The sequence below is a fragment of the Sinohyriopsis cumingii genome, chromosome 6, assembly GCF_028554795.1.
Source record: "Sinohyriopsis cumingii isolate HCF-2022 chromosome 6, ASM2855479v2, whole genome shotgun sequence".
In the NCBI taxonomy this organism is placed as follows: domain Eukaryota; kingdom Metazoa; phylum Mollusca; class Bivalvia; order Unionida; family Unionidae; genus Sinohyriopsis; species Sinohyriopsis cumingii.
The window spans coordinates 132,134,979-132,248,965 of record NC_142966.1 but is presented as its reverse complement, the minus strand read 5'-3'; the positions used below and the strand labels follow the sequence as shown (position 1 = coordinate 132,248,965).

The following is a 113,987-nucleotide window of genomic DNA, read 5'->3' as shown; positions in this document are numbered from 1 at the left end:
GGGCTTCATGATCCATTTGGATGGCCCGAGGTAATTTAGCCGTGAAACAGCACAAAGTATTGTGGAGAAACACATCCACGGAACTGTCACTGTTTAACATTAAGTAAAATTGATTGTTCATAATTCCACAGTTATATTCTCAGAGGGGTCGCTGCAGGTCAGAGCAGTGTCCAAAAGAAGAATGATGTTATTGTTCTTTGGGTGGTGACTGCTGGGAGAGTGACTGTCCATGGGCACAAGGTTCCCTTTGTGACCGTTAGAGGAATATTTCAGGGAAGGAAAGGGCAGAAAACAACCGATGCAGCTGCTCAGTAAATTGGTCCACAACTGTTTGTCTCCTGGCTGTAAACTCAAATTCGCAATGGAAGCGCCGATGACACAATACACCACAAAGACCTAACAGAAAATGAAGATTTGAACTTTAAGCACACGTTCTCCATACAATATCCGCAAGGTATGCTTTTGTAGATCTTGCAGAAAAGATCTGGGTGAATTAGAACGATTTCTATGTCGTGTTTTCGTCTTCATTTTTGGTCACATGTTGTAACTCGGGCAAGTAAAACGTTCTTTCTAACACTTATCCGTTCATGTCTTCCAATTTAGAGACGGCATAATGACGACCACGCACTCGTCCAGTGACACAAAGCAATTCGGTGGTCCAGTTGGCGAAGTAACCTTTGTTAAAAGTGCGTTTGGGATTGCAAATGCGCACCCAATATCACGTCGTCAACACTCCACCTTTCTTGGGTACAGCCACAGTCGGATACGTACCAAACAGACGCTCAAAGACGGACACTTCGTTGTCGGGAGTCACTTCTTGGGAGGGGGCACATCCGATGTCCCGATGATAAGATTGGTTGTACGCTTGGACAAGGCGCGGTAAGACGTCAATGTACTTGAGAATGTATTGATGTGTAAAATATTTCCACATGCGTCCTTTCAAGGTGCGTTGAAAACGTTCCACGATGCTGACTTTGTTCTCGGGATTGTCGGTGGTGAAAAAATGAATGTCTCGTTTTTTAATTCTTTTTCGAAAGCTTGGTTCAGCAATTCGACGCCTTTTTCGGTTTACCATCGAAGAGAGGGACGACCACTTCGTTTCAACACCAGTTTTAGAGCTCACCTTAACTCAGAGCTCGATTTGGAACTCAACAGCACGACTCAGACAAATTTGGAAAAGATGTCGATTACACAAAACAAATATTTGTAGCCATGATCATGGGTGGCCAAATGAGAGACATCGGCTAAATCGGCTTGCCATTGATGATCGATGCCCTCCATTCGGGTGCGACTTCTGGAATATTTTCGTCGAATGGGTTTGCGCAAGATGTGCGTGGCTTGTTCTTGTAACCATATGAGGTAAACGGACACTTTTCAGTCGGGTTTTGGCAGCACTCCGAACTCCTCCATAAGCTGCACGATGGGCTGGATCGTAGTAAATGCTGGCTAACACATTCTCCTTCAGGACCTTTTTTAATAAGTCACCCACTCTTCACTGATGCCTCTCTGGATGGGGTGAGGTGGTGGTTTGGAAACGGCTTTACGTGTCCGATGTGCCACGGGAGTAAAAGTCGAGGGCAGTGGTGTTGGTGGTGGTGGTAATCGGATGACTTTGGTCTTCATTTCTTTTTTCCCTTCTGGTTTTCCTTCTTTCCTTTTGACTTCTGCCAAAGGAGTAGTGGACATCATCTATTTAACCCAAGCTTTAAGGTATTCTCATTAGGGTGTGGGTGAAGGGGTGAACAAGGACGCTGACGCTGCAATCTTACTAGGGATGGGAGCTGCTGAAGGTGTTGAAAGACTTCTCGTGTCTCGTCTTCCTCACACAACCGTGGCGCTGCTTCTGCCTTGGCCACTGGAGGTGGTGGTGTTGGTGGTGATGGACTTTTCATCAGGGTCTTAAAATCTTTCAGAGTTGGGGATCTGTTTCGTCTAAACCTTTCTGGTGAAAGAGTTGCTGTCCTTGCGACACCTGACCGTACCGTTGCGATTTTTCCGTTTTTGACAAATCGCTACCATTCATTAACGATTGCGATTCTTGTTGTAACTGGGACATCTCTGTCAAATGAGGATTGGGTGGCAAATGCGGGGTCTGTTGTTCTTGTCAACGATGGAATTCCATCCATCGTTTGTAAGGCAGTAAAGCCAATTTTCGTCCTTCCATCAGTTTATAAAGGTCACCTCTGAGATCTTTTGATTCCAAAGACCTCCTTTTATAGTCTTGACCCTTTTTATCTTTGAACCATTAGTGAAGCAGAAGCTATCACGAGTCCTGTAATCAGGGGTGCCAATGTAGCTTTGAGTATGGGTGCTAACAACAGGTGCACAAATACTCCGCGTTGTACCAATATCGTTTTCTTTAGACGTATCAGTATTTTCTCTGAGAACATTAGGGGAAGAACGTGTCGATGCTTGGCTAGGCAATCTTTCTGATATGAAGACAAAGGTATCGTACCTATCAAGACATTCAGACAACATTCGCACACGGTATCGATGACGTCTTTGGATGCGGTTTGAATCATTTGTTTTCGTATGGGTGGAAGGGCTTTGGACAGGACAGACAACACGTCCCAATGTTTGACTAAACAAGGAGATTGTCCTTTCCTTTACTGTCATTTGGGATTAGAAGAGGGATAGTTTCTGGAGAGTGACATCTTTGTTTGTTTGTTCTGGGACACACAAAATATACACTGACGTCGAAGACTTGGCACATGTCCTTTTATCATATTTTTGGAGCAGGTCAAAGGGTATGTAACCAGCCCTTTTGACGAATTCTTTTGACTATCGCTTCGTCACAAATGTGACACCTTTTCTTCCTATATCGCCAAACAATCCTCCCCTTTTGTTGTTCCTCTTTAACTTTGGACGATGGAGTATTTTCTGGGGTAGACGTCGATGCATGGCTAAGCGTTTTGTCGGATAATGTGGCTGTCGTTTTCTTTTTCCTTTTCTATTCTGGACAGGAGAACGACGATTGTGATGTGCATGTCTTTTAGGGATATCTTTTGGCGTTCAGGAGCACTAAAACGCTGATATGCATTGTTTTCCCCAGGTCGTTTTCATAGTGGAATGCGTCGCCACTGATTGTCTTTACGTCGTATTAACATAATGGTAGGCATGACGCATCGTGGAGGGGTTCGCAACGGACTCACTCGGGAGAGTGGTTGCTTCGATAATTCCAATACACTCTGTAACATGCCCCATCTCTCTTGGACTTTGATTTTGGGGCAGGTACTTTGTGATCAGCTGTCGCAGCGGCTAAAGAGATGGACGGTGTCACCGCTGGAGGAGACGTTCTTGGAGTCACGGGTTTCCAATGTTTCATCACATTAGAAAGAACGGGTGTCAAATTGGGCTTGGAAGTGGAAGAACCTGAGGCTACTGGAGACGCGGTCACTGTCGCTGCATTTCGTTGTTTGGGGATGTAAGGTTGCACCCAAGCCGAAGTGACTCTCTTGCGAGATGAAGCTGTTATATGGGGTCTTTTCTGGAGGCTTTTTATTCTGAAACTGTGACTTGGTCTTGATACCACTGCAATTTTTCTTCTGGGTCCCTTTGGGTCGGGGAGTGGCTTTCGTCTTGGGGAGGACTTTGGGGTATTAGAATTCAACTTTAAGCAGGAGCGAACGATTACACATCCTAGAGAACCGCTACCTCCAGGTTTCAAAATGATTTTCTTTTTGGTTTGAGTGTCGACGCAAGGATCTGCCAGCTGCGTCAAAGTTACTTTATTTCTCTCAAACAAGCGTTTGTTTGATGTGGAATGTGAATGATGCCTTGCAGTAATTGACGTGCTGTCAGCGTAGACCATCGTAAGACTTCTTTGAGACTGGCTTCTAAGACACGATCACGTAGTTGTGGATTATTTCGCGACTGATGCCGTACAAGGCACGAATCAATTTGACGGGAAGATGAGACTGAAGGGATGTCAGACCAAAAGTGTCCAAGGTTTTTTAGATTTTGTAAGTCGACGGGACCTGTACACGACAGGGCCTCCGTCTTGGCACAAGTGGTGAAAAAAATGGGTACGAACTCGCAAATGATCGTGGAATGTGACTTTTAAATCCACGAGTAAATATGCGTGAGGGATTTGAGTGGCACCGTTGTACGCATGTGTCAGACAAGGTGTTTCTGTTTGGCCAACACTTGCACTTGCGATTGATATCTAGGACATTTAAACAAGATACGTAATGTGCAATGAGTCTGATGGTGCGATGGGCTTTAATTTGTTGAAACAAATTCTGGGTGATGTAAATGACAATGGCATTATGATGATGGCCTTTGCGCGTAAACCACAGTTTAATTTCCAATTCGTCTTCTCCTAACATATCGTCGAAGATGACCAGATGGGTTTATCTGGGGTCAGACACGATCCCGTCGCCTTCGCTAGGAATGCTTTCCATAAACACGATGCAATCGCCTCGACTTTCTCGCAAGAGGCTGTACGCCGACTGCCACTCTTTTTAACACCACACGATACTCTGAGGTGGACGGTCAATCAAATGATGTTTATGTTCGATCAAAAATTTGACAGATTCGGTTTTGACTGAACCACTAGGTCCAGCAATTAACATGTTAAAGGGATACCGAAGATACAAGACCTCCCAACTGCCTGGATCTAAATTGTCGTCGATGACATTGAAAGTGGAGGAAGAGGGAGCAGAGACAGCAGATGTAGCCATAGTGCAGGGAACGTCACTTTTGATACGAAGATGGACAAGATAAGAGTTTTTATGCTTTTTAGGATACGTTTATTGCAAGTTAAATGGACACCAAAGACAAAAATACATAAAAGCCGAAGGTTTAAGTACATCTATAAAATACACATCAAAATGAAATATAAACAAGTCACTGTAAAACATTTTTAGTATCCTATGGACAGTTTCTCATGTTCTTAGAGACTCTACACTTGGCACAATCACACTAGTGTCCTCCCGGAATGACTTTTCGGGGATGTCCATGTCAATGATGGTTTTCCTCGGTGTCGGGTTCTTCTGGTATTGTGACTAACACAGGTTTGAAGGTCATGTTTTTCGCTGAACGTTTGAATTTATGATCACAAATTTTGGGAATAGTTTGCTGCTTCTTTTGTCCAAGCCTCGAAATCTAAACCTTTCCAGTCACGTACATCTGGCCAGTGAGGGTGTACGTCACAAGCTACACACATATCATCGTAAACATATTCAGTGACTAAAACTTGACAAATCTTTTTTCCCGTAATGGTCGAGAAGTATTTCGAGATGAAAGCCCAAGGCTCTCGTAAACATTTAAAGGTACCACCACTCTCATGGTTTTGATGGTACCTCACAGTACATATCGTACAGGTCCTACAAGGAATCGACTGATAAACGAAATTTCAGAAGGGTAGTCACTAAGACACACACTACACGACGTCCCCAATTCCAAGGACACAGTTCTTGTAAAAGGTGTTGATAATCGTTCACAGTTTGAATAGTGTTACTGACTGCCTTCCATGGAATTTGTTGTATCACTACTGAAAAAGGCCGTGGCATGGTAACAAGTTTTTATCACCACGTTAGGCTACGTCTGAATGTCCTTAGTTTTACTGAGGTTTCCTCTTCCTTATTGGATAATGCATTTCACATTCAAAACGGTATAGTTTATTCTGACACACTTTCCGTTTATAGTACATCCGTACACAAACAGAATTATCTGATACATCTAAGATAGGGCTGCAAAGGACTTCTCGTAAAGGTGTGATCTCCTTTGGTTGTTTCCTCAACCACCATAGTAATTTTAAACAGTCTTTGTAATTCTGTTTCAGCTCTTTGCCGTCTAGAATTTCGCAATATATTTGATTAATGAAGTCAGAAGTTACATAGTCAAAGCAGTTTTGTCCTTTATATAGTTGCTGAAGGTCCGACAATTTGAGTACTTTCAGATGAATCAGGTCTCTTACAGCAGTCAGTTACCATGGGTAACTTAACGCTGATGATTGTTAGGATGCAATTGTTTCTGGCGTTGAACTTGTATTTTGAGAAACTCTCGGTAAATGCGTTCTTTCAACTGCACAGGCAAGCCACGAATGTTCTCTTGTAATGTGTCCATCCAGAGTTTACTAGGGTCCCACTAAAGGTAGTCAGTAACAGCGCAACGGCCATCGAGCATGTTCCAGGTAAGCGGAATATTTTTGTTTCCACTGGTGAAGTGACACACCGCAACTGTAGCACTTGATTTTAGCCCCTTCGCCCAAATAGAAAATATCTCGCTGTGGCTAATTCTTCGGGGGTTGGTCCTCCCAGATATTTAGACAACTTTCCTTGGAATGTTTGGAATCGACTTTCAAAATAGTAGTATGTAGACAAACGCACAGGGAACCAATATTCTTCTTTCACAGATTAATTTCGATGAGGTTATGGTGAAATCCGCAGTAGTTTGCTAAGGGTTGGCTGACATCCGTAAAGTGTTAGCCGCTTAGTTTCACGTGGAGGATGACATTGACCATGAAAACCAGTAAGGAGTCCACGATAACGAATGGCATCGTTTTTGCATCCGTCAGGTTTGACACGCCGAGCATCTCTTTCCATGGTAGATCTTGTAGTAGTAGTCATAGCATAGTTCCCAAGATGTGATACTGAATAGCTGAGGTCACAGCGTACGGCATACCTGCAATAGCAAGGCACAGCATCGCACTTCACTTGGGAATCACCGAACTTGAATGGTGTTGTCTGTTTGATATGATTCATCTTTCTCGCTTGGAACTGGTAGTTACAATAAACTATCGGTATTGGACGTTGACCCTTTTTATATGCTGACCAATAAAGATGTGGCCAAACGGTAAAGTGAAGCGATTGAGAATCCGCGGTCGCTTCTGGTACAAGATTTGATACAATTTCTCCAAAGGCCGACTAACGATTTGGTGTGTGGCTAAATGTACAATCATGTGAGGTTGGTAGATGGTCACTTTAAAATCTTGATTGTATCCAGATTGCAAGGCTTCCTTCAATTCCCCAAAGTTCACCACTTGGCTGGTGCGATAATTGATTCATTCCTTTCACTTTACACTCGGTGTGCACTTCTCTTGGGGGTCCCGATATTCGTAGCCGTAATGTTTGGGACAGCCACTGGCAAATCTTAGAATCTTGTCGTTGGGGTGCTCGTCCGTCCAGGCTCTAAACGGTCTCTTTCAATGACCGGGTGTCGGTGACCCAGGCTATCGATGTAGAAGCAACCATCCGTGTCAAAATACAGCACACGATCTCCAAATAGTTCGTACACTTTTAAGCGATGACATTTCCAAATACGTCGGCGTCAACAAAGTCCAGTTCTTCTTCGTAAATGACCAGGATGAAGTCCTCACGAAGAACGTACACGTGTTTCAAGGTTTTAGTTTTGTCGTGAATCATCTTGAAGTAGCGGGAAGGATCGAACAAATACTCCGTCTTGAGTAAACCCGGTCGTTGTGCCATTTTGCCCCACAAGCAATTTAACATCACTTAGGCACACGATCGCCTTCCTTCGTTTTTCTCCACGCGCTCTAAAGTGTTTCCTTCCTGCTCCAAGTACTTCTCTTTGAATTTATTTTGGTCTTTGGGAGTTTACACCAGGGTTCTTGTTTCAGTTTCAAAAACGCATCCACGTAGTCTGCGAAAATGCCTTTCTGAGTCTCGTCGTCCTTGTTTTGTCTTGGAAAAGTGGTAAATTGCGTACACATATAACAGTTGGTATCCCAGGTCCAGAGCTTTAAACATTTCCACGCTGACCCACGTTCCTGTCAAGGCTCGTTCTTCCTGGATGTGCTGTCAAAGTTGGTCTTGGTCTTGGTTGCACGTTTCGGCACAAGTACGGCACAAGAGAAACATCAGTTTTCCTTGTCAATGTCAATGGTAAGACGGTAAGAGATAAGACGGGATGGTAGAAGTCTGTGGGAGGAAAGACGTTTAGTTAATCAATGTTTCGTACTGTTGAATGTTGTCCAAGTCGATGTGTTCCGTCAGAAATTGCGGGTGCCCTCCAAAAAAGTGATGAAATTTGAACGCGTAAGGATACAGGGAACACACGTCCCATTATTTGATTTCTTCTCCTTCCTGTTCATCGGTGCAATACAACAAACAAGTGGAATTCGTCCGTCCTCCATATAAATTGTCCCGCGGTTTTAGAGGGTCCACCATCGTGTAACTTTCCACGATGCGTTTAAATTCGGGATCGGTTTTCAATCGGTGATCGTATTCGTGTTCCCACATATCCATCACTTGGTATCCTTGCTGTTCTAACTTCAAGCACCGCTTACAAGTGGCCTCGTACAAGTCTTCCATGGTACGTTGTAAAAACTGATTTTTAATGTCACGTTGAGGGTAGCAGATGGGATATCCGTGAAATAAGCAACCGTTGAACTCGTACACGATCTTGGGGTTTTCTAAATATCAGCCATACACCGAATACGTTCCGATGATCTTTTCGCCTCCTCCGTTTCGGGCGTGTTGGATACAACGTAGGGCCTAGACGGAGTATTGACGTTTGACAAAGTTCGTCGTTTGAGGGCAGATGACAACTAGGGTGTTTCTCGGGCATGAATCGTTGCGGTAGTTGAGGTACACTAATGAACATGCTTAGGCAAGGTGCAGGCTTCTTTGAAAGGATAGATCCCTACGTGCTCCATGAATAATTCTCCAACTTTTCCACAGCAACGTTGTAAAATGTCCATGTCGGATCGACAATACTTTAACATTTCTTCCTGAAAGTCGAAGGGGTCCGAGGCGTGAGTGTGGTACCAAGTGTAGAAAGCTTCTCGTTGTTCGGTGCGCATCTTGTCGGGGTCGTAGTAGTGAGCATCGGGCAAATGGGATAGAACGGGGTGTTGATTAGCTTCGGTATTGAAAAAGATCGGAAAATAAACTTTGGCCATTTCTGTCATTCCAAACGTTTAAGGCATTCGACTAAAAGGTATGGTCAAGTAACTTCTCGAATCTTTAAAAATTCGATGTCATCTTTGCCCCACGTCTCGTCGATTTGGTCGAAGATCCACTGTGCGAAATCGGGCAGCGTGTTCGGTACCTGAAAGATTTTTTCACGTCTTTCAGGAATATTGCTGCAGTGAGGGCAATGACTAAAGATCGGTTCTTGGATGCACTTCTCACATGCTCGATGAGCACCCAGAAATTAGGAATGTGAATGCCAGTTTCTTGCATGCATTCAAAATCAAAAAAGATTAAATTCCCTTTCTTGTGGTCATCTTCCTCTTCATGTTTGAAATGGTATTTCTGAATGTAGCATTCGTGTTCCAGGTTCACGATTTGGTGACAAATGTGACATCGTTTCTTTCCTCGACATGTACCATGACACTGTTTGTACATATACCTTGTCCACAAGTAGGGCACAATCTCAGGAGTTGACAAGCACTTTTCTGCTGTGAACATTGCGTCTTTATATGTTATTGGTAACAGGTAGGGCTGACAAAAGTGCGCTGACATGTTAGGCAATGCACTCGTTGTTGTCCATCGTCATGACAGGGTTTAGAGGCCAAACATCCCTCACGTTGCCATCCAAAATGATTGTGTTTTCCTCGATTATTAGAGCCATAATCACATTTCTCTCAGTAATAGCCGTATGCGAGGAATGCGGTGATACTAGTAATGCCATCAAAATGTTCATCGTGATGATAGACGTGAATGTATTTTCCGTTTTTGAAATTTGTGCCTCGAAACAACAGAGGTCCGCGCAGTTCTTGAGGGTGTATTTTCAAGGTATAGCATGGAGCCAAGACGTCCTGCAATTTTTGAATTTCAGTAATGCCACAGGATGTGTCTTTGGATAGGCCCGCTTGCTGAAACAGTAGTTCTGCTTTTCTTCGTTGTTTGGCACGGTTCGGTTTTTGAATAGTTTGCCAGGCTCATTTCCATTCTGCCGTGTCGTTCTTCTCGTCATACGTTCGTCCCACCACGATGACACTGGCTTAACACATCTTGTCTTGAGGGTTGTTAATTCGGACAAAGCTTGTTTTTTTGGTACTCCGAAGGTCGGCCAACAATAATACTTCTCTGCGTTTTCCGGTCCATTTGGGAAGAGAAACGTCAACCATGTACAGTGTGGCTTTTCCATCGGTGATGTGAAACCTTTTGTTGGACTTCTATACGTGTTGAATCTTGTCGATGAATTTGGAAGGTGTCAGTTCGGATGGCCTGCTAAACTCGATCAAAACAGGGGACTTGAAACTGTCGTGATAAATGGAAAGTGTCAAGCGATCGACTTCTTTGGCTTCACATTGTTGTTTTAGTGCGGTTAACAAATGATCCCACACATCCGGGATGAACTCTTCTGATTTCTCCAGCGGTATGTCGGACTTTAAATCTAGAGGAACATTTATCGGTCACTCGAATGTGGTAGTACTTTTCAGGCGTTATTGGTGGTGAACTTTTGTTTGCCGTAGACTCTTTGTGTCTGGAATCTGGCTCACTCATGTCCTCTTCAAAATCGCTGGCACGGATCTGAGCCAATACTTTAGCTATTGTGCGAGGCGATAGGTCACGTTTCTGCCTCTTACTTTCTTCTCCTTTCTTCACGAAACGATGCGATCGTTTCATCTGGATTGAAAACTTGCAAAAGACAAAAATTTTAGACGCAACGGAGTCCCTTTATATCAGGTTTGTGTCTTGAGGCTATAAATATACTTGGTATTTTCGGTGCTGTAAGATATAGTCTTGTTTTTGAGATTTTATCTAATTTTCTTACATTCTAAGCGATCACAAGGCGTTCGGAGTGTGTGTGTACGTTTGTGTGTATGTGTGTGTTTGTGTTTGTGTGAGCATGTACGTTTGTGTGTGTGAGTGTTTGTGTATTTGTGTGTTTGTGCAAACGTAAGTTTGTGTGTATGTGTGTGTTTTTCCCTTAACAAAGCCCGCTTCCCTGCACAAAATATTATTTTTTATGTGTGAAAGTAGTGTGACTATAAACAATGGCACTTTTACTGATGTGATGATATGTTTTGTAAATAATAAATTTCCTTCTCTAAAAAATGTTGATAGTAGATAATGTGATTGTATGTTGCTTTGAATAAAAATTTATTTTAGATTAGCACTCTTATCACTATGGATTGTTTGGCAAGTAATTCTATGTCTATATGTTATATGTCCCACCCAGCCATTCGATGATTTTGTATTTTGTATGAGCGGTACGGGTTCCCGCTCCGCCAGGCGATTTTTGTGTTTGTTCGTCAGTACAGTACGGAAGTTCGTTCCCGCCCCGCCAATTTATGTTCAACATTCCCTTGTCCGTATACAGTCCCAACCTTTTGTCCGTATAAATTTTGTTCATGAATCGTCACAGGGGTCTTGTAATGGTAATTCACACTGTCCGTGAATCGTCCCCATATACTACTCCCGTTATTCATAACACGGATCTTCATCATAGTGGATGATACAAGGACGGATAACACAGAAGTGGGGATTCTTTTTATGATCGAAATTACATTGCTAAACGTGCCATTTCTTACGATGTATGCATCAAATGCCCATCTCTTTTAATTAAATACATTGCAAACTCTAGAATTTCTACATTCTACATTTTAAAAAAATATTTATACCAATTATTTATTGATTGCATCTGAGTTTAACATACATGTGTTTTATATTGACTTTAGAGAGAGAGAGAGAGAGAGAGAGAGAGAGAGAGAGACTGGTGATCATGCATAAGTTTGATATGAAAACAAACATCAGTTAACTTAAATTGTAGTTCAAACATCTCCGAAATTAGCAATCTCAGACCAAAACACTGAACATACTAGTACACGTTAGGCTGCGCTTTCTCCTAAAGAAAGATGAAAAAGATTTCAAATTGTAAATGTTATTCAAATTAAATGTACAGTATTGACATAACCGTCTTCTGCAGATTTAAACCTTAATTTTACAGTCAACGATTTTCTTCAATGCATTCTATTCTTTGATTCTATCCAGTAATTAGAATGTATTTCCACCCTAGCTAGGACCTGTTTTCATTTCACAAAGCTGTATGTGTCATATATGCATAAAGTGTCAATAGTATGTACTCCATGGTCACACTCATAAGAATAGGCAAAACACCAGCAGATTAAAAAGGGTGTTTCTCTGAGTCAGAGAGAGAGAGAGAGAGAATTTTGGACTCGTGTTGTCAGCAATGATCACGGTGGACGACTAATTATAATTCTCTAGCGTGCTTCACATAAATATAGATGAAAAAGATTACGGATTGCAAACGCTTTTAATATATAATGTATTTAATAACCGTCATATACATATATGAGCTCAGTTTCATATTCAGCTATTTTCTTTAATGCATTTTCTTCTTTCATTCTATCATGGTTGAAAACTTACGTAACCATTGAATGCATATTTATGAGCTCATTTTCAGTCAGCGATATTCTTCAATGCCTTACCTACAGATAAAATGTCGATTAAAAGAAAATACAGGATTCTAAGGAAAACTAGATATTCTCTCAAAACCTTACCGTGATTGTTTCGCGTCTGATCAAGTGTGTATTTTTTTGCCTGTATATTGCTAATATTATGTACATGGAGAGTAAATATATAATAACAAAATTATTTTAAAAAAATAAAAATCAGCTATTAACATCGTGCCTAAAATTTAGAAACCCTGTCATTTTGGTAAATGGGTTGGATCCAAATTGTTTTATCTTAAAATGGTATGGAACCGAACGAGTCAAAACGATGCACAAACTACGCATTTCGCATGAATTGGTCATCAATTGATTTTGTACCACATCGACCCTTGTTACATAAGATAGCCCAAAACTGTTTTGAATATCTGCCCCCCCCCCCTCCACGTGAATGAAACGTTACCGCCTAAATAAAACAAAATTGACTAACCCGAGACCTTGTTACTTGCCTTGCTAGGTTCCAATATGGCGATTCCTGTGATATCCACATGCCTTGACTTAAAAGAAAAACCGTATAAATTTGCACAGTACATGTGTCGTGTATACTGAGGATGCTATAATTATTTCGAAATCTTTACTTCAGATGTGACTCTTAATCTGATTGGATCAGGGATGTTTTCGGTACTGCATCCAATCAGATAGCGGAGCAGCAGATATTGTTTTGGCAATCTGACTAAAATAAGATCTCCACTGTCCTACGTGAAGATCTGAAAGCGACCACTTAGGACTCGTGATCTGCTGACCGTCAAATTAACCAATGGAAATGCAGCTTTGATAAATTTTAAAGTGAATCAAATCGTGTGGCACACACTGATCCTCTTTATTCATACTGCTCAGTCTCCCCAACTCGAACGAATAAGACATATCTCAGTGGCTGATAAAATTAGCAATCATGGTAACAATATAGATCGCCAGAACATGACCTCTAAGTGGTCGATGACAGATCTTCTCGTAGGACAGTGGAGATCTAATTTTAATCAGATTGCTGTTTCGGCAGCTACCTATGCCCAGGGTCGATGTGGATGAACGACCCCTGGATAGCAATGATGGGCGGCCAGCTTTTGCAGTTGTGCCGTTAAATTTAGAGTGTCGGGTACAGTAGTCAGCATTTACGTCATAATGAGAGCGTACGAAATAACCTGATACAATCCAAACCCGAAACATCCCTTCGTAGTCGACATGTCCAATCAAGTGTGTGTGTGTGTGTGTGTGTGTGTGTGTGTGTGTGTGTGATTTGGATTTATTACTATCTTTTTTTTTTTAAATCATTCAAATCGCGACAAAAGTCTGCACTGTGTCAGTTTATAGTGATGTGTAGCACTGGGGCATCATGCTGCAGACATGTTGCATCTTGTCCCTTCCAGTCACATTATCCTGACGCTAGGCCTACAGTCCTCACCTTAACCTCTTAATGACGCTGTAACCACTTAGGACACAGGAGAGGTCTTGTCCAATCATAAATGCGCATAGAAATATTGATTCTTCCTATTAAGATTTTAAAATCGACAACTGAATATAAATGTAGGCACGCAGTGACCGATTACTATTCACGGTTAATTTTAAGACAACATTAATTCAAAATGTATTGTAACTGGTTCAATATGTCTTAAACACATGCAATTTTATCCACGGCAACCAGGGCACTCTATGACTATGGCTGATGTCTTTCAAATTAAACTTTGAGGTGAATAGGTAATGACTTATTTCTAGTTTCCTCTGACCCTTGTCACCCCATTTTTGATATTTGGACATTTATGTTGGGGTGCAGGGTCAGAGTCCATTCCCTATCGAAAAGTTGGAATTCGCCGACAGCATTTGGTGTCGGCATGGGGTAGCCGGCCCAGCAAACTTGAACGACCTTTCATCGAGATATACCTGATTAAAATCGATAGGAATGTGATTTATTTTCTCAAAAGTCATGACTATAGCATTCGTCATGACTTTAATCCGCTGACAGACGAGACGAAAGTACACCGTTGCTGAAATTTGTCCTGGATCTGGTCATTTGCATTTCGAGTCACATGACTATATAACGCTCGCAACCTACATGTCAATGACATCAGAGGTCATGTAGTAACGTGATATCGACAATAAACAAATTTCCAAAGTTGTTGTACATAGAATTTTGACATATTATATATGTCACTTAATGTTTGTAAATAAATATAACGCACACTTAATTCTCAACATATTTATTCTGAGAACAACGACAAGAAACCTGTCGGTATTGCAGCAGAGTGGAGAAAACCATTTTCAAGAAGTACCGAGCACGTGTCAGCGACGTTTTTCTTGTTGTGACGTGACTACAACATGTGCTCTCTGAGTGGTGAATCTGGTTTTCTTAAAATTGTTGAAACATTTACAGATTTTCAGTCGTTGTTTTCACAATAAAATATTTTGAGAAGTTTATTTGTTTTTCATTTATCTATAAAAATTTCGTGACTTTCATTTATATGTTCGATTTGTTTTCCTATAGCAATACTAGAAATGGTTTATTGTTGATATCACCTGATGGTATGACCTCTATGTCATTGACATGTAGGTTGCGAGAACCTTGTAGTCACGTAACTAAAAATGCAAATGGACAGATCCAGGTCAAATTTCAGCAACGATGTACTTTTGTCTTGTCTGTCAGCGGATTAATGGCATAACTAATGCTACGATCGCACTTTCTGAGAAAATAAATCCTATTCCTATCGATTTCATGCAGATATATATCGATGAAAGGTCGTTCGAGTTTGCCTGGCTGGCTGGTAAGCGGTTACCCCATGCCAAAAGGTGTCGGCGAATTCCAACTTTTCGATAAGGAATAAATTCTGACCCTACACCCCCAAAAATAAATGTCCAAATATCAAAAATGGGGTGGCAAGAGTCAGAGGAAACTCGGACTAGTAATGACAGTGTTTGTTACATTTATAATTTTTACCCATGTAACCAATGCATTTGACCGCTCCGGTGGCCTAGTGGTTAAAGCGTCCGACTCGGATGTGGGAGATCGTGGCTTCGATCCCCGGCCGAATCACATAAAAGATTTATAAAAATGGTACATACAGCTTCCTCGCTTGGCGCTCAGCATTAAGAGGTTAGTGTTAGGACTGGTCGGCTGCGTGTCAGGATAATGTGACTGGGTGGGACATCATGCTACATGTCCTCGGCATGATGCATGTCATGTATATTTAATTTAATTTATATTTGATTTAAAATAAATGTTTGCAAGTTTTAAAATCTTTTTAATTTTTTTTATTTCATTATATGTCAAAATAATGAAATTTTGTTTACTAGGAATTTGATATTTCCCAGTAATAAGTTTGACCTAACTGTTAATCGTAAACAACGAACTTCGTTGCTTATGCTGACCTAGTTCCCGACCATAATTCAGAAATCACTGAGACAAGTAAACAACTTTTTATTTTTGTCTTATTCTTAGAGTAAAATGATTGGTTTTGTCACGGTCATACTGGGACTACGTGCTTTTAGACGTAAATACTTCTCGAAAATTCTGGAGAGCTGACCCTCATCCGGGAATCTGTTTTGCGTTTCAAGTTACTGTATAACTTTTGTTTATAGAGAAATTCGGCAGACGGGGCTTTTTATTTACACTGGAAAGCGTACGTTGTGACAATTTGAGTTATATTTTAATATTCATTCAAATTATTTGGATTCTAAAAGATTAATTCTTTTTCCTGGATATATTTGAGTGCTCATACAGAATTCTTAGATAAATACATTTATTTAAATTTTATTCGGAAATTCAAACACTGGAAATGTTATTGGCTATTGAATAATAAAGGACTGTTAATATCAACTCTACACTGACTAAATTATACGTCATCGCCTTCCATTTTGGATTTTTCGTCGGGGCTCGAACTTGAATTCATTAGAACATTTCATCATTAGGATTTCTAAAACTTTGTTCGTGGATTATTCTGAGATTATTTTTGGATTTGATTCTTAAAACCGTAAATTCTTAAATTTTCAATTTTATAGTTTTTCCAGGGAAATAAATTATTTTGTTACATTTTTCAAAGCTAGTTGTTTTCACTCTTTCTTTTATTACTGTTTATTCGATCCTAGACAAGTAACATAAGACTTGGGTTGCTAGTCCTCGATTTTTGAATTCTGGCTAAAATATTTCAGAAAACTTTGTTTTTTGAAATTTGAATTCCCCTAGTTTTTTTAAAATCTTTAGTGACATCGGCAAGCTTTTACTAAAATGTCATCAAAAGTGGAAACCTTTCTTTCAAGTCCTACCCAGGACCAATTAGACCTTTTCAGAAACAATTAATTCAACTTGCCAGAAAATATCATCTTTCTGAGGTAAAGGCTTCCTTAACAAAGCAAGAAATAAAAAATATTTTGGTCCAGAACTTGGTAGAAAAGAATGTTTTGGATGGAAGCGCTTTGGTTTCGATCAGTAAGTCTGTATCAGAAGTAAAGGAATTAGAACTAAAATACAAGATGGAGTGGGAGTTAAGGAAGCTAGAACTTCAGAAAGAAGAAAGAGATTGAAAGACAAATGCAGTTACAATATGAGAAAGAGGAGAGAGAGAGAGAGGGGAAAAAGAGAAAGAAAAACAATTGCAAATGAAATTAAATAAGGAAGGAAGAGAGAAAAAGAGAGATGCAAATGCAACTGCAAAGGGAGAAGGAAGAGAGAATATCAAATTAGAATAAATGAAATGGAGCTGGCAAGTGAAAAGCATATTCCAACTTCAAATACAAATTTAAGTTTCGATGTTGCAAAGAATATTAGTTTAGTGTCCCCTTTCAGAGAAAAAGATGTTGACAAATATTTTCCTTATTTTGGAAAAGGTGCTGAAAATTTGAAATGACAAGGGAGCATTGGACTCAGTTATTACAATGTGTACGTATTGGTAAAGCTAGTGATATTTACCGTTCGCTGTCAGTTCATCAAAGTGGTAACTATGATTAGGTTAAGGAATACATCCTAAGAGGTTATGAGTTAGTTCCTGAAACTTTTCGGCAAAAACTCAGAAACTATAGAAAAGAATCTGGACAAACTCATGTCGAATTTACTAGTGAAAAGGAGCAGTTATTTGATAGATGGTGCTTAGCCAAGAAAGCTGAACGAGATTATGAAAGACTCAAACAATTTGTATAACTTGTATCAGAATCAAAACAGACCTATTCCAAATGCTCTTATTTCTAAGAGGTCGTGGTCACAGTCATGTATTGAAAGCAATACATTTGCTGTGACCTGATTTTATTATGGAGAATTATGAACCATTCATATCGAAGGGTTATATGTCACTCATGGGTGATTCGACCGATCATATTCATATTAAAATGTTAAGGGACAAAGGAGCTTCTCAGAGCCTTTTATTGTCAGGTACTTTGTCTTTTTCTGAGAAGTCTTCTTATAATGAGAGCGTTCTTATTCAGGGAGTAGAGTGCGGCTTTGTTAATGTTCCTCTCCATTGTGTAAATTTGTCATCAGACTTAGTCTCAGAACCCGCGACAGTCCGTAAAATGTCTGTTTTACCCGTTGCGGGCATTCATTTATTACTAGGCGACGACCTAGCTGGAGAAAAGGTTGTGGTTAGTCCACTTGTAATTGACAGGCCTTGTTTGGATCAGAACGTCGATCCAGTTGAAAGATCTTTGGCAAGGAAAGCTCTTGAGAATGATGTTGATAAGGAAAGTATTCCTTTAACTGACACGTGTATTGGTCAGGCTTTTGATGAGGTCACTCTCACTCCTTGTTTGGATCAATCAGAAGGTAATGATCAAAGTGATCCCTTTTAACTACTCATTCTCTTTATTCTAATCAGGTTGACAAACGGCAATCACTTGTCGCCGAACCGGAAAAGATCCTGAGTTCTCCTGTTTGTTTCAAAGGGCCATTAGTGAATTCTTATGAGAAAATGGAGACCTCCCGAGGTACCTGCTGCTGATGAGTGGTCAGTGAGCTATAACATTGTAGTTACAAATCCTTACAGACAGGAAATACTTAGTCTGGCAAATGAAACTCCTTTGGCTGGCCATTTAGTGATTATTAAGACTTATCACAAGAGTTTGACTCACTTCTATTGGCCAAAAATAAAAAGTGATATTTGTAAATACTGTAGATCTTGTCATACTTGTCAAATGATAGGAAAACCCAATCAAAAGATACCTAAGGCTCATCTACAACCTATTTCTGCCTTTGATGAGCCATTTAGTAGACTTATGGTAGATTGTTTTGGTCCCTTACCTAAGATTACGTCAGGTAACCAATACCTGTAGACCATTATGTGTGCGTCAACAAGGTTTCCAGAGGCAATTCGTTTGAGGAATATTAAATCTAAAACAATATTAAAAGGTTTGATAAAGTTTTCTTTTCCTCAATTTGGCCTTCTCAAATCTGTCCAATCTGATCAAGGCTCAAATTTCATGTCTGGAATTTTCCATCAAGTCATGTACGAATTAGGCATTCAACGATTCAAATATTTTGCATATCACCATGATAGCCAAGGGGCATTAGAAAGATTTCATCAGACCTTAAAAAAATATTATTCGATCATATTATTTTGATACAGGTAAAGATTGGGATGAAGGTATTCATTTACTAGTGTTTGCTGTTACGGAATCAGTTCAAGAATATTCAGGCTTCATTCCCTCTGAACTGGATTTTGGACACACTGTGAGCGGACCATTGAAGTTGTTGAAAGAGAAACATCTTTCTAATGAGGATACTAAAATTAATCTTCTTGATTGTGTTTCAAAATTAAAAAAAAAATAGTCAAAGGATTGTGAGGTTGCAAGAGCAAATCTGCACTCTTCTCAATCAAAACTGAAGTCAAGATATGATAAAAACTCGCAGGAAAGTAGTTTTCAGCCTGTTGATAGAGTCCTGGCTCTCTTGGCCATACCATAAAATCCTCTTCAGGCCAAAAAAAAAAACGATTTAAATTACATCATAAATGCTTCTGGAAGGCGAAAATAAAAACAACTCTGCCACATAAACATTGAAAGAGACAGCCAGGTTAAACATGCAATTAATTTAGTTGTACCTGTCCCACTCAGTGAAGATTTAAGTGAAGGAATATCATCGGATTCTACTAACATTAGAGTGACAAATCTTCGGAATTCAGAAATTATGAAAGATCTGGACCAGAAACTTTCATATTTGCAAGTGCACGAAAGAAATGAACTTAAACAGTTATTTTTTGGAATAGGAACACTTATTTCCAGATGTTCATACAAGAACGAACAAAATTTTCCATGAGGTTGAAATTGTAATATTCCAAACCTGTGAAACAACAACCGTACAGGATGAATCGTCTCAAACAGGAATAGTTGAAAGAAAGAAATTCAGTATTTGCTGGAGAATGATTTTATAGAACCCAGTAAAAGTGGCAGGAGTTCACCATGCATACTTGTTCCAAAACCAGATAAAACTTTCCGTATGTGCATTGATTATACGAAGGTGAATAGTTTGGCAAAAACATTAATTTCCATTACCAAGAATCGATGACTGTATTGATGAGATCGGAAATGCAAAGTATGTCCCCAAATTTGAACTCCTGAAATAATTTTTGCAAATTCCACTAACGGAAAGAGCAAAGGAAATCTCAGCATTCGCGACTACATATGGAATTTATCAATATAAAGTAACGCCGTTTGGGATGAAAGGGTCGCCAAGTACTTTTCGACATCTCATGAATATGATTACCTCTGGTCTGGACAGCTGTGATGTCATGATCTACAACGACACCTGGAAAGAACATTTGGCAACAATTCGGAAATTCTTTAACAAACTCACAGATGCAAGTCTGACAATTAATTTATCCAAAAGTGAGTTCTGCTGTGCTAGTGTAACTTTTCTAGGACATATCATAGAACATTGACAAGTTAAACCAATAGATGCTAAGGTCAAAGCTATCTCTGAATTCCCTGTGCCTGTAAATAAAAAGTAACTGATGCGATTTTTAGGTATGGCTGGATACTATCAGAAATTTTGTTCCAATTTTTCTATAATTGCTGAACCATTGACAAATTTATTAGGTAAGAAAGTTCCTTTGTATTGAAAAATATCAGGAGGCTTTTGACAAGTTAAAAGCCACATTTAAAAGCGCGCCAGTTCTTACAGCTCCAACTTTCAGACAATAATTTAAACTGTCTTTTGATGCAAGTGATGTTGGGGCTGGAGCAGTTTTGATTCAAGAAGATGAAAATGGTATTCATCATCTTATGTGCTATTTTTCTATGAAATTAAATAAGCACCAAAGAAAGTATTCAACAATCGAGAAGAAATGTTTGGCTTTGATATTTTCATTACAACATTTTGAAGTTTACATTAGTTCAGCTCCTTCTTTGATTATTGTGTTTAGTGACCACATTCCCCTTACTTTCATCGTCAAGATGAAAAAGAAAACTCAAAGAATATTAAGGTCGAGTTTGTTGTTACAGGAATATGATGTTGACATCAGGCACATCAGGGGAAAAGATAATTTAATAGTAGATGCACATTCCCGTGTATAACAATGTATTATTTCATGTACACTGTGTGTAATTTATAAAGGTTCTTTATAACCTCGTGTATAATTAATATATGGTAAAAAGAAAGCTTTATCATATAAATCTTTCTTTCTCTTTATGGGGGAAGTGTTATGTATATTTGATTTAATTTATATTTGATTTAATTTAATTGTCTGTAATTGTTGTAATTATTTGTTACATTTTTCAAAGCTTGTTGTTTTCACTCTCTTTTGTTGATGTTTATTCGAGCCTAGAAAAGTAACATAAGATGCCCCAGTACTAGACATTACTATAAACTGCCACACTGCAGACATCGTATCAATATGACTGAAACATTGTTAAAGCTACGTTAAAAATCCAAATCACACACAAACACACACACACACACACACACACACACACTAATGCATTTGTCACATTTTAGGTCAACGTTATAACGGTAGTAAATCATGTTATGTCTTCATTTATCAGCGTAATCGAATCAATAACACCTTTAAACTGTTGTTTGTTTGTTTGTTTGTTTTTTCGAATCTTTCACCTGTAACCTACTGTCCTCCTTTGATAGTTTCTTTTTCAAATGATTCATACAACCTCTTTTCTTTCATCTTCGCAAGCCATGGTTCCGATACGTTAGCCCATTTGTCTCAAAACATCCACCACCTCACTCCAGATGGAATTCCAATTAGAATTATCAAGGTGGTTAGATAGTTTAACATATCCGAACATTGGCTTGCGAAGATCCTATTGTCTACAACAATAACATATTTGGGAATGTTCGAGCCAAAACACTAATTAGTTCCCGATGACTAAAACATGCATGCTGGGTTGGTGTGGATTTCACCTCTCACATCATCGAGGTTAATTGTCACTGAAGTGTTTGACAGCGATTTGAGCACAGGCACATTTAAATATTTTCTTTTTACAGTTCCTTTTAGGTCCTAGATTACTTCTTAGTCCTTTAGAATTAATATTCACGAAAGAGCTTCTGATTAAACACATGTACTTACAGTCTTGATCTGCTAATAAACCCTTTGTACACTGCCGTACACAGCAGTAATGTTGTCTTTCACATACCTGGATTTTACTTCGACAGGTGATAATGTTATCCCCGTCTTTTTAAAGCACTCATTTATCATTACTGTATTCGGTGTCAAATTATATAATCTTCACTGTTATATATGTCGTAATCAGCGAATTAAATCAAGAAGTTTAAGCAAAATATTTATGAAACAGTTTCGAGTTAGCATTCGAAACGGTATGACATTTCTTCAGATTAATGCTGAAACATTTTACAAGGTACGTAGACTTGCTCGATCTTTTTTATAATTAATTTGATGATTAAATCAGTTTGTTGTATATTCTGTAGTATTTAGGCAGCTTGGTTGATACAGATGTTTATATGGTTTAATATGGTTAATCCAGTTTAATTTGGTTGGTTCGCTCGCATTGTCATACACATAGCCAGGAAAAGCAGATCGATAGATGGTAGCTGACGTAGGAGTAAGTTTATTTATTTATTTGATCATTTTCAATTTCTATTAATTGCGCGTGGGCGAAGCTTAGGCCAATGTGATAACATTATTAAAGACATTATAAGTGCACTTGCACTGTTAGCTGCTACTGGCTTTACGTGGCCGTTATTCAGTGCTCCCTTCACACCGTCAAGTAAAAACATACTTCAACGATAACCCCAGAAATATCATCAATAATGGAAATTAAAACAAAAATGTCAAAATATAAGGACTCTTTAAATCTTGCCTTGCACGAGATAGATGTAATATGTCAAAATATTCTCAAGTTCAGTGTACTGCAACTGTGTGTCCTCCTTGTGCAGGGGTCTGAAAAATGCGGACCGCGGGCCGAATGCGGCCCGCCAAGCCGTATACTGAGACCCGCAAAATGATTGGCGTCACAAGGTGTCATGACAGATAACAAAGGTGGTGCAGCCCTTGGGCCATCGAAAATGCCCTCACGCGGCCCTCAGGATGGTTTGAGTTTGAGACCCCTGTCCTAGTGTATGCCACTTATCGGTATACTGCAAATGTGTGTCCACATAGTGTATGCCATTTACCAATACGCTACAGTTGTGTGCCCTCCTAGTGTATGACATTTACCAGTATACTACAAATTTATGTCCTCCTTTTGAATGCCGCTTACTAGTATACTGCAAATGTGTGTACTCATAGTGTATGTCATTTACCAGTATACCACAGCTATGTATCGTCTTAGTGTATACAGTTTAACAGTATTCAACAAGTGTGTCCTTCTAGTGTACGCAACTTATCAATACACTGCAGCTGTTTGTCTTCCGAGTGTATGCCGTTTACCAGTATACTGCAACTGTATGGAACGCCAGGGCTGTCTTAAGATGACAATTGTTATTATATGATGTGGAAACCTCTTTATATTATGTGCATTTGTACTTATATGATGTGCAAACTTCTTTATATGCTGTGCTTTTGCACCTACGACCTCCCAAATTTGAAGCGGACGCTCTAACCACTACGCCACTGCAGCATTGACCGGTGGGGGGGGGGGGGAGGTGGAGGGACATCGGCTCCGAATGCGATTTCAATTTTCACTGTGATTTATATCACATCGACATCAGATTGAATCCAAATTTTTTTATAAACACGCCACTAAACAAACCGGTTTTAGTAGCCCAGGGGTGAGCAAAATAAATCCGTCCCGTGCCATGGTTTTATCCGTTAATTTATATCATAGGGTTTGGCTTTTAAAATTATTTATCCGGCCAGCGCCATAGTGGAAGTTCCCATGCCTGCAATTGTCGGTGGATATCTTTCAATCAAGATCTTCCCTTCGTTGCATATTATCTATGGTGAACATACGAAGACTAAACTAGAGGAACTTTGCCGGTAAATAATGTGTCATTCGTTCCGTCTGACGAATCACTCTGGATTGAACCGATTATTCAACAGCAAGTGTATTCGTTAACAACGTAACTTGGGGGTACGCATATTAACGTTTTATCGCTCAGCCTATAAGATGCACTTGTGTATCTGTGTCGGATAGTCATGATTGTTGAGTGGTGTAAATGTAATCTTTTCAGTCACGGGGATATTGACGAAGTCGTATATATATATATATATATATATATATGTAGGCCGTAGTCTCCAACTACTATAGATACGTGTTATCAAATTCACTAAACTTACTCGATCTGATCGCCAACACCATCTACATTGAGGTAAGTTGAAAATATTTTATTTTTTTGGTCTATAAATGTGCACACTTAGATGTGTGTATAAAGTGTGTACAACGACCTTGAATGTAGAATCACTGGTCAATTTTCAGAGGAAAGTAAAATGGTCGTTTATGTAACTTGGCTTGAACAGTGGCGTCACTGGGAGGGTGGTACGTGGGTTCAGACCGCGCCGGGTGACACCATCTGAGGGGGTGACACCAAAATGACTAATTTTTTTAAATTTTTGTGCAGGAAGGAGGTCCATAGGGGTAAAACCATTAGTTACCACACATGACTGTCTATAAGGGGGTCCATGGGGGTGACACCACGAGTTACCGCACTGGGTGACACAAACCCTAGTGACACCACTGAGCTTGACACATGCTTTCAAATGCACTGTGGAGAAAGGACAGTTGTTAGAATTATATGTACAATACCTACCTCCCCTCCGCCCCACTTAGACCCTTCCTATCCAGAATTTAGATCTATGTACATGTCAAGCTGTACTTCCTATTCGTCAGGTTTGCAAATCTACTATTTAGTAGATACATTTTCGTGACTGTCCCTGTTCACTACTACCGTCATTTACATTTGTCTTATCTGTACAATGTTACCTTGTGACCGACGAGTTATATTTCTTACTATGCCCACTCCATTTGAAAGCAATCATATTAACAGTGTACGTTTTCCTTCACATGAGGTGATCCTGCTCGTTTTTCTTTTCTTGTTCCTGTCATTAATAGGCGGGACGTTGCAGCGAAAACTCGAGATTGACAATTACTTACTGATACCATAACTAGAAACTGTAATAGAGTGGGGGTTGTAACTGCAATGGCTGCAAATAGCGTTCTCTCTACCTTACTTGTTGCTCCCTACCCTTGACCCGTTTTTAAGTGGGGTGACGTCGTTGGGTTCTGGTTTTAGTAATGGGGATAGCCCGGCTGTCACCAGGTTGTGTGTTTAGCGTTAGCGCATAGTATCAGTACTGATTCAAATTCACTGTTTTGTTACGGGTTTAACGCCATTTGTCAGCACATGATAGGTTAGATGTGGCGGCCAGTATATTTAGTGGAGGAAACACCTGGGAAAACGCCGGTTAGAACCACCACCCACGGGAACCTTTCTCACTTATCTACGTTGGCGGTGTCGGAGACTTGAACCCACGCGAACAGAGGTGAGATATCAATTATCTGGAAAGGCCAGCGGGCTTAGACCACTGAGCCCCCCGGGGCCCCGATCACATTCATATTTGAAGCATTTATCTGATGTTTATTTAAAGTACAGAATCTTAAAACCATTAAACTGCATTGCATCTCTAAAAAATATTGTTTACATTATGCATTATTTTCTTCAACTGAACCGTAAATAACAAACAATATTGGCCTATGTTTACACTCGGCATGGCATATATGGGTGGTGGCCTTGCCACAGGGGCTCGTATCGTTGCTTAAAATTGACCTGTCATACATGTACCATCATGTCGACTAATTCTGTGCGTCGGGTAATTCTACGCAACGATGTCATATCTGTAAACATTATTTGTTTTAAATCCATTTGTATCAAAAAAGAACGATCGTACTTTAATTAAGGAAAGTGATATTCATAAAGTGTACAAAAATATCCCGCATTTCGACTCGAAATGCATATGAAAATGTGATTTCTAAATGTCAACATCAACACCCACTCTATGACCTTCTTGAACTGGTAACAAAGAAAATCCTGTTTACTATGTACCTTTTAGAACCATACAAATAAACACAGTATATAAAGATGGAAATATATACCTTAAAACAATACTGAATTTTAATCCAAGTTTCCAATTTTGCAAGAAGTTCCCCACACGTACAAAATCGTCTGCTACCCAACGTGCCGCTAGAACAGTGCTGTCCAACCCGCGGCCCGCGGCCTGATTTTAAATGGTCCACCAGAGCTCGAGCAGCTTTATGGACATAGAACACAATTAATTTTACTATATGTTCTCTACATTTGTTTCTCAGTACTGACCTTTCCACTGTGTGACAATCAGTGCAAATCATATGTTAATCTAAAATACCTTCAAAGATGACTTCACGGTGAAGTTCTTGTCAAAGGCTGACTTGCTCTTTTTTGAGATGCTGGACTGTCAACATAGCAGCATGTAAACAGAACACAGATTTTACTTCCGGATCATCACCAAGGCCTTATTACTCACTGTGCACTGTCGCCGAAATACACACAACCCTGAGCTCATATTATCAAGAATAAACGGTTACCTTTAAATCTCTACCAAAAATGCATAAATAAAATTCTTCTATCACCACCAAAATGAGAGAGGAAAAAATGTTCTAAAAATAGACTAGAACTACATTCGTGTATACTGAACTGGAAGTATTAATTGTGACCCGATTCCATATAGTCGTTGCTTCTCAGTTTTCTCGGCTTCAAGAAAAACATTCCCGGCTTATAGTCTGTTTCTAAATTTTGTAGTAATTTTTCCCCATCAGCAACACGTTCTAAACACACTGCATTCTATTTATTGTTGTTTCTCTTCCATGTAATAGCTTATTTTTTATAAACGTTGAACTTAACTAACATTTTTACAAGACCGGTTTAGTTTGCTTAATATATATTGCCATTTATTGTTATTTTTACGTTGAATTTGGAAAACTATTTTAAACCTGACCTAATTTAATTACTAGACTGAACTGCTGACAGAAACAGTCCAAAGTAATGCATTTCATTTCTATAGCCCGATGGATAAACATTACATCTTTTCACAGCTGTGCGCTTAATAGGCCGACGTATCGCAAGTCATGAAAACACGGGGATGGTATCCCCTGTCTCCAAAATTAATATTATTTTGAACAGAATATTCTTTTGACAGTTGCCTCTTTTAAAATGGTAAGCATTGCTGTATTTTATTTTGGTCAATCGGTCGAATTCGGTATGCGCTTTGCTTCAGTATTTGAGACGGAAAACTTATATATATATAAACACGATGCTGTCGGGCATTTCTAAGTATGTATATATATATATATATATATATATATATATATATATATATATATATATATATATATATATAAAGTTGGATATTCATGCATGTTAGGATAAGCATAATCCCTATATATATATATATAGAGAGAGAGAGAGAGAGAGAGAGAGAGAGAGAGATAGATAGATAGATGCATGCTCGCAATAAAACTTCGGTATATAATGGATTTATTACAACAAATACATCTACTGGGATTTACTAACAGTGTGCATCTGGTTGGCGTTTTCTTATTTGTCTTCAGTGAAAAACTTTTCTGGACGCAATCGCATTGTCGTATTGCAGAGTAAATCAAAACACGGACTTAAAAAAAATCATAATGTCAGGGATACACAATTATTTATAACATTTATGAAAAATACGAATTATTTTTTAAATGAAATTTAACGCAAGATGCATATCATTTTTTCAAAGTCTGTACATATTTCAAGACAATATCTAGTACGAACCAGGCCCTTTATTTGTTCATTTACAATCATCTAGGGGGCCCCGAGTGGACTTAAGCGCTCACCGTTACGGATCACTGCCATCTGACCTCTGTCTGCGTGGGTTCGAGTCTCGGGCTCGACTAAAGTGGGTATGTGAGAAAGCTTGCCGGTAGCTTCTCGTGGGTCGGTGGTTCTTTCCAGTGTTTTCCGGGGTTCTTCCTGCACCATTAATACTAGCAGCCATGTTTAACCTATCTTGTGTTGAAAAATGGCGTTAAACCCCATTACAATAACAACAACAACAACAACAATCATCTAGTAGTGGCCAGTGTATTGACGTCCAATCAAAGGCGCATGAGTGACTGTGACGTCATCCCCCCCCCCCCTTGTGCTTCGTGACAAAATTTAAACTTTGAGCTGGCATTTAGGAAGCTTGATCAGGGGTCTCAAACCCAAACCATCCGAGGGCCGCATGAGAGGAATTTCGATGACCTACCTTTGTTATCTCTCATGACACCTCGTTGTTGACACCTCTTAGCTTCATCCCAGCATATATGGCTGGTTAGAACTTAAAAGTGACACCCTGTTTTGTGAAGCCAATCATTTTGCGGGCCACAGGATACGGCTTGGCGGGCCGTATGCGGCTCACGTGTTTGAGACCCCTTGTATAAATCCTTACAACTTATAGGTGTAGAAACTCCTCAAATGCATACTGTTTTTAACATTGTTGCCTCTATAGTTCGCACGTGTCCATAGACTTTTTCGTATATAGGCTTCGCATTTTGATACGCTTAGTCACTGACCCAAAGGTGACTAAGAGGAACAAGTTCAGCCCGCCATATTAAAGAGAAATGGTCCAGAGTTCGTTATTAATGAGAACAGGTACAAATGTCAAGCGCGGGTGTATCAATGATTTCTGTATTTTGTGACGACTAATCGCAAGAAATTTAATGAATTATACCAGGTTCTATCTTGTTTGTTCTGCTGATTACTCCTTTAAAAAAAAAAAACACATAGACTCAAATCTACCGGCGCATAGCTTGTCGGTAGAGCTTGGTCTGTGTAATTTGAAGTTGGAGCTGAGTTACAAGCGTTTTTACACGGTAGCCTTTTACTACACTAACATTTATATCGACATTTTCACTGGTGTCACAATTAATATTAGATGCTCATCGATTTATCCTGGAATAAACATCCTTCTCCTAAGCACTCCTATATACTCGACAGCTCACAGGCGCTTATAAAAGATATATTATCCACAACAAAACCTACACAATTTTGCTGTTCAGTTATCAATTTCTCCGTTCATTTTCGCACTTTGTCCACTTGTTATCCATTTTTATACTTTCATATTCATCCGTATGAGTGTCTTCAGTTGAAATAAAATCTTGAAATCTGATTATGTCATAAAGAACATTTCTCAAGCGACAATGATTGTATTTAGTTGTTTTTGTCTACTCCCATCTTTTTTATTTGACCGCCCCAGTGGTCTAGTGGTTAGAGCGTCAGTCTCGGATGCGGAAGGTCTCGGGTTCGAACTCCGGCCGAGTCATACCAAAGACTTATATAAATGGTACTAACAGCTGCCTCGCTTGACGCTTAGCATTAAGATGTTAGTGTTTAGGACTAGTCGGTCCGGTGTCAGGATGATGTGTCTGGGTGGGACATCATGCTACATGTATGCGGCATAATGCCTCAGTATTAGCACAGGAATCTGACGTTTTATCAGTAAAGTACGACGAAATCTCTGACAACATGAAATCACCTTATCGGTACTATAAATTAACACAAGGAGTGCGAGCGTGCCCCGTACCCTCCGCTCGATTCGACCTTTCTCACGCGTCTTTTATCACTTTAGAATCACAAGAAAACTGAAAAATTACACATATCCATTCAAACGACAGTAACGTACCAACGCATAACTTTAGCACGACCATCGCATTAATCCAATCCGGCGACTTAACCTTTATGTCACCATTACGGTTACAAACCCCTTCTATAGGAATCCATCAGGCGGAAGTAGCCCATTCTACCCTGTTTCTACCCTGCAGTAAATATGCGTTAGGGTCTAATAATCGTACGGAACACGGCACTGTGGTACTAGATATCACTATAAACTGCCACCTGCAGATATCGTAGCGATATGACTAAAATAAATTTTAAACTACGTTAAAAATCCAGATCACACACACACACACCAGTTTGGTAAAAAAAAAAAGTGAACGTAACGACAATTTTATCCGTCAATATGGTGTTTCGATTGAGTGTATTATTACGCAACTTCTCAAACAAGTTTTGCCACGTTAGCTAAGCGCAAGGCGCAATGCTTAGAAGCGACGCAAGGCCGATGGAGTTACTGTAGTGTACCTAATGTGTCGTTGTTTTTTTGACAATTGGAGTGCGGGGCCAAAGGCCACCGCCTTGCTTGCCTTGCCCACAAGTATGTCCTGTCCACGTGGACTGCTTACCTTGGATATTGTGGAACGATTAGTTAAGTGCGTTACCGTTTAAGAATTCTAACCACGCCCGAATCTGCTCCCCATGGGTGAGACTGGGTAACAGGAAGGTTGGACAGGGACTAAAATTGCAAAAGTAAGTATATTTCCTTTGGACGGTATATTCTTGATATTGCTTTTTTAAGGAGTAGCTTGAAAAAAGGGCGAGGCAACTGGTGGGGTTGCTGAGTTTTTCGGACGAGGAGTACCAGTTGACTGTGATCTACACTAGGCACAACTTGCAGATTTTTGAGAGAAAAAAAATCCCTTTGTTCAGGAAATGTGAAGACTGTGTTATGCACAAATCAAAATATTTAACTACGTTTAATTTGTTGTAGAGGTTTGCCTTTATCAAGGCCCGAACATTTAAACATTTGTTTTACAATTCGTGTGTGTTTGTGTGTACATGTCTGTGTGAGTAGTTGCATTTTTGCTGATCTATACAAAATCAGACAAAACGAAAATGCTTCAGATCAACTTAACGTGATTATATTTTTAAACACAAAAAGACATATGCATATGATATATATATATATATATATATATATATATATATATATATATATATATATATATATATATATATATGCAGTGCATTTCTGCATCGATCTTATCTTTCCAAACCAACACTGTTCACAGTGAATGATCTTGCTGGATTTGTATTCCACACTGTTCACAGTGAATGATGTTACTCGATTTTTTCCTTCTTTTTTTTTCTCCTTCCACTCATATCAGCTAATTTTGTCTCATTCATTCTTCTTTGTAAGAAGAAAAGTATTATTTTAAAATCGGAAACATTATAAAGAAACAGTCATTATACCAAAGGCACTGGTTATTGTGATTCGAAAGCCGTTACTGGACAGATTGTACAAGTATTCCGATCGATATCTTAGACCGAGTCGAGTTCTGCACATGATGCTTGTTATTCTCTTCGCTTACAGATACACCCTCAGCCCTCTTGAACTGGTTTAGCTTCTGAGGCAAGTGTAGTATAGATATGGATAAAACTGCGAGAACCGGAAACCATTTGTCAGCCAATGATCTGCGCAAAACCCTCGACAGGTAGGATATTTTGTATATTTATGTATTCATTTATTTATTTATTTATTTACTAATTTATTTACTGCTGGCTTTTTATTTCTATAATGCTTATGATAGACAACATGAAAGAGCTTGCTCCGTGAATGTATATATTATTTTAGCCAAAAAGAGAACACGAAAGGTATTTGCTATTACAACAGAATTTATGCACGTCTTTCCAAAATAGTCGTCATCGCGGACTCATCCAGTTTATGTTTGTCACACAAGTGACTTTTTTATATATAAAAAATTGAAGTTATGTTGCATTCTTTGCATGTACGGCTGCATCAGTATGAGTCGTGATGAGTGCCTACATTAGTTGTATATAGTCTGCAAATCATTTAACAAAGGAAACCCTTGTACATAGTGTTCGTTTAGGATTGGTATACAAATGTGCCCATAGGTGTAAAAACTGTCGAACCTTACCACTGCATTCCCTCACTCCAACACACACGTTCTAGCTGTTGGCGATAGCGGGATAACGGAGGTAGAAGTGGGAAAATGAGGAAGAAAACGAAAGGGGTCGAATCTGGTTAAGTGCGTCATTCTTTAACAATTAAGTATGGAACAAATATTCGGTTTACTCAATGTATTAATATGTGTATATAGTCGTCCTCGCGCATTTAAAATCTCTGTAACAAGAAATTTCATTCACACCTGCAATCAATAAATTATGTATTCTCAGGTACAGTGTGTGTGTGTGTGTGTGTGTGTGTGTGTGATTTGGATTTTTAACGTAACTTTAACAGTTGTTCAGTCATATCGCTACGATATCTGCAGTGTGGCAGTTTATAGTGATGTCTAGCACTGGGGCATCATGCCGCAGACATGTAGCATGATGTCCCACCCAGTTACATTATCCTGACACCAAGCCGACCAGTCCTAACACTAACCTCTTAATGCTGAGGGCCTAGCGAGGCAGCTGTAAGTACAATTTTTGTAAGTCTTTGGTATGACTCGGCCGGGGATCGAACCCACGACCTCCTGCATCTCAGGTGGACTCTCTGGTACACAACAGGCCAAATAATACAGATTTGCCTTTTACTTTAAAGTTATCTCCGTCTATGTAGGAAACCAATTACTGAAACGATCGAATACTACACATTAATTTGGAAACTAATCTGTTTTGTAGCAATGGTGTGCTTGTTATTCATTGGGCAATCAGTCATAAAAATGATAACGAACAACATTTCTGTCGATATCTGGGTTCGTACATTTTGTATTCCTATGCTCCTTTTGTATTACAAAGTACTTTATACCTTTTTGTATAGCAGACGACATCCATTACAAATAAGTTGTGCAACAATTTAAACCCTTAACTTGTGAAATGTGCAAAAAGTCAGCGGATATTTATCTGAGGTGCAACGTTCTAATTTTGGAGTAAACAATTTTTATATCGTAGACGTGCTGGTTTCCTAATTGACTTCAGATGGCGATAATGTATCTCTGATTTCCGAAATGGGCGGGTTACTTTATGCGTAAATGCCAAAGACTGATGCGTATGACGGCTAATACAATCAATTTATCGTTGTTATACCCGTGTGTACTTGTAAGTGTGCGTGAGTAATTTCACGGGCCGTTTTATCAGAGCTCTTAAAACTGATGAGAAATATAATTCGTTGGTGTCTTGTCTCGTGTACTAAATCTAAACCGTGTTCAATGCCGATTCGAACATAGTTGATATAGTTCTTTTGATGGCATTAACTTATTTTTTTCTAAACGCATTATTGGCTGTATTACGCCGACAAATATGTGAGTAAAGTGCCTTTCAGATGGACACATAGAGGCAGTCGACCAGGTTGGCATAGACGTGTATCTAAGACATCATATGTAAACAAATAGAGCCAACATGAAGAATCCATTCCGTCATGTATACTAGCTTTCTCTATTTTGCATCTTTACTTCTCGACCGTTAAGGTGCCCTAGTGGTTAGAGATTCTACCTCGGATGCGGGAGGTCGCGGGTTCAAACTCCGTCCAAGTCGTACCAAAGTCGTATAAAAATGTTACTAACAGCTGTCTCACTTGACGCTCAACATTAAGAGGTTAGTTTTATGATTGGTTGGCCTGGTGTTAGGATAATGTGACTGGATGGGACATGATGCTACATATCTGCGGCATGATGCCCCAGTGCTAGACATCGCTATAAACTGTCACGCTGCAGACATCGTAGCGATATGACTGAAAAATTGTTAAAGCTGAGATACAAATCCAAATCACACACACATACACACACACACACACACACACTCACTTTACTTCTTCTAAGGCTGGGCACCAGATGAGAATATTGAGACATATAAAAGACTGAGACAAATATAGCTTGTAATCTTCTCTGACAACTTGCACGCCTCGATGCATTGCAGCAACCCAATTTATTCATTGACTGCAAGCAAGCTTTCATGTTACTTCAGACTTGAAAATTAATCGGTGTATTTAGGATGATGCCAATGTATTTGTGGTTGGATACTAATCGAATGCTAAATATCCAGTATTCTCTTCAATGCAAAGAACCGTTTTTAGAGTTCAACATTTGTTCAACTGAGGCCTATGAGCGGGACAGTGGAGCTTCAGCCCAACTCGATTGCTGATTTTTTTTTTTTTTTTTTTTTTTACATGTTCCAATTTATTTGAAATGTTATCATTTTGCAAACAGCTTGTTTTAAAATGTTGAGCACCTTCCGTCATGTTTAAACTGATCCCATGGTAGTTTTCGGAAAATGACCTTACGCATTTGTTCTATTTTTTTTTATTTTTTTTATTTTTTTAATTATTTTTTTGTACTTTGAAGGATTCGTTCGTCGCCCAGTGCAGAAAAGATGGCAGAGCTTTCATCATTCGGGGGACATGTCACTTTTGATACTGGAGACATTTCGACCCCGGAAGGAATTGCGCGTCGCTTCGCGCATGTGTACGACAAGGAATGGCAGTCAGCTTACACTTCACTAAAACATATATGGAACAGGGACGAAATAATCTACCGTCTCATGCGTATTGTCAGGGTATGTATTATTCATAAATATACACGGCCTCGTCTAACCCATTCATCCTTCCATACATACATACATACATACATACATACATACATACATACATACATACCTATCTATCTACCTACTTAACATCCTACCTACCTACCTAGATACATACATACATACACACATACATACATAACATAACATAACATAGCATAACATAACATATACATACATACATACATACATACATACATACATACATACATACATACACACATACATACATTTCATTATGGGGACCTCGAGTGGCCGAGTGGTCTTAAACGCTCACCGTTACGGATCACTGCCATCTCACCTCTGTCTGCGTGGATTCCAGTCTCGGGCTCGGCCAATTTGGATATGTGAGAAAACTTGCCAGTAACGTCTTGTGGGTCGGTGGTTCTTTACGGGGTTTTCCCCGGGTTCTTCCTGCATCAATTATACTGACCGCCATGTATAGCCTATCTTGTGCTGAAAAATGGCGTTAAACCCTATAACAAAAACCACAACATTTCATCATGTTTTATCTGTTTCTTACATGTGCATAAATATGTTTTGTATGTTTGGGATGGCATTTATTTTTTAGATGTGGATATGTTTTTTCTCATGCACTAAACAAAATCCCATCACCAGAATTGAAGTGCTGTAATAAATCTGTAATTAGCTGCCGGAACCTATCAGACAGACTATTATCGTCGAATATTAGAGGTTCATAAAATTAACTCTTTCAGCTTAGAAGACTGATTCGTTGTCTATGTTCGCTAACGGCTAACCCATTAAAGTCGTAAAATCATCGAAATATTTGCCAAATTTGCGGTTACATTTCCCTCAGACAGATGAAAGAAATAATTGACTCCGAAGACTTCTTACTTGAACATTTCCCTCTAATAAAATAATGTATTGACGAATGCAAAGCGTTTTATTTGCAGCAGATGTTGCTAAATAGGTTTAACACGAGGTTCCTCTCCGAAGATGCTTAGTGTATAGTCATTAACGGCTTATTTTCATGATGCAACTGTTTCGCGATTTCAGTTGTACGATGTTTCCGTGGTGTCTTAAACTCTATCAGTTCTCATTCGGACGTTTGCCATTATCAGTCTGTTATATCAATAAAAATGAACGAAAACATGAAATAGTTTCATATATCCTTTTATAATAATTTCGCGAGATTTTTGTGAAGACTGATTGAGAATATAGCGAAAATAGTCGTCGTACATACTTTGTTTTTCTCGTAGGTAGGGAATGAATTTTGCCAGGAAGTGGCTCAGCGCCAGTTGACAAGTCTTCGACATCACATGGAGAGGATAATGCTTGACCCATATGGAAACAACGCCAAGGTAATACTGTATGTGTGACGACAAATACAAAAGGAGACAAAGGCCCTGAAATGAGTGTAAGGGTATACTAAATCGCTTAGGTGTAACCATGGCAAACTCATGGATATTTGTGTTACCTTGCAATAGCGTATGACGGCCAATAGCGAAAAAGACAATGGCCTTAAAAACAGACTACAAGACTATACTAAGGCGCGGGGATGGGGAAGGGACTTAGCTCTTAAATGTTTGTATTATCTCTCTATAGCGTGTGACGGCGAATGGACGAAAATAAAAAGGCTCTGAAACGGGGTACAAGAGTATACTAAGGCGCGAGGATGGGGATGGGCTGGGGGCTTACTTGAAGCCATAACAAGTTACTTGAAGCCATAACAAATTCATGGACATTTGTGTTATTTTGCAATAGATTGTAAAAACAAATTTTTAAGAAGACATGCGACCTAAGACTAGAATTTAGCGATAACAAACTGAAAGCAGGGAAAGCTATATCTTGTGTACCCATTGTGGCGATATCAATCAGTATCAAACTTTATCCACATACTTAAATACTTTATAATGAATTTAATTTGCATGGACATAAAAATCATCAGCATTGGCAAACATACACACACGTACACACACGCACACACACACTCTACTGAAGCAACCCCCATCAATGACCTAACCAATTTATTTACCTCTTTGTAGTGATTTTGGGATGGGCATTTCCAAAACAGGGCAATTCAGAAATGGCAATTGGATATAATTTTAGAGGCGTGCAATAGAAAGCTACACCACAAAAACTGGAACAGCGTTGCCACAGATGGCTTCCAGTGCGCATGAGCAGACCTACACGTTGCAGGAATAATATTCTTCATTTTCATTCTTCTTCTGTCATAACGCTGCAGTACATAAAACTTAATAATGGAGAAGAATTTTCGGTTTTAATCCTTTTTAAACGTACAATTCCAGACAGCATTCTCCTTTTCGTTGCATTGATTTTATTTTAAAAATTGAATTTATTTTAAAAATTCAAATTTCTGTCAACGTATCTGGCAATGAAATAATGAAAAACACGTCTGAACCTCTTGTGAATGAATTTATTTACACCGTATGTTTTATTGATCTTAACACATAAGATTAACCTGCATATATGCATTGTAGAACTATATAGAATGGTCATAAATTTAACATGATGACCATTTAAGTTCCCAGATGTACACTATATCAAGATGTCCATTGAGTTATCAAGCGAAATCTAGGTCGAGGGATTGGATACGCAAGTGTAAATGCTAGGATAAACATATTCTGTCAAAATGTCATTTAACAAACTGTTTCTTTCATTTCACAGAAGTAATTTATTTACGCCATTTTTACCACTCGTCGAAACATATTGAAATTCCGAATGTTCTAATTTCGTTATTATGCCATCACTACCAACAATGAAACTGTAGAATTTAGCTCAATATTTAGTAGTCGATGAGCAAACACTAGAGAATATAAGCCCCAATGCTGTTTAATTTTATGTTGATGTTCAGCGATCGTCGTTAAGAAGTTCAGAATTCAAGCTGCACCGAAACAATTGTCTTGCGAAATGCGCGTTGTTCTACCCAAAAAAACAAAACATAAGACAATCATTGGCAGCAAGATATTTAAGAAATAATAATATAACAAATAATAGATCTTCATTTTAATGTTCGTTTGTCCATCTGTTTGTTACCGACTCCGCTTTCGCACAATAAATGATTTGTCCACCTTCTGCAGTTACCAAACTGCGAGGACTGCTCGCACGTGGGGCAAGGAAGAATCCTGGTATTGGGATATAATGATCAACGACCAAGATCACTGTGACAGGAAGAAGAAAAATGACCCCTGAACAGTGATTATGTTCTACACCCTCTGTTACCCATCATTTATAAATGACTTGCACATGCGACAAGGTAAGACCCTATATATATTGAGTCAAAAGGTCATAGGTCTAGGTAATTAAAGTTCTAACCTTTGTTCCTGAGTAAGGTTAAAGTCATTGAGACGCTTTGGTCAATAATCTCCAGAGTTAACCATACTCAGCTAGTGCATAGATTGAGGATTATTAAACGCGGCTTGGTCGTATCACCCTTCACGTATTTATGCTTTCTGATCCTGTTTTGTTTGTTGTTTTGTTGTTGTTGGGTTTTTTTTTTGTTTGGTTTTTGTTTTGTTTTTGCTTTTTTAAGCTTAAGTTTTAAGCATCAGTCTCTGACTTGAGATCTGGATAGAGCGTCCGCCTCGTATGCGCGGAGGTTGCGGGATCGAACCAAGGCCGAGTCATACCAAAGACTTATAAAATGGTACTAACAGCTGCCTCGATAGGCGCTCAGCATTAAGAGGTTAGTGTTAGGAGTGGTCTGCCTGGTGTCAGGATAATGTGACTGAGTGCTACATGTCTGCTGCATTATGCCCGTGCTAGACATCACTATAAACTGCCACAATGTAGACGTCGTAGCGATATGATTGAAAAATTGTCAAAGCTACGTTAAAAATCCAAATCACACTCACACACACACACACACACACACACTCACACTCACACACACACACACACACACTTGTGCTCTAAAGCCCGATATTGGATAGAAGAATTATGACACTTGAAATGTATGTATGTCACTAAAGTTTTACTTGATGGAAATTTAGTACGTGTCTTGATATTGATGACACCTTGCCTGGGTTCAAGTTTTGTCCTTCTGCTTTATCCATTTACAGAGTTAAGGCCCCTACCTACATTTTTCTTGCCACACATTAAATTACACTGACTATGATTGAATATCAGCCGAATTGATATGCATCTTGATATCGATGAGGCATGGACTGAGTTCCATTGTCAGGATTCTGCGTCATCATTCATCATCCCTTATTGTCAGATACATCATCTTTTGTTTAAGTAGATTAATGTCCTCAATTATCTCTGTATATCGAACAGATCTGGTATGGAACTGGATATTGAGAAAAAAAAATTTGGATGAGTTCGATTGTTGGCTTTCAACGTCATCGATTTTTGGAGTTAAAGCCCCTGATTTTCAATCCATCTCAATTTTGTTTCCGCATTATTAAATCACACTTTTGAATATCACTGGCTAATTGTTATGCGACTTGATTTCATGACACCTTGGATGAATTTAATTATCAGCGTTATCCGTGACCGTTGAACAGAGTTATAGCCCCTGAATGCCTGGTCCGCAAGCGTTCTTCTTCGCACGATAACTCTCTTAAGCATCATTGAGTTTCACCCAGAAAGTTGGTGTACAGCATGAGTTTTACGAGTACATGGCTGTTGTCGATTATCAGTTCTCTTCTAATTCAATGAGGGAGGTATAACTTATCGTATTTTGATAGTAATTCCCTTATTTTATTGAATTTCAGTCAGATTTTGTAAGCAGCTTGAGTATTATTGAATTTTATCTACGTTTTATAAGCCGCTTGATATTGCTGTGGCCTCATTATAGTTTGATTGTCAATGTTTCACAGCATCATCTAGCGGAATTATAACCCCAGATTTATGGTTATACCCACATATTATTTCCACAACAACTCCGTTAGGACTGGTGTTCAATCAAAGTAATTACACATCTTGATATTGATAGTACATCGGATTATTTTGATTATCAGCTTTTGACGTCATTATTTAGCGGACTTGTAGCCCCAGGTTGTCGAACCCATTCACTTTTTATTCTGCACACTAACTCATATTGTCCTTAAGTGGATATCCGCCAAGTTTAGAATGCAGCTTGATTATTGATCATGCTTCGGCTGATCCTGCTTCAGCTAAATTAAGTTGTGAGTATTGAATATCATGTAACAGAAGTGTGGCCCCTTGATTTTAAACAAATTTCGTAGGTAGCTTGATATTACTGAGATTTCGACTGATTCTGATTGTCACTATTGCTTACGTACATTTTCAGCACACAATATCATCTTTAGCGGAGTTATGGCCTATGATTGTCAAATTCGTTCCTAGTCTATCAGATTTGATGAGGAACTTGTGATGATGATACCTTGGATTGTTTTGAGTATTCATTGTTCGATCTGAATTACGATTCAGCGGAATTTGGCCCACGATTGTCGTACCATACACACCTGATGAATATCCTTACTTGTTCCTGGATTTTCATTTGACAACGACGGCAACAACAGCCCAAAAAATTACACGCAGCATTGTATCGAATATAACTTTAACAGAATTTAACCAGCAGCTCCATATGACACCGTTTAGAGTTATCCCGCCTCATGTTGCATCATATTTTATTTGCAACTTCATATTGATGAGAGCTCACAAAAGTTCGATTAACAGTGTGTAACGTCATAAGTAGTTTTTTTCTTTATAAATATAATTTAACTCATTTGCTATATCAACATTGTCTTATCCACAAAAGTATGCTTCCCTGCTTTCAAAGAAAGGCAGACGTCACCATTTCCTGGAATTCGTTTATTATATCTGATCCTGTGGTTTAGGGTTTTGAATTTTGTACCACAAGAAGGACGATTTTTGTCGCTGGAGCCGCAGATGTAATTGCTATGTGTGGTCTGTCTCGGCAAAGTAAATAAAACTATCATTCGTGCCTGAATTTACGACATGAATAAAAGAAACAGTTTCAATATTATAAGCATTTATGGGGTTTTTTTTGTTCCGTTTTTGTTCTTTGTTTCGCATTGTTTATTTGTCTGTATGGTAGCAAGGTCAACGACAGTTTTGTTTTCTGCCGAACAAAATATACACATTAAAAATCTGTAGTATTTTCTATTGATTTAAACGTATTTATTTTTTCGGTCATTCGATAAGGCTTGTGTTTAAATTTGAACATACCCTTATTCTTTAAAAATTAGTCATGAAAGAGGGAACCACTGACCTTAGGTGAACAGCCACTTATCTTCTCACACGTCTGAACCGTGAATCGAAATCGGGACAACAGTTTTTGTAAAGCTAGCGCTTTACCGCTACGATATTCAAAACCCACGTTCGTTGGCTGTTTAATGCTGTCTGTCTCCAATGTGCCCTCGCTGATAACATGTAATTTTCTTATTTAAAGTAAGAAGTTTGTTGGCTTTGATATTTTAAGAGGTAATTCTTATTTAGATCTTATCGGTATCACAAGGGAAATCGATTGTCATGTTTAGGCAAGTTAAGCTTTTCACATAATTGCCTGCATCCGACATGTATCTGTAGAAATACGCTGGGATAAATATCGTCCTTTGTATTGGACGAACTGGCTGATTCAGCATTGTCATTTTGATTTATTGTCTATTATACCAATATGCATGCTGTATTTCGGTCATGATAACCTGACAGTCATTCTAGAGTGGTAGCGTGGGGAAAATGGCCTGGTGTTCGTTAAAGTTATGATAGTAAGCCAAACTTTGGATATGCATACAAAGTCGAATGCCTGAGCTACACATCGGTACCAAATTTATTACACTACCTTAAATGTAGCTTGAAATATCAGACTGCTTATTAAATAGGTCGCGCAAGAAAGAAGTGTCCTCCTTTGTATTATTATATGCATGTCTGATAGTTAAATTGTAAGTAATGATACGAGCCCTTGTTATTATACCGTCATCTTAAGCTACCACAAACTAGCTTCGGCATTATCGACAGAGCACTGTGTTTAGCATCCTGGCATTTTTTGGGCATTAGAAGATGTAAAATAGTCTGACAGAGTCGTCGGTAGTGGACATTAAGACCCAGTATCAATATGTATGTATGTATATATGTATGTATGTATGTATGTATGTATGTATGTATGTGTGTGTGTGTGTGTGTGTGTGTGTGTGTGTGTGTGTGTGTGTGTGTGCATGCATGTAGGTAGGTAGGTATGTATGTACGTACGTATGTATGTATGTATGTATGTATGTATGTATGTATGTATGTATGTATGTATGTATGTATGTATGTGTGTGTGTGTGTGTATGCATGCATGTAGGTAGGTAGGTAGGTAGAATTTAGGTATGTATGTACGTACGTACGTACGTACGTATGTATGTATGTATGTATGTATGTATGTGTGTGTGTGTGTGTGTATGCATGCAGGTAGGTAGGTAGGTATGTATGTACGTATGTATGTATGTATGTTAGCGTGTGTGAGTGCGTGCGTGTATGTATCACCTATTTATAACTTTTTTCAGTTTTTTTATTTAAGTTACAACAATTTTCGTACCATCAGAGTGAAGAATTTGGTATCCTAGGTGTTGCCCGCAAATTAAAAATTGTCTCTCGTGTTCGACCAATCGTTTGAAACTCAACACTTGTACGATCCCGAAAAGAAACGAGTACTAGCAAAATGTGCACAATACATCACGGACATGCTTCTTAAAGGCTATATTGACCTTGATTTAGAATTATATCCTGTAATCGGGTGGTGGTGGGGGGGATTAAGGACATCGTATCTTTGACGGTCAGCAGAGATCATGTTGGATTTATAACAAAATACAATAACCCGTTTAATTGCAGCTAAATGCTATCCAGAATGAACCGTCTCTGAAGCAAGGAGTTCAGCATGTTATCAGTTATAGATGTCTGAATGCGGCCGCATCCATACCAGCTGTCCAGGAGGTAATCTGCAAGGGTTTGCAGTAGTTTTTTGGAGGATTTAGGTTATTTGTATGGAGCATTAAGTCATTTGTATAAGCATTACGTTTATGTATGAGCATTAAGTTATTTGTATAAGCATTACGTTTATGTATGAGCATTAAGTTATTTGTATTGAACATTAGGTTATTTGTTTTGAGTATGAGGTTATTTGTGTGGTCCATTAGGTTATTTGGGTGAGCTTTAGCATATTTAGCATATTTGTATGGAGCAAATCTATTACTTTTTTTAGCAGACACATTATATGTTCATATACTCATAAATATATGAAGGGAATGATAAATGAGGGCTGAAGCAACGGGTCTTAACAACGATTGATATCAGCACACTCCAGCACTGTCTTATCTACTCCTGATACCAATGACTGACATATTGACCTGGAGAGAAAGCATGATATAGAAACATTTATGTACATGTATGTATGTATATATATATATATATATATATATATATATATATATAATACCAGTCTCACGAGAGAGAGAGAGAGAGAGAGAGAGAGAGAGAGAGAGAGAGAGAGAGAGAGAGAGAATGTATTGGTATTGATTGAAATCCCACGCTAGCGTTGCAATTGACAGGTGTAGGTGTCGCCAATTGTTGGTTGGATATTTATAGCTAAAAGTGCACGGAGTTCAGAGTTTTAGTATATTTCAAAATTTTAAGATCATTTCTTCTCCACATATTTCATTTATAGCATTATATCCATCTACAAATAGTGATCCACGTATTTTATATATGGCATGATATCAATCTACAAATGGGGCCCTGAGTGGCCGAGTGGTCTAAAGCGTTCTCCGTTACAGATCACTGCCATCTCACCTCTGTCTGCGTGGGTTCGAGTCTCGGATTCAGCCTATGTGGGTATGTGAGAAAGCTTGCCAGTAGTTTCTCGTGGGTCGGTGGTTCTTTCCGGGGTTTTCCCGGGTTCTTCCTCCACCATTAATACTGGCCGCCATGTATAGCCTATCGTGTGCTGAAAAATGGCGTTAAACCCTAAAACAACAACAACAACAATCTACAAATAGTGATCCACGTAATTTATATATGGCATGATATCAATCTCCAAATAGTGATCTACGTATTTTATTTATAGCACGATATCCATCTACAAATAGCGATCCACGTATTTTATATGTGACATGATATGAATCTACAAATAGTGTTCCACGTATTTTATATATGCCATGATATCAATCAACAAACAGTGATCCACGTATTTTATATATGGCATGATATCAATCTACAAATAGTGATCCACGTATTTTATATATAGCATTGTATCAACCTACAAATAGTGATCCACGTATTTTATATATGGCATGATATCAATCTACAAATAGTGATCTACGTTTTTTATTTATAGCACTGTATCAGTCTACAGATAGTGATCCATGAATTTTATATATGGCACGATATCCTTCTAAAAAAAGGTGATCCACATAGTTCACATATGACATATCCATCTTCAGATAGTACCGTTGTAGTTTAGTGTCTCGTTTGAGATACATTGGACTGTTGCTTCTCTTTGTTAGGCCGCGCTGCAAATGTGGAAGGAGTATATTGTTGTCGCCCCGTCCCTCTGTCATTTGAACCAAAGACCCGTCAGTCATGCCATGGTTGTGTTTAATAATTACTTCAGTTTAGCATACAGTTTTGCAGCCGGGTCAATTGAGTGTATGAGAACGGCTCTCGTTTAGTTGAACACCCAATCTCCAAATGCAAGTCCTCGCGGCCTATATTACAAATTTATATGGCCATGATTAAGTTTCTCATTTCACTTTTTACAGCCTACTGCTGCCTGAGTGTGATACAGCTTTGTGAGTGGATGCATCTTGGTAAAACGCTCTCGTAGAAATTTTTTAACAGTAACCTATAGTTTTATGCTTTATTAATTTTGTGTTTCAGTCAGTTTTTCAAGAAATTCAAACATTGCAAAGAAAATATTGGGGGGGGGGGCACATTTTTTTAGCACATTTCCAGTTTTCAATCTTGTACACAGGCAAAATCAAACTTTCATCCATGTATTCATATTCGTTAATATAAAATATTTTGCGTACTTGTCTTTTTATATTTGCAGAAATTCATTAAAGAGCGCATTCCTGGAATTTTCGACGTTCAGCATTATAACGATGATGTCAGCATTTTTGTGCAAGTGACAATCGCCTTAGTGTGGCTAATGAGTGTTCAGGATCCACCCATGACCATTTTTTGGCTGCCCAAGGGAGATAATCTAAAATCAGACTATTTCCATGTTAAATCAAAAGGTGGCAAGACTGTGGATTGGACGATCTGGCCTGCTGTAACGTCACACGATGGCGGGCATGTTTTTGCCAAAGGGATAGTTGTTACGGTGACATGATAGCTTCATTTACAATTCCACCAATTAGTCATATGATACACGCAAAAGTCATTTTCTCAGCATATAGAATCGTTTTCACTTCCGGTGGGATCCATTAAGAATAATGCTTAGCAGACGAAGGCATGGCTACACGTGCAGAGGTTTTCTTCACAACTAAACAACCAGTGGAAGTGCCCTAATTAAGCACAAGGTTAATAAATTGTACATTTCACTAGAAATGAGGTTAACCACACTAACAATTCGAAGATTCCCTTGTATGATATATCTAGGATGCTCTCTCTTTTCACTTTTTTTCCTTTCCAAAATACATTAACGGATGTCACAGTAAGCTAACTTTGTCTTAAACTATTTTTGACATGCGCAGTAAGAGATACGTGAAATTAAAAATGACGGTTATCGATATTCATATTTCATTCATTTTTTTTAGCTAGAAACATTGAAATACATGACAGAGTGTCCAACATATTGACAAAAAGTTTATTCCTTTTCTTGACCTTGTGAGGTCGAGGTTATGTTGAATTTATATTTATTAAAGACCTGGAGAACTGCCTGCATCTCCAAATTAAATATTTCAACGGGAAACACATGCTAGCTTGTGTGCATTATCACATGATTAAACTATATTAATTAGAAGCTGAGTTGCCATTTTGACAGTTGCTTAATAATAATCATATTGTGCAGTGTTCTAACATTTTACCTACGTTTTTTGTTGGACTCTAATGTAAATGCTTGCATTTTTATGTGAGTGTACATGAAATAATAAACGCAGTTATAAATATTAGTGGTTACTATATGGGTGAATCAATTATATGGATGGATAGATTGATGTGGTAGATTAATATTTGAATTTAATATTTCTTTTGTTTCACTATTCTATGAACTGGATGTAGATATGCGGTATTAAAAAAACTACTATGCATAATGATATAGTCACTGAGATACCTATGGAGATATATGTGTTATACAATTTGCTGAGGTCGCGGGTTTGAACCCCGGCTGAGTCATACCAAAGACTTATAAAAAAAATGGTGCTAGCAGCTGCCTCTCTAGGCGCTCAGCATTAAGAGGTTAGTGAGGACTGGCCGCCCTGGTGTCAGAATAATGTGATTGAGTGGGACATGACGCCACTTATCTGCTACATGATGCCCTAGTGCTAGACATCACCATAAACTGCTTCACTGCAGACATCGCAGCGATATGACTGAAAAATTGTAAAAGCTGCGTTATGAATTATAATCACACACACACACACACATTCACATACATGAAATTTACTACCATAACTAGTATGGTACACTCCTCTTCTGACAATGATTATTCCCACTACGAAAATGAAGTCATTTGGACAACGTTCTTTTGCATACCAGGACCCGGCAACGTGGAATGAATTGCCCACTGAACTTAGACACAAATACACAGTGATCCCATTCAAGAGTGCTCTTAAAGCTCACATATTGCGACTGTAAGAACAAACTTAAAGACCTAATAATGTTCCCTACCTTAAATATTTACAGCATGTTTTTATGTTTTTTAATTTCATGGTACTTTTCTTTATGAATAATATCATTATATATGTTTTTTATGCTATAGGTGTTGTCTAATGTTGTAAAGCGCTTAGAGCCTCTAAAGATTAGGCGCTATACAAAGTCTTCATTATTATTATTATTATTGTTATTGTTATTATTATTATTATTATTATTATAAATAAGTACAAATATTTTGACTCTTATAAACAGGTAGAAACGGTAGCTCATTTGGTAGAGTGTCAGTCTCGTTATCCAAAGGTAGTGAGTTGGACTCCCGCCCAGGCCAACCTGAATCGGCTGCCTTGGTGTGGCCTTGGATGGGCCACTTGACTCCGTTTTTCTCAACATGACGTAGTCCTTAGTGTGTTAAAAGGGCCGTTAAAACCGACACAACCAAGCCAGTTTTCTTTAGATAGTTTTACCTGATACACTTGTATGTTTCTTTTTGAATCGTCGCCATTTTATGTGATATCTCAGGTTAGCGGAGAGCGCTTTAGACCACTTGGTCACTTGGGACCCCTGTTTTTGTTGTTGCAGGGTTTAACGCCATTTTTCAGTACAGTATAGGCTATACATGGCGGCCAGTATAAATCATAGAGGAAGAACCCTGGAAAACCCCGGGAAGAACCACCGACCCACGAGAAGCTACTGGCAAGCTTTCTCATGTACCAGCGTTAGCCGAGCTGGAGATTCGAACCCACAAAGACAGCGGTGAGATGGCAGTGATCCAGAACGGAGAGCGCTTTAGACCACTCGAGATCCAATAATTTATTGACATGCACTGCCTTAGGCAAAATTCACATCAACATTGAAATTCAATATGAAGCCTTCAATTACATTTTAATATTTACTTTGTGCAACTCGTTTTGGACGAGGCATCCCCAGCGCGCGCATGAATGAGTATATTATATACTCGGCTTTATTGTAAAACATCTATGCCTTCCTCTTGCTGTTCTATTGGTAACACATTTTGAGCATATATACTGTTGGTATCTACAACAAAACATTTTGGGGATATTAAGTGAGGTCCGCTATTTCTATGCGATATATATATATATATATATATATATATATATATATATATATATATATATATATATATATATATATATATATATATATATATATATATATATATATATATAATTCACGACGAAATCGCGTTAGCCACTTTAAATCGGACAAATAGAACGTAAAGATTGATTATTCTAGACATGTTTTTATTCATCATTAATATTCTATTCGATGTTCTTGTAAAATAAGCTTTTAATGTTGCCTAGTTGCGTCGCTATGGAAAGTACTTGGTTTATTTTGCTTGGCGTACTACAGACAATTATGTGCTGGAAATGGAGTTAAATATCAACCAGCAACTTTAAAGATCCCTAATGTACTCACTCGCTAAATATGTAGAAATCAATGAAAACATTTTTCATCCATTCCAAATGGAATACGATAACAGATTTGCAATTCCCTGTTGAACTATTACATAATAAAATACACTGTTATGTGGATGTTTACAATGATTCTTTCAAACATTGTTTAGTTGACAAAACAAAGGAAGGAATTTGCTTAATAATGTCTGGCTTCTCAGTCGACGAATATCTTGCAATACTTCAATGTCGGTATTCGGATTTTCTGACTAAAATACATGGGAGGTTGATAGGATGGGAGTTTTAAACGATCTGAATAGTAAAGCCTCTGTTGAAACCAATCGCACATGTGCAACGGGGTTTTAAATTGATTGGTTGCTTTGCTGGCTCGTTTGCTGGTTATTAATGTCACTTTAATTACATTAAAGGATATATCACGCAGAGGAAACGTGAACTAAGTGTCTTTTCCCGTTGACGTACCGAAGCAGCCGACCTGGGTTGTCCTGACCGGATATTGAACCATGGACACTTGGATTATGATTCCGACACACAGACGATTTCATTTGAATTTTCAGAGCTCTCTGATTTTTCAATGTCACAGTTTACAGTAGCAGATTACTACGTGTTTTGGCTCAAATAAACAGTAACACAAGAAAGAGTGAAAACAACAAGCTTTGAAAAATATAATAATTTATTTCCCTGGAAAAATTCTGTATAAAGGAAAAAATTAGAACTTGCGGTTTTAAGAATCAAATCCCAAAATAATCCAAGAATAATCCATGACTAAAATTTGAGAAATCCTAAAAATAAAATGTTCTAATGATTTCAAATTCGAGTCCCGACGAAGAATCCAAGATGGAAGACGATTACGTATGTTGTAACCTGTAGTGTGTTGAAGTCTACAGAACTATCACTCCGGTTTTGGAAATCCGAATAAAGTTTTTATAAGAGCTGTCTTTGTTCAAGAATTTCGTATGAGCAGACGTATATCTCCAGGAAAAAGAATTAATCCTTTTGAATCCAAATAAATTGAAATATCTCCAAACGACACAACAGACACTTTCTAGCATAAAAGCCCAACTGAGAATATTTCTCTAAAACAAAGGTTATATCTATTCTAAAACGCAGTTTTGAAAATCCCCAAGTTCCAAATCGAAAGAGGGGTCACGTGATTGTGTTTATATCACGTACATCCTAACATGACCCTGACGCAAACCAATCATTTTATTCTAAGAAATAAAATTGAAAAAAAATCGTTTACATCTTAAATAACATAGTCCGATCATGACCTTGACAACAACCAATCATTTTAAAATAAAAATAGAACTTATTTACGTGGCTACTACTAATTATGAATTAATGTCGGAGACCAGGTCAGCCTTATGTGTTTACTAAAACGAACAGTTGAGGTCAAACTATTTTCTGGAAAAGTATATGTTCCTAGCAAAAAGAACTACATTATTTGTACATATAATAAATTAAAAAACAATTAAATCAGATAAAAATAATTCAAATATATATAACAAGATAATGCACCTTCCTTCCCACGTTTAAAAAAAAAAAAAGCAAGCTTTTGGTAGAGATAGAAGATCTGGAGGATAGGGAAATTATAGACAGAGAGACGAATAAACAGGTATATAGATGAGTGCTTGGTTGCTTTAATAGGCTTTTAACGCATTATTGACTATGCCATGCTAAGGATATGAGAGATAGGTGCCTTACTCGAAGACCCACCGACGCATTCGACCCGACATGTCCTGTGCGTCTCTTGAATCCGCGACCTTTAGATGATGAGACTGATGATCATAGGAATAGATTTCAATTCATTAAGTGATATGGTACTACAATGTCACACTTATAGCTATTCAAGAATCTACCCCTACGACCAACCAAATAAAGGACGCCATCCCCTTAATCCCAAACCGCCTAAACACATGCTGAAAATAAAACAAACTCAACTTAGAATCATAGCAGAACGGGACGACGGGGCAGTCATAGACAGACAGACTGATGCAGATATTAACCAGAGTTAGAATATAATCTTAAATATTTCCGTGAAGGTAAATCGGAGTATTATTCAAAGTTTGTTGATTTGTATTATTTGCCTATTGTATAGACTGCTAAAGTACATATACAATTATGAAAGTTGAAGAAATGTGTTTATTTCGTAAATGTCGTTTTATATTGTCCATAATGAGTGAAGGCTAGTTAAAACGTATTTTCGGATATTATACTTATGTTACCTGTAGGTATTAGAATCTATGAAGTTAGCATAAAAATAATGCCGGCTAAGACAACTTCAGTATGATTAAAATCAGATCTCCACTGGCCAGCGTGACCGTTTAGGGTAATGTTATGAGGATCAATGAATTATCCAATGGAAATGCTTCTTTGAAAAATCTGAAAGTGAATCGATCGGCACACATTGATGCTTTTCAACCATGCTGTTGAGTCTCCTAAACGCGAAGATATAAGACTTCATCTGATTGGCTGAGAAAATTAGTTATGATGGTAATAACATATGTCACCAGAATACGACCCCGAAGCGGTCGCTGTCAGATTTTCACGTAGTGGAGATCTAATTTTAATCAGACTGAGAAATCTGGAACATCGAGTTCATTCATCTCGTCATATATCTGGCTAATGGCGCCAAAAGTATGTGTCAAATGATCTTGAAACAAATTGATCATACTTAAGTTTAAAAACTGCTGTAGGTGTCAACCTTGTGCATGAATGCATATACTACACATACATGTCCTGATACATACATATGTACAGGCATGTACTCACGCAAGTAAATATCAATTAGAAAAGAAAATATCTACCAGCAACGGGGAGCAGGGCGACATACAAAAGGTCGAAAAGACGGAAAAACGACAACGCTTCGGATTAGCAATGAGTGATTCGAACAATTCGTGATTTAATTTCGTGATATATCTTATGAATCTGGTTTTAAACCGTACATACGAATTCAACAGATTTCCTTTGAGTTTGGGCGCAATTTTCAATCAATTAAAACGCACTAATGGGAGTAAGAAGCATGCGGTGGAAGCTGTGTATTGATTAGATTCTCTCTCTCGTGATTAATTCACGTCTGGATCCTCGACAATAGGCTTCAAGTTTGCGTTGAAATTGAAGGGCGGATAATCTTCACCTTGCAATTCAGATAGGCCTAAATTAAATACGAGTTGCAACTAATATCTTTTGACTTCTGCTATTCTTTGTACAGGAATGTCTCAGATTTTTGTTTCTAATTTCAAGTTATGTTTCCTGTCTTCAAAGAGAAGTTCCTTGAAACGAAAGGGAGACATAAAACCTACGACAGTCAAACACACCGAAATAGGGAACTGCGCTTCGAACATGATTCCTTCACAACATGTCATGACATAACAGGGATTTAAAAAACTATAAATATCATACTTGCCATTTGTCTATATTTTCTTTTTATTTATTTCTTAATATGTAGAATTTTAAACTTGAAGGTTAACTTCATGATTGTTTTGTGACACCATTTGCATACAAATGTACGCATATATAAAGATCTGCATGAGTATACTTTGAGAAAGACCGCTCTGTCGGCTTAGTGGTTAGAGCGTCCGCCTCCGATGTGGGAGGTCGCGAGTTCGAAACCCGGCCGAGTCATACCAAAGACCTAAAATGGTACTAGCAGCTGCCTCGCTGGGCGCTCATCATTAAGAGGTCAGTGTTAGGACTGGTCGGCCTGGTGTCAGGATAATGTGACTGAGTGGAACATGATACCCCAGTGCTAGACTCTCACACCGCAGACATCGTAGCTGAAAAATTGTCAGAAATAGGTTAAAAGTCTCTCTCTCTCTCTCTCTCTCTCTCTTCTTTCTCTCTCTCTCTCTCTCTCTCTCTCACACACACACACACACATACACACACACACACACGCTTTGGAAAAGGGTTATGCATCTTGCCAATTATTAAAACGAAGAATGTGCATATTTTTGCTCATAACGTTTGTTACCACAGAAGATGGGCCACGGCATTAAATAAAGAGTCGCAGAATTATCTGGGTTCCATATGCAACGTTATCGAATATATGTGTATTTGTCAATTCAAAACTATATCTTGGTTTTTCTCTGGATGTCTATTGATCCCTCTCTCTCTCTCTCTCTCTCTCTCTCTCTCTCTCTCGGATAGACTTGGAGGTGGGGACGTGAATTATATTATACCGAATCGGAATGTACCGGAAAGAGTCCCAAAAATGTACCCAAATATGTCAAAGAAAAAATATTAATTTGTGTAATTATTTAATTCCCTCGTTACTTGTAAGTACCAGTACTGGTTAGTATAGCCTAATTCATAGTATAAATTATGCTGTAAACAAATGTGTAGAGTTCGATATGAAATTCTCTCATTTTTTGTCCTTTGTTTAGACTAGGGAATTACAAACTATATATTTAATCAAGAACATATTCATCTGAGATAATCTGAAAAAATTGCCCAGTCATGCATTGCGCATTTCATTAAATGACACCTATTGATCTTCCATCAACGGACCTAAATGGGCGGTACATAAACAAATACGATGATATACCTAAGTTCGGACTCCACAACCAGCCCATCCCCCTCCTCTGCGAAGAGACATTGCACATCGCCCCACCCACTCCGATCTCCGGACAATTAGATGCTTTTGATCTTTATCATTCTGTTTCGACTGAAAGTAATATATGCAAAAACTGATCGATACGGTTAACGTTTTCTAGAACCCTTCTGAAACCTTCTAAAACCCACGACTCAGGGGGACATGTGTCTGAACATTATCTGACAAAATCTATTCTTTTAAGAGTTGGTGATATTGGACTCTAATTCGTGTCAATTTTATGCAAATATACCTGTAAAACGGAAAATCACCCCGTTGGAGGAAATACGTCAAGACTCGTATCGAATTAGAAGGTTGTCTGTTGTCAGTAGGGTTTGTTGTTAAAGCAGATGTGTCTCTTCGGTTGAACAGATCTATATATATGTAGAATAGTGTAAGGTGAAACTCTGATCATAAACCAAAAGGCAACGAAGAATCATAATTAACTCTATTGAAATTACTTGATGCGTTGAAACAAACGTTGGGCATGAACAAGCACTTTATGGAGAAACGTAGAGCAATTTCGCTTTAACCGATTGCAAAGCAAACCCTCATGGAACCGATCCTTAAACAATTGTAATCAATTTACTTCCTTTTATTGCCAATACGATATGTATTGCTCTATTTGTCAGCTAATATATCATCTATAGCATATCTCATGGCTGCCAGAAAAGATGTCAGGAAAGGAAAAGCGGAAAAGAAAAAGGACGAAGAAGAGGTATAGTATATTCATATTATTTTGGTTGAATGCTCTTTGTATCCATAAAATAATCTAGTGCGTCAAATTTGACAATAAAGTTATAATTGTTCTTTTGTAGGCGTCCAAATTCCGTCATTTCTTCAGTATCCTTTTATTAAACGTGTTTGGAACTATTTGTTTTGTGTCACTGGTGCAACACGTAATGTTAGAACGTTTAATGGCTCAGACAAGCGTGTAGTGTACGTAATATTCCCTTCGGTGTCCAAATTGTTTTCATCTAATGCCTTGTCTATTTCTATTTGGCCATCTTATTAGCATTTTCTTCATGCGTGTCTCAATTGCAAAGTGCTCTCTCTTCCTTCTGTTCCCCTCCACTTAACTTGTCCACGTATATTTATTTCCTAGAAGTACCTACCTGTCTCGATGGTTTATATATCTTGGTACGTTTTCATACTGTCTGTCTGGAAGCCGTTAGCGTGCCGGACTCGCAACCTAAATGGTACGGGTTTCGAATCCTACGATTGGAGGAAACCATGATGGCTACTGTGGGTGTGACTTCGGGTTAGACACTTAACCCTAATTTCCCGGCACTAACTGTATGTATGCCGTAAAAAAAAAGAAGAAAAAAAGAAATCAAGTTATATTGGAGCTGCGGTCGCTCTGTTGATAGAGCGTTTTGGCTTGTAAAGCAAAGAGTTCAGGTTTGAATACGACAGGCCAGCCACTGTCATCTACCTCGGTAAGAACCTGGTAAAGGTTCACATTGCCTCGCTATTATACAGTCAGTGTTTGAAAGTACCGCTAAACACCACCCAACGAACCGTATGTCATCAGTACACAGGGTGTAATAGTTGTGACTCATGCGACCTAACATACGTGTATATACTTTCTCCTGTATTTTCTTTTTATGAATCTATTCTTTTTGTGTATCTTTTAGTCATACTCCTCTTCTGATGCTGTTGTTTGATACTCTGTCTTTCACTGCATCTTGTATATATTTAAAGACCAACAAAATATAAAAGGTCTGTGAGTACTGTTGATGAAGCTGCAGAAAATGAGCCTATCAATCGATTTAACGTTCATACCGACCTTAAAGGTTGAGATGCTATTGTAACATGGAGCGTATACTGCTTAAGCTAAGTCTGATTATAGCTGCCATCGAGTACAGTTGCACTTCATTGTGGTTTTGTTTGTCACTGTGGCCATAGTAGTTTCTTACAAATTAATTGATATGTGAAATAGGAATCAAACTGATCACCTATCAATGTCGAGTGGTTGTAAAGAGAGGGTAATCAGGCTACAACGTAGTTCTATTTAAGATTGACAAAAAAGTCCAAGATTTTCACACCTCATTTGATCTGAGAAGATCTTGGTCTCAGGGTCACTTATAACGTGCTACATTTGGGTCGGATTAGAAGTTAGGATTTTAATGTTTGTTATGCGTATTGATTTTGTATTATTTGATTGCCTTTTGTCAATAATTGAGGACAGACGTTTGAACCTACCGGACTAATGTCATTTTTATAAACATGTTTACTTGCATCTGAGTTCAGGATATCGGTTTTCCCCTCGGAAATTCCTGGTCTGTATTTGTTATATTCTTTTCTCAAATTTTAGTAAGGGACCTAACCTTGTTACAACTTAAAATATTCTGGAAATGTACTTTGACCCTCATCCTGGTTCACTTATTGTGTCTTAGGTTTATATATTAGGATTGTTTACGTCATGAGTATTCGTTCCTATCTTAACATCTATAGTTGAATCAGTCTTTTACTTGTATTTAGTTATAATTTGAGAGTATTTATTTATTGAAATTACTCATTGGAATTATACAATGCTCATTGACTTTTCGGACTAAATCATTATGTGGAGATTATTGTAATTTAATTTAAATTCGTTCTAGATTATATCATTGTGATATATCAAGACTGTTAGCACGTAGACATATTCAAGGTATATCATCGCATTCAAGATTGGAATTCATTCGAAACACCACTGAAATTTATTTGGAACACTTTAGGCTTTTGGACTTGTAGTAAGACATTTATAAATGTCTGTGATTGAATTCATAACACTATAAGTTTCTTTTACATTTTCACCTTTGATTCAAGGGAAATAAATTATTTGTTGAATTTTACAAACATTTTGGTTTCCGATCTATTCGATTACTTAGGATAAGAAGATAGAATCGTAATATGTTAAATACCTATGTGCAGCATGTGGTTTAGAGAACGATTAGGATTGATCTGAATATTGGGTGAATCATTGTAGACAGAACAACAGCATGAAGCCATCTCCAAAGGCAGGCTGATTCAAACTGATGACCCTAAGCAAGAGGATGCTGACGAGTATCGGGATGGTCTGCACAATACAGAATGGAAAAGGTCAGATATCTTTTGCTTTCAGGCAGAATGAATGACGACAAACTCGTAGTATTTGACATATAAATGATTAACATCAGATTTTGCCTTTTTCATTAATAAAATACAATTATCAGGAAGTTATAAAATACCTGTTTTATTTTTTGAGACAAATTAAGAGAGAGAGAGAGAGAGTCTACATCACAAATGCAAACAATTAAGTTAGATGCCTAAAAGTTTCATTCTTGTCTCACAAAAACAGTTCCGACATTTGTTTCTGATGACAACTGTTAGCATCCCGGACTAATGTGAATTGTCCAGATTTTCTCTTTATAATTAACATACATTTAAAACACACGAGTCTTATCAATCATGTCTCAAAGCTTGTCTATGTTTAAACCAACAAGAAAACGTATAAACGGCTTTGGAGATGCATTATTGAACCAGATAAACTGGGACAACGAGATAACGTAACAAATAGGTTTGACAAACGAGATAATTGTTTAATTATCGACAATATATTTAGAATCATCAACTCGTTCATCTTCGTTTTCGGTACAGCTATCACCATCGTCGTCATCATCATCAGCAGCAGCTCATTCTTCTTCTTCTTCTTCTTCTTATTATTATTATTATTATTAGTAGTAGTAGTAGTAGTAGTAGTAGTAATATTTATAGATCATTCTTAGGTTGCATCCACACCGTTAATTCTTAAAATATTGATATAATCTGTTCTGAAACGAATATGCACTTTAGGATGTGGGAGGCCGTCAAACTAGTCAACGGAACCATTGCATTTTTCGGGAAGAAAAAGAAGAAGCTGGGATATGTTCTAGAGAAAATGCACGCCGGGGACGTGCTCTCGCAGCACGAGGTCTCTGGGGCACTCAGAGAATATAACCAGCTCTGTATAGAGCTAGAACACCTACAAAGGAGGATTGAAGACGTGGAGGTAAGAGTCAGTACCAGTACATGTTTTATTATTATGATGATGATGATTGTTATTATTATTATTATTATTGCTGCTGCTGTTGTTGAAATATTTGTTTTAAATACCGTCCGAATGAAGGTAATCATGCTACTGTACATGCTTTAAATGAACTATACTAGATTATAATATGTTACACGTAGTTCTAATAATCACGTGGACTGAGCCCGATACATAATTCAAACGTTTACCCATATTATGCAAAATTTTACGTAAAAATATGATGTCATTGCAAACAATATCCCACTCTTTTTCATTAAAATAAACATTTAAAGACTTTTGTTTTAAACAAAAATTCTCACGAAGAATCTATATTCCCCTTGTTAAAGCCACTCCCATCGGCAAGCGGTGGCTATACGAATGACAAGTTGATAAATATTCTCAGTTTGACATTCGAGACACTTTGTGAGATTTGCGGAACAAGACCTTACTTTTGGTAAATAATCGCATATGAAGTACATGTTCAAACTTTTTCAAGACTTTTGGGAACCACATGTTATGCTGGTTTAGAGAGATGGTTTAATTAGGGAGGTTTGATTTACACTGCAATGGCTTGGATGGGCCTGTCTGTCCTCTAGCTGCTGTACATAAGTGGCCGGTTTGGAGAAGTTTTTTTGCATATCTAAAATGTTATATAACCGTTCTGAAGACATACAAATAAATAAGTAAATAAATAAATAAATATCATCATCAGTTGTAAATATGTACCGCAATTCCCAGGAGATTATATCATTACTTTTAGCAGCTTCGGTTTAGTTTGTTTTAAAGTTTGATTGTTCTCCACAGGCGAACCAAAAGAGGAAAGAACCGACCCCACCACCCCGAGATAAGTGGAGTAAAGGAACAGAAACTAACCCAGATGTGGTGGTTTTGTTCAGAGAAGATTATGACAAACTATTGGAAAGAATTACTCACAGAGAAAGTCAGATTGAGGAGCTACAAAGAAGGTAGTTAATTGACTGAATTATTGTTAAGGTCATTTTTGGCAGTATCTGTTGACTTATAACCAAATGTAGCTTAGTTGGAAAAGAGTCGAACTTGATATCAAAGGGTCTCTTGTTTAATAACCGCCAGAGGCAGCCCGGGTTTGGGCACATAACTCCCATTGACTAAGCATGATATATCCAATAATGTGTAAACTCTTCAGTTTTGTCATCGGCTTTTCAATGTGATGTCTATCTCCAAGTATTTATGGATGCTCCTGCGATGTTCCTGCTCTGAACGAGGCACTCTGGTTTCGTCCACTTACGAAGCAGCCCGCGACCCGATTCCAAAACTTTGATATTTGTTTTACAACCTTTCTTTAAAACACACGAGAATCCACTTATAAAGATACGGTTAAGCATTACTGACCAATCAGTGTCAACGACAATGACATTGGAATGTAAACGTTCTTTTATCACTTCAGTTAGCAGAAATTGCAAATAAGGATAATTACAGTTTCACTCATTATTTTACATCTAATGTGATGTCGAGTTCAGTGATATTAAAAACCAAAAATTCTTAAGACTTCTACGATTTTGACTTGATCCGCCTGGGTACAAATCAAAAATAGTGACTTCTATAATGCTGTTTGTCTGTTTGTAATGACATTTCCTATAGATTCGATGAGAATATATGTACAGGTTATGAGTATTAGTGTGTTGTGCAACACAGTTAATCAGTAAATAGTAAATCAGTGCATCCCCTCAAATTTCTACCATCCACTTTCTCAGCCTGATTAGGCATTTGTTAAATATGAATTGTATTCGCTTTTTTTATTGGTACGTTGTTCATACACTGGAAAACTTCACTCCCAAATGTACTGTGACTTCCGGATCACCTGCCCCTCTTTGAAAACAGGATTCAGCCAAACATTTAGAGCTAAATCATGGAAGTAGTAAATGGGGTCACCCTAGCGACAATGGGAATTAGCATTACAGAGACCCCTGGGTCACTCTAGCGACAATGGAAATTTAACATGGAGAAAAATCGTGGGTCACTCTGGCGACAAGGGAAATTTAACATAGAGAAAAATCGTGGGTCACTCTGGCGACAAGGGGAATTGAACATGGAGAAAAATCGTGGGTCACTCTAGGGACAAGGGGAATTGAACATGGGGAATAGAGTTTGGGTCTGTCTAGGGACAAGGGGAATTGAATATGGGATATTTTTTTTTTTATTTTTTTAAATTTAAATTTAAATTTAAATTTAAAAAAAGGGTAGGCAATGGAAAGGCTATCTCTTTTCGAGAAATATGGCTGGCCCTGAAAAGGGCCTTTGGGTTTATGTTAATATTAATATTAACATAGATGGCATCTGTCACATCTTCTTCTTCTTCTTCTTAAACTCCTTCTAACTGCCGGTCCATACACAAGTACCCTCTTGAGACATCCTTGTCTTTCTATGTAAACTCTCCTCATCCATTGACTAGTATCTGTCCTATCAACAACAGTCCACTTGGACCTGACATACATGAGCATGTCCGTCCTAAACATCATGGAAGACACAAGGGTGGATGACTCAACTGTGGTCCACATCTTGAAGCGACGAGAACAGGTGAATCAATGCAGTGAACTGCGCTTATTTATAGGTACAGGAAGGATTGAAACGGATTGAATTCATTCACCAATCCGAACACGCGTTACAAAATTCAGTCAGCTCGGATCCAATCCGAAGAGAACAGTCTGTGACGTCACGTGGTCTATATAGATTCGTTAGCGCTTGTGTGCAGTCAATCTATGCGACAGTGATTCAACATGACGGAAACTCAGAAAACGATCCATTGGGGTGCACCAGCAGGGGAGACTGCCCAAGGGAACCCGGACTTACTTTCAGAAGAGGTACATTGGGATTTTGTGGATTTTCTTACCTCGCAAGAATTTGTTCCGGAACCTTCGTTACCTTCTTCATTACCGCAAGTGGAGAATTTTAGACAGAGACAGAAAGAAGAATTGGAGAAATTTATGCAACGACAAAAGGAAGCGGAACAAGCTTTTCTCCTACAGCAACAGCAACAGCAACAAGAAGAGGTAAGAAAAAAACAACAGCAACAACAGCAAGAAGAAGTAGCAGCAAAGAAACAAGAGGGTGAAAATCAAACGGCTACGGTACTGTTGGACATTTTAGCGGAGTTAAGAAGTCTGAAACAAATGTATCAGACTTCTTTATCACGACCGAAGAGAATACGACCTTCCCGAGCTAAACACGCCAACCCTGTGACTAAGCCTATCGTACCACCCTTAGTGATTTCAACCCAATCATCAGAAGTAGGCCTTGGCCGTGGCAAAGGCTTAAGGCAGTTAAAGTTGATAGGTTAAACTCACCCCTACACCAAAATAAAAAGGCCCTTTTCAGGGCCACCCACATTTCTCGAAAAGAAATACAATTTCAATTTGCCAATAACTCAAAAATAAACCCCACCCATTTTACCCTTATAGTACGTGTCTGTGTATGAGTGCGTGAGTGTAGCTTCTTATTTTAAAATCAAAACTCAAAGACACTTACCTTATATCATTCATGTATTCTTTTATCCATTTTTTACAATCCAATTCACAGCACAACACTTTAATTAAAAGTTCATTGACTTCTTCTTTCTCCTTGTTTAGTCTCTCTGTTTTTTGAATTTCTTCACCGTTTTTTCCTCATTTTCTTCCCTTCTTCTTTTCTTCTCCTGTTTCTTTGCTTCTTTTAAATAGAATTGTCTTCTTTCTTCCTCTGAAGAATCCCTCTCTTCTTTCGAAGAATCCCTCTCTTCTTCCGAAGAATCCCTCTCTTCTTCTGAAGAATCCTTCTTTTCTTTTGACTCCTCTTGTTTCTTTTTTGGGCAATCTGGAGACCAATGTCCTTTTTCTTTACAATAATAACAGGTATCTTGACTTTTGTCTTTTTTAGCCCCTGTTTTTTTTCTTTTTTGACGGTCTGGACACTCTGAAGACCAATGCCCTTTCTTCTGACAGGTATAGCAAGTATCCTGACTCTTATCTCGAAAGGAAGGAGAGTAGTCTGTCGGCTGGTCTGAAGAGAATTTTCTAATGACCCCTCGCAAAGCTCTGACGAAACGTTCGATTTGGCTAGTCTCTTCCATCGTTCTCCTCGGTTTGAGAGTGAAATGAATAGTGAAAGGACAAGACACACCCTTTTTATATACGCTGGTTTGCCATGACTATAAATTAGTCTATGGTGTTTGAACTTGAGTCATTTGACGTTTTGCACTCAAGATGAAACGATCCTATTCATTCGAGAAGAAAGAAGAAGAAGAAAGTAAGAGGCAGAAACGTGATCTATCGCCTCGTACCAGGGCTGAAATCTTGGCACAAATTCATGCCAGTGATTTTGAAGAGGACATGAGTGAACCAGAATCCGAACCCTCTAAACCAAGTTCACCACCCTTAGTCAACCCTGAAAAGTACTATTCCATTCGAGAGACGGAAAAGCGCTCCTCTAGAAAATTTAGAACCACGGCTTACACCTACACGGTGAAGTTTAAAGATTTCAAGGCCGACGTACCCTTGGAGAAAGCAGAAGGGTTTATCACCGAGATGTGGGATTCTTTGCTCACCGCACTCAAGCGACAATGTCAAGCCAAAGAAGACGATCGCTTGACACTATCCATAGATCACGACGGTTTGAAATCCCCTGTTTGGATCGAGTTTAGCAGACCCGCAGAACTAACCCCTTCCAAAATCATGGACAAGATTCAACACGTACAAAAATCTAATGACCAGTTTGACATCACCGATGGTAAAGCCACACTGAAAATGGCCCACGTATCTCTTCCTCAAGGGACAGGACGCAAAAAGATGTTATTGGTGGACAACCTTCGCAACACCAAAACAAGTCTCGTCCGAATTCACAACCCTCAAGACCAGATGTGTTTAGCCCGTGCCATCGTGGTGGGACGAACCTATGCCAACAAGAACGACACGGTAGAATGGAAAAGAACCTGGAAAACTATTCAACGATCGGACCGAGCCAAACAACGAAACGAAGCAGAACTCCTGTTACAACAAGCCGGACTGTCCAAAGACACACCCTGTGGCATTCCTGAGATGCAAAAATTGCAAGATGCCCTAGCTCCACGCTACACCTTGAAAGTGCACCCTCAAGAAATGCGTGGGTCTCTGTTGTTTCGAGGCCAAGATTTTAAGGACGGAAAATACATTCATGTCTATCATCACGATGAACATTTCGATACCATTACCAGTATCACCGGATTCCTGGGATATGTTTATTATTGTGAGAAATGTGACTATGGTTATAACAATCGAGAGCAACACAAACATTGTGGATGGAAATGCCCAGGATGTTTGGCCTCTCCACCCTGTCTGAGCGAAGAACCAGTGCCTTGTTCAACTTGTCTGCGCACGTTTGTCAGTCCTACCTGTTACCAACAACATTTGAAAACACAAGGTTCACAGAAGAAATGTGCTTGTCAACTGCTGAGAATGTGCCCTACCTGTGGACAAGGCATACGTACCAATAGTACCAAGGCACACGTATGTCGAGGAAAGAAAAAATGTCACATTTGTCACCACATCGTGGACTTGGAACACGAATGCTACGTGCAAAAATACCAACCCCCACCAGAGAAAGAGGACGGTCACAAGAAGAAAGGCAATTTCATCTTTTTCGATTTCGAATGCATGCAAGAGACTGGCATTCACATTCCTAATTTCTGCGTGGCTCATCGAGCGTGCGAGAAGTGCATTCAAGAACCTATCTGCAGTCATTGCCCTCACTGCAGCAAGATTCCTGGAGGACGTGAAAAAATCTTTCGGGGACCAAACACGTTAGCCGATTTTGCCCAATGGGTCTTAGACCCCATCGACAACACGTGGAGCCAAGAGGACATCGAACGTTACGGAGATTGTCATCGTCATGCCACGGTGATGGCTCACAATTTCTCCGGATACGATGGACAGTTTCTTCTCAGATACTATACGGAACAAGGCACCGAACGTCCTAAAGTGACTTTGAACGGAGCCAAAATCATTTTCATGCAAGTGGGACAAGTACAGTTTAAAGATTCGATGAGTTACTTGGCCATGCCTTTGAGTCGAATGCCTAAAACGTTTGGAATGACAGAAATGGCTAAAGGGTACTTTCCACACTTTTTCAATACGGAAGCCAATCAACATGCCGTTCTACCCCATTTACCTGAGGCTCACTATTACGACCCCGACAACATGCGTACCGAACAACGAGAAGATTTCTACGCTTGGTACCAGGCTCATGCCTCTGACCCCTTCGACTTTCAGGAAGAAATGTTAAAGTATTGTCGTTCCGAAGTGGACATTTTACGACGTTGCTGTGGAAAATTTCGAGAACTGTTCATGGAACACGGAGGGGTCGATCCTTTGAAAGAAGCTTGCACCATTGCCAAAGCGTGTTCCTTAGTGTACCGCCAACGATTCATGCCTGAAAAGACCGTGGCTGTCATCAGTCCTCAAACGACCCACTATGTCAAGCGTCAATACTCGGTCAAAGCCCTACGTTGGTTACATTACTTGTGCGACAAGGAAGACAAATGGATTCAGCATGCCCGCAACGGAGGAGGCGAAAAGACCATCGGAACGTATTCGGTAGATGGCTGGGACTTAGAAAACCCCAAGATCGTGTACGAGTTTAACGGTTGCTTATTTCACGGATGTCCCGTCTGTTACCCTGACCGTGACACTAAAAATCAGTTTTTGCAACGAACCATGGAAGACTTGTACCAGGACACTTGTCAGCGACGCCTAAAGTTAGAACAGCAAGGATACCAAGTGGTGGAAATGTGGGAACACGAGTACGATCACCGTATGAAAACCGATCCCGAGTTTATACGCCTCGTGGAAAGTTACCAGTTCATGGACCCGCTGAACCCGAGGGATAGTTTGTACGGAGGAAGGACCAATGCCACCTGTTTGCTGTACCAAGCCGACGAAGAGAAAGGAGAAGAAATCAAATACTTGGACGTGTGTTCGCTGTATCCCTACGTGTGCAAATATTGTCGCTTTCCTGTAGGGCACCGGCAATTGTTCACGGAACACATCGACCTGAAAAACATTCGACAATACGAAGGCTTGATCAAGTGTAAAGTTTTGCCTCCCACGAACCTATACCATCCCGTCTTACCTCACCATTGTCAAGGCAAACTGATGTTTCCATTGTGCCGTACTTGTGCCGAAACGTGCAACCAGGACCAACCTTGCCATCACAGCCAGGAAGAACGTGCCTTGACGGGAACCTGGGTCAGCGTGGAATTGTTCAAAGCTCTGGACATGGGATACCAACTGTTAGAAGTGTACGAAATTTGCCACTTTCCCAAGACACAACAGTACCACAAGGGTGACCCTACTCAGAAAGGCATTTTCACCGACTACGTGGATGCCTTTTTGAAACTGAAGCAAGAAGCCAGCGGCTATCCTTCCTGGTGTCACACTCCCGAAGACCAAATACAATTCAAAGAGAAGTACTACGCACAAGAAGGCATCTCTTTAGACCACATCGAAAAAAACGAAGGCAGGCGATCGTTTGCCAAAGTGATGTTAAATTGCTTGTGGGGTAAAATGGCACAACGACCGTGTTTACCCAAGACGGAATATTTGACAGAACCTTCCCGCTACTTCCAGATGATTCACGACAAAACCAAATACATGAAACACGTGGACGTCGTTCGAGAGGATTTGATCTTGGTCAATTACGAAGAAGATCTGGACTTTGTACAAGACGACCCTTTTGGAAATGTCATCATTGCGGCTTACGTGACAGCTCATGCTCGCTTAAAATTGTACGAAGCTTTAGAACTGTTAGAAGAACGCGTCCTGTACTTTGACACGGACAGTTGCATTTACATCCATCACCCGATTCAACAGCATCCTGACATCGAAGGAGACCGTTTAGGAGCCTGGACAGACGAGCATCCCGACGACAAGATTCTAAGTTTCGTCAGTGGTGGTCCCAAAAATTACGGCTACGAATACCGGGACAAACAAGGAAAAGTGCACACGACGTGCAAAGTGAAAGGACTGACTCTGAATCATCGTACCAGTCGAGTGGTCAACTTTGGGGTATTGAAAGAAGCCTTGCAATCGGGCGAGGATGGAAACTTTAAAGTGACCACCTATCAACTCAACAAGATTGTACGTTTACCCACTCACCACATCGTCAGTCGACCCTTGGAAAAAGTCTATCAAATTGTATACCAGAAGCGAGTGCGACTTCCCAATCACTTCACCTTACCGTACGGTCACGTCGGTATTGGTCTGTATATAAAAAGGAACCCTAGGCAAGATGGATAGTTCGTTGTTCATTGAAGTAACTTACCATGTCGTTGACGTAGAAGAAACCAGATTGGTTAGGAGTCAAATGTTGGACATCACCGAGACCAGGGTTTTGAGGCTTGGACACAAGAGGCGACCCAGTATGCACGAGAGTTATTCAAGGAAAAAAGTTACTTTTCAACCTGTATTAGTGACGGTGCCAGAAGAACCCGTCACCCAGGACAGGACTGTCGTGGACAGGCCTGAAAGACCCTTTCGGGAGGACACTTGTGTGACCTTACCCCTACTATAGAACTGGTTAGAACTTTACCCAAAACATGTTGTACAGACACTTGTGTTTATTCCACGTTCATGGTTATCATGTGCCTTTTATTCTTGTACTTAAGCCTTTGGCTTTTATGTATTTTTGTCTTTCGTATTCATGTTTGAAACATTCAATAAACGTGTTCTGAAAAAGTATATAAACTCTTGTCTTGTTTGTTTTTCGTGTCACAAGTGACATTTCTCACACCATGGCTACCTCTGCTGTCTCTGCTCCCTCTTCCTCCACTGTCAAAGTCATCGACGAACACTTAGATCGTGCCAGTTGGGAGGCTTTGTATCTTCGCCATCCCTTTAACATGCTCATTGCTGGACCTAGCGGTTCAGGCAAAACCGAATTCGTCAAACGTTTGATCGAACATAAACATCATTTGATCGATCGACCCCCTCAACGAATCGTGTGGTGTTACAAAGAGTGGCAATCGGCGTACAGCCTCTTGCGAGAAAGTCAAGGCGATTCCATCGTGTTTGTGGAAGGCATTCCTAAAGAAGACGATGGCATCGTCTCTGACTCCCGTCTAACCCATTTGGTCATTTTCGACGACATGTTAGGAGAAGACGAAGAAGAAATTAAACTGTGGTTCACGCGGAAAGGGCATCACCGTAATGCCAGTGTCGTTTACATCACCCCAAAATTTGTTTCAACAAAGTAAAACCCATCGCACCATCAGTCTCAATGCGCATTACGTGGTCTTGTTTAAAAGCCCTCGAGATAAATCGCAAGTGCAAGTCTTAGCCAAACAGTTAGGAACGCCTTGGCTGACTCAGGCGTACGACGATGCCACTCAAACGCCACACGCCTATTTACTCGTCGATTTGAAACCTACGACTCCCGAGGATTTGCGATTTCGTACCCACTTGTTTCACCACTGGTGCCAAGACGGAGGGCCTGTCCTGTACACGTCTCCGTCCTCGACTTCATTTCACTCCCCATAAAAAATCTATAAAAACCTCAGACCCTTTTTCGTCTGTCTCACTCTCAGTGCGAACATGACGTCCCTTCAGTCGCATCTTCCCGTCAAATTGATTCGTGCCTTGTATGGCATCAGTCGAGAAAAAGATCCACAAACACGAGCTCGTGTCTTAGAAGCTAGTCTCAAAGAAGTCTTACGATGGTTCACGGTGACGGCACGTCAATTACTCCAAGGAATCATTCAGATTCCTCATCAAACCAAACGCTTTTTCGATCGAAACAAAGTCGCTTTGGTCCAAATGGCCGATCCCCGCATCGACACTCAAACCAAAAAACAAATCATTTTGACACCTGGAGGGAGCGGTACTCTAGGAGGGGTCATCATTCGCTCACTCTTAAGATGGGATCCTAATGCCCCCAAAGTTATACCCAAGACAAAAGTCCAACGAAGCCCCAAGAAGAAAAAGACCAGGTCCCCACGGAGAACGTCTCCAGTGGCAGGACCCTCCTCTGACCAGACACCACCACCACCCCGGAAAAAGAAAAGAAGCCCCCAGAGAAAGAAAAGTCCACAGAAAACTAGTCGCAAGAGAGGCACTTCGGCCAGGACGCAACCTTACACTCGCAAACCACGACCTGCCACGGCGGTGACTGCGTCTCCGGCAGCTTCACGTTTGTCCACTTCTCCGTTAATGACACCCAGAACTGAAGAGTACTTGGAAACGTTGATCACACCAAGAACTTCTCCGTTGATGACCCCCAAAAGATCTTCCCCAGTGGCAGGACCTTCCAATTTAGTGGCAGTGGCTGCTGCTCACAAAGTACCTTCTCCCAAAATCAAAGTTCAAGAAAGATCGGGCATGTTACAAAGTTTACTGGATTTGTCCAAGCAAGAACTAGCTCGATTTAGTCCGTTACGTACCCCTGCACGACGTGTCATGCCTGTCCTCAAACTAATACGACGTAAAGACAATCAGTGGCGACGCGTTCCAGTATAAAAAAGGCCTGTGACCAAGTCGGGTATCAGTGTTTTTTGGTGCTCCTGAAGACTCAAAGATGTCACCCTCCAGAAAACCCCAAGGAAAGAAAAGGAAAGGACTGCCACCACGTTTAGCCAAACATGGGGACATGTTATCTGTCCTGTCCAAAGCTTCTCCACCCCTACGAAACAAACTCATTCAAACAGCTTCCAAAGAGGTCATCGATACCGTGTGCGAATGTTGTTTGAACGTTTCGAAAGGCACGATCCCTTTGTCCAAACACCAGAAACAATGTTTAGGCAAACATCGTCACGTTCTTCGCCAAATGGTTCAAAAGAAAATTCCCATTCGTCAAAAAAAGAAGATGTTAGTGCAACGTGGAGGTATTTTACCTCTCTTGTTAGGCCCCATACTGAAAGGAGTCTTGGGAACTATGTTGGGAGGACTGATGGGAGCAAGATAAAAAGGCCTCGGAAGTTCCAAGATCTCAGAATCGACCCCTGACAACCCCATGGAAGGACGAAAACTAGCTTTAGTGCCTTACAAACGATGGATGGAATACCATCGTTGGCAAGAACAACACACCCCGCATTTACCTCCCAATCCCCATTTGAGCGAGATGTCCCAGTTACAACACGAATTGCAGTCCTTGATGGATCGCCAAGATTTGTCCGAAACAGAAAAATCGCAAAAGTACGGTCAACTCTTGCAACGACTGCAACTCTTTCACCAGAAAGCTTTAGACGAAACAGCTCTCCCCACTCTGAAAGATTTTAAGACCTTGATGAAAAGTCCAGCACCATCACCAGTACCAGTACCAGTACCACCAGTACCCGTGACCAAGACAGAAAAAGGAGAAGAAGAGGAAGGGTTTCAAACTCCACCAGAAAAAGTACGCAAGTTAACAACACCACCTACCTCCAGAATTGGATGGATTAAAAAGATGATGGCCACCCCTTCTTCCTCACAAGAGAAAAAGAAAGTGAAGACAGAAGTGAAGACAGAAGTGAAACAAGAACCTATATTCCCCGCTCAGACATCCTTCTCCTCTTTGACACCTATTGCTGGCCGCACACGCAAAGCATTGCAATCCAAGAAAATACCCCAAGAGAAAAAGAGTATCATCCTCCAAGAGTGGGTGTCTTATTAACACACCAACCAACACAAAAAAATGGAAAAAGTCTTAGCCAGCATTTACTACGATCCCTCCCATCCTGCAGGTTACGCAGGAGTTCAAAAATTGTATCGTGCTGCCAAAACGCGACTGAAAAGTCTCCGTTTACCTCAAGTGCAACGATGGTTACAAGAACAAGCTACCTACATTTTACACAAACCCATTCGACGCAAGTTTGCCAGAAGTCGCACCCGAGTGGAAGGCATCGATCATCAATGGCAAACCGATTTAGCCGATGTCTCTCATTTGGCCAGCTACAATCGTGGCTACAAATATTTGTTTTGTGTCATCGACGTCTTTTCCAAATTTGCCTGGGTCGTGCCCTTGACTTCCAAATCGAGCAGCGAGTTAGTGCGAGCCCTGCAACGGGTGTTGAAACAAAGCGGTCGTCACCCTCTTCGATGGCAAACGGACAAAGGCACCGAGTTTCTGAACCAAGCTTTCCAAAAAGAATTAAAGAAACGTGACATTCATTTTTTTACCACCGAGAATCCCGAAACCAAAGCCAGCATCGTGGAACGTTTTCAACGCACTTTGAAAGAACTCATGTGGAAATATTTTACGCATCACCACACTCTGAAGTACATCGACATCTTACCGCACCTGGTGCAAGCGTACAACCAATCTTACCATCGAAGCATCGGACGTGCCCCGCAAGACGTGACTCCCGACAACGAAGTGCTGGTGTTTGAGCGCCTGTTTGGTACGTCCCCGACGAGGGCTGTCCCCAAGAAAAGTGGAGAGTTGGCCGTAGGAGATTGGGTGCGCATTGGCAAAACCAAACGCACTTTTGACAAAGGTTACTTACCTAACTGGACGACCGAACTGTTTCGCGTCACTGGACGAGTGCATGGCCGTCATCCTGCCGTCTATAAATTGGAAGACATGAACGGAGAAGTGCTCAAAGGAACGTTTTATTTGCCCGAGTTACAACGTGTCACCAAAAAAGAAGACGACGTGTACGACATCGAAAGCATTCTCGAACGCAGAACCCGTAAAGTGGGCAAACGACGTGTCAAAGAAGTCAAAGTACGTTGGAAAGGATATCCGCCCAGTTTTGATTCTTGGATCGACGCTTCGCAAGTCATCGACTATAAAAAGAAGTGACCATCATGCCTTTTCACACAGACGCAGCTACGTCGACCACTCCTCCTTCACCCAGTTCTTCTGTGCAAGATTTACAAAAACAACCCTTGTGGGTGTGGTGTGGAGAACGTGTGCCTAAAACGCAAATCGTCTTTTTCTGCCAAATCTTCGTGGTGTATTGTGTCATCGGGGCAGCCATCGCCAATTTGAGTTTGCAACAAGGAGACAAACAATTGTGGACCATTTTATTGAGCAGTTGCATCGGTTACCTGCTTCCTAATCCCTCCTTGAAATTCACCTCGAACGGGAACCCCGGGAACCTTGTGTCTAGTACCAGTGCCAGTCACCACTTCAACCACAACCAGAACCCCATTGTAGACGGAGACACGCCTCTGACGTCCAGTAACCCCTCGGACAGCCACAGAACTCTGGAATTATGAGTCACCAAAACCAATTTTACTTAACTTTACCCAGTGACAGTTCCATGGAGGTGTTTCCCAAGAACACGTTGTGCTGTTACACGGCCAAATTACCTCAGGCCATCCAGTTAGATCACGAAGCCCATTGGGAAGTGGCTTTAGTAGAAATGATTCACCCGACCCAAGTCCTCAATGTCCTTCCCAATCAAAATTTTTTTGATGTGGAAGTTCATGACGAGCAAATGCAACAGTGGATGGATAGCAATGTCAAATATGACAAGAAAACCCGTACACAAAATCAAAAGTACACCACCTATCACTTGTTCATTCCCCCAGGCTATTATTTTAGTGGTCAACATTTGGTCAGCACCATAGCCTCCAGGTTTAATGTCGTGTTTCTGAAAGCTTTGGAGCATGTCAACAAAAGTGTCACCATGGAGTACCACAAAGCAGCTCGTCGCTTCTTGATGAAATCTGAACGAAGTAAAATCGTGTCCATTTTATTTTGTCCTGAATTGTTTGACATGTTGGGCGGAGACATGGACATGAGAAAGGCCATGCTCAAGAAAAACGAATTACCCATCGTTTACGACAACGAGTCTTTTAGCAAGTTATTTCGTGCCCCGGTAGAACTGAACCAAGGACTGAATTTGATGTTCGTGTATTCCGATGTGGTGGAGTACAACGTGGTGGGACACACCTCCGTACCGTTACTGCGTGTCATTCCTTTCAAAGTAGATTCTGCCACGGGCGCTGACGAGGAAGGTGGAAACACTTACCACGTCCACCGCGAATTTGTCCATCCTCACTATTTGCCTGTCAGCAAGTCGTATTTGGACACGGTCAACATTGCTATAAAAGGAGATCTGGGACAAAATATTCCATTCACCAAAGGAAAAGTCACGGTGAAACTCCATTTTCGGAAACGGTTCTCTCACGATTCTTAAGTTATGTATCCAGTGTACCGGGGGGTTGCTCGACAGCGAGGACACGGATTAGGAGATATGTTAAAATCGGCCTTTCGTTCGGTGGCCCCGGTGTTGAAACCGATGGTGACACGCGGATTGCACGCCTTGAAAGATGCGGCACTGACTCAAGGCAAAGAATTTCTCCAAAATGTCATCATCGACAAACAAAACCCTAAAGAAGCCTTCATGAGGGCAGGCAAAAATGTCTTGCTGCAAGCGGGCAAAGACATTTTAGGCCAACGAGAAACACCTATAAATGCCCTGCACGCTACCGAGTCAGGCATTCAGCAAGGACAAGGCAGAAAGAGACGACGAAGAAAACACCCTTTCACCAGACTTCAAGCGAGAAAGGCCAAGAAAAGAAGAACCGTTCGAGACTTAGACGTTTTCGATTATTGAGAAAAGAGACAAAAAAATGATGCACCGAGAATCTTGCGCTTGTTCCAAGACGGAACTGGATCTGTTTGCCATGCCCCCCACGATGATGACGATGCAAGAATCCCAGTGGGTGGAATTTCACCCCGTCTCCTCACTGACCGATTCCGCTCCCATCGAGTTTGAAATCAAGGGACAGCCCGAAGATTACATCGATCTGAATAGCAGTTACTTGTACCTGAAAGTCAAAATTCTAGATAAGACTGGAGGTGCTATAGACGATGAAGCAGTAGCTCCCGTCAACAATTTCATGCATTCCTTGTTCAGTGGAGTGGACTTGTACTTGAATAACAAACTGGTCAGTAGCAGCATGGATACTTACCCTTATCGTGCCTACCTGGAAAATCTCTTGACGTACGGAATAGATGCCAAGAACACTCATCTCAATGCCTGTGTGGTATGGGAAGCTGACGAACCTACCAAGTTTGAAATATTGGAAACTGATGAAAAGAAAGACAACAATGATGGATTTCTAGAACGAAGAAAGAGAATCACGGGAGCCGACACAAGTTTAGAACTGATGGATCGTTTGCATTTGGACATGTGGTTGCAAGAAAAGTATTTGCTGAACCGGGTGGATGTCCGCCTGAGACTGAATCGTAGCAGTGCCGCTTTCCATTTGATGGCTGATAGTGACGGTTACAAAACCAAAATCCTAGAAGCCAGACTCTACGTACGCCGTGTGGAAGTGTTACCTAAAGTGGGAAACGACATCAGTCAGACGTTGAGCAGAACGACTGCCAAGTATCCCATACGACGCGTGGAAGTGAAAACCTTCACTATTCCCAAGGGACAGCGATCCATGATCGAAGATCATCTGTTCCAAGGACAGTTACCCAAACGTTTGATCGTTGGTATCGTCGAGAATACAGCCTTCAACGGAGCTGCCGAAAAAAATCCTTTCTACTTTCAACACTTTGGCGTGTCCAAAATCGAAGTCAGTCGCGATGGCAAGACCTTGTGTACCCGACCTTTCGAACCTGACTTTACCAAGAAGAATTACTTGAGATCGTACTTGTCCCTGTACGAAGCCACCGGACAGTTAGGAACCAATACCAGTCACGGTATTACGTACGAGGATTATGCAGGAGGCTACGCTTTGTGGGCTTTCGATTTCACTCCAGACCAAGGCAGCGACGAGGGACATTTCCACCCTACAAAATCCGGCCAGATTCGTGTGGAAATTCAGTTTAAAGACCGAGACCCTGATGAAACGGTGAACGTCATCCTGTATGCAGAATTCGATAATACCATAGAAATCAACAGTTTGAGAGAAGTCATCCTAGATTACTAGAAACCATGGAAGACTGTTATCCCTCTTTACCTAGTGGAGAAACTTTTAGTGTTGGATTATTGTTAAAAATGTTAGAGTTGTTGTTGTTTAGTGTTAAGTGATTTTTGAATAAAAAATGTGTTTTGAAAAAAATTGTTTGATGTTATATTGTTGGATTATTGTTAAAAATGTTAGAGTTGTTGTTTAGCGTTAAGTGATTTTTGAATAAAAAATGTTGTGTTTTGAAAAAAAATGCCTTTGTCTTTTGTTTAGCTATAAGAATGTTGGATTGATGCTCTTTCATTTCTTACTATCCCTCTCATGACACTCACTAAACGTTGCGACTCAAAAACCGTGTGGGGGATGTTTTCCTTCACGTCCGCGCTTTGACTTTAAGAACCGGGTTGTTTCCAGTCTAACCATCCATTGTCGACTCATCCTCCTAAGAAGATGTGCTCCAAACTAGCTAAACTCAACGAAGCCTACGTGAATTTGCATAGGGTCAGACACAGTCTGATACCGAAGCCAGAAGAAATAGAGAATGTGAGAATGTTAAAAATCACTGAAGACCTGATAGAAGAGCTCTTCAGAGAAGAAATGAACAGGGAAAAAGAAGAATGGACAGAGAAGTACAGACTTCAGAGACAGCAGCAACAACAACAACAAGAGCAGCAGCAGCAACCTGAAGCTGACAGAGGCTTTGTCGATTGTCGTATCGACACCAAAGAGTTCTTCTTCTCTTTCCGAAGAAGCAGACCTATCGCCAGAAAGTCTATCCTCAGAGGACATCGCATTCTTAGAAACTAAAAAGAATGCCATAGCAAACAAAAAAAAAAAACAGCCCTTTTCAGGGCTACCCAATACTCTAGAAAAGAAATAACAATCGATTTGCCAATGTGTGTAGGTAGAGTAGTGTGAAAATAAACACTAACTCTTTATTGATAGTGAGAGTGTATGTGTTTGTGTGTTTGTGTTTGTAAGTGGTTAAGTAAGTTGGTATGGATAGTAGATTAAAATGATGTCTTTTTTTTGGTGTTTGAGGTGTAAATTTGGGGTTAGATTGGATTGCTTTGCGTATGTGGATAGTCTATTGAAGTGATTTATAAAAAATTTTAAAATAGTGATGGGCAGCATAAAAAGTGAGTGAGTGTTTCTTTTAGGTCCGCGCGTTGTTGTTTTTTGGTCGTGATGTAGGTAAGATCAATTTTATGTTTTTAGGGGATGTTTTCCTTCACGTCCGCGCTTTCACTATAAATTGAAACTCGTTCGGCAGTCCAGCTACCCTTGTTGATTGATCAACACCAAAAATGAACACGAGACTGGAGAAACTGTTGGAACTTCATGTGCATCTGGAATATGCCAGGCGCATATTAAATGAACTGGCCGCGGAAGCCATTGTGGAGGAGGGAAGGATAAGAGAGGAGGAGGAAAGAAGAAACAAAGAAGAGGAGGAGAGAAGATATAAAGAAGAAGAGGAAAGAAGATACAAAGAGGAGGAGAGAAGATGCAAAGAAGAGGAGGAGGAGGAAAAGGAGAGAAGAAGAAGAAATTTCAGAATCCCAGAGAGCGAAAATTGGGATTCTGAAGCAACATATCCTGCCTCTGCTCTCTCCCCCAAAAAGGTAAAAAGTAACTGGGGGACAAGATGTGTATGTGGCGCCAGGCCTGGAAGGTGCCACCATTAACCAGGTGTCCATGAAGTTCCAAAAAAAAAACAGCCCTTTTCAGGGCTACCCAATACTCTAGAAAAGAAATAACGATCGATTTGCCAATGTGTGTAGGTAGAGTAGTGTGATTATAAACACTAACTTTTTTTTAAGATAGTGTGAGGGTATGTGTTTGTGTGTTGGTGCTTGTAAGAGCTAAGGTATGTTTGTGGGAATAGTAGATTATGGGTTTCTTTATTGTTTCTTAGCGTAGGTGAAGAGTATAGTTAGGGTTCTGTAAGCGCTCACGTACGATTGTGTGGATAGTAGATTATGGATTAGTTTATTGTTCTTAGCGTATGTGGAGAGTATAGTTTGGGTTTTGTAACCGCTCACGTACGATTGTGTGGATAGTAGATTATGGATTTGTTTATTGTTTCTTAGCGTATGTGTTTGTGTGTTTGTGTTTGTGTGTTTGTGTTTGTGTGTTTGTACCCGCTCACGTACGATTGTGTGAATAGTAGATTATGGATTTGTTTATTGTTCTTAGCGTATGTGAAGAGTATAGTTTGGGTTTTGTAAGCGCTCACGTAAGATTGTGTGGATAGTAGATTATGGATTTTGTTTATTGTTTCTTAGCGTATGTGGAGAGTATAGTTTGGGTTTTTATTATATGAAATGAGAAAGTATAGTTTGGGTTTTGTTATATGAAACGAAAAAAGTAGGGGGATGTTTTCCTTCACGTTCGCGCGTTGTTTGGTCATGATCTAGGTAAGATCAATTTTACGTTTTAGGGGGATGTTTTCCTTCACTTACGCGCTTTAAGTATAAGAACCCACAGTATTCGTCGTTCAAACCATTCTGCAAAGAATAAAAAAAGAAGATGGCTTCTAACCAAATGGACAAAATACAAACATTACAAGACGTTTTAGACAACTTAGGAATGATGGAGCAGATGTTAATAAGACTGGTTGAAGACCATTATTCCTATAGTCCCCATCGTGTAAAGATGGAAATTAATAACTTAAAAAAGGTAAAGGACAAGATTAGTGGTGTCATGAAAGAGATAAAGGAGGAGAAGGAGGATGAAGAGGAAAGAATAAGAATAAGCAAATGGAACGAAAAGATTGAAAAAGAAGAAGAAAATGAGAAGAGGAAGAAAGAAGAGGAGGAAGAGAAGAAGAAGAAAGAAGAGCAGGAGAAAAAGAAAGAGAAGAAGAGAAAGAGTGTTGGAGATAAAATAAGAACTTGGTGGAGAAAAAGAAGAAATTAGAAGCAGAAGAAGAAGAAAACCCAAAGGCCCTTTTCAGGGCCAGCCATATTTCTCGAAAAGAGATAGCCTTTCCATTGCCTACCCTTTTTTTAAATTTAAATTTAAAAAAATTAAAAAAAAAATATCCCATATTCAATTCCCCTTGTCCCTAGACAGACCCAAACTCTATTCCCCATGTTCAATTCCCCTTGTCCCTAGAGTGACCCACGATTTTTCTCCATGTTCAATTCCCCTTGTCGCCAGAGTGACCCACGATTTTTCTCTATGTTAAATTTCCCTTGTCGCCAGAGTGACCCACGATTTTTCTCCATGTTAAATTTCCATTGTCGCTAGAGTGACCCAGGGGTCTCTGTAATGCTAATTCCCATTGTCGCTAGGGTGACCCCATTTACTACTCATGGATGTATAAATGATATTTCGATGATGCGCTCCTTCAAGAGGTTTTTAGCGTAGTGGATTTATGCTCTAGTGCGTTGTCATGGTGTAGATGGATACCTCAGGTGCATGTGCATGTGTGTTCCGCTCCTTTGGGCAACACTTTGTAGCTATACAAATTTTTATTGACACACGCTTGTCAGACACAAGTATCAGGAAGACCGTGCCCTTTGCATAAAGCATGATACGTATAAACCTCTTCTGACAGTCTACGTGGCACGATTTGTGGTCTCTGCTCGTTTTCTCCGATCCAGACTTTTTATTTTGAATCTGGTCCATGAACGTAAATCCAAGGTCCATCATTTGTGAGAATCACGTTCAAAAGTCCACGATGTTTGATATTTGGGAAGTAGATGTTATTGCCGATTCAATCCCAGTTTATTTTTTAGGTCGGTCTTCAACAACTACGTGATCCGTCTTCAACGAATCTTTCCATGCTACAAATAATTTGTCGAGATATTAAAAACATCTGACAAAATAATACCCATGATACTAGAAATATCTTAACCCGTGTATCGAACATCTTCATCAATTGCTCCCTTCACAGCAGCTACTTCCCGCTCACCAATCGCAGACGGCGGTCTTCCGAAACGAGGGTTATCTTCGATGTACTTCAGAATTGTAGCATATTTGCTTTGATATGATTTGGAGAGTATAGCCCTGTTCAATAAGGGTTGTTATCTCCCCTGGTTTATTACCTCCCCTTGCATGCTCTTCATAAATAAAGATAAAATTGACCTGTTCACAATATTTTGGGGAGCAAAAATGGCAGACGTAAAACCTGATGTTTCTGAGAGAAAAATCGCTACAATTAGTTTATTCAGTACACTTTGTAGCTTCCATAATGCAACGAGTGTTAAAAAGTGTAAATACATGTTGATAATATATTTCAGATTAATAAATATATACTTGGTCAGAATATATTCTTTCCTTTCTTTCTATTTCGTTCATTTACTTAACTATTTGTGTGGATGGACAAGTTGGGTTTTTGGCTGTAAATGAAACAGATGGTTGTACAACTTGCATTTTAAGGCCAATGGACAGTATTTCAGCCATTTATAGTCGGTTAGCTTAAATCTGAGACAGATTTATGTCACAACAGGATTTGAACTCTGACCTTCCAATCCAGAGGCAAGGACCTAAACCACTAGGCCACCATATCTCACAAACTCGATGTACAGTATATGAGATCGCTGGTGGATTATAGCAGTTGACAGTCAATTTCATCTAGCAAAACTTGTCAACTGGAACTGGAAACAAAAATCTTCTGATCCAAAAGCAATTACCTTTACCACTGTTCAACAACTGCCCAAAACAAATAACATTAAAAACATACATAATCTTTTTTCTTTTTTGTGTGCAAAAAAACTCCTGCAAACATGTAAAAAAAAATAAGTATGGAAAATATTGATATACATTCAGATAAATACATATGCATACTAGAATATTACAGTTAAAGTGATACTGAAAGCATATGGCATTCCTTATTCAAAATTTCATTTTCTCCACCAATATATTTTTCATGCAAATTTCTATATAAGCCACTAAATGAATATGATTCACTGTCCACCTTAATGAAGACTTTTTCCACGGTTCACTCGCTCAGAAAATAGTTCCGGAATTACCGCTTCCTTGTAAAATGAAATAAGTCTAGGCAACATGTTGTCCCACATGTCTTTATTAAAATATATGCGTTCAGTGGAATGACCTTTCAGAGTCCTCACAAAAAATCGCACCACTTTTTTTCCAGTCAAACCTATCTGACCTTGAATTTGAAAATAGTACGAATGTTTTCTTTTCAGTTGCAAATGTTCATTACCCAATTCACAAAAAAAACGTTTTATCATTACAGGCTTCTATGGGTGATATTTCCTGTGATTTATAGGGGCATTTTATTTCCAGTAAGCCATTTTTATCTGAACATTTGTCACAACAGTCTATAACTCCATCTGGACTTGTTCCAAGGTATGGATAGTGTGGCGAAACAATTAAACCACTTCCATACAGCTTCAAGTTTTTGTGTGTTTTTTGTATGTCCTTGGCACAAACTCGTCTGGCTGCTGCTTCGTGACTTTTCCCCCAACGTGTTGCGGCTTTTTCAAAATGGCTGTAACCCATAACTGTTCTCAGTGCACTTTCAGGCTTTGTGTCATCCCGTTGTTTGCAGATGACCCCAAAGTCTGACACGTGTGTACCTCTATCTCTTAAATAAACCTTCAATTCACAAACTGATAGCTTGTCAAAAGAGTACGGGTCAGCGGTTCCTTTGTTAGACGTCATTTCATCTGATTTTTTGCTCACCGGAAGTAGATTTAACAAATAACAATAACTCGCGCAAGGGAGGTAACAACCCTTCTTAAACAGGACTATAACAAGAGTGCTCGATTTTACGGTATGCTCTTTGCTCTGTAGCAGAATTGTTTCTCCTTCTCCAACACTCAGGTAACTGTCATTTACCAGTCTTATGTAACGCATATATCTGCATGCGTCTCGTGAGCTGTACGTGCAACTCCTGTTAATTTATGAAACGTTTTTATCGATTGATGTTAAATTCATTGATAGGTTCAAAGGAATAGAAGTGTAATAACTAAAAGCACATATTAAGAACTTTTAAAATATCTCGTGTTATGTATATTTAATTTATATTGTGTACCTGACTTTTGTCATGTTCGTGATTTAGGGTAGTGGAATTTTGTTTACCTAAAGTTTGCATGATTTTAATTGGTAAACAAGACGTTTACTAAACTTTAAGTTCAAGGACTAACCTTCGTAAAAAGTTAGTGGTATTTTCAGTTAGTTTTCAAGAAAATTTTATTGCGATTTTGGACAAGTGAAATAAGTATATAAAAGAGATTTGGTAAACAGTTATTTATTTTTGTTTCATATCAGTCTTTGGGAATCATTGATCAGAATTTTGCAGTTGTGTCCAAATATAATTTAAGGGGAATTTTTTATTTCAGCTATTCCTTGGAATTACAAAGTGTTCCTTGATTTCTGGACTAACACATTACTTTGAGATTTTACTGTGAATTCATTCAAAGACATTCTGAATTGTACTATTGTACATCAGGACATTCAAGACTAATGGAATTCATTTTGAACAATCTCTGCCTTTGGACTTGTCATAAGACATTTAGGATTATTTGAAATTTAATTCACAATACTGTAAGTGCCATTCAAAATTTAACTTTGTATCCTGATTAAATAAATTGTTTGTTAAATTGTACTTAAATTGTTGTTTTCACTTCCTTTGTTTTACATAGTTTAAGACTTTAAGTCGAAACACTCTCGTAATATGCCAATCTGCTGCTTTGGATGTGCCGAATGAAATTATCATCCATCTTTGATGGGCATATTGTATGTACAAATATGCTATTTTCTCGTTTGGTTGATTTTTCGGTGTTCCAGGCTTCGGAATCTTGGAGTCCCTAAACCCAAGGAGTCGAGCACTATCATTCCTAACTTGTCCACTCTACCGGAACCCGTCCAGTTGGTAGACGAGTTTTGTGACTTGTACTCCAATGAGTGGGCAAATTGCTTTGAGACACTGAAAACGTCATGGAAGGATCAAGAAAGGGCTATTTATACCTTGTTCAGGGTTGTTCGAGTGAGTAAGCAAATGAGAAAATACTTCGTAAAGAATCAGTCCTTCGAAACATTTTCATCTTTCTATTTTACAGTGTTTTTTAAATAATATTTTATGTCTTTAAATTTCATTTTCTTAATCTTAATCCGCAAGACATAAAATTTGACAAGGCAATAACACATTCAAAGAGAAGTGGAAATAAAAGCATGAGCGATAACCTTTCTCCTCTTTGAAATTGATGAACCAAGATAGAAATTGTCAATACCTACTATAAAATTCTATCAGTCGAAGAAACTTGTCCATGTGATAGCAAATCATAGCTGAAAGCAAGACTCGTATGCACAGTCTCATTTGCATAAGTATTCTTCATTAAAACCTTAGTAGTGAAATAAATTTATTAGGAAAGTATCGAAATATTTCTCTAGTTATATCCCATTTCTGTTAGGTGAGGGATGTTAAGTTCATATTTTTTTCTCAACCTTCAACGTTAAAGATTGGTTCATGTATAAATAAACTGACCGTCAATGCATGCATAGAGAATGACACAATCAAGGAATTAATTATTGGCAATTTAGAATCGCTGAAGAAGCCAAGTTAATTATTTCTTGTTATATCTGTGAATATTTAATATTTCAGTTACTAGTGGTTTGGATCATGTGAGAGAAATAATTGCCAGACCTTGACAGTCGATATTTTCATATCACGAGAGTCATTTTGGTAGAACTTCGGATCGTACGATGTTAATCCTGTGGGCGTTAAAACATATCGTTAAAAGAGACAATTTCGACAAAACAACGTACTTCTGCTTACTTATAGTACTGAAAGTGTTTAAAAAATCTTTTTAGGACGCTCATCAAAAATGTGTTGAAGATCATAATGGTAACATTGATAATGATAGATTATTATTATCATTATTATTATTATTATTATTATTATTATTATTATTATCAGCATGCATATGTGTTCTGCTATGATGTCGCTGAGGACCAGAGACACTCTGTAGAAGGATTCATCAATAGCCTTGAAGAAACAATATTTCATCCCACATTTACTCACCCTGTCAACAGAAATGTAAGAACACTATGTATATATATATATATATATATATATATATATATATATATATATATATATATATATATATATATATATATATATATATATATATATATATATATATATATATATATATATATGATTTACCATACTAGAATCACTACACTAGAATTAACTGGTAATACAGTAATAGGTAATAGGATACCTTTCTAAAAGGGAAATATAAATTAAGCAATTACAGCTAAAATAAAGGACAGAAGGACACTAATCAATCCGCAAGTGTTTTAAGTATTCCAGGATTAAGCAACATAAACATAAACATTTATGAGAGTTGCCTCTTTTATTTCATTTGGCTCATTTGCCACAGTTATACATTGGATACCATATTCACATTGTTCTGTCCTTTAAAATCCTACACACCAGTCTGTGCTAACCTACTTTGCTTAGGATACATCAATATCATCGTCTGCATCATCATTACAGTCATTCCCATCATTTTCATCAGTTTGTACTCGTGCTTGTGAAGTAGTATCGTCGTTATCTTCATCATCTTTGCAGTCATGTTTATTAACATGTATCGTCCTCATCTTCATCATCATTGCATGTATGCTTTTGAAATATAATTTTCACCACTCATCATCTCGATGGTCATGCTTATCAGGTATGGTCATCATCATTTTCATCATCATCGTAGTCATGCTTTGAAGTAGTAGTAGTGAAAGGGGATACCGTAGCCTCAATGGGAATTAACATTACAGACCCCCCCCCCCCCCCGGGACACTATAGCCTCAATGGAAATTTAACATGGAGAAAATCGTGGGACACTATAGCCTCAATGGAAATTTAACATGGAGAAAAATCGTGGGACCATATAGCCTCAAGGGAATTTAACATGGAGAAAAATTGTGGGACCATATAGCCTCAAGGGAATTTAACATGGAGAAAAAGGGGACTGTATAGCGTCAAAAGGAATTTAAACAGGGTGGGACTGTATAGCGTCAAGGGAAATTGAACATGGGATTTTTTTAAAAAAGGGGTAGGCAATCGAAAGTCATTCTCTTTTCGAGAAATGTGGGTGGCCCTGAAAAGGGCCTTTGGGTTTATGTTAATATTAATATTAACATAGATGGCATCTGTCACATCTTCTTCTTCTTCTTAAACTCCTTCTAACTGCAAGTCCATACACAAGTACCCTCTTGAGACATCCTTGTCTTTCTATGTAAACTCTTCTCATCCATAGACTAGTATCTGTCCTATCAACAACAGTCCACTTGGACCGGACATACATGAGCATGTCCGTCCTAAACATCATTGAAGACACAAGGGTGGATGATTCAACTGTAGTCCACATCTTGAGGCGACGAGAACAGGTGAATCAATGCAGTGAACTGCGCTTATTTATAGGTAGAGGAAGGATTGAAACGGATTGAGTTCATTCACCAATCCGAACACGCGTGACAAAATTCAGTCAGCCCGCATCCAATCCGAAGAGAGCAGTCTGTGACGTCACGTGGTCTATATAGATTCGCTAGCGCCTGTGTGCAGTCAATCTATGCGACAGTGATTCAACATGACGGAAACTCAGAAAACGATCCATTGGGGTGCACCAGCAGTGGAGACCGCCCAAGGGAACTCGGACTTACTTTCAGAAGAGGTAAATTGGGATTTTGTGGATTTTCTTACCTCGCAAGAATTTGTTCCGGAACCTTCGTCACCTTCTTCATTACCGCAAGTGGAGAATTTTAGACAGAGTCAGAAAGAAGAATTGGAGAAATTTATACAACGACAAAAGGAAGCGGAACAAGCTTTTCTCCTACAGCAACAGCAACAGCAGCAAGAAGAAGAGGTAAGAAAAAAGCAAGAAGAAGAAGAAGTAGCAGCAAAGAAACAAGAGGGTGAAAATCAAACGGTCACGATACTGTTAGACATTTTAGCGGAGTTAAGAAGTCTGAAACAAATGTATCAGACTTCTTTATCACGACCGAAGAGAATACGACCTTCCCGAGCTAAACACGTCAACCCTGTGACTAAGCCTGTCTTACCACCCTTAGTAATTTCAACCAAATCATCATCATCATCAACATTACGCAGTCCAGAAGTAGGCCTTGGCCGTGGCAAAGGCTTAAGGCAGTTAAAGTTGATTGCTTAAACTCACCCTTACACCAAAAAAACCAAAGGCCCTTTTCAGGGCCACCCACGTCTCTCGAAAAGAAATACAATTTCAATTGCCAATAACTCAAAAAAAAAAAAAAAAAATTTTTTTTACCCCTATAGTACGTTTATATGGGTGCGTGAGTGTAGCTTCTTATTTTAAAATCATAACTCAAAGACACTTACCTTATATAATTAATTTATTCTTTTATCCATAGTTGCAATCCAATTCACAATTCACAACAGAACACTTTAAAAAGTTCATAGACTTCTTCTCTCTCCTTGTTTAGTCTCTCTGTTTTTTCAATTTCTTCACCGTCACAGACTTTTCCTCCTCTTCCTCTTCACTTTCTTCCCTTCTTCTTTTCTTCTCCTCTTTCTTTTTCTTCACCTGTCTGCTTTCTTCCTCTGAAGAATCCCTCTCTTCTTCTGAAGAATCCCTCTTTTCTTCTGACTCCTCTTGTTTCTTTTTTGGGCAATCTGGAGACCAATGTCCTTTTTCTTGACAATAATAACAGGTATCTTGACTTTTGTCTTTTCTAGCCCCTTTTTTTCTTTTTTGACGGTCTGGACACTCTGAAGACCAATGCCCTTTCTTCTGACAGATATAGCAAGTATCTTGACTTTTATCTCGAAAGGAAGGAGAGTAGTCCGTCGGCTGGTCTGAAGAGAATTTTCTAATGACCCCTCGCAAAGCTCTGATGAAACGTTCGATTTGGCTAGTCTCTTCCATCGTTGTGCTCGGTTAGAGAGTGAAATGAATAGTGAAAGGACAAGACACACACCCTTTTATATACGCTGGTCTGCCATGACTATAAATTAGTCCATGGTGTTTAAACTTGAGTCATTTGACGTTTTCTACTCAAGATGAAACGATCCTATTCATTCGAGAAGAAAGAAGAAGAAGAAAGTAAGAGGCAGAAACGTGATCTATCGCCTCGTACCAGGGCTGAAGTCTTGGCACAAATTCATGCCAGTGATTTTGAAGAGGACATGAGTGAACCAGAATTCAAACCCTCTAAACCAAGTTCGCCACCCTTAGTCAACCCTGAAAAATACTATTCCATTCGAGAGACGGAAAAGCGCTCCTCTAGAAAATTTAGAACCACGGCTTACAAATACACAGTGAAGTTTAAAGATTTCAAGGCTGAAGTACCGTTAGAGAAAGCAGAAGGGTTCATCACTGGGGTGTGGGATTCTTTGCTCACCACACTCAAGCGACAATGTCAACCCAAAGAAGACGATCGCTTGAGACTTTCCATACAACACGACGGTTTGAAATCCCCTGTTTGGATCGAGTTTAGCACCCCTGCAGTATTGACCACTTCCAAAGTCATGGACAAAATTCAACACGTGCAACAATCTAATGACCAGTTTGACATCACCGATGGAAAAGCCACACTGGACATGACCCACGTCTCTCCTCCTCAAGGGACTGGACGCAAAAAGATGTTATTGGTGAACGAGCTTCGCATCATTAAGCGTAGCCTCGTCCAAATTCACAACCCTCAAGACCAGATGTGTTTAGCCCGAGCCATCGTGGTGGGACGAACCTATGCCAACAAGAACGACACGACAGAATGGAAAAGAGCCTGGAAAATTATTCGACAATCGGACCGAGCCAAACAACGAAACGAAGCAGAACTCCTGTTGCAACAAGCCGACTTGCCCAAAGACAAACCTTGTGGCATTCCTGAAATGCAAAAATTGCAAGATGTCCTAGCTCCACGATACACCTTGAAAGTGTACCCTCAAGAAATGCGTGGGCCTCTGTTGTTTCGAGGGAAAGACTTTAAGGACGGAAAATACATTCATGTCTATTATCACGATGACCATTTCGATACGATTACCAGTATCACTTCATTCCTGGAATACGGTTATTACTGTGAGAAATGTGACCATGGTTATAATAATCGAGAGCAACACAAACATTGCGGATTGAAATGCTCAGGATGTTTGGCCTCTTCACCCTGTCTGAGCGAAGGACCAGTGCCTTGTTCAACTTGTCTGCGCACGTTTGTCAGCCCTACCTGTTACCAACAACATTTGAAGACGCAAGGTTCACAGCAGAAATGTGCTTGTCAACTGCTGAGATTGTGCCCTACGTGTGGACAAGGCCTACGTACCAATAATGTCAAGGCACACGTATGTTCAGGAAAGAAAAAATGTCACATTTGTCACCACATCGTGGACTTGGAACACCAATGCTACGTGCAAAAATACCAACCTCCACCAGAGAAAGAGGACGGTCACAAGAAGAAAGGCAATTTCATCTTTTTTGATTTCGAATGCATGCAAGAGACCGGCATTCACTTTCCTAATTTCTGCGTGGCTCATCGAGCATGCGAGAAGTGCATTCAAGAACCTATCTTCAGTCATTGCCCTCACTGCAGTAAGATTCCCGGAGGGCGTGAAAAAATCTTTCGAGGACCGAACACGTTAGCCGATTTTGCCAAATGGGTTTTAGACCCCATCCACAAGACGTGGAGCCAAGAGGACATCGAACGTTACGGAGATTGTCATCGTCATGCCACGGTGATGGCTCACAATTTCTCCGGATACGATGGACAGTTTCTTTTGAGGTACTATACGGAACAAGGCACTGAGCGTCCTAAAGTGACTTTGAACGGAGCCAAAATCATTTTCATGCAAGTGGGACAAGTACAGTTTAAAGATTCGATGAGTTACTTGGCCATGCCTTTGAGCCGAATGCATAAAACGTTTGGAATGACAGAAATGGCTAAAGGGTACTTTCCACACTTTTTCAATACGGAAGCCAATCAAGATGCCGTTCTACCCCATTTACCTGAGGCTCACTATTACGACCCCGACAACATGCGTACCGAACAACGAGAAGCTTTCTACGCTTGGTACCAGGCTCACGCCTTCGACCCTTTCGACTTTCAGGAAGAAATGTTAAAGTATTTTCGTTCCGACGTGGACATTTTACGACATTGCTGTGGAAAATTTCGAGAACTGTTCATGGAACACGGAGGGGTCGATCCTTTGAAAGAAGCTTGCACCATTGCCAAAGCGTGTTCCTTAGTGTATCGACAACGATTCATGCCTGAAAAGACCGTGGCTGTCATCAGTCCTCAAACGACCCACTTTGTCAAACGTCAATACTCGGTCAAAGCCCTACGTTGGTTACATTACTTGTGCGACAAAGAAGACAAATGGATTCAGCATGCCCGCAACGGAGGGGGCGAAAAGACCATCGGAACGCATTCGGTCGATGGCTGGGACTTAGAAAACCCCAAGATCGTGTACGAGTTTAACGGTTGTTTATTTCACGGATGTCCCGTCTGTTACCCTGACCGTGGCACTAAAAATCAGTTTTTACAACGAACCATGGAAGACTTGTACCAGGCTACTTGTCAGCGACGCCTAAAGTTAGAACAGGAAGGATACCAAGTGGTGGAAATGTGGGAACACGAGTACGATCACCGTATGAAAACCGATCCCGAATTTAAACACCTCGTGGAAAGTTACCAGTTCATGGACCCGCTGAACCCGAGGGATAGTTTGTACGGAGGAAGAACCAATGCCACCTGTTTGCTGTACCAAGCCGACGAAGAGAAAGGAGAAGAAATCAAATACTTGGACGTGTGTTCGCTGTATCCCTACGTGTGCAAATATTGTCGCTTTCCTGTAGGGCACCCACAATTGTTGACGGAACACATCGACCTGAAAAACATTCGACAATACGAAGGCTTGATCAAGTGCAAAGTTTTGCCTCCCACGAACCTATACCATCCCGTCTTACCTCACCATTGCCAAGGCAAACTGATGTTTCCTTTGTGTCGTACTTGTGCCGAAACGTGCAACCAAGACCAACCTTGTCAGCACACCCAGGAAGAACGGGCTTTGACGGGAACCTGGGTCAGCGTAGAATTGTTCAAAGCTCTGGACATGGGATACCAACTGTTAGAAGTGTACGAAATTTGTCACTTTCCCAAGACACAACAATACCACAAGGGTGACCCCAGTCAGAAAGGCATTTTCGCCGACTAGTGGATGCCTTTTTGAAACTGAAGCAAGAAGCCAGCGGCTATCCTTCCTGGTGTCACACTCCCGAAGACCAAATAAAATTCAAAGAGAAATACTATGAACAAGAAGGCATCTCTTTAGACCACATCGAGAAAAACGAAGGCAGGCGATCGTTTGCCAAAGTGATGTTAAATTGCTTGTGGGGTAAAATGGCACAACGACCGTGTTTACCCAAGACGGAATATTTGACAGAACCTTCCCGCTACTTCCAGATGATTCACGACAAAACCAAATACATGAAACACGTGGACGTCGTTCGCGAGGATTTGATCTTGGTCAATTACGAAGAAGATCTGGACTTTGTACAAGACGACCCTTTTGGAAATGTCATCATTGCGGCTTACGTGACAGCTCATGCTCGCTTAAAATTGTACGAAGCTTTAGAACTGCTAGGGGAACGCGTCCTGTACTTTGACACGGACAGTTGCATTTACATCCATCACCCGAGTCAACAGAACCCTGACATCGAAGGAGACCGTTTAGGAGCCTGGACAGACGAGCATCCCGACGACAAGATTCTAAGTTTCGTCAGTGGCGGTCCCAAAAATTACGGCTACGAATACCGGGACAAACAAGGAGAAGTGCACACGACGTGCAAAGTGAAAGGATTGACTCTGAATTATCGTACCAGTCGAGTGGTCAACTTTGGGGTATTGAAAGAAGCCTTGCAATCGGGAGAGGATGGAAACTTTAAAGTGACCACTCACCAACCCAACAAGATTGTACGTTTACCCACTCACCACATCGTCAGTCGACCCCTGGAAAAAATCTATCAAATCGTGTACCAGAAGCGAGTGAGACTTCCCAATCATTTCACTTTACCGTATGGACACGTCGGTATTGGTCTGTATATAAAAAGGAACTCTAGGCAAGATCGATAGTTCATTGTGACTACCAAGACCGAGCGAACAAGATGAATACTTTGAAAGAGGCATCGTTCCAGTTTGGGGATTGTAAAAAAGTTGTATCTTCCTCTAGTGTGACTAATACTGGATGGATAAGACCCAGGCATTGCGACGGAAAATGTCCGGAAGCAAACTGCGATTGTCCATGTGGTCACCATTGTAATTGCGTAACGGAGTTTGCAGACGAGTGCGATTGTGAGCCTTGCGATGGGTACGATGCTGTATGTTGTGACCTTAGCGATGCCGTAAAGCATCATGGGAACTTTGTTCTCACTACCCCTATCATGGAAAGTGATGATGTGCGTGTCAAACCTGAGGGATGCGAAAGCGATGCCACTCGTCCTCTTGGACATTTTACTGGGTTTCGTTTTAAAGGGGAATGTCGACCTTCACGTTTACCCCCCTACGGATGTCATCCAGCCCTGAGCAAACTCCTGTTCATGTCACCCAACCCTCATCGAAACGAGCCTGTGAATGACGAATATTCGTTTCTTGTGCGTTTGTCGGAATACTGCGACTTTGAAAATCGTCTTCAATCGTTCAAAGGAAAATGGCCTAAGTATCTGGGAGGACCGACCCCCGAAGAATTAGCCAGAGCCGGATTGTTCTACTTGGGCGAAGGAGATAAAGTCAAGTGCTTCAGTTGCGGTGTGTCACTTCACCACTGGGAACCGCAAGATTCGGCCTACGTAGAACATGCTCGATGGTCACCGAATTGTCATTACTTACCCTTAGTGGGACCGAGACACTGAAGTAACTTACCATAATCTGTTCATGGATACTTTATACGAGAACATTCGTGCTTTGCCTGTGGAGTTGAGAGAACTCATTTACCGAGAGCTGGTCAAAATACAAGTCAAACGTAAAGAACAATTGCAACCGTTACGTCACCGGTGTTTGAACCACTGGTACCTGAATGCTATAAAAGGACTGATTCAGTTGAAAGTGTTCCATTGGACAGACATTGATCAACAACTCCCTGGTTTTAAAAAGGATTGGTTTGCTATTGATGATTCTATCTTCTACAATGTAAACGTACTGCATCGAATTCCAGAGGAAGAGTTAACGAATTACCGACATCTTTTACACAATGTCAACTTAGTGAAAGAGGAAACTTCTGAACGAATTGTAATGTATAAATTAGTGACTAAACGATTTCGATTCGACAATGAATTAAAACTATGTCTGTGCAAACAGTACATTTCTTGTGGCAGACAAAAGAGGATTTAGTATGACCTATTCATGGATACTTTGCTAGAGAACATTCGTGCTTTACCTGTGGAGTTGAGAGAACGGATTTACCGAGAGCTGGTCAAAATACAAGTCAAACGTAAAGAACAGTTGCATCCGTTACGTCACCAGATCTTTAACCACTGGTACCTGAATGGTATAAGAGAACTGATTCGTCAGAAATTGTTTCAGTGGTCAGACCTTGTTCAATACTTCTATGACCCCGATGATCCACGTGTTGATTATTTTGTTTACTTCGAGATTCACCTACAGCAATACATTGAGGAAGACAAGGTAAAGGATTACCGACATATTTTACGTGGAATCTACTTAGTGGAAGAGGAAACTTCTAAACGATCTCTGACGTTTCGGTTACAGTATGCAACATTTAAATTCCCCACTGGAAAACGAAGATCTCTGGCTAGAAAGTACGTGTATTCTTTTCGAAACAAAGAGACTATAAAAACAGGCTGCCATGCCACGACTTTTATCACATGTAATCCAACAGATTCCGTGGAAGGAACTCAATGACCATATTCAAACCGTGGATCATTACCATCGATTATTACAAGAACTGTATCCATTCAGTTTGGGTCAACAAGTGGTGTGTGTCTTAGTGACTTGTTTTCTGGGATTTCGTTTACCAGCCGATTCTTTGTGGACTCTTTACGATCAGTACTTACCACACCCCCATGGCCTTAAATGGTCACGAAAAACTCCTTTTGCTCAAAGCCTTACGGTTTCATCTGGATACTTCTCGACCTCTACAGGAAAAAAGATTCGTCAACTTTTAGCTACCCAAGACGTGTATGACGATGTGTGTGTAGCGTGTGACTTACACCCCCATTGGACAGATGTCCGTGCCTGGAAAGAATGGGATTTTGAGGCTTGGACCCAAGAAGTGGCCCAGTATGCACGAGAGTTGTTCGAGAAAAAAGGTTACTTTTCAACCTGTGTTAGTGACGGTGCCAGAAGAACCCGTCACCCAGGACATGACTGTCGTGGACAGGCCTGAAAGACCCTTTCGGGAGGACACTTGTGTGACCTTACCCCCTACTATAGAACTGGTCAGAACTTTACCCAAAACATGTTGTACAGACACTTGTGTTTATTCCACGTTAATGGTTATCATGTGCCTTTTATCCTTGTACTTAAGCCTTTGGCTTTTATGTATTTTTGTCTTTCGTATTCATGTTTAAAACATTCAATAAACGTGTTCTGAAAAAAGTATATAAACTCTTGTCTTGTTTGTTTTCGTGTCACAAGTGACATTTCTGACACTATGGCTACCTCTGCTGTCTCTGCTCCCTCTTCCTCCACTGTCAAAGTCATCGATGAACACTTAGATCGTGCCAGTTGGGAGGCTTTGTATCTTCGCCATCCCTTTAACATGCTCATTGCTAGACCTAGCGGTTCAGGCAAAACCGAATTCGTCAAACGTTTGATCGAACATAAAGATCATTTGATCGATCGACCACCTCAGCGGATCGTGTGGTGTTACAAAGAGTGGCAATCGGCGTACAGCCTCTTGCGAGAAAGTCAAGGCGATTCCATCGTGTTTGTGGAAGGCATTCCTAAAGAAGACGACGGCATCGTCTCTGACTACCGTCAAACCCATTTGGTCATTTTCGACAACATGTTAGGAGAAGACGAAGAAGAAATTAAACTGTGGTTCACGCGCAAAGGGCATCATCGTAATGCCAGTGTCGTTTACATCACCCAAAATTTGTTTCAACAAAGTAAAGCCCATCGCACCATTAGTCTCAATGCGCATTACGTGGTCTTGTTTAAAAGCCCTCGAGATAAATCGCAAGTGCAAGTCTTAGCCAAACAGTTAGGAACGCCTTGGCTGACTCAGGCGTACGACGATGCCACTCAAACTTCACACGCCTATTTACTCGTCGATTTGAAACCTACGACCCCCGAGGATTTGCGATTTCGTACCCACTTGTTTCACCACTGGGGTCAAGACGGAGGGCCTGTCCTGTACACGTCTTCGTCCTCGACTTAACCGTACCAAAAAAATCTATAAAAACTTCAGACCCTTTTCGTCTGTCTCACACAGTGTGAAAATGACGTCCCTTCAATCACATCTTCCCGTCAAATTGATTCGTGCCTTGTATGGCATCAGTCGAGAAAAAAATCCACAAACACGAGCTCGTGTCTTAGAAGCTAGTCTCAGAGAAGTCTTACGATGGTTCACGGTGACGGCACGTCAATTACTACAAGGGATCATTCAGATTCCTCATCAAACCAAACGCTTTTTTGATCGAAACAAAGTCGCTTTGACCCAACTGGCTGATCCCCGCATCAACACTAAAACCAAAAAACAAATCATTTTGAAACCTGGAGGGAGCGGTACTCTAGGAGGGGTCATCATTCGCTCTCTCTTAAGATGGGATCCTAATGCCCCCAAAGATATCCCCAAGAAAAAAGTCAAACGAAGCCCCAAGAAGAAGAAAAAGACCAGGTTCTCAAGGAGAACTTCTCCAGTGGCGGGACCCTCCTCTTACCAGACACCACCCCGGAAAAAGAAAAGAAGCCCCCAGAAAAAGAAACAGAGAAAAAGTCCCCAGAAAAAGAAAAGTCCACAGAAGAAAACTAGTCGCAAGAGAGGCACTTCGGCCAGGACGCAACCTTACACTCGCAAACCACGACCTGCCACGGCGGTGACTGCGTCTCCAGCAGCTTCACGTTCATCAACTTCTCCGTTGATGACACCAAGAACTGAAGAGTACTTGGAGACGTTGATCACACCAAGAACTTCTCCGTTGATGACCCCAAAAAGAACTTCCCCAGTGGCAGGACCCTCCAATTTAGTGGCAGTGGCTGCTGCTCACAAAGTACCTTCTCCCAAAATCAAAGTTCAAGAAAGATCGTGCATGTTACAAAGTTTACTGGGTTTGTCCAAGCAGGAACTGGCTCGATTTAGTCCGTTGCGTACCCCTGCACGACGTGTCATGCCTGTCCTCAAACTGATACGACGTAAAGACAATCAGTGGCGACACGTTCCAGTATAAAAAAGGCCTGTGACCAAGTCGGGGTATCAGTGTTTTTGGTGCTCCTGAAGACTCAAAGATGTCACCCTCCAGAAAACATCCCTCTTCTCAACAGCCCCAAGGAAAGAAAAGAAAAGGACTGCCTCCTCGTTTAGTCAAACATGGGGACATGTTATCTGTCCTGTCCAAAGCTTCTCCACCTCTACGAGAAAAACTCATTCAATCGGCCTCCAAAGAGGTCATCGATACCGTGTGCGAATGTTGTTTGAACGTTTTGAAAGGCACGATCCCTTTGTCCAAACACCAGAAACAATGCTTAGGCAAACATCGTCACGTTCTTCGCCAAATGGTTCAAAAGAAAATTCCCATTCGTCAAAAGAAGAAGATGTTGGTCCAACGTGGAGGCATTTTACCCCTCTTGTTAGGTCCCTTACTGAAAGGAGTCTTGGGAACCATGTTGGGAGGACTGGTGGGAGCAAGATAAAAAGGCCCTCGGAAGTCCCAAGATCTCAGAATCGACCCCTGACAACCCCATGGAAGGACTAAAGCTGGCTTTAGTGCCTTACAAACGATGGATGGAATACCATCGTTGGCAAGAACAACGCACCCCGCATTTACCTCCCAATCCCCATTTGAGCGAGATGTCCCAGTTACAACACGAATTGCAGTCCTTGATGGATCGCCAAGATTTGTCCGAAACAGAAAAATCGCAAAAGTACGGTCAACTCTTGCAACGACTGCAACTCTTTCACCAGAAAGCTTTAGACGAAACAGCTCTCCCCACTCTGAAAGATTTTAAGACCTTGATGAAAAGTCCAGCACCATCACCAGTACCAGTACCAGTACCAGTACCAATGACCAAGACAGAAAAAGGAGAAGAAGAAGAAGGGTTTGAAACTACACCAGAAAAAGTACGCAAGTTAACAACACCACCTACCTCCAGAATTGGATGGATTAAAAAGATGATGGCCACCCCTTCTTCATCACAAGAGAAAAAGAAAGTGAAGACAGAAGTGAAGACAGAAGTGAAACAAGAAGCGATATCCCCTGTTCCCACATCCTCCTCCTCCTCGACACCTATTGCCGGTCGCACACGCAAAGCATTGCAATCCAAGAAAATACCCCAAGAGAAAAAGAGTAGCCTCCTCCAAGAGTGGGTGCCTTATTAACACACCAACCAACACAAAAAAAATGGAAAAAGTCTTAGCCAGCATTTACTACGATCCCTCCCATCCTGCAGGTTACGCAGGAGTTCAAAAATTGTATCGTGCTGCCAAAACGCAACTGAAAAGTCTCCGTTTACCTCAAGTGCAACGATGGTTACAAGAACAAGCTACCTACACTTTGCACAAACCCATTCGACGCAAGTTTGCCAGAAGTCGCACCCGAGTGGAAGGCATCGATCATCAATGGCAAGCCGATTTAGCCGATGTCTCTCATTTGGCCAGCTACAATCGTGGCTACAAATATTTGTTTTGTGTCATCGACGTCTTTTCCAAATTTGCCTGGGTCGTACCCTTGACTTCCAAATCGAGCAGCGAGTTAGTGCGAGCCCTGCAACGAGTGTTGAAACAAAGCGGTCGTCACCCTCTTCGATGGCAAACGGACAAAGGCACCGAATTTCTGAACCAAGCTTTCCAAAAAGAATTAAAGAAACGTGACATTCATTTTTTTACCACCGAGAATCCCGAAACCAAAGCCAGCATCGTGGAACGTTTTCAACGCACTTTGAAAGAACGCATGTGTAAATATTTTACGCATCACCACACTCTGAAGTACATCGACATCTTACCGCACCTGGTGCAAGCGTACAACCAATCTTACCATCGAAGCATCGGACGTGCCTTGCAAGAAGTGACTCCCGACAACGAAGTACTGGTGTTTGAGCGCCTGTTTGGTACGTCCACGACGAGGGCTGTCCCCAAGAAAAGTGGAGAGTTGACCGTAGGAGATTGGGTGCGCATTGGCAAAACCAAACGCACTTTGGACAAAGGTTACTTACCTAACTGGACGACCGAATTGTTTCGTGTCACTGGACGAGTGCATGGCCGTCATCTTGCCGTTATAAATTGGAAGACATGAACGGAGAAGTACTCAAAGGAACGTTTTATTTGCCCGAGTTACAACGTGTCACCAAAAAAGAAGACGACGTGTACGACATCGAAAGCATTCTCGAACGCAGAACCCGTAAAGTGGGCAAACAACGTGTCAAAGAAGTCAAAGTACGTTGGAAAGGATATCCACCCAGTTTTGATTCTTGGATCATCGCTTCGCAAGTCATCGACTATAAAAAGAAGTGACCATCATGCCCTTTCACACAGACGCAGCTACGTCGACCACTCCTTCACCTAGTTCTTCTCTGCAAGATTTACAAAAACAACCCTTGTGGGTGTGGTGTGGAGAACGTGTGCCTAAAACGCAAATCGTCTTTTTCTGCCAAATCTTCGTGGTGTATTGTGTCATCGGGGCAGCCATTGCCAATTTGAGTTTGCAACAAGGAGACAAACAATTGTGGACCATTTTATTGAGGAGTTGCATCGATTACCTGCTTCCTAATCCCTCCCTGAAATTCTCCTCGAACGGGAACCACGGGAACCTTGTGTCCAGTGCCAGTGCCAGTCACCACTCCAACAACAACAACAACAACCCCATGTTGGGCGGAGACACGCCTCTGACGTCCAGTAACCCCTCGGACAGCCACAGAACTCTGGAATTATGAGTCACATTAACCAATTTTACTTAACCTTACCCAGTGACAGTTCCATGGAGGTGTTTCCCAATAACACGTTGTGCTGTTACACGGCCAAATTACCTCAGGCCATCCCATTAGATCACGAAGCCCATTGGGAAGTGGCTTTGGTAGAAATCATTCACCCGACTCAAGTCCTCAATGTCCTTCCCAATCAAAATTTTTTTTCAGTGGAAGTTCATGACGAGCAAATGCAACAGTACTTGAATACCCACGTCAAACATGATCACAAAGTATATAACCCAGAAACTCAAAAGACGACCTATCGCTTGATCATTCCCCCAGGCTATTATTTTAGTGGTCAACATTTGGTCAGCACCATAAGCTCTAGGTTTAATGTCGTGTTTCTGAAAGCTTTGGAGAGTGTCAGAAAAAGTGTCACCCTGGAGTACCACAAAGTAGCTCGTCGCTTCCTAATGAAATTTCCTGAGGGGCACAACATGTTGTCTTTCTTATTTTGTCCTGAATTGTTTGACATGTTGGGCGGGGACATGGACATGAGGATGGCCATGATGAAGAAAAACGAATTGCCAGTCATTTCCGACAACGATTCTTTTAGCAAGTTCTTTCGTACCCCAGTAGAACTGAACCAAGGACTGAATTTGATGTTTGTGTACTCCGATGTGGTGGAGTACAACGTGGTGGGACACACCTCCGTGCCGTTACTGCGTGTCATTCCTTTCAAAGTGGATTCTGCCACGCTCGCTGATGAGGAAGGTGGAAACACTTATCACGTCCACCGCGAATTTGTACATCCTCACTATTTGCCCGTCAGCAAATCTTATTTGGACACGGTCAACATTGCTATAAAAGGAGATCTGGGACAAAATATTCCATTCACCAAAGGGAAAGTCACAGTGAAACTCCATTTTCGAAAACGATTCTCTCACGACTCGTAAGTCATGTATCCAGTGTACCGAGGGGTTGCTCGACAGCGAGGACACGGTTTAGGAGATATGTTAAAATCAGCCTTTCGTTCGGCGGCCCCAGTCTTGAAACCGATGGTGACACGCGGATTGCACGCCTTGAAAGATGCGGCATTGACACACGGCAAAGAATTTCTCCAAAATGTCATCATCGACAAACAAAACCCCAAAGAAGCTTTCTTGAGGGCAGGCAAAAATGTCTTGTTGCAAACCGGCAAAGACCTTTTGAGCCGACGAGAAACACCTATAAATGCCCTGCACGCTACCGAGTCAGGCATTCAGCAAGGACAAGGAAGAAAGAGACGACGAAGAAAACACCCTTTCACCAGACTTCACACGTCTAAAGCTAGAAAGGCAAAGAAAAGAAAAACCGTTCGAGACTTAGACGGTTTCGATTATTGAGACACAAAAAAAAATGATGCACCGAGAGTCTTGCGCCTGTTCCAAGTCGGAACTGGATCTGTTTGCCATGCCACCCACTATGATTACCATGCAAGAATCCCAATGGGTGGAATTTCACCCTGTCTCCTCTTTGACGGATTCCGCTCCCATCGAGTTTGAAATCAAAGGTCAGCCCGAAGATTACATCGATTTGAACAGCAGTTACTTGTACCTGAAAGTCAAAATTCTTGATAAAACAGGCGGTGTAATAGATGACGAGTCAGTAGCTCCCGTCAACAATTTCATGCATTCCTTGTTTAGCGGAGTGGACTTGTACTTGAATAACAAACTAGTCAGTAGCAGCATGGATACTTACCCTTACCGTGCCTACCTGGAAAATCTCTTGACGTACGGAATAGACGCCAAAAACACTCATCTCAATGCTTGTGTGTTATGGGAAGCTGACGATGCAGGCGAGTTTGACAAATTGGAAATTGATACAAAAAAGACTACAATGAGGGATTTGTAGAACGAAGAGACAAAATAAAAAAATGGCCAGAGTTTAGAACTGATGGATCGTTTGCATTTGGATATGTGGTTGCAAGAAAAGTATTTGCTGAACGGGGTGAATGTTCGCCTGAGACTGAATCGTAGCAGCGTCACTTTCCATTTAGTGGCTGATAGTGACAATTACAAAACCATCATCCAAGAAGCCAGACTCTACATACGTCGTGTGGAAGGGTTACCTAAAGTGGGAAACGACATTAGTCAGACGTTGAGCAGAACGAGTGCCAAGTATCCCATACGACGCGTGGAAGTGAAAACCTTCACCATTCTTGCTGGACAGCGATCCATGATCGAAGATCATCTGTTCCAAGGGCAGTTACCCAAACGTTTAATCCTTGGTATGGTCGAGAATAGAGCCTTCAACGGAGTCCACGATCAAAATCCTTTTGAGTTTAAACATTACAAAGTGTCCAAGATTGAAGTCAGTCGCGATGGCAAAACCTTGTGTACCCAACCTTTCGAACCTGACTTTGAGAAGAAGAATTACTTGAGGTCGTACTTGTCCCTGTACGAAGCCACGGGGCAGTTAGGAACCAACACCACTCACGGTATTACGTACGAGAATTATGCAGGAGGCTATGCTTTGTGGGCTTTTGATTTCACTCCAGACCAAGGCAGCGACGAGGGACATTTCCACCCTATAAAATCTGGTCAGATTCGTGTGGAACTTCAGTTTGCAGAAGCTCTAACTGAGACGGTGAACGTCATCCTGTATGCAGAATTTGACAATACGATAGAAATCAACAGTTTGAGAGAAGTCATTCTAGACTATTAGAAGCCATGGAATACTGTTATCCCTCTTTACCTAGTGGAGAAACTTTAGAGATGAAATATGAGGAGACTGTGGAAGAAGTGATCATGATGAAGTCAAGATGGCCAGAACAAGAAGCCCATTTAGTCTCCTGTTTTACCAAACACTTGGTCGAAAAAATGACGGAATTGATCAAGAACAATTGCTATGGATGTCAAAACGATCATCCCAGTCAAATTCAACACAATAAATGCCTGATGTTGAGTCAAGAAGAAAAATTGGACGAGTATCTGGACGAGGCTTGGAGTCTCATCTCGGACGAAGACGTGTTGCACCAGTGGTATAAAGACTTGCGTGAACATTCTTGTCCACCATTAACCACTCAAGAGATCCATCGTATCGAAGCTCTCCTGAATCAAAGTGAGGAGACGAAACGAAGAAACGGTTATTTGTCAGACATTTTCAAGCAAAAAGTCAGGATCGAATTGATGACATATTATTACCTGTGAAGAAGAAGAAAAAACCACACAAATCAATGGATACCTGGGAACTTTATTACCTTTTGAACCACAGTTCGTATACGTCTTCTTGGAATCCTGTCGTCTGTGCTAAAGATGAACTCCCTCATCGCAAACCTCAAAACCATCTAGCTTATGTGATCAACACGGACGAAAGTCATCTCCCAGGAATCCACTGGGTAGCCGTCTACTTTCCTCAAGAAGGATGTGTGGAATATTTCGATTCGTATGGATTGCCCCCTTTGGAAGACGATATCATCGACTTTATGAGAAGAAATGCTCAGACCACCCGATTCAATAATGTGAAATTACAAGGCACAGATTCCTTGGTGTGTGGACAATATTGTGTGTATTTTCTGCATCATCGCAGCCTGGGCTATTCCTTAGAACATTTAGTGACTCATTTTGATCCTCGTTCTTCTTCTAGAAACGATGTGAAAGTAGATCGATGGTTCTGTGACCATTATGCTTATCTTTTGTCTCAAGCTAGGAAACGTAGTGTCCATCAATGGCCTAATGACTTCCAACAGTGGAAATCACAATTTCATTCACAACGTTGTCAGCCCTGTTTAAAGTAGATGGTTAATTGAGAAAAAAATGTTTGTCATTTGAAAAAAATGTTTGATGTTATAATGTTGGATTATTGTTAAAAATGTTAGAGTTGTTGTTGATTAGTGTTAAGTGATTTTGAATAAAAAATGTTGTGTTTTGAAAAAAATGTCTTTGTCTTTTGTTTGGCTATAAGAATGTTGATTCATGCTCTTTGACTTCCCTCTATCTCTCTCATGTCACTCATTGAACGTTCCGGCTCGAAAACCGTGGAGGGATGTTTTCCTTCACGTCCGCGCTTTGACTTTAAGAACCGGGGCAGTTTTCCAGTCTAACCATCCATTGTCGACTCATCCTCCTACGAAGATGTGCTCCAAACTAGCTGAGCTAAACGAAGCCTACGTGAATTTGCATAGGGTCAGACACAGTCTGATACCGAAAGCTGAAGAGATAGAGAATGTGAGAATGCTAAAAGTCACTGAAGACCTGATAGAAGAGCTCTTCAGAGAAGAAGTGAACAGGGAGAAAGAAGAATGGACAGAGAAGTACAGACTTCAGAGACAGCAGCAACGGCAACAACAACAACAACAGCAGCAGCAGGAACCTGAACCTGACAGAGGCTTTGTCGATTGTCGTATCGACACCAAAGAGTTCTTCTTCTCTTTCCGAAGAAGCAGACCTATCGTCAGAAAGTCTATCCTCAGAGGACGACGCATTCTTAGAAACTAAAAGATTGCCATAGCAAACAAAAAACAGCCCTTTTCAGGGCTACCCAATACTCTAGAAAAGAAATAACAATTGATTTGCCAATGTGTGTAGGTAGAGTAGTGTGAATATAAACACTGACTCTTTTATCATAGTTTGAGTTGATGTGTTTGTGTATAAGATTGTGTGTTTGTAAGTGCTAACGTAGGTTGGTGTGGATAGTAGATTAAGATCATGTCTTTTTTTGTTGTTAGAGGTGTGGGGAGAGTAGATTTGGGGGTTTGATTGGATTGCTTTGCGTATGTGAATAGTATATTGAAGTGATTAATGAAATTTTTTTAGAATAGTAATGGGTAGTATAAAAAAGTGAGTGAGTGTTTCTTTTAGGTCCGCGCGTTGTTTTGGTCATGATCTAGGTAAGATCAATATTATGTTTTTAGGGGGATGTTTTCCTTCACGTCCGCGCTTTTAGTATAAATTAAAAGTCACTCGTCAGTCCAGCTACCCTTGTTGATTGATCAACACCAGAATGAACACCAGACTAGCGAAACTGTTGGAACTTCATGTGCATCTGGAATATGCCAGGCACCTGTTGAACGAACTGGCCGCGGAAGCCATTGTGGAAGAGGGAAGGATGAAAGAGGAGGAGAGAAGAAACAAAGAAGAGGAGGAGAGAAGATACAAAGAAGAGGCGAAGAGAAGATACAAAGAAAAGGAGGAGGAGGAGAGAAGAAACAAAGAATAGGAGGAAAAGGAGAGAAGAAATTTCAGAATCCCAGAGACAGAAAATTGGGATTCTGAAGCTATTTATCCCGCCTCTGCTCTCTCCCCCCAAAAAGTAAAAAGCAACTGGGGAACAAGATGTGTATGTGGCGCCAGGCCTGGAAGGTGCCATCATTAACCAGGTGTCCATGAAGTTCAAAAAAAAAAACAGCCCTTTTCAGGGCTACCCAATACTCTAGAAAAGAAATAACCATCAATTTGCCAATGTGTGTAGGTAGAGTAGTGTGAATATAAACACGGACTCTTTTCTCATAGTGTGAGTGTATGTGTTTGTGTTTGTGTTTGTAACCGCTCAAGTAAGTTTGTGTGAATAGTAGATTATGGGTTTGTTTTATTGTTTCTTAGCGTATGTGAAGAGTATAGTTTGGGTTTTATTATATGAAATGAGAAAGTAGGGGGATGTTTTCCTTCACGTCCGCGCGTTGTTTGGTCATGATCTAGGTAATATCAATTTTATGTCTTAGGGGGATGTTTTCCTTCACGTCCGCACTTTAACTATAAGAACATACAAAGTTCGTCGTTCGCACCATTCTATAGAATAATCTAGACAAGATGAGGCAAGTGACTGATTTATTTAATCAATTGAGGCATATCTATTTCTGGATGATAGATGCAGAATATGTTATAGAAAGGATACAAAAGGAATGGAAGTATGAAGATAAAGAACACTTGGTAACCAGTCAAGTCGAACGTCTAAAGGCCGCCAGACATATAATAGAAGGAATGATAGAAGATGAAGTCAACAAATCAAGAGGATTTATTGACCCACCTTATGTCAGAGTGGGGAGTTTGAAGGAAGCACTGGATTATGTCATCCAAGTCCGGTGCTTCCTAGAACATATAGTGTATTGGACGGAGTTGTCATATGTGAAGAGGGGGCTGGACAGGTTGAAAAAAGGAGAAGAAATAATGAAACAAGTGATGACTGAAGAGGTGAAAAAGATAAAAGAAAAATGGAGTCAAGAAAGACAGGATAAGGAAACAATAAAGAAGAAAGAGGCCTTTGACAAAGTCAATCAAAATTGGATCAAGATACAAGAGAAGTTCAGGGCTATGGGTCACCCAGACTGGTTACCAGAAAAAGAAAAGAGGAAGAACAAAGGAATTTGGAGAAAGATTAGGGGCTGGATGAGGAAATGGAGGAAATAGAAGAAGAAGCAGAAGAAACCCAAAGGCCCTTTTCAGGGCCACCCACATTTCTCGAAAAGAGAATGACTTTCGATTGCCTACCCCTTTTTAAAAAAAATTTTTTTTAATTTTTTTTTTAAAAATCCCATGTTCAATTTCCCTTGACGCTATACAGTCCCACCCTTTTTAAATTCCTTTTGATGCTATACAGTCCCCTTTTTCTCCATGTTAAATTCCCTTGAGGCTATATGGTCCCACAATTTTTCTCCATGTTAAATTCCCTTGAGGCTATATGGTCCCACGATTTTTCTCCATGTTAAATTTCCATTGAGGCTATTGTGTCCAACGATTTTTCTCCATGTTAAATTTCCATTGAGGCTATAGTGTCCCGGGGGGAGGGGTCTGTAATGTTAATTCCCATTGAGGCTACGGTATCCCCTTTCACTACTAATAGTCTATCATCATCGTAGTCATGCTTTTAAAGTAGTCTGTCATCATTTTCATCATCACTGTAGTCATGCTTATGAAGCAGTATCGTCATGAAGATCATCCTCATTGTAGTGATGTTTATATAGTAGAAACCACCTTATCCTATTTATTTTATTCAACACCGTATCCTACCCGTTGTATTGAACAGGTAGGGAATGTTATTAATTAAATGGTAATTAGTTAAATAATAGGAAGAAGCATTATAAGCCATTCTAATCATCAAATATAATGTTTTTAAATTTACAAATAGTCATATGTGCCGTGTAGTACCTACTGCTTTACCTCAAAACTTAATATCTTCGACATCAACTCCTAGTGTTATGGAAAATGTGACATATTTTGTTATAGAGTACTTGATATAATTTATCATAGAATCATATTGTTACGGAAAGCGTGATATAATTTCTAATATAATACGTGACATAATTGGTTATACAAAACTTGAAGAAAAAAAATGGATTTTCTTCTTAGAAATACAAAGCTGCATCGGTGATGTCTGAAAGAGCAGTCAAAGCTCGAGACCTCGGTGGGAACATTTTCAGAGAGTACCGAAGATTGCTTGTCAAAGAAACAGTGCCAGGGGTTAAAGATGTAAGCATTTTGTATGTATTCTTCTTTGCTTTCGATACATTACATTTATGGTTTGTTTTAATTTCCTGTATTTTATGGCTTTGCGATTATTTATTAGAGAGTAAATCAGTCATCGATAGACATCAGTGTATGTTTAGTCACAGGAGTCTGACGTTTTATCAATAAAGTACGGCAAACACAAGGAGTGCAAGCGTGACCACAACCCTCCGTTCGATTCGACTTCTCTCACGGTCTTTTATCGCTTCAGAATCGCAAGAAGACTGAAAAACTACACATATACATTCAAAAAACAGTGACGTACCAACGCATTACGCTCGGACGACCATCGCATGAATCCAAGCCGGCGAATCAACCTTTATTTTCACAATTACGGTCACAAACCCTTTCTATTAGAATCCACCAGACGGAAGTAGCCCATTCTACCAGTTTCTACCCTGCAGTAAATATGCGTTAGGGTCTAATAATCGTACAGAACACGGTACACAATGTGTGTTATTTTATAATACAAAGGAAATTTAATAATGCGGTATCAATAGATTATTTGAATTTGCTCAGAGTAATTAATGCATCATGAAAATGTTATTTACAGTTTTATATTACTACTATTTTCAAAAGTTGTAAAAAAAATGCTCTCACTCAGCACATACATACATACATACACACATACACACAAACACATACATACATACAGACATACATACATACATACATACATACATACATACACACACATACACACACACATACATACATACATGCATACATACATACATGCATACATACATACATACATACATGTGTGTATTTGAGAAGGAGAGAGAGAGAGAGAGAGAGACGGGGGGTAGTTTTGAAGATTGAATATTGTAACCTTTCCGGACCTCTGAAAGAAATTATTTAGGTATTAGATGAACTATTACAATTTCGGTACAGATCTTTATATCACTGGCACGAGCAAGGTATTAAACAGCGAAACATGTTTCTCTTCTCTCGCCTTCTTCACTGTCGTCGTCATAATTAACGATGGTAAATCTCTAGTAAACAATATTGTATTCACAAGTGTTTCTTCTTTTCATCGTCATACGTTATACATGTATCATTCACGGTCCTTTATTTGTCCTTCACCACCACCACGTGTTTCACCTCATCATCATCAATGGTATAATTATCAGGTAAAATGTCATTTGTACCTCTCTAACGTCAGTATTGCCATAAATGCTAAATATAAGTAATTTTTTTCATTCGTCATCTGCCTTTGCTGTCTCTCATCATCTGTAAATCATACAAGAATCATTTTGTTCTCTCTCGCATCGTCAATAATTGTAATGTATCGTATTACGTATTGATTTTATCAGTCACAACAATTCTCTATATCTCAAGAAAACACACACACACACACACACACACACATACCATCATCATCAATGGTTAATCAGTGGTATAAAGTATCAGATTTTCTCCTTTCGTACTGTTATTGTTCTCTATATCATTATCATCATCATCATAATAAATTGTACATCTCTCATACAGGTATCATATTTTCTGCTTCACTTATTTTCTGATATGAAAAAACATCAATACAAACAACAAATGATCTTACCAGGTGGAAACCTCTAGAAAGTCGATCAAATGCATTTTTAAATCTACCGGGTCCAGCATCCGTACTTAATATTTGAAGTATGATGACGTCATCAACCGTTATTTCTACTATCCGAACGTTAACTACATATTTATGTTTATATAAAATTATAAAATGATATAATCTGAAATAAAAAGCAAGCTAAACATTTTATCTTGTGAAATTACTTTCATCATGTTATTCAGCCCGTGATAGAATAGGCTACTTCTGTCCGGTGGATTTTGATAGAAAGGGTTTGTGAGCGCAATGGTGAAAATAAATACTTCGCCGGATTGGATTCATGCAATGGGCGTCCAAGCGTTATGTGTTGGTACGTCACTATCTTTTGAATGTATATGTGTAGTTTTTCAGTCTTCTTGCGATTCTGAAGCGATAAATGACGTGTGAGAAAAGTCTTGGTCATGCTTGCACTCCTTGTGTTCATTTATATAGCCGATAAGGTGATTTCATGTTGTCAGAGTTTTCGCCGTATTTTATTGATAAAACGTCAGACTCCTGTGGTTTAATTGAGCTTGGAAAACCTACAAGGTTTGAAAAGGCCACACACATGCAGATAAAATACTGATTCTGATTCTTTAGTTCTTTCTGAATTTGATGCAAAGAAAATACAAGAAAAAATGAATTCAACCTTTTGGGTAATACATACTTTTTCAAAAGCGAATAGTATATAAACATTATCAACTTTGAATAGCCGGTTAATCGGAGAAGAAAATATTTCCGTGTATGTAAGCAAATCAAAGATATTGAAGTATATGTTCTAGGCCTTGACAATATCTTGGAATATTCAGTGTTCAGAAGTGACATATTCTGCTTGACACGCAAATGGTAAAAAATGCAAAACAAGTGTCTGTATGTGTGTGTTTTGGACTTTTAACGTAGCTTTAAAAAAAAAATCAGTCATATCGCTACGATGTCTGCAGCGTAACAGTTCATAGTGATGTCTAGCACTGTGGCATCATGCCGCAGACATGTAGTATCATGTTCCACCCAGTCACATTACCCTGACACCAGGCCGACCAGTCCTAACACTAACCTCTTAATGATGAGCGCCAAGCGAGGCATCTGTTAAGTACCATTTGTTAAAAGTCTTCGGTATGACTCGGCCGGGGTTCAAACCCGCGACCTTTCGCATCCGAGGCGGACACTCTAACTACTATGCCACTGGAGCGGTCATGTAGTAGTAGTAGTACATGTGGTAGTAGTACACATGGTAGTAGTAGGGCATGAAGTAGCTATTAATACTGGTGGTAGTTGTTGTAGTAGTTGTACATGTAGTAGAATTATTAGTATGTGCAGTAATAGTTATAGTAGTAGTACATGTACTAGAATTTTTTTCTTTATATTCATTTAGATAGCTATCAACATTTATATATTTCAGTTGTTCAGAAAGGTCAAACAACACGAAATATTTGAGACTAGCTTTGTGACACCGGTTTTACAGACGTTTATTGACAAAGTTGTGGAACTCATGTGGCTTATGGTGGTACAGGATCCACCTATGATGGTCTACTGGCTTGAGGATGGCCGACCACATTTACCGGATTATTTCAACTTTTTTTCGAAGCGTGGAGACACGGTGAAACAGACAGTATGGCCAGCAGTGTTCCTGTACGAGGATGGTGCTCTTCTCTCCAAGGGAGTCATTTTAGTACGATAACAACATCTTATGTTTGTTATACATTTATCTATGTATCTATTTGATTTTTGTATGTTGATATTGGATATATATGCCAATTCGGTCGCCATGTCCAGAATAATGGATTTGTGGGGTATTATTATTATTATTATAGCGGCTTCATTATTTTCTGGTAACAACAAGTTTCTAATAGTTTGGTAATTTATCCACATATCTAATGTTGTTGTTATTGTTGTTTGGTTTAACGCCATTTTTTCAGCACAATATAGGCTATACATGGCAGCCAGTATAAATGGAGGACGAAGAACCGGGGACAACCCCAGAAAAAACCACCGACCCACGAGAAGCTACTTTCAAGCTTTCTCACGTACCCAAATTTGACGAGTCCGAGACTCGAAACCACGCAGATAGTAGTGAGATGACAATGATCCGTAACGATGAACGCTTTAGACCACTCGGCGAATTGGCCCCCTCCCATATCTAATGTATTTTGAATTTTAAAATTGGAGCTATTCACCAATCCGTTCGTTCTGTGCAGAATAATGGATTTTTCTATCAGACAAATTATTTCAAACAGTTGCCCGCTGTTTTAAAATTAAGCTTTTGTAAATAATTTCTCGTATTATATAGTTCATCCCTTTATCAAAACTATTTACTGAAAGTGTAACATCCATATCGCAGATAATGACTATTTCAATCTCTGGTTTTAATGACATATATTGATACTTGAATTCTGATTTGTAGAAAATAATAGATCATTAAGGCCCATTTATGGGGTTAAAAGTTTTTTTTACCGTTCAATAAACCCGTTTATATCCTTTTTCACAATTGAAGCTAATTGCTGACGATAGGATGCGCTCGGCAAGATACAAATGTCTGCCTTGATTTCTGTATATCGTGACTGATCTCATTTGCGTTCCCAATCTATGGGGATACATTGCAAAATTAACCATCGTATCATGCCATATGAATCAGTTCGAAAAGAGAAAGTAGTTTAGAATGTGTAATTTTTAAATAAAGTTGGATGATGTACAAGCATTTTCCGAAACATTTACCTGGATACTGGTGAGATTCAGGGATCATTTAACCAAAAACACAAGAGCCCTTTGAAGGAACTGGCGCTCTACTGGCTTGAAAAAATTAGTAGAAATCTATAAGAAGTCAGTTTATTTCCTCCTATTATTCTTTGTGACTGCTAACCATTGAAAGCATATGAAGTAGTTTTCAAAACTACAAAATGCCGATCTAAGGGATGCAATATTTTATGTGTTAAAAAGCAGAAGGAGGGCGAATCCTACAAAATTTATAAGGTTCCAAATGTCAAAATAAGGTCTCCAAAAAAAAGGGTTTCAACCGGAAATAATGTCGACTACGTTTCAAGAGGAATTCTCGGAGGAAGAAACCTCCTTGGGAGGTCCTCCTGAGTTAGTCCAAATATGGTTTCTGGTTAAAAAAAAACTGTTAATGGCGCTTCGATTACAAAAAATGAACCAATTCGTTGTCGTCGCCCTCCCTGCTGCTCAATTAAAATTTTTTTATCAAGACCAACTCGATACCGTGTTCTAGGATCGTGTAAGTTTATTGTTATAAACCCATGCGGGTTTATTTTAGCACGACTAGAGAAATTTTTCAATTTATTTATGTCCATATCGCCGCTACACCAGGTCTGATGAATATTTCGTAACGTGTGAGCATCAACTCCGTTAAACACAGTAAGAATATTACAGTTATCCCTGATCACTTTAGGAATGTGTGTATATCGCTGGGTTACATAAATCACATCTGTGTATTTGTGTCTGCCTCTGGAAAATATCCTAGCTGGATTTGATTGTTTATCCAACATTATATCATCGTAAACAACTAAATTGTTAATTGACCCATCAATATCATCAATACTTGGCGCTTCATTAATGTCAGTTATAAATTCAACAACATCATCTCCGTTTTCATTTAACGATTTTGCACTTTCATTAAAATCTTTTAACACTTCGTAGCATCGTTGATCGTCTACAGATGGAGCTACCAGATATAATTTATCCCACTTCATCCACTTCATTATTAAATTAAGTAACAACTGCGTTTTACCACTTCCAGATGGACCAATGATAATCATTCGAATAGAATTTGGTAACGCAGCAATATGCTTAACTGGTTCTCGTCGTTTTGTAGCAGAAAAGTCAGTGATCTCCATTAGAATAATATTAAATAAATATGAATTTATATTGTGTGAAATGCAGGGCGCGCACGCCAAGAAGTGATCTAACAACCATTACAACAAAAAATAATAGATCTGCGGTTACGGGCAAGAGTGAGCGATGCGGTACAAAGAAATTTAAATTTATTTCCAATGGTAAGTCAGGTGAAAAACCAAAACCAAATCCAAAGCCAAAGTTAAAGCCAAAACCAAAGCCGAAGTCAAAACCAAAACCAAAGTAAAAGCCAAAATCAAGTGAAAAAAAAAAGCAACACGGGGGTGATGCTGCAGCAAAATTAACAAAACTACCTGGAACTCCGTGGGCTAAATACCCAGGAGAAAAACACTTCCCAGGATATAATTACTGCAGTCCTGGAACCAGACTTGATATCAGACTTGATGACCAAGATCAACCAAAACCAGGTGAGTATCCGATAAACGCTATTGATAAAGCGTGTCATGCTCATGATGTAGCTTATAAAAGTAAAAATCTACAAGATAGGCATCTCGCGGATGTGAAATTAATTCACGCGTTAAATTTCATCACTGATAAATCTCTCAAGGAAAGATTGGCTAGTTGGTTAATAAAATCCGCAATGAAAGGTAAATTAGCGTTAGGTGCTGGTAATTAATTATAATGGAGTCGATTTATTATTCCCCAGAAGGATACTGGAGGGGTAGCGCAGCAATTAGTAAACTCGCTGAAGCAGCAAAAGTTACGCGCGTTACTGCTAAATATTGGTTATCCAAACAGGCAATATGGCAAATTTACCAACCACCGCCTAAACAAATTCACTTTGCACATTTTGATGTTAGTGTTCCTAATGAAGTTCATCAGGCTGATATATTATTTCTGCCACATGATACCATTAAAATCCGAAGACGTCAAATAACATATAGACACGCGTTAACTGTAGTTGATGTTACAAGTAGATACAAAGATGCAGAACCGTTAACGACTAAAACAGCATCTGAGGTTGCTTCTGGTTTGAACGAATTTATCAACGAGGACATCTACGATGGCCACAGTTGTTACAAGTTGATCCTGGCAAAGAATTTCAGGGTGCAGTATCATCGCTGATGAAGCAACATAATGTCAACATCAGACGAGGACATACTGAAATTCACCATGATCAGGCAATTGTTGAGCGATTTAATCGAACACTTGCTGAGCGGTTATTTGGATATCAATACGCGAAGGAATTCATTCAGAACAAGAGATCACGCGAATGGGTTGCAAGATTACCAGGTGTGATAGCTGCATTAAATAATGAAATTACTCGAACAACCAACATGAAACCTATTAATGCAATTACCAAAAAACATATACCACAACGACGTGATTTTTCAGCACAACCAATACTGGGTGGTGTCACTGTGAGATATTTATATGAACCAGGTGAACTTGAAGGTGGTAAAAAAAGATCGACTGATCCTATCAGGAGCATCACTAAACGTAAAATATCTGGTATAACTAGATCTACTGGTAGACCAGCAATCTACAGGCTGGGTTCGACTGCTCCTCAACGTGGATTCATACGTGAACAATTACAAGTAATTCCCGAGGACACACAATTACCGCCCAGATCACTTAACTAGCACCTCGACGTCGATTACATTCAAGACAGGTCAGCATCACATTTTCTCGTGTATGACCACGGTTATCTTTTCTATCTACGGTGAATTGTCTTGGATTATTACTCGAATACTGCCACAACATTATACAATTACAGCTTGCACAATGATTATTCTGCTGTTGTTTCAGTGTCATGATAAATTCAACATCAAGGTCAAATTCTCGATTATTTTTTTTGTCACTCTGTAACCAGTTAATTTTTTCTTATTATATCACTGTTGTTTTCATTATTAATTTCATCAGCCATTGACTCATCCAAGAAAATCCTTCGCAGTTGAGATATTCTTCTGACTCTGGACACAGCCAAGTAAACTAAAAGTTTGACCACTCGATACGATCATCAATGATCCAAACAACTGTATCAGAGATAGTCAGTCCTTGAGATGAATGTATCGTCATTGCGTATCCTAACGTCCACGGGGATTTATCGGCGCGCAGTGCATCTTCAACAACATTGACATCAACTGCGACAATATCATTTAATACGAGATTCTGCTTCCTCCCTGACTGTCCCGGTATATCAACGTCAATATTCTGTAACCGCGAATCAGCTGGTCTATAACACAATGGCACTGGCAGTGTTGGAAATTTTTTCTTGTGTAATTGAAATAACTGTTGTTGAAGTGTGTCTCTGACTATTTTTCTACTTGCCACTATCAAATCGTTTGGTCTCCACGTTTTCCAAAAGTCGCTCATTGAAGTTTCTGAAATCACCTTGCGCATTATTTCACATTCAATTTTATTCGGTTGTAGTCTGATTAATTTTTTGAACTCGTTTAATTCTGCATCAAGCGCTCTATAATCATCGTTTATTTCTTCACAATAGTCAACAAAATATTTTAACCACAAATGTGGAGACGGTCCAACAAAAGGTGGTGGCTGGCCATGATCGCCACACATTATCACAGCTGTATGTTTTGTTAATAACCACTCGAGAAATGTTTTTAATGTTTCTAACGGTACCGTACATATTTCATCCCAAATTATAATCCTTGGAATATATTTCTCTCCCATTCGATCTGGAGTCCATGTGTCGCCCTTGTATCTGAAAAAGCTGTGATAAGTGCATGAGTTAACCCCACGTTGTTTCATCTCTCGCGCGAGTCTGTGTGTGGGTGTTAACACGATCATATCCGAATTCCGAAATAATTCAATCGCTCGAGTCGTCTTACCAGACCCCCCTGGCCCATTGAGATAAACAGACTTGTGTCTGGACACTGAATCGTACACAGATGGCGCGCTCGACATTTCTGATAATTCTGATTTATAATAACTGTCTTTAATCTCAACGTCTGCGGACTCGCAATAATCATATACCATTTCTTCTTTCATTCTCCACGAACCCCATGATTCATCATCAGTTGTAAAACGAGTTACCGAATTCAGGTGTTTCTTGTTGATGTAAAAAATGAATCCGTTTCAACTCTAACTGCAGTGTCAGGGAATCTATTTATCATCGATAACAAATTTATAGAAACATAAGCTAGCATTGAAGATCTTAAAAGAGTATACTGAGGTGACTCGCCATCGGTATAATTTACAATCGTACCCAGTCGAGTTCCATCAGATAAATAAGCTTTTTCTCGACTTACAAATATACCTCTCGCATTTGCATCAGCGACCACAAATTTATACTCGGCTGGATCTGGAGTATATCAGGAAAATATTCATCAATGATATCATTGACTGATTTTTTGAGTTCGTTTGGTGGAATATACCCTGGAAACTTAAATGTTGAAATATCATCTACGTGTATTTTATACCTATTTGCAAACCCTACTCTAACAGAACCATCTTTGGCATTTAATACACTTTGAATAAGCCGTAGGTTAAACAATTCCATGTCATGTGCAATTTGATTTAATATTTCTGTGCCTTTGATAAGTGAGGTTTTTAACGATAAATCAAAAATATGTTCTTGAAAACTCTGCCGTAATTCATTTAACATGTCCTTATATCCTTTATTAAGGGTATCGAAATATCCCAAAACATCAGCTTGATCCAGTGAAGTCCAAACCCCATTGTTTTCAAAAAACCAAAATCCATTACGGTATGCACTTGGATTTGTTAGATCTCGCACACGAGAAAGGATTATGGTGAAGACATCATCGTGATATGACTTATTGTCCGTGACATAATCAGACTTTTTCGGTTCTGGTGGTATTGGTGGTGCTTCAGGTGGTATTTCAGGCCATCCTAACACTGTTCTGATCGAACTTTGATATATATCCACAGCATAGTCAGGGGTGCTTATTTCGATTGCAGAAGACAGGGTTGGTTCATGAACGGTTATTTTTATCTTGGATACTTTTCCTGTGATATTTTTTATTCGCCGTTGTAACTCCTCATCGATTTCTTCGATTTGATAAAACCCGGTTGGTATCCCAATGACGTTGCAGTCGGGTGTACCATCTTCTTTATTTTTATTTGCAAACACAAACGAATTATTCGCTGGTAATCCACCTAACGATTTTGATCTGATATTGGGCCAACTGTGATATACTCGTAATTGTGCTAGTGCGATTTCTTTCACGGGAATTGCAGTTGGAAAATTAATATTAAATTCAGGGTTAGTCGAACTTACCGTTATCGTCGAAGTTCTTTTGGGGCTTGTATCTTCGACTGTCTGTTGAAGTAATTCTGTCATTATCTATCTTTGTTGTTTTTAAATGGCGGGTGCAGTCTTCGTATATCTTAACCATTAACGCGAATTCGGAATCTGATGCTTAATGATATCAGCGACGATAATTTTGAGTATGCGGCTGTGGCTGTGTTCAGTTATATGATATAATCGTGCAATTTTGTGCTCGTGCACGAGAATATTTTTTTCGCGATTATATTAAAAACCCCTGCGATGGCAGTTGATGAAGAGACGCATATTGTTACTGCGATTGTTACTGGTAGCGCTGATAATACTACTCCGGTGGATGCAACTAACGCGGATACTAAGTACACTAACACATCCAGGATGATTGCTCGTCGTTTATATTTTTTTATTTTTAGGTTGTATTTGTCGATGATGGTTTTTAGCTCTGATTGCCATTCGCGTACTTGATCATGTCTATATTGTTGCGCATCTAATGTTGTTGTTGATGCTGTTGTCCTTAACTCTGTTAACGGGGTCATTTATTATCTTACGCAGTAACAAATTGAGGTGTTACAGCTACAAATTCCAAACACCACCAATAAGATGTTGCGTTTAATGTCTTATCGGCTGATTCCAGTATAAACTCTTCTTCGGTTCCGCTATTTATTATTACAGTCACAACCCCGGAAAACCTGTCGGTGGAATGTCGCCAGGGATATGTTGTGAAAAGCTCAAATTTTGCAGCACTGAACACAGAAAACCTATACACACCAGTGACTGCTGCGGTGTATTTGATAGTAATATTTTATTAGACCATGTTGCAAATCCAGATAATACCGTGTATACTATGTTGGTAAAATGCCCAGGAGTAACTCCAGGTGGGATTTTAATCAAACTGGTTTTGTTAACGATATCAGGAATCCCACTTACGATATATTGCTGTGTTTGTTTGATCGTGTCAATGTTGGTTTTGATATCAGCAAGTTTTATGTCAACGGTGTGCGGAGCGCCGAAGAATTCATCTGAGGTTTCATTAATTTTTCTAAAGTTTCTACGAAGATTTGAAAACGCGTTTACGTGAACGTCATACTCGGCCCGCAGCGTGGATAATTTATTGTCTACGTTGTCAACATATAGTTTGTTTGCAGCATCTTTGTCGGATGTTGGATCCGCTAACACCAGTATTTTGTTTTCGTTCATGTTGAGTTCACCTGTCATTGTGTCACCAGTATTGTTTAGGCGATTAGTCACACTTGCTGCGATTTGATCTCTGATGGTTGCGAACGATATACTTGAGTCTCTGATTTTTCCGCTATCAGTAAACAGAGGAATGTTATCCGGGGTAGCTCCAAGAACCCTGCGAACTATGTCATTCCATTTGATATTGCTGGTTTTTAGCTTGCCATGTCGGTCCTGAAAAATAACAACCTCATCTAGGTCTATCCCGGACAACAATAAAAGATTGTCGATTTCATCTTTGGTCGCATGTTTTGATAAATCTACGTCGCCGCGTTTTTTTTTTTTTTTCTTTGTTTCGATGAGAGATCTTCCGTAAAATATCAACCATTATTCTTTAAGGATTGTTTAAAATGTTAAATCGACCCGCGGTATACTCGTGCACGACTTTGTGGGGTGGTTTGGTTGATTCTGATATCGCGTCAAGCACATTAATTACTTCACGCCCACATATTGGTTGATCGGTTAGTGTTTGTGTTGGTAGCGTTGAATACCAGACTGGAATGGGAGTGTTTCGTGCGTATTTGAGGAATTCAACTGGTGGTGCTAACCCATACGAATCGAAATAGATAATTCCACGTGGATCGATCGCGTAAGCAACCCAGTGAGTCCCTAGACCATCGCTGTTAATAATTCCAGTTTCTGGATTATTTGGTTGTTGCGGTAACTGATCTCGCATAAAAACACCTCTGAAATTTTTATTTTAAGATGTTTAGCAGCATCGAGCAAATCAAAATTTGATATCGTTGCGTCTTCGTATTGTGTTAAAACCGTTTTGGGTACCATGAAGGCGGAGTTCCTGGAAGTCTTAGACCCCGTCCTTTTTTGTATCCTTTTCCAGTTGCTTCTTTAATGCCATTTCAGCAGCTGTTCCAACAGCTCCTAACGCGGCTGCTTTTGCGACAGCTGGGGCAGCAGCAGCTATCAGCGCTGGTATTGCTGCGAGGAGTGAAAATATTCCACCGGTTTTAACCATATCCTTGATAGCTTTTGGAGCGAAATCAAGTTGAACTCCGGTTTTTGCTCGTTTTGCTTTATTGAAATGTTTTAGTTGGGTTTTAGTCAGCGATTACTTGTTTGGACCACCATTAACAATTTGATCGTTTTTTAGTGTTATCGTTGCTCCACATGCGCTCGCGTTTTTTGATTGTAATTTTTTTATCTGACCAGGAGTCAGAGTAACATTAACGTGACTATATGACATTTTTATAATAAACGCGATTGATCTAATTGTCTGCATGTTTTCTACTGGTGCATCAACGACTCTCATTCAGCCACCAATACCCTCAAGTAACATTGTTTTATCTCTGAGTATAACAGCAATTGTTCTGTACTCAGCTATACCCCCTCTTGTCATTTGAGCTCTGAAATGCACATCAACGACAGACTGTCTAGTTAAATCAAGATGCTCTAGTGAAAAGTAATAGATTGGATAATGTGCCCTAAAATCCAATTGTGATATTTGCAAACCAGTATCGATATTTATATCACGCTCTAGATATTTCATCAAGCGATGATATACACGTGCAACATGATAATTAGCAAAATCTAATTGTATATTTTCTGATGGTTCTTGATGCCCGTTTATTCTTAAAGAAACGTCAGTAACACCAAGTTGATCAAATATCATGTGACTACGTGTTTGTGCGTTTCTTCGTGTAATATCTTGAAGAGCAATGAAAATATGTCGCGGTGCAGAAACCCCCTGCTGTGATGCTACATGCCATGTAAACAAACCATTAACGGTACTCTGAATGCTATCTGTGATTACTGTAAGCCATGATAACAACCTTTTACCACCTTGATCC

At 39.8% G+C, this 113,987-nt stretch overlaps 2 protein-coding genes across 5 annotated transcripts; both read left to right on the top strand.

The window, feature by feature from the left end:
* Window positions 1-23,686: 23,686 nt before the first annotated feature.
* On the top strand, window positions 23,687-45,199 carry LOC149797998 (uncharacterized). 4 transcript variants are annotated; one of them, XM_089963066.1, is made up of 6 exons: window positions 23,687-23,839; window positions 30,970-31,090; window positions 33,899-34,109; window positions 35,360-35,461; window positions 41,922-42,023; window positions 44,137-45,199. In XM_089963066.1, exons 2-6 carry the CDS (start codon window positions 31,026-31,028, stop codon window positions 44,416-44,418), a joined length of 762 nt encoding a protein of 253 aa, XP_089819192.1. In that variant the 5' UTR covers window positions 23,687-23,839; window positions 30,970-31,025; the 3' UTR covers window positions 44,419-45,199. The 4 variants fall into 4 exon arrangements, with proteins under 4 accessions (XP_089819192.1, XP_089819191.1, XP_089819194.1 ...); XM_089963065.1 differs by lacking the exon at window positions 23,687-23,839 and adding an exon at window positions 23,846-24,077; XM_089963068.1 differs by lacking the exon at window positions 23,687-23,839 and adding an exon at window positions 25,102-25,248.
* A 7,309-nt stretch (window positions 45,200-52,508) lies between these two features.
* Window positions 52,509-106,515, top strand: LOC149797997 (uncharacterized). The gene is made up of 8 exons (XM_089963064.1): window positions 52,509-52,641; window positions 54,895-55,007; window positions 55,740-55,935; window positions 56,758-56,918; window positions 78,549-78,747; window positions 79,678-79,797; window positions 101,135-101,254; window positions 104,269-106,515. Exons 1-8 carry the CDS (start codon window positions 52,582-52,584, stop codon window positions 104,545-104,547), a joined length of 1,248 nt encoding a protein of 415 aa, XP_089819190.1. The 5' UTR covers window positions 52,509-52,581; the 3' UTR covers window positions 104,548-106,515.
* The last annotated feature ends 7,472 nt before the right edge of the window (window positions 106,516-113,987 follow it).

Coding starts and splice junctions, on each gene's coding strand:
- LOC149797998 (XM_089963066.1), top strand. CDS start 31,026: ATGGATAAAACTGCGAGAACCGGAAACCATTTGTCAGCCAATGATCTG. Junction 31,091..33,898: donor CTGCGCAAAACCCTCGACAG/GTAGGATATTTT, acceptor TGTACTTTGAAG/GATTCGTTCGTCGCCCAGTG. Junction 34,110..35,359: donor GTCTCATGCGTATTGTCAGG/GTATGTATTATT, acceptor TTTTTCTCGTAG/GTAGGGAATGAATTTTGCCA.
- LOC149797997 (XM_089963064.1), top strand. CDS start 52,582: ATGGCTGCCAGAAAAGATGTCAGGAAAGGAAAAGCGGAAAAGAAAAAG. Junction 55,936..56,757: donor GGAGGATTGAAGACGTGGAG/GTAAGAGTCAGT, acceptor TGTTCTCCACAG/GCGAACCAAAAGAGGAAAGA. Junction 56,919..78,548: donor ATTGAGGAGCTACAAAGAAG/GTAGTTAATTGA, acceptor TCGGTGTTCCAG/GCTTCGGAATCTTGGAGTCC.